This window comes from Diplotaxodon limnothrissa, linkage group LG20 (genome assembly GCF_057381915.1).
Source record: "Diplotaxodon limnothrissa isolate DT_005_m linkage group LG20, D_limnothrissa_male_GT1.1, whole genome shotgun sequence".
NCBI lineage: Eukaryota > Metazoa > Chordata > Actinopteri > Cichliformes > Cichlidae > Diplotaxodon > Diplotaxodon limnothrissa.
In genome coordinates, this window is record NC_140615.1 from 25,269,113 (window position 1) to 25,391,008 (window position 121,896).

The 121,896-nt window shown below is 41.2% G+C and overlaps 5 protein-coding genes and 1 pseudogene across 7 annotated transcripts; 4 read left to right on the plus strand and 2 right to left on the minus strand.

Moving 5' to 3' along the window:
* Positions 1-48,361: 48,361 nt before the first annotated feature.
* On the plus strand, positions 48,362-50,720 carry LOC146610997 (uncharacterized). Its single transcript, XM_085345545.1, has 2 exons — positions 48,362-49,930; positions 50,262-50,720. Exons 1-2 carry the CDS (start codon positions 48,362-48,364, stop codon positions 50,718-50,720), a joined length of 2,028 nt encoding a protein of 675 aa, XP_085201671.1.
* A 1,559-nt stretch (positions 50,721-52,279) lies between these two features.
* On the minus strand, positions 52,280-61,357 carry irf10 (interferon regulatory factor 10). The gene is made up of 8 exons (XM_085343845.1): positions 61,056-61,357; positions 59,090-59,285; positions 58,839-58,915; positions 56,448-56,502; positions 53,940-54,038; positions 53,300-53,686; positions 53,083-53,201; positions 52,280-52,470 (listed from the first exon to the last, which is right to left on the minus strand). Exons 1-8 carry the CDS (start codon positions 61,224-61,226, stop codon positions 52,366-52,368), a joined length of 1,209 nt encoding a protein of 402 aa, XP_085199971.1. The 5' UTR covers positions 61,227-61,357; the 3' UTR covers positions 52,280-52,365.
* Positions 61,358-65,829: 4,472 nt separating this feature from the next.
* Positions 65,830-91,250, minus strand: bmp7b (bone morphogenetic protein 7b). 2 transcript variants are annotated; one of them, XM_085345417.1, is made up of 11 exons: positions 91,178-91,250; positions 89,896-90,156; positions 88,498-88,614; positions 88,457-88,465; positions 87,897-88,339; positions 71,820-72,012; positions 70,312-70,460; positions 67,792-67,995; positions 66,628-66,704; positions 66,180-66,290; positions 65,830-65,979 (listed from the first exon to the last, which is right to left on the minus strand). In XM_085345417.1, exons 3-11 carry the CDS (start codon positions 88,500-88,502, stop codon positions 65,830-65,832), a joined length of 1,341 nt encoding a protein of 446 aa, XP_085201543.1. In that variant the 5' UTR covers positions 88,503-88,614; positions 89,896-90,156; positions 91,178-91,250. The 2 variants fall into 2 exon arrangements, with proteins under 2 accessions (XP_085201543.1, XP_085201542.1); XM_085345416.1 differs by lacking the exons at positions 88,457-88,465; positions 88,498-88,614; positions 89,896-90,156; positions 91,178-91,250 and having other exon boundaries at positions 87,897-88,296.
* Positions 91,251-95,439: 4,189 nt separating this feature from the next.
* spo11 (SPO11 initiator of meiotic double stranded breaks) lies at positions 95,440-105,359 on the plus strand. Of its 2 annotated transcripts, none has more exons than XM_085343800.1 (13): positions 95,440-95,552; positions 97,978-98,091; positions 98,763-98,851; positions 99,195-99,261; positions 99,367-99,490; positions 99,830-99,916; positions 101,616-101,652; positions 101,746-101,855; positions 101,955-102,054; positions 102,425-102,462; positions 102,837-102,913; positions 103,309-103,420; positions 105,240-105,359. In XM_085343800.1, exons 1-13 carry the CDS (start codon positions 95,440-95,442, stop codon positions 105,357-105,359), a joined length of 1,188 nt encoding a protein of 395 aa, XP_085199926.1. The 2 variants fall into 2 exon arrangements, with proteins under 2 accessions (XP_085199926.1, XP_085199927.1); XM_085343801.1 differs by having other exon boundaries at positions 99,382-99,490.
* A 6,472-nt stretch (positions 105,360-111,831) lies between these two features.
* LOC146611001 (5-aminolevulinate synthase, non-specific, mitochondrial-like) lies at positions 111,832-114,141 on the plus strand (annotated as a pseudogene).
* Positions 114,142-118,181: 4,040 nt separating this feature from the next.
* Positions 118,182-121,607, plus strand: LOC146611002 (dual specificity protein phosphatase 7-like). The gene is made up of 3 exons (XM_085344466.1): positions 118,182-118,907; positions 119,550-119,978; positions 121,114-121,607. The coding sequence occupies exons 1-3, from the start codon at positions 118,538-118,540 to the stop codon at positions 121,422-121,424; spliced, it is 1,110 nt and encodes a 369-aa protein (XP_085200592.1). The 5' UTR covers positions 118,182-118,537; the 3' UTR covers positions 121,425-121,607.
* The last annotated feature ends 289 nt before the right edge of the window (positions 121,608-121,896 follow it).

Here is a 121,896-nt window from a genome sequence, read left to right on the forward strand (position 1 = left end):
ATAGCTTACATCTTTTGAGAGATAAAATATGAAACATTAAAACACTGTTCAAAGCATTAAAGGAATTTTAATTTTTAATCAAAGTATAGCATAAAGCATCATCAAACAGGATATTGATCTGGTCAGATAAATAGCAAAAGGTGTTGTTTTGGTGCCAATTAAATTAATCAATTAAATTAACAATAGGTTCACTTAAGGGGCAACAATGAGAAATCCCCTTAAACAAGAACGTTACTAGCAAAATTCTAAATAATATAAATTTCCACAATTCGAAATGCTGGGTTAAAAGTTTTCACCAACATGAACGTCGACACCTGGTCAGGCGTGGATTATCATGAAAATAAGCCTGTACAACTGCATCACCACTGCAAGGCCAGTAGGTGTCACAGAGGAACATAACAAAAAGTTAGAAATGGCTACTGAGGTAGTAATTCCCTTTGTATTGCAGTACACAAGCAAACAATTCAGCATTTTCACCTAACATGTTCTCCACCACTCTCTGATTTCTCTTTATGTATATACTCCTAGAAAAACCAGCTGAGAGGGTGGCCACTGATCATGTCAGCTAAGAAGATGGACAGAGAGTCACGATTTCTTGATGATAAGAACGTTTACACATTCGTCATAACTGCCATAGATAATGGTACGCAGAAGCTCTACTGTAGTTAAAATAAACTGAACAATTTCTTGAAGAAAGGCTTTATTGTGTTGTGGTTTCAAAGGTGAACCTCTAGCCACAAGCACATAAGCTATATCCAGATCCATCTCGCAGAAATCAGTGACAATACTCCAGTGACAATGCTCTATCAGTTTTTATGCCTTAACAAAGTATAAGACTTTTTACTGAGAATAACTTTTTTATTATTTGTATTCGAGCTATATTTAAATTTATGAAGACTACTAGACTATCATTTTTCTTTATATGTGAAACTTTGTCCAACGAATAGTGTGTTGTCTTCAACAGTGTGTAACGTGAGTGATGCAACAGCATATATAAACATTGCTTTACCATAATTATTTATAATGTCTGCATATCCAATTCATAGTATATTGGTGCAGATATGAGGATAAATTACATTACAGGTTTGTAATATAAGCCTGTAATATAATGTATGTCTCTCAGGACCCTCAAGCTCCCACGCCTCTGGTAGAGGACCCGAGCTTGAAGAATAAACCACCCGCAGGGGTGTGCTGGGTGTTTTTTTTTTTATAGCATTCCAACAACGCCCTGTTTTTGTCTCTTGCCCACCGATGCCTTCTTGTTCCAGTAGGATAAACCGCCCGCAGGGGCGTGCTGGGTGTTTTTTTGTTGTTTTTTATATATATATATATATATATATATATATATATATATGTATATATATATATATATATATATATATATATATATATATATATATGTATATATGTATGTATATATGTATATGTATGTATATATATATGTATATATATATGTATATATATATATATATATGTATATATATATGTATATATATATATATATATATATATATATGTATATATATGTATATAAACATATGTTATATATATATATAACAAGAAGGCATCGGTGGGCAAGGGACGAAAACAGGGCGTTGTTGGAATGCTACTACGCAAGTAACCCCGGCGGAAGGGGCTACATGAATAGGATGAGGGACCTATGGATTCTTCGATACCCAACATCCACAATGACGGCGAAACAACTAGTAGCTCAGTGTTCCAACATTCGAAAGAAGGGACTGCTCTCACAGCTAGAGATTGACGAGGTACAACACAAATGCTACGGCAAGGAGGAGTCAGGACGCCAGGTCAGGGGGGAGATATCATCACCCCCACCCGAGATTGGGTACATAGCCCCAAGTGCGATAGGAGAAGGATCGTTGAGTGCGAGAGGAACTGACCTGAAAAATAGGATCATGGCCAAGCTTGAAACCTGGATCCCCCGTAGCCGGTTACCAAGATTACGTGAAGTACCCTCAGAAGGTCTGCTAGATGATGTTAATGCAGCACTACGGGCAATACCTACAACCACGATTACCGACACTAACAAGCTGATCTACAATACGGCAGCAGTGATCAGTGAGATGCTTGGCTACAAGTTGAACAGCCACAAGGGGCAGTACCCTCCATGGAGAAGGAGGCTAGAGGGCAAGATCAAAGTAGCACGGAGAGAGGTTAGCCAACTAACGGAGTTGCAGAAAGGTGCGACGAATAAGGTGCATAAGAAATACAGCAAGCTGTCCATACCTGAGGCCTTGGAAACTGCCAAGCAAAGACTCACAGCCTTGGCCAGCCGCTTGAGGAGGTACACCAGAGAGATAGAAGGCAGGAGAATAAACCAGCTGTTCTCCACAGAACCAGCAAAGGTGTACTCTCAGTGGCAAGGGAACAATAAGAGAACAGCACCACCAAGGCTGGAGACGGAGCAATACTGGAAGAGCATATGGGAGAAGGATGCAACCCATAACGGCAATGCTCAGTGGCTAGAGGATCTGAGGGCAGACCACAGCGACCTCCCTGAACAGGGTCCAGTAACCATCACAGTGGCAGATATCCAAGAAAGGGTCTCCAGTATGAAGAGTTGGACAGCACCAGGGCCCGACATGGTTCACGCCTACTGGCTGAAGAAGCTGACTGCACTCCACGAGCGTCTGGCAGCACAAATGAACCAGCTGCTAGTTAACGAGAGACACCCGGAATGGCTAACTGAAGGCCGGACGGTCCTGATCCCCAAGGACCCCAAGAAGGGACCGGTCCCCTCCAACTACCGACCAATAACCTGCCTCAGTACTACATGGAAGCTCCTGTCAGGCATCATATCGGCTAAGATGAACAGGCACATGGGTCAATACATGAGCGGGACACAGAAAGGAATTGGCAAGAATACCAGAGGCGCAAAACACCAGCTACTGGTAGACAGAACAATCAGCCGAGACTGCAAGACCAGACTGACCAACCTGTGCACTGCCTGGATTGATTACAAGAAGGCCTATGACTCAATGCCCCACAGCTGGATACTGGAATGCCTAGAATTGTACAAGATCAACAGGACCCTAAGAGCCTTCATCAGGAACTCAATGGGGATGTGGCGTACAACACTAGAGGCCAACTCCAAGCCCATAGCACAAGTCACCATCAAGTGCGGGATCTACCAAGGAGATGCTCTGTCCCCACTGCTGTTCTGCATAGGCCTGAACCCCCTCAGTGAGATCATTAACAAGACTGGCTACGGATACCGACTACGGAATGGAGCAGTTGTCAGCCACCTCCTGTACATGGATGACATCAAGCTGTATGCCAAGAGTGAACGAGACATCGATTCACTGATCCACACTACCAGGCTATACAGCAATGACATTGGAATGTCGTTCGGACTGGAGAAGTGTAGTCGGATGGTAACAAAGAGAGGGAAGGTAGTCAGAACTGAGGGGATTGAACTACCAGAAGGCAACATTGCAGACATAGAGGACAGTTACAAGTACTTGGGGATCCCGCAGGCGAATGGGAACCATGAAGAGGCCGCTAGAAAAGCTGCAACCACCAAGTACCTGCAGAGGGTCAGGCAAGTCCTGAGGAGTCAGCTGAATGGTAAGAACAAGATCCGGGCCATCAACACGTACGCCCTGCCCGTGATCAGGTACCCTGCTGGGGTAATAGGCTGGCCAAAGGAGGAGATAGAAGCCACTGACATAAAGACAAGAAAGCTCCTTACCATGCATGGAGGGTTTCACCCCAAGTCCAGCACCCTGAGGCTGTACGCTAAGCGGAAGGAAGGGGGCCGGGGACTGGTGAGTGTCAGCACCACAGTCCAGGATGAGACAACGAACATCCAAGAATACATTGGGAAGATGGCCCCAACTGACCAAGTGCTCAGTGAATACCTCAGGCAGCAGAAACCCAAGAAAGAGGAGGGAGACGAGGAACCATCATGGAAGGACAGGGCCCTGCACGGTATGTACCACCGGCAGATAGAGGAGGTGGCTGATATCCAGAAATCCTACCAGTGGCTGGACAAAGCTGGACTGAAAGACAGCACAGAGGCACTAATCATGGCAGCACAAGAACAAGCTCTGAGCACAAGATCCATAGAGGCTGGGGTCTATCACACCAGGCAAGACCCCAGGTGCAGGCTGTGTAAAGATGCCCCAGAGACAATCCAGCACATAACAGCAGGGTGTAAGATGCTAGCAGGCAAGGCATACATGGAACGCCATAACCAAGTGGCCGGCATAGTGTACAGGAACATCTGTGCCGAGTATAACCTGGAAGTCCCGAGGTCAAAATGGGAGATGCCCCCAAGGGTGGTGGAGAATGACCGAGCTAAGATCCTGTGGGACTTCCAGATACAGACGGACAAAATGGTGGTGGCTAACCAACCGGACATAGTGGTGGTAGACAAACAGAAGAAGACGGCCGTAGTGATCGATGTAGCGGTTCCGAATGACAGCAATATCAGGAAGAAGGAACACGAGAAGCTGGAGAAATACCAAGGGCTCAGAGAAGAGCTCGAGAGGATGTGGAGGGTGAAGGTAACGGTGGTCCCCGTGGTAATCGGAGCACTAGGTGCGGTGACTCCCAAACTAGGCGAGTGGCTCCAGCAGATCCCGGGAACAACATCGGAGATCTCTGTCCAGAAGAGCGCAGTCCTGGGAACAGCTAAGATACTGCGCAGGACCCTCAAGCTCCCAGGCCTCTGGTAGAGGACCCGAGCTTGAAGGATAAACCGCCCGCAGGGGCGTGCTGGGTGTACATATGCTGTGATGCAGCTATTCCCCAACTCTCTGTGATTGGTACTTGTAGCCATTGATCAGTGGTCTTTGATTAATGGGCTTTGATCAGTAGTTGTTGATCAATGGTCATGAGAATTTGCATATTAATGATCAAGGAACTGACCTCACAGCCCATTGTTCATTCAGTGGTGTTGGTTTCAGTCATTGTGCAAATGTACTGTTTATAGGTTTGGGGAAACCTGCAGTCAGCTGAGACTGAAGAAGTCTCCCACTGAAAACGCCACGTTCAGATGAACAGAATCAACCTTCTGAGATTTACTTACCTGGATGATTGAGCATGCATCAATACACGGTTAAGAATATTTTGATTACGAACAGCTGTTAAAAAAAACTAGTCACTGTCAGATGTAACACTGTATCTATCAAAATGATCATGCACAAGTGTGCATCAGGAAGCACACTCTTAATGAAGGCTGCCCATTCCCCGTGCTGGGAATGATGAGGAGAGGGCAGGGTGTTAAAAAACAAATTTTTAAGCATTTTATGCCATGTGGATTATTAATAATTAAATGAAAATGAGGAAGATAATGCACCCTCACTTTTGATACTGTAGATAAACCTAACCCTTACAGAATTAATTGTAGAATTCAGTATACTGAAAAGTGAGCGCTAAAATGGGAGCAGAAAATTGTCAGTTTAGGTCACAGGTTCAGCAAGTGTCTACATGTGTTTAGAGCTCCACCGAGCATCCTGGAGCTCTATCAGAGTGACCATCAGATTTTTGGTCACCTCCCCGACAAAGGCCCTTCGACCCCATTCACTCAGACTGACTGGGTGGCCAGATCTAGAAAGGTGGTTTCCAAACTTTTTGCTCATTTGCTGAGCAGATCCCTTTTTCTTTTCATTCTTGCCACCACGATGCATTCTTCTTCCGCATGGGGAAAAACAGAAGAAAGAAAAAAAGAAAAAGAAATAAAGATCTGTGTCCAATACTGGATGATCTCATACTGCTGCCACCAATTGTCAGGGACCAAGCAGTAAAGCATAAAGGACACAGGTGTTTTAATTCAAAAAGGGTGTTTTATTGACCCAAAAATATGAAAATATATTTCACAAAGCCAAAACTTAAACAGGCAGCCCAATAAAAGCGGTCAACTCAATAGACTAAACTCAAGAGAATTATTACCAAAACCTCAAACAAACATAAGATAAACTGACCTGCTGAAATGACACACGGGGGAACTTAAATACTGGTTTAGCTAAACCAAATGACACACACGGGGAAAACAAGATGGCTGCCATATAACCAACTAATACAAAACTATTAAATAAACATGAAACACCCCCCAGGCGATGAAGCATGTGGTGCTATCCAATGTCTGTGGTACTTCAGGTCTCCCAGCCCTTTGCAACAACTTTCGCCAGACAGGAGAAGAAGCCAACCCCCAGGTAACTCAAACAAAGAAAGATGTATTAATATAACATAAAACAGAACTTTGACCTTGCAAGGTTAATATGTGTGCACGCCATATAAACAGTGGACGGTGTGATGGAAAAATACACACATTTAATAAAGAAACAATATTGAACAATAAGTATAATATTTTAAAGTAGTGACTGTAAATTAAACTAAAGTGAATCAACTGGTGGTGAGGTGTGGAGCTTACCATGTGTTGCATGCCATCACAGTGGGAGAGAAACATGTATGTAAAAAGTTGACTCATCCGGATAATCTCTGAGTTTCCTTCCACACTGCTGTGGAAGATGTGTAGGAGGGCTCCATGCAAATTGGCTAAGATTGCATTATTGCCATCTTATGTGTGAGACCTTGATGGAGTTCATAGCTTCTAGAGGGGAATCCCTTGCCTTTGACAGGGGTTATTATTTTTTACTAAAGGCCTTTACCTTTGTGAGCAAGACAGTGCTAAACCACATACTGCATTTATCAAAACTAAAGAACTTGGACTGCTGAGCAGCATTTCAGTTTCGGTTGTATTCACATTTTACACATAGTCTTTCTATTAGTAGTTACCAAATACAGTATTTAAATATAGTTTTTTTCAGAGTTCAGTTTGAATAAGATGTACAACTTATGATAAAAAGTCCTTTGACCTGACATTATAACTAATGTGCTTAAATTGAATTAAACAAAATACAGCCTTATAAATAAACACCAAGCAATGTTGTTGTCTTCTTTTAGCTAAGCAGATCCATCCCGCTTTTTTCACACAAGACATTAACTTCTGCTGAACCTGTGCTAAATAGCTGTTTAGCTAACCAGATGTGTTTTACCCCTCACCTGCTTCCACCACCCACTGATGTTCAAGGAGATTTGAATATCAGTGGGTGACCAGTCTTTGTACAAAGGTAACTATGTACAGTCTGTTTATTGAGGGAAAATATTTTATCCCACAGACACTGCTCTACATTGATATATGTTATAAAAGACACATCACATAGATAAGACTTACTAAATCAACAAAAAATAAACCCTAACCCTCAGCAACAAAGAAAATAAAATTCAGAGAATTGATTAAAAGGAGAAATACAAGGCTTCCAGTATGTGGGTTCAAGATTAATTTGCCATATTTATTGCTGCTATCCATAGTGCTCTATAATAGGAGTTATTCATTAGAAATGGAGTCTGGGTTAGAGTTGGGTAGACAGTATGCTAATTGGCTAGAGATGGTATAATTTGAATTTCACATCAAAGCAGAAAAACACATTTCAACATTTTTTTTCTTTGCCATTCCATCACTTATTTATATTTGGATAGGAAATGGAATTAGGTACACCAGGTTCTTAAAATATGTGGACTGGAAATGGAAATGGAGTATATAAGTCAAAACTGAATTTTAATGAGCCTGAAAATCAATAACTGATATGATCACTTTCATTCTTCAACAGAGTCTAAACTCTGTTAGGCAAGCTTGCTTATTTTTTAAGCAGCAGAAATAGATTTCAAGTCTTCTTGAAGGACATTTCAAAGCAAGTTTTGGATGCTGATAAGAGATTTCCACACTGCTTCAATAATGTTTAGGACTGGCTTCATGGGAGGCCAATCTATCACCGATAGTGCGTCACTGTGTTTTTCCACGTATGCTTTTACTACATCAGGAGCGTATTTGGGACGATTGTCTATTGTTGCCAGTCAGACACTTTCAGGGTGATATTGCATGGTGGATCAAACCTCACTTCACTTTTCTATGGCCATAACTCTGTCAGTTTTGGCAAGATCCCCAACACCACATGTTGCCACTGATTTTTCAGTGAGTTTGACATCTTTGGGTTACATTTGGTGGCTTTTTTATGTTTGATTGATTCATTGGTCAGTGTTCAGAGTTCATATCCTGCTTCCGTGAGTCTGCTTTTGTGTCCAATCTCCAACCTACCACACAGACGTTAGTGACACTTAGAAAGCCTGGAGAACTACTGGTTAAGACAGCTATAAAAATGACAAGTTTGGCTCCTTAGAAGCAAAATATAAAGAAAGAAGTGGACGCTTGAAACTTTTGCACTGCCCTGTATGCGTGCGCTGTTAGCCTGTTTTCTCCAAAACATTAGATAATGTGAATGAAAAATTTGCAGGATTTTCCAGCCTCATTTCTCAACTATCAATAGAAGAGCCTGAAAAGGACAGTTTTGATGAGGTATTTAAAATCTTTGACTAATCTGCATGTTGGTCAAGGTATTGCAACATGAGTAATGAGTTCAATCTAACTAGTGACAGAGAAGCTAATAATTTACCTGACAAACTGACTTAAAGTAAAGTAAATGCTTGTGTCATCCTCCATCTGCACACCCTACACTGGACTCCTACTGCATGATGAATTAGTTCACTGGTTTGTTTGCAATATGTGTAAATGCATGCAGGATTTTCATGACAGACAGAAAAAAAAGAGTAACAAAGTAAGTTTTTTTTGTTTTTTTTTAAAAGAAAGCCAATTGTGGTTCTCCAGCCTGGGTCTGCTGTGTATTATCCTTGGTATGAAGTGACTATAACCTTTGTGATTTAAGGATAAGGGGCTTCTTTTGGGTCTGCTAAACTCAGCTGTACCTCATTCTGACAAATACAAATATGCAGAGCTTTTGTTCCCTGACATTGCAGAGAAATAATGGCATTTGCATTGATTTTGAAATATTTTCCATCTTAGATTCTTTTTCTGTCAAACATTTTAATTCTTGCTTTGATGTTGATCTCGTCTGTAATGAACACAAGACATATTGGTGGTGTTTGAGTTTCTGAGCTTCTGGCTGTGGGAGTTCCAGGGCCAGAGGTGACAATTAAGCTGAAGTACATGATTTTTTTTTTGTCATCCTTTTGATCCTCTGATCACCGGGGTCTGAGGCAGTGGCCTCTTCTGCTCTTTTGCTTCGGATTATCTGCACTACTTGGTTTTTCTTATTAGATACTTTACAAGCATGTCTTATAAGCATATTTTCTGTAATAAAAATCATTCATCTGTAAATATATGGATCTGCGTTAATGTAATGGTTCAGCTGTATATCAAGAGTCCTTGACACTGCACTGAAAGCAGGAAGCAAACGTTCCTGTTGAACTAATGAGTCACATGATGTAACATGTAATCTCCTTGTGGCAAGTGGAAAGAAATCCCATGATCATCTTACCGTTTTCAGTTAATCAAGATTGGGTTTTTATGTCTGTGAGAGAGCTAGTACGATAGTCCCACTGCATGGCCATCTATCTTTTCAGCAGTATGCAGCCTCATATTCCCATAAACACACAGCTATGTGGCAGATAGTGCATGAGGACTTGTCATTTATATTATGTTGTTCCACCTCTTACTATAACACCTAGTGCCAACATACTAGCTTATGTTGTAATATAGGAAGCACAGCCTGAAGCCTAGATTACAGAATACTTTATTGGCAGTACGTTATTACACAAAGTTATACTAAGTATATGCAACTCTTCATTAGTTCTCTCTCATGTTAAGGCTCCTGTCTTGTGGTTATATGCAACTTAGCACAAAAACTAAGGTAATTTGTGTTTGGTCGATTATTTCCCCTTAAATTGCTTCACATTTGTAAGGAAAATGTCTTTGTGGGTTGAGCAGCAGACTTGAGTATGTCGATTGTGACCATGACAAACTTATCAAATCTTTTCTGCTAATGCCAAACAGCCTATTATGCTGTTGACTCTTGTTTGGTGTTGTTTATTGGATGATTGAATAGGAAGAAACAAGAAATGTTGGCAGTTAGTCTAACTGTAACATGTGGAAGAACCAGCACCTCTTTTTGCAGATAACAAGCTTGGTCAAATATTCCAGTGGGATACCATAATATTCTTCAACCAGTATTTTCTCAAGTCTGCCAATGTGGTTGTGTTGGTCACTCTGGCATGAACAGCAAACCTAAGCTGATCCCACAATTATTCAATGGGAGTAAGGTTAGGACTGCATGCAGGTCATTCCTTCCTGTCCACTCCCAAATTCTGGAGTTAGTCTCTGATAAACCTGCAATGTGGGGGTGAGAGTAATCATCTTGGAAGATAGTTTGGTCCCAGACTGCAGTGACATGGGATTGCTACTGGTTGAAGAATTTCATCTTGGTATCTCTCTGTATTGAGATTTACTCCAGTGATTATTGGATTATTTAAAAGAAATAAAAAGTCTTTCAATGAATATAAGATTTATTGCCAAGGTAAATTGTTATAACAAAGAAATAATTGACCAAAGACAAATTTCCATACTTTTTGTGCAAAGTATTATAAAACTCCTCTGGCCACCCGCTCTCTACATGTCTGATCAGATTTTCTATTCCCAGTCTGTTCCTATTCCCAGAGCCATTACAGCACTTCATCCCAGCTGAAAACAAAGATGACCTTCAACCATGCCAGATGCTCGTACTTGAACTGTGCTTTTAGTAGACACATACATATGTATTAATCGGTCTGTGTACAGTACTACCCATACACAATCCCACCCAATTAAAGAATTATTTAAAGCACACATTAATGAAGCACATTATTCTGTGGACACTTTAACATTACACTGGTTCAATTAGAAAGTAAACTGTGTTTCCCCAGAAAGTAAATCAGAGTCAGCAGATCTTTCCTGTTTCTATAAGAAGAAATTCTTTGTCAGACTCTAAGAAGTAGTTCCTATCCTTTCACTGTGACTAAACAACATCAGCGTTACTCATGTTGTACTTCTGTCAAGGCTGTCCAGCTCATTTAGCAGAAAGGAAAAGTGGGATTGTATAAACTGAGGAATGAATCATGGGTAATAATTTATTACCTGGTTTCAGTACCAGTCTTTAAATAAAGCTAACAGAACATGCATCTCCTACCTACTATGTCTAGTGGAAGAAACATTAACAAAGTAGAGTGTATGTTGTTTTGCTGTCTTATAAAAGAGCCTAATGATGCTAAATGAAAGATGTCATGTGAAGGAGATGTCAAATATATTTTGAGGCTCTGGATGTTGGGTTGTGAGTCATGTAAGACTGTTGCACTAGGAGGAAATTAGAAATCTCAGTGCAGTTGTATATTAAGACTTTCATTGCCTGGAATATTCTGAAAGGTGCTCTTGAAAGCAATTTGTTAAATTACCCTCGTAAATTGAAAAAGAGCTACAATACTAAAGCTACTCTGCAGAGTAATTTCCAGTGTGGGTCATAAAGTTATGCACTGCAGGTCTGTTTACGGCTTTGTTTTTCTAACTACATTTCTGTTAACTCATTAACTTACATGCCTGGCACTTGTTTTTTTTTTTTTTTTTGCCTGTCCCGTTTGGCTCTTTTGCCATCAGAATTATTGTCTAAAGGCAAAGAAAGATGCCCAACGGATTTACTTTACCAAATTGACCATCCCAGCCTTGCCATAATGGTCCATTTGATTCACCTTTTATTGTTTATTTTATTTTCACTTGCTGAATACGGGACAGACTTGACTGGGGAAAAGAAGGGGAGAAAGAAAGAGGGAAAGAGAAACAGCTGAGAAGAGGGACAGGGGAGAAGGGCAAAAAACAAAAACCAACAGAACGGGCAGAAAAAAAAGAAAAGAAAAAGAAAATGCATATATCGATCACCTGGGTCACCTGTTGAGAAAGAAAAAAGAAAACAAGAAGAAGAGAACAAGAGTAATAGAATAAACAACATCACAATTAGTGTTGGTCAAGTTACTTGAAAAAAGTAATCAGTAACTAATTACTGATTACTTCCCCAAAAAAGCAATCCCGTTACTTTACTGATTACTTATTTTCAAAAGTAAATAATTACTTAGTTACTTAGTTACTTAGTTACTTTTTAAAAACACGATTTACAACCTGAAGAGGTGATAAAGCGATAGATCTTTCAGCCCAATTATACTTTTTCTACATAATCCATCATACAAAATGTAATCAAATGGAAAAGTCTCTTTTTTTAAACTTGTTTTATCAGTTTTAATCTTTTAACTTTATGCACCAAGCAAAAATTTAATTATATGCAACATTCTCTGACTTGAATAAATTAGTTTAACATTTAAACCTATTTTCTACACATTCCAGCCGATAAAATAAAAATATTTTTTGTGTTTACACTCACTCTTTCAAATAGATGCAAGTAAAACACAGCAGAAAATAAATAAAGTCAAAGACTCAGCGGTCCTGTTGCTCTATTTTCACCTGTAAAGCAGGACTGCGGTAGGCGGAGGTTTACCCTGGTGCAGGTGTGCCGCGGTCAGTGGAAGAATCCGCCAGTTTCTCTGTGAGTTTCCCATTTTTTTTTTATTTATTTATTTTTTTTTGCCTGTCCCGTTTGGCTCTTTTGCCATCAGAATTGTTGTCTAAAGGCAAAGAAAGATGCCCAACGGATTTACTTTACCAAATTGACCATCCCAGCCTTGCCGTAATGGTCCATTTGGTTCACCTTTTATTGTTTATTTTATTTTCACTTACTGAATACGGGACAGACTTGACTGGGGGAAAGAAGGGGAGAAAGAAAGAGGGGAAGAGAAACAGCTGAGAAGAGGGACGGGGGAGAAGGGCAAAAGACAAAAACCAACAGAACGGGCAGAGAAGAAAAAAATGCATTATGTTGTTGCACACTCGGTGCTTGCTTGGAAGTTTAGGGGTTTTTTTCACTGTAAAAAGTTTTCTTCCCACGCACAACAGACGCTAATGTTTTTGTCACTTTTTATGGAATCAAACTCAAAATAAGGTCAGTACTTCCACGCTTTAAACGCTGCACGCTCATACTCTCTCCCACAATCGATATGTGATCCATTGTTGATCTGCACACAGCTGTTGTCACCAACGGTGCACTCGCTTACATCACTGTCATGAGACGTTCTCGCAAAAAAATCACGGTTTTAGTAACGCAGTAACGCAGCGTTCCTACGGGAAAGTAACGGTAATCTAATTACCGATTTTGCAATAGTAATCTCTTACTTTACTCGTTACTTGAAAAAAGTAATCAGATTACAGTAACGCGTTACTTGTAACGCGTTACTGCCCATCTCTGATCACAATGATATATGGGAATATGACAGAGGGGCCAATGGCGCGATATGGCAGCCTCGCTTCTGTCAGTCTGCCCCAGGGCAGCTGTGGCTACAACCGTAGCTTGCCTCCACCAGTGTGTGAATGTGAGAGTGAATGAATAGTGGCATTGTGAAGCGCTTTGGGTGCCTTGAAAAGCGCTATATAAATCCAATCCATTATTATTATTATTATTAAATACTAAAAATTAAACATTATTGTGCAGCACATAAGATCAACAGATCTTATGTGAGGTAGGAGCCAAAAAGGGTGTAGTTTGTGGGTGTGATCACCCGTGTGTACACCTGTGAGCATGGACGCGCTTGTTTTTTTAAAAGGTTCCTTCATGTAATGATCTGCTAGAGGGTGTGGGGGGGCCACAGCCCCGTCCTCCAGGGCATGAAGCAGGTATGGAGGAGATCAAAACTCCAGACATCCAGAGGCCCCCAGAACACAAGAGACCAAGGAAGACCAACAGAGGGGCAGCCGCGCCACTGTCCCAGAAAGAGCTGAGGAGAGTCCCAGATGAGGGCTCACTCAGCAGCCGCGGAGCAGAAGCCAGGGGGAGTTGCAGTGACGCGCCCGTGAGCTCCGCCGGCAGCCAGCTGCGCCTGAGTGACCGAGCCCCAGGCCGAGAGGCCGGGGGCACCCCACCTCCGAAGTGGCCCGAGCGAGCCCCAGGCTCCAGGCCCCGATAAGCGGCCGCCAAGGAGTGAGCCGGTGTGTACCTGGACGCCCATCCCCAGACACAAAGAACCACCAACGCACCGATGTCTGAGGGAGTCCGCCACTGGCAGGGGAAGTGGTGGTGGGGGGAGATAGGCCTCCAAACCTTGGAGGGCCTGAGATGTCCCCAGAGAGGTGGCGTCTGATACCCAACCTGACATATAGACACAGACATACAGGCACACACAGAAACAAACATCCATTCCCACCCTCATGCTCTCATATGCACTTACTCCACACTCAACCAACGTGGAGACAGACATAAAGAGACGCTGTACACACGATCACACTCCCCAAGCGTACTCTACGAACCGGGTCTAGGTACCCTTGCCCCTGGAGGGGGGAACTGCACCCAGACCCAGGTGGTGTTACCCTTTTCCCTGCGGTGGGGAGAGGCAGACCGCCCCGACTCCGCAGCAGCAGGGAGGCCCCAGACCGCAGTCGGACGGCCAACTCCTCCTCCTAGCCCCCCCGCTCCAGCAGGCCGCAGAGAATGGGGGTGAGAGAAGACTCCAAACCTCCCTCCACCCGCTCATTGTAGTGTTGATGCATGTGTGTTCTAAGGTGCAATTAAAACCCAGGAGGGCATGGAGCTACCTGCCAGAGAGCAGCAGGTAAGCGCATGGTCCCTCCTGCTAGCCCTCAATGTCTACGTGTATTTAAAATTGAGAGGTGGGCAACGACGCCAGGGGTGAGGTTGTACACCCTGATGGTAATTTGGATTCCGTGTATCGTGCCCACCCCCAAGATCCTATATGTATGTGTAATGAGAGTGTGAGTAATGTGAATGTCTAAGTTGTGGGATAAAATTGAGGCAGAGGCAGCCAGAAGGGGACAGAGGGGGGGGTAGCCTCGTCTGCACCCTGGTGACATACCCCTACTCCAAGGCCCTGCATGTGTGGGTGGTTGTGGTGAAGCGGGAAGAGAGAGGCAGCTGGAGATGGGGAGGGAAGGAAGGGAGGGGCAAGTGACCCCTCCCTGGGGCCAGCTCCCCCGCTGACCCCAGTAGGCACCCCCATACTCCGCGACCCGCCAGGGAAAGGGGGCCCAGGCCCATCCAGACCGAGGCCCAGTGCAGCAGCGCCCCCCGGCCACACAGAGCCCGGGACAGTCCACCCAACCCCACCACAGAGAAAACTGCACCCACCCCACCATCCACTCATCTTCCAGACTACATAAGACAATAGACACCCAGGCTGAGATGTTCCTCCACCTCTCCTGTATCTCCCCCTCCTGCAGAGAGAGTTCCTGAAGAGTGGAAAGCTCCTGCAAGATGTGGCAATCTCCCCCACCAGTTGAAGAGCCCCCCGGGTGGCTCGACGCACCGGCGGCACCCTGCGCCAGGGCTGGGCCCCCATGCACCCACCCGCCCACAACCCCGGCAACACACCAACCAGGACCCAAGCCCCCGAGGCCCGGCCAGGGCCCCAGCCCAGAGACGGAGTGCCCTCAGAACCTCACGCCCATCCCGGACCCACCCAGGAGCAGCCAATGCCTGGCACTTGTTGAGGTTAGTTGACCCAGCAGACGACATGGTTCGATGGTGTGGGACTGGTTGAAGAGCCTTTAGCTTTGAAGGTGTTTGAATTTGTCTTGTCCCCTCCTGTAAAGGCTCCAGGACGGTGGTGTGCGCTGGTGTGTTTGTAGTGGGTGGTCATCTAACCATTACATCTCCTGGCTTTGGTGCGGGCGTTATTGAAGGTCTAACATTCACATTGTACTTTATCTGTCTTTGCTCCTTTTTTGCACTTTCCTGCTATGTTTGCTGACTCTTCCTCTCCCCCCTTTTTGATCACCCAAGCTGTATTTTCTAGGTTTTCCCTCTCACTGCTTGACACTCTCATCTTGGCTGCCTCTCGGTGTTTCACACACACACACAGAGACACACACACTCTCTTGCTCGGTCTGTCAGACATACTCTGTTGTGTTGCAGGGTGGTGTGTGTGTGTGGCTTGAAGGGTGTGATAGTGGGTTACAGCATTGTGGTTACTATGGGGAGCCATCGGGATCAGAAGGAATATAATGTTTTTACACAATATTAATGGGTATACCAAGTTCAAAAACCTCCAGTTTCAGTGATCCTTGTTTAGCATAGTTTTGTGTTTTATCATTGACAAATGTAATTAACTGTAATCTTTTTTTAAAAAGCAAAGCAAAAAAGAGAATGACTGACTCAAAAATATTAAGACAACATTATTCAGTAGATTTTTGATTTCAGTATGGAGCATACAAATGGTGTTTTGTGAACCACAGTACCCACTTCAGACATTAAGAAACTGCAGTCATGCATGACAAAGCAAAGGTGTGACTTGCATGTTCCACTGGGAATTATTCTTTTACGTTTTGCCTAGGACACTATTTATCTCAAGCTCAGTAATCAGTGTTTGGTCAGGTGTGGAGTAGATTAGTATTTTCTTTTACATCACTTGTCTGGGGGTTCTGCGCAGTATGTTGGCTCTTCCGAGGACACTCTTCTGGACAGGGGGTGTCTGATGTTCCTGGAATTTTCAAAGAAAACAACCACGACTATGTCTGGTCGGCTAAGCCAGAAACTACTTGTCTGTCTTGAACTTGAACTCCTTCAGGACCTTGGTCCTATTGTTCTCAACCACAGTTGGTGATGTCTCCCATCAGGAAGATTATAGGTCACATGCAGCATGGATGTTCCTGTGCTGCATATGTACACTATCTCAGCCATTTGGTTGTGCCTCTGAGTGTACAGTGGTCCAGCTTGCATCTTACATCCTGCTACTATGTGGTGGATTGCTTCTGGGGCAACTTCGGTCCTGTCCACTGTTGTAGATTCCTACAATGGATGGATCTGTTGCTTAGAACCTGTTGTCAGAATTTGATTTGATTTGATTTAATTTAACTTAATCATTATTTTTTTAATACAATTTAAATTGATGTAAATATCCCAACCCAAACACTATTGAAATGCATAATGTTTTAGATAGTTAGTTCCTTTATATTAGATTAATACTAACAAAACATACCTTGTTTCCTGATAGTTCCTAAAACTTCCTCTTTGATTTAGTATAATCTTGAAATTGTAAACATTGTTTTGCTTTGAATAAATTCAGTAAAATTATTTTTTTGACCCTTATCACGAGGGGAGTGTACATATCTCAATATCTCTGTACTTTCAACTGCTCCCTTATTTCCTCAAAGGGTTGCAAGACATATTTTGATTTGGCTTTGGACTAGCACTGAGTGTACACTGGCCTGTGACTATTGAGGCTGGGTTTATGTCTGCTCAATCAAACCGCGTGCCTTTTACGTCTAAGGCAAATGTGTTAAACACTACACCACAGAGCCACTGCAGTATACATATTTATGTAATAACTTATAAAGATACAGTCACACACAGGATAAGAAGTTCATTAAAAACAGAAACACTACCTAAAATGATTGTTGAAATGCACATTTGTGCTGGGGAGAGGGTTAATTGGCACTTAGCATTATGGGTTCTTGCAGGTCCTGACTCCCCCTTCCTCAATAAAAGGCATCTAATAGGCTTCTGCTGTACGTGGTCATTCCAGTCTAAAACCAAATGCCATGTAAAACTCATTGTAGGCCATGTAAGGAGAAGAGTAATAAGATATTATTTAATGGTGCTCTTTGCCCATGAACTCTGAAATCCTCCTTATTTTTCAACAGACAATCTATTTAGATGTATAACAGAAAGCGCTCCAACTCAGCAGTGTCCTGTTACAGTTGAACTTTGGGGACTTACAGTAACTCTTACAAAGCTGCAAGGGTACTTTTTTGCTTTCATCCTATAATCCAAGGCCTCATCCACTTGAGAGTACATTGCTATACTTGTCAACAACTTCCAGTACCTAATTTTTAAGTCAGTATTGACATCTGCTGGTGAAGATTGTGCATTACAGCTCATATTAGTTCACACTTCAAGAGATTCGTTGTGCAGCTCACGGCACCATTCCTCAAAAAAATTACCAAGTGCAACTAATGCCAAATTCAGGAAATCAAAAAAGTTGAAATTTGGACTGATTGTGTGGGAAAGTATTTGTCAGATTTGCTGTTATCGCCACCAACAACAGATCAAATGTGAGTAGCGTTCATTTACTGTTGATGTAGTGTCTTTGGGAAATAAAGAAAAATTATAATCGCATTATGTTTTTTGTTTGTCATTGTAGATACTCACAGGTTTAATTCATTCAGGTGAAGAAAAGGGGATTTCCAGTCAGTGTTCATGGTGTTCTTGAGCGCGTGTTCATGAGTGTGTATGTGTGTGTGTGTGTTGTGCTTGTTGCTCTTTCAGCTTTATCAGTGCTGGCTTCCTCTTTGAAACTGTGTTGTCTCAGTTTTCTGCAGCATAGTCTCTGATGTGGTTTGTGAGTCATAGTGTGGTAAATATACAAATTTGCACACACACATTCAGAGTCACAAACACATATAGTCACATCTACACACACAGTTTTCATGGTCACTACTTAGTATTCCCTTTGCATTCATGTTTTACTTTGATGGAGCAATAAGCTATGAGCCCGCTGACATAAGTTGTTGGATTTTCTCAGGTGAACAATGCGTGCAGCTACGGCGCCTCAGCAACAGAGCAAAAAAAGAAGAAAGAAAAGAAAAGGAAAAAAAGTTCACATCTTCACTTTAAATCTTCACAGCTACACCAGACAGTAAAGGCAAAGGCCTCAAACTTTATTAAAAATATCACATTGTGCTGTGTGGGGATATTCTGGGGGTCACCATGGCAACAGACATCCAAGTGCCACATCTACGAATGTGCACACCTGCCTGCCAGTGTTCCAACTTGTGCCTCGGAGCCTCACTGTTAGACATTATCTAGGTGCTGTTTGCTACATGTGACAGGACAGAGGCGACAGTAGCAGTGCCTTTGTTCTCAGAAAGAGAAGCACGCAGCTCTGTCAAGGTGTTAATTAGCCATTGTGAGACGAGACAGTCGTTAGGATTGAGCTTGCTTCAGCTGTGAGATGCACAACCTTTTGTGTGAAACAGCTTTGTCTTGCCAGACTTTGCGATGAATGCAATACAGTGAGTGACAGCTTCTTTGAAAGCAGCAATGCATTATATATACAACCACAGCACTCAATACCCTCTGTCCTTGCCAGCAGGAGATCTGACAGATGCAGTATATTTACCTGTTATGTCATTAAAACTTCCTGACAGCCGCCAGCTTAATATAATATCACGTTCCTTAGTTGTGCTTTGACTCTCCACAGCTCGGGGCATGTATTTAAGCTCTAGTTTACTCAGTTAAGTTTAAAATGTGTAGTGGTGTAGTTTTGCAAGGGCATGCCATGTTTTTTTCAGTGTCTAAATGAGATGTTGTGACTCATGTGGAGAAAACCAGTAACTTGGACTGGGTGACTGACAGTATCGGATTGACTCATCATTCTGATCCTTGCCACCGATATACAACAGTGAACTTAGTATTTTCTTGAGGACATTACTCATTGCAAGATAAAAAAGGAATGCTGCACAGTAAAGTGGTTTGGATGACCTGTGAGTATAAAGGCCAATTGTATTTAGTGTTTTTCATCTGTGGAAATGTCAGACCATATTTGTGTGATATTATGCATGTTGTAAGTCAAAACACACACATATATGGACAAAAACAATCAACGGTATAGTCTGCCAGTTTTGTGATGCCTAGATTAGAAAGCAGATTACATTTGTGAATTCTGAATAATAGCAGAAAAATATTCTTAAAATATTCACACTTATTTATTGCAAACAAGTGAATTAGAATTTTTTTGGGCCATAGAAAGTTGGTGTCAGTGGTGTGTCGAATGACTGATTTGAAAATAAAAACAAGCTAGTGGAGATTTCTTATCACAGAACACTTGTCTGCATACATGTGCATGTATGTGAGTGTGTGAATGTATGCATGAGTATGTGAGTCACGCACCACTATCCAGCCCTCTGGGCTTCGAGTTCTGACGCCCATCTTTCAGCTCTTCTACTGCACACTGAACCCAGTGAACCTTCTGCTGTTTACACTCTCCCCCTCCTCCTGCTCACTCTGTCTCTATTTATCTCTCTCACACACTCTCATGCTCATCTATTCTCCCTCCGTCTCTCCTACTTTCTCTCTCCATCTCCCTCCAGCTCCCTACAGTACATCTCTCATTCTCACGCACTCTCGCTCTCTTGTGTTCTTAGGCTTTTCTCTCGCGAACCGTCCTCCATCTCTCTTTATAACTGTACCTCTACACTGTGTATCTACCTCTGCAGATCAAGACTTATTCAGACTCAGACAGTCTCTGCCTTTATAAGGTTCAGACAGACACTCAGGGTTAGGCTGTGTTAGGGTTGTCCCTTTTAATGTGTAGATTTGTGGCCATAGAAAGAAACAGACAGAGAGGTGAGCGGAGTGAGAGATGTAAATGCATAGAGAATGATTTTTCTGATTTTCAGACATTTAAGCGCCAGACTGAAGATTGAATGACAATAGAGCTCCTCATTCTCAACCTCCACCTTCTCTTCATCGCCGTCTGCCTGCACATCCACATTATCTCAGTGCCGCCATAACTATCATCATCATCACTCCCAAAAACAAACATGCACTCACTCCATCAGGTTGCAGAAAGTCGAACAGCTGCTGTGTTGTCAGCCCTCTGCTGCCCACACCAAGCCCCTTCTGTCCAATGCAACTTTCACCATTAGCAGACTGGTAAAATGTGGCTCTGTTTTTGTGCGCGTCTGCGCAGGCCAATTTTTTTTTCATGAATGAGGATATGTGTGTGGGAATGTGCTTGGGATAGTAGGTGGGAAGGTTCAGCGGGGAGGGCATGCCATTCATGCCAGCTCCTCTTGTAACTTTACCCCTCACATCACAGTAATGTCATCTTCGGCTCCTCAGCTCTGAACTGCTTCATTTGAAATTCTCTGGCGCATTGTGGAAGTGAAACACGCTATTAATAATCCTGGTTGGGTGAGCGAGTGTGTGTTGGACACAGCTTGAAAGTCCATTGAGCTGTGTAGAGGAGGTAAGCAGAATGTGCATCACATGGTGTGCACCTCAGAGGAGCACATCTCGCTGTGCCAGAGAACAGTTTGTGCGTGAGGGTTTGCATGTGTATTTGAAAGTGTCTAAATGTGTGCAAGGTACTGTATGTCGTGTGTTTGTATGCGTGAAAAGTGCTTTGAAAACGTGAGATTGCTATACTGAGAATTATGCATTCACCATAAGTCACAAGGTTAATCTCCATGCAACAGCTCAATAATTCACACCTCATATGCTTTAATCATGTTCTTAAAAATCATGATTTTCCATTTACTATATATCTCTCGCTTGATGAGAAATGATGTTTGTATTGAATAATGATATTTAGCAGGCTAACTTCACGTGTTTATTTATTTTGCTTGCGGCAGAGCAGCTTTCTTGGCAGAATCTCATCAGTATTTGGTACAGGTTGGGAATCCCGAGCCTGGTCACGGAAGGCACACGTACACTGTAAATGGCTAATCGGGTATCAAACCAGCAGAGAGGAAAAAAAAGAGTCTCCAGTCCTTGTCTCATTCATTTTTCACAGCCAGCAAATGAAGTTGGTACGGTGGGAGCAATCAATTATAGATGAGAGAAGGTAGGATGGAAAGAGAGAGAGAAAGATGAAGGGGAAGAAAGAGGCCTACCTCGCATGCGGCAGAGCTTTAGCACATCATTGAATATCACAGTGGTATTCTGCAACCTGCATGCACATAGCTGCTCAGGTAATGGAGTTTGGAGGCCTAGGACTGCACAGAGAACACTGGACAGAAAATCCTTCAATGTGCATGAACCTCAAACACTAAACCAGTAGCATTTGATTCAATAACAACTCCAAACACGAACTTTTACAGCGTCTTGGTTCACTCGTGTGTGCACTTGTGTTTTTCTATGGCTCATTGCACTGACACAGTCATAGCGAAACTGCATTGTGCCTTTTCACAAATGTCGAGCAACAGTAATAGCGTTCCCTCGGTAGGTTACAGCTCGCTATGAAACCAGGATATAAAATTGGTTAAGATGCAGCATTTTAGAGTTCACACACGCTCTCCGGTCTTTTCTGTGTTTGAGTCACACTGCATTTTGTCTATCCTTGTTACTCCTAGTTACTACAGTGTATGTTACACATAGCAGACCACAAACAGATTTTCTGAGATAAATTTAGTTGTGATTCTAGGAATTTAGAATTTTAAAAACATTAACACAAAAACTACATTTGTATTATAACGAACTGGGGTTGATTGTAGCTGCTGGCAGAAATTATTTGTGAATACATTTTCAGAACTCTTTGATGTGTTGCTTTCATCGATACCATAGTCTCTGACATTCAGTATTTTTTGTCATGTAGAAACTAAAAGTAAAGCAATAGCTTTGATCAAATTCAGGTACCGGGGCTTTCCTGGACAATCAAGCCGCACATTACCTCTGTGCATTTTTTTTCTGTGCCATTTAGTCTTTGATAGTTTCACAACTCCAACCTGTGGCACTTTTATTCAGTTTAAATCCACGGGACTGTCCCACACATAGAAATGCATACGCAGATACACATTTGAAATCACATTCAATGTGATTTCAGTGCAATTAAGAGGAGAAGTACTGTCTTCTCTTCGTAGCTGTCCGTAGTTTTATATACAGATGTTTTCAGCGAGCTTTCAGTGCTATGTTTGAAAAGTAAGCGCAAAGCATCACTCCGTGGCCTCACTAGTCGTTAAATGTCAGATATTAGCTTCTGGAAACAGCTCTGTTTGTGCCGTCTGTATTTGGTGTCTGTGTCTTAGTGTGTGTGTTAGTGTGTGTGTTTCTCTTTGTGTGTGTGTGTGTGTGTGTGGGCAGAGAGGCTGTTTGATGTGAGTCAGATCCAAACCCAGGCTGGTTTCTCTCACATGTGTGTGGGACGCATCCAGATGGCTCCATAGGACTGCGCAAATGTCACTCTGATAATGAGACAACAGGGCCTGCTGAAATACAGGTAGCAGGGCTGTGGTTTGCCCTTTTATACACACACACATACACTCAAAGAAATTAAGTGAAAAATTAGAGACCATTGCAATGGGATTACAACAGCCACGGCAACAGTAAATTTTCAAGCAACAAATCTTGAAGAGACAGTGTTGAAAAAAAGATCTGTCCACAGGCACAAAGACATGAATGTTTGTCTGCTACAGTAGATGACAGAGACATACTCTATAGACCCACAAGATGAAAACTATATCAGCTTTGCAATCACAGCTGCTACATATCACACGTTTCCTAAATTTACTTCATACAGGCAGATACTTTAAAACACTGGAGCTGCCAATACCAAGAAGGTTCTGAGTTTAAAGCTGCTGGTAGGATGGAGCTTAAATGTTTCCATGTGCCCATAAGGGTTTGTGCTGGTTTCCTCCAAAGTTCAGTAACACTCATATTAGGTTTTCTGGTGATTATATATTTACCTAAGGTGTTGATGGGACCATCAATTATTGTCTGATTTTCTGCAACCTGATTGTATCCTCGGTTTAGCCCAGTGTCTGGTGGTGTCCACTGGTTAAGTAATAATATAGTGACATAATTTCTAGGTTCAAGGCTCTACAGAGTTTGCTGGCACCTGCTTTTTACTGAATGTTTTTACAAGGCTCTATACATTCCTGTGAAAAACTAAGTTCACCCCATAATTTGGTAGTTTGTAGAACCGCCTTTAGCAGCAGTAACTTGAAGTAAACATTTTCTGCATCAGTTTATCAATCTCTAAAATCACAGAAGAGGAATTTTCAGGTTTGGGGTTGTTTGTTTATGAACAACACTCTTAACAGCCATCTCAGTATGTCAGTCAGGTGGAGGCCTGGACTTTGACTGGACAAGTCCAACACCTTGATTTTTTTTTTCCAGCCATTCTCTTTTAGAATTGATTTTATGTTTTTAGGGTCATGATCAATGTTCCCTCTAATTTTTCATGTGTCTGAGCGAACACACAAACTCCCTGAGCGACCACTGTGAGCAACAGCAGACGTGTGCACTGTGGTCACGCCAGCATCGAATCCATCTAAGTTACATGGTTTATTAAAATAATCAAATTACAGCATTTACATTTATCTTAGACTACTTTTAATTAACTGCTTTAGCCCACTTACAATGAAAATGTAAAAAAAATCTTGTTCATGACCTGTGTAGCATGTTAACACTATTGGAAGTAAAAATAACTTGAACTCCAAATTTGAAAACAAAACTTTCTTCTTCTTCTCTTCTCTTTTTTTTTTATTTTTATTTTTTTATATAAAGCTCTGACTTGTATTATGAGTATGAGTCTGTGGTCTTGGAGCGAGTCCTGTAACTCTCTGTCTGCAAAATACAGTATATAATGACCAATGGGCAATTAATTATATAGTTACTTCTTCAAAAAAGTAACAGAGTTATGCAAACAACAAAGTTTTTTGCAGCTGTTTACCTAAAAGTGCAGCCAAGGCGTTTTTTTTAAAATAAACATTTCAAACTATCTACAGAACAATCAGCTGTTCTGCATCAAATCTGATGCCACACAAATTATTTGTGCCACTTCAAAAAATAATTTCTGTCCACTATGAGATAAAGGAGAACAACAGCCTGATACCTGCAGGCCTGACAACAGGAGATGTATCACTCCTGTAACACCTGTAACATTCAGTAATTGATAAATTGCCTGTATTTGTATAGCGCTTTACTTAGTCCCTAAGGACCCCAAAGCGCTTTACACGTTCAGTCATCCACCCATTAACACACACATTCACACACTGGTGATGGCAAGTTACAATGTAGCCACAGCCGCCCTGGGGCGCACTGACAGTAGTCGCCTGTTCTGACACACACAACAAAAATATTGACTACACTGCACACTAACTACACAAGATTTGCGCTAAACATCGCAAATCTCTCACATCTCAAAACACCGCCCTCACTCCTAAAACTTCCCCGTCCCTAAACAACTAAATGCCATGCTGCCATATCATTTTTTGATTGGTCGACATGGTACATTTTTCGACCAATAGGAAAGGGTGGGGGGTTTTTTGGTTTTGTTTTTGCTCACACGCAGAGAGTGCTTTCAAGCGTTTTCCTTGTAAAACGCCGTTTTTACCGTTTCTTCCCGCAGTAAATACAAAAAACGATAGTATTCAGGAAGAAAACCAAACATTGCATATTTTTTTTATCATAACTCTGGTTTTACGTTGCCTATCAACACAATTTAAAAACTTGTATAAAGTCCACACTTTTTCCGTCAATTCTTCCGTCTGTCCTGCTAACATCTCCAATAGTTGTACACGTTGTCATTAACGTGGCTTAACTCCACATCAGCCACGCCGCTTTGCTAGCTAAAACACTGGTATTGGCACATAAGGACACTGTCATAGCCTGTCAATGACGTTGATTAGCTGCATATATATGAATGTGAATGGTATTATTGGCTGGACTATGGGAGAAGGTGGCATCGTTGTGCGCAATGCAGATTTTTTGTGCGCAGAGACCGTGCCAGCATGTGCGCAGCTTAGAGGGAACATTGGTCATGACCCATTTTCAGCCATGTAGCTGTTAGATAGATGGCCTCACATTTGACTCTTTAATACTTTGACATAGAGGGGAGCTCATGGTTGACTCGATGACTACAAGGTGTACGTGTCCTATAGCTGCAAAACAAACTCAAATCATCACCCTGCTACACACTGTGCTTAGCAATTGTTATGATAAGTTTATGCTGATATGCTGTGTTTGGCTTTCACCAAATGTGACCAGAATCATCACCTTGGTTTTGTGTATACAAAGGACGTTGTTATACTGTTGGATTGTTAGACCACTGAATAGGTTATAGATTTTCTGTTTTGTTCAGCTGCAACTTTGCAAAGCAGTCCTTCAAAACAAGTCATACTTGTTCAGTCTTTTTTTGCATGTGTTGTAGAGTTTGAGATGTGGCTCTTGGGTAGCACCTGGCTGCTACTTTTGTTAATTTGTATGGAAGCACCAGTTAGTTTTTCAGAGGACTTCATAGAGTTAGTTAGTTTGTTTCATCTTAAAGATTACAGTAGGCTTAGAGCAGCAAATAATAACTGCTAATCTTGTTGTGGTTGGCTAACACATTAGCTGCAGTTTTGTTTTCTGTCTTCTTTCTGTCATATTATGCCACTTGCCTCTGCCCATCTGTAACTTGTTCGTGCTTTACCTCACTGATAAATCCTCAACATGTACTGTTGTTCAGAACATTTTAACCTGTATGTTGAAACTTCTCAAATGCATCTGTAATTTGAATAACTCTTTGGATAGCAACTAAGCTAGCAAGCAGAGTTTTAAGGCAAATGTTAGGCAGGTAGCAAACTTCAGTTTTGTTTGAACCCCATGCACATTTTTAGATAATTTGTTAGAACTAACTCTTTTTTTTTTTTTTTTTGCCTGTCCCGTTTGGCTCTTTTACCATCAGAATTATTGTCTAAAGGCAAAGAAAGATGCCCAACGGATTTACTTTACCAAATTGACCATCCCAGCCTTGCCATAATGGTCCATTTGATTCACCTTTTATTGTTTATTTTATTTTCACTTGCTGAATACGGGACAGACTTGACTGGGGGAAAGAAGGGGAGAAAGAAAGAGAAACAGCTGAGAAGAGGGACAGGGGAGAAGGGCAAAAAACAAAAACCAAAGAAAACAAGCAGAAGAGAACAAGAGTAATAGAATAAACAACATCACAATGATATATGGGAATATGACAGTAAATACTAAATATTAAACATTATTGTGCAGCACATAAGATCAACAGAACACAGTGTGCTTTGAGGTAGGAGCCAAAAAGGGTGTAGTTTGTGTGTGTGATCACCCGTGTGTACACCTGTGAGCATGGACGCGCTTGTTTTTTTAAAAGGTTCCTTCATGTAATGATCTGCTAGAGGGTGTGGGGCGGCCACAGCCCCGTCCTCCAGGGCATGAAGCAGGTATGGAGGAGATCAAAACTCCAGACATCCAGAGGCCCTCAGAACACAAGAGACCAAGGAAGACCAACAGAGGGGCAGCCGCGCCACTGTCCCAGAAAGAGCTGAGGAGAGTCCCAGATGAGGGCTCACTCAGCAGCCGCGGAGCAGAAGCCAGGGGGAGTTGCAGCGCCCGTGAGCTCCGCCGGCAGCCAGCCGTGCCTGAGTGACCGAGCCCCAGGCCGAGAGGCCGGGGGCACCCCACCTCCGAAGTGGCCCGAGCGAGCCCCAGGCTCCAGGCCCCGATAAGCGGCCGCCAAGGAGTGAGCCGGTGTGTACCTGGACGCCCATCCCCAGACACAAAGAACCACCAACGCACCGACACCTGAGGGAGTCCGCCACTGGCAGGGGAAGTGGTGGTAGGGGGAGATAGGCCTCCAAACCTTGGAGGGCCTGAGATGTCCCCAGAGAGGTGGCGTCTGATACCCAACCTGACATATAGACACAGACATACAGGCACACACAGAAACAAACATCCATTCCCACCCTCATGCTCTCATATGCACTTACTCCACACTCAACCAACGTGGAGACAGACATAAAGAGACGCTGTACACACGATCACACTCCCCAAGCGTACTCTACGAACCGGGTCTAGGTACCCTTGCCCCTGGAGGGGGGAACTGCACCCAGACCCAGGTGGTGTTACTCTTTTCCCTGCGGTGGGGAGAGGCAGACCGCCCCGACTCCGCAGTAGCAGGGAGGCCCCACACTCCAGACCGCAGTCGGACGGCCATGTTAGAACTAACTCAACAAGAGCACAGAATATCACTTTTAGATGTCTACTGTAACTAATTAGTTCATTGATACTATTACGCCTTTCAGCCCTGAAAATCCTCTTTTCATGGATATCTAGATACTGTGCTTTGTCTATAATGACTATATTGATCAATGTATGACAAAGTATTACAATGACATTTAGAAAAAATATTACTGATCATTTTGAGAAAAAAGTCAAAACATTATTTTGAAATATTAAATGGTATATATAAAATGTTATACATTTTGAAAAAAAATCCAAATATGTAATATTATATAATATTATATATAATGTTCAAGTCAGACAACTGCCGTGGCTGCTATACCCTCTACAACATGAGTTATTTATGAGTTGTGAATTTGTGAAGACACTTTTTTGAGTAACAGAAATTATTTCTCTTGTAGCACAAAAACAGTGCAGTTATCAGTATAAGAATGCTGAAATGATGGTGCAGAAAGCTACAAAGAAAAACCACACAAAGCTTGAGGAGTTTGTTCAATATGAATTAGCTGGCATAGGACATCTTTGGATAAAGTTAGTATGTATATGTTCACAACAGTTTAGTACACAAATTAGTTATTTTATAGCAATATTCCAAATAATAGTTCTAGTTTTGTCTCATTGGATCTCTGTTGTATTTTAGAAAAACATCTGTTGGCAGATGTTTACCATCATACTACTGTTTTAACCCTGTTCACTGGGTGGGTACTAAAAGTGGTATTTGGGCCCTGGAATGACTAACTATCCGGTTGTTCAGTGATGACGTGACGAATCCTACTTCCGGGTCTAAAGTAGTCTGCGTTTAATATGGCTTTTGTGTTGTTAACATGTTTAATGTTATGTATTTTCTTCTGTTTGATCTCAAAAAGCTCCTAAAACAGTCAGTGATCCCTGTTGACCTCCCTCTGCTTTTATTACCGCTAATCATTTATTTAAGCTCAGTTTTTAAAACCTTAGGATGTAACTACAGCCCAGCCCATGCAGCAGTATATGAATGACTAACATCGTATTGTGGATGGATTATCTCAGTTGTTCTCCTGGCTGAAGTTTGGTCCTTTTACAGCATCCTGCCATGCGATTACATTCGTTCCTTACCACCGAGAACACTCACGTTAACTTTTATCGAGTGGAAAAAAGTTAGCTTGTTTATATTATGCTAACATAGCTGTGTCGCTAGCGGTCACGTAGCACATCATTATATACCAGCTAGCCCAACTTCAGTAACCCTACAAACGTCACTGCTGTTTAGTTTTCTGTCTTCATTTATGCTGGAAGTGATAGCAGAGCTGTACGTTTTAATTTGTTTCCAAAACCCCGCAGTCAGGACATGCTATATTGTATTTAGATAGAAGCTAGCGAGCTAACTCCCTGCTAACTTCTAACTCTGTTAAATGTCATAAATTCCGTTTTCATGGATGCCTGGATGTTAAACTCAATTGTTACACCCGGTAGAGCAGAACGCTGATCATTTTATTAAAGATGAAAGACTTTAGACAGTTTTTCAACTCTCAGTAATGCCATAGTGATCGTTTGATATATGGACCTGCAGCGGAGTTAAGACCCAGACACGGCTAGTGGCGTCAGACTGAACAATCGGATGTCAAACCTTGAAAGTGGATAGGCTTTCACCCCCTCCCTTTGCTGGACAAACAGACAAGAAACCTTAACGCATGAATGTAACAAACACACTGAGAAAAAATAAATATTTAAAGTAAAATAATGTACTGATCACATTTGCAGGCATACCCACTAAGTGACTCATGAGTTATAGTCTAGAGGTTCATGTGCTTTGTTCTCTGATCACTTGATCTGTAGAGAAACAATGTATCTTTATTATCAAGGCTGGTTATTGACTTCATCAGGGAGATGAATGCAGTAATATTCTTTCACTGACTTGTGCTAAATGACGGCTTCACCTCCGTCCCTCTCCAGCTGTCGGAGGTCACCGTGGGTCACCACACAGTTGCCATGGGAACGGGAAACAAGAAGGAAATTTCTCCTGAGCACCAAACAGTGACACCTTACTTCGTCTCCGACAGACTCGGTTGAGTTGCACATCAAGTGTGAAAGCAGGAGTGAGAAGTTGTTGTTTATTTAATTTTCTTACGAGTCACAAGAGTGGCCAGTCAACCCCACTCTTTTTCACACTCCCTCTTTTTCTTTCTCTCTCCTATGTAGAAACCTATTTTCACACGTACCCTTGTGGATGTTTGCTCTCACATATTTTCTTTGTCTGCATCACTCCACTCCGTGGTTCTCTCACACAATATTTATTCCTGCTATCTGGAACAGCAAAGCACAGGTGCAACCCTGTCTGTGTGTGCGCAAGTGAGACGGTATTTGTTACTTCAGCTCTCCAACTGCTGTGACCCAGTGTAACTATTGCACCTACATTGTCAACCCTCTAACAGCTCAGTCAGCCTCTCGAGGTTCCCACACCTGTTTGCCTAACAAGCACACCAACATACTTTTTATATCAGGCCTCAGTCACAAATACTAATCCACTGACACCATTATGCTCCAATGTGTATGGCATGTGTGCGTAGAGGGGGTGGGGGTGGAGCTGATGGCATTGCTGCTGTATCAAACTGCTGGAAGCAAATTTCCTCTAAGGTGATTTGTTATAGTGACAGAGCAGGAAATATTTTTAGCCAGAGTGAAAGGACAAATAATCAAGCAGGAAAGACAAATGGTAGACAACAAGGGAAGTGAGGGAAGGAGAAAGCGAGAAAGCAAAGGAAGAAAGAGTGGGTAAGTGAGAGAGAGAGAGAGAGAGAGCAATGGGGGAGTGAAATCTGAGGGTAAACCAAAACCACCTGGATGACTGCTGACTTGCTACTCTTGTGTTTAGAGCAGTCTATCTACATTGCATTACACATGCACACTCGCATAACCACACATACCTCATGGTCATATGCACACACACACGTGTGCACGCACACACACATATGGATCTAAATATGTGCAATTGCTTCTAAAAAAGTTAAAAATCCTTCTTACTTATGAAAACTCAAGTCATGTATGTTGTAATAAATGTACAGCAAAATGAACCACCAGTTAATGTAATCTTTTCTGCTGTTTAATATACAGTTTTAGTTAATTAAGTGACTGCTTTTGATTTCTTGTGTTTATTTATACTTTGATGAAAATGTGTCTAACCACCTGATCGTCTGATCATCTGACTTGCAATTTATACGACTGTAATGCCAGATTGCCCAGATGGTTAACTAATGAAATAAAAGCTAAATGTAGGAATAAAAAGTCCAAGTCGAAGCAAATTTTCCTTGAAGTTGTGAATAAAGCATAGTGGAAACTTCTCGTAGCATTTACTCAGCAGACAAAACCAGGAGTGATATAATACAACTAAAGGGACAGAGACTAAAACTTCTTCTTTTTTACTTCTCCTTTTTTTCTCAATGGAATTCTTACAAGTGTAAGACTTTGGTTTTCTGGGTTCTGCTATCACGGCAGTCAGGAGCCTTGGCCTTAACCTCAAAGTGGTTGGTAAAACAATTTATAGTGAGAAGAGCGGTGGTCGGGACAATCTGGTTTGCATACACAAGTCGAGAGGCCGTTATGTAGCACAATGTCCTCCTCTCTGTCTCTGTCTCTCTTACACACACGAACATACACACACACACACATAGCCTACACACTTTCTCTCTCTCTCTCTCACTGGTTTGTTCCCTGAGTCAGCACTCTGCCTCAGCTCCAGTTTCTCTATCCCGGCCCTCCTCTGCCCGCCTGCCTGCAGGACACTATTAGGACATCATTGTGTGCATTTGTGAGTGTCTATGTGAGCCCATGCTTGTGTGTGTATAAAAGAATGGGTGTGCGTGCCTTTGAGGGAGAGAGCTACTGTTGCATTTACGTGGTCAGGTCCTTTCAGCATCTTATGCAATACGATATTTTTCACTTTGCGAGTAACCCTGGATATTTTTGTCGGCTCTACCGAATCAGCTATTATTGCAGCTCACCATAAAAGATGCACGTCTCCTCTCACTCTTCCAAAACACTCCCAATGGGTTTTGCATGTTGTAGTGTGAGTGTATCTATTTCTGTGTGTGTGTGTGTCTGTGTGTGTGTATGAGAGAAAGAGAGAGATTCTGTATACTACTAGTTCTGCTAACATGGCCCAAAAATAGCGAACTGGAGAGGTGTGAAGTAAAAAAGGAAAGGACACTTTAGTAGAGGAGTAACTGACACGGGGTGAGTCACTTTCTCTCTCACACACACACACACACACACACACACACACACGCAAACATGGGGTGTGCTCATGCAAACTATAGACTTACAAGCACACACATGCATACAGTACCCAAAACTGTAGCATGTCACAAAAACGCAGAGTTGTGAAATTGTCTCACTATGGCTTTGTCACCACTGAGTGTGTAGTCAAGACTCGCAAGATTGTGTCTCACTGCCATGTGATTGGCTGCTTCACTGTTGGTTTGATTCCAAATTACTGTAAAAGATTCCCCCATTACTGGTTTAAGGTACTGCCTCACTTATAAAAACCTCCTTTTTTTCTTAATGGCTTAGCCTTTTGTAATCCTTTGCAGTTTCTCCACAGAGATCTGTGGGCCCGGTTACAATCAAAGACTGTTATATGGCAAAGTGCTAAATCGATTTGCCTGATTTAAGGGTAGACGGGTCAGATTTCACCCAGAAACCTATTCCCTTGCTATTATGGGCTTCTCGAGGTATATTTGACTTTGTGACAGCCTCTGATCAGTGTATTGGCATTTGTGCTTGTCTGTTTACGCTCTAGGAAGTTAATCCCTTTAACACATTGTGAAACGCCCTACATCACATTGACTGCACTTTACACGTAACACCACCACACCTCACAAATTAGTCATTTGTTTATTAATGCACTTGAACACTTTAACACTACAAATTCAATGTGGCTACATTATTTTCTGTGCTCTTAAAGTGATTTGTCATTACTGTCGTTCTGAGTCAGCATTTTTGTCAATGAACTGATGTTTTAACAGAGCATATATTCAAGTTCAAGCCAAAATGGAGTTGTTGGCTTTTTCCGTAACCTTCATTTTTGAATGTTGACTCAGTGATAAGACTAGTGTTTTTTCCCAGTTCTATTTACACCAGTGCTTAAAGGGTGTTGTATTGTAAATGCAGAAGTGAGACTGGGAGAGAGAGAAGGAGAGAGGAAACGATACTAAGACGTTTTACTGACACAGTGCCTAATGATCACAAGAGCGAAAGATACATGCACGATTATGAGCACACAGACACACACAAGCCATGTGATCTCTCGATTAGTGCTGTAGTCACACCCTCCCACTCTCTCTGGTTATTTGATCACAATCTCCCTCCTACTCCTGGGCTCCAGTCAAACAGAAACTTTCAAGAGATAATGCTTGCTCGACATGAAATCACTGATGACCTTTGCTGAAATAACTTAGATATTCAATTTTTATGTTCAGTGGAGATGTTCAGCTGACAGAACAAAAATAAATCGCTTCGAACATATGTAGACATTTTTACGTCAGTTGATATTCAAAGGTTGCGTTTGATGGTATTCAAAACCTAAAGGTGAAGGATATAGCCTAGAATTTTATCTACGGGGGTTATAACACTGTGATGTAGCTGTAATTTTGTGGGGGTGAGATGGTTTATCTTATCTTTGCCTAAAATTTCTTCTTGAAACATGTTGATAGTTTTAAAGATGGCTGCACTTTTCTAAAGGCCCTTTACAGAGCTGAATGTTAGTCATTCACCATTTACAAGGGAGATCGTTTTGCCTGTCGGATACCCAGCCTCTCTGTGCTGTTCTGCTTTTTTTTGTTTTAAGAGGTCATCATATGATCAGCAGGAAAGAGTGATTGGTGGTGTGGTTAACAAAAATGCAATGTATTCAGTATATCCACAAATTAAGTTATTATTTTCGAGAAAAACTTTTAGGTATCTAACTTTTAGGTGTATGAGCTTCTCTGCAGCTGTTATAGTGCCTCTGGGAAGCAATCATAAGATCATAATCAACAATGATTATTCATCATTTTCGATGGCCAGGGTCATTATAGACGTGACAGAAGAAAAGACAATAACACAAATAGAACACAGTCTGTAATCTAAACAGAAACTATGCATTATTGATCAATCAGGGAAGCTTGTGATCACAAATAAGTGAGTCTTGAGCTCTGTTTACTTTCACTGTTAAATAAAAGCATGCAGATCATACATTAGAACTCTTAAGTTGTATTTAATCATTCAGCGCAGTCAAGAGTTAACAGAAATTAACCTCATAACAAGAAGCTTCCCACCAGAATGTCAGTCAACACAAACCTATGCTCCCAAACCTTGTTTAGTTGTCCTTAGAGTGCAAAATGTAATTTAATGATTAAAGAAAAGAGTTGGAACGGCAATTGTTTGAACTACCTTAAAGTTTCTATAGGGAAATGTTTAGTTATTAGTTCTGTTTGAACCAAAGATCTCGTGATTTTACTGGCATTCAATTGATGGGAAACTGCTGATGTTGATCCTACACAGCTGTCACATTGTGTTAAAGAAACCACCCTTCAAGGACTTATGCCAAGTCATATGTTATGGGAAGTGGAGCACACAGTACAGTAAAGAAAAGCATATGACTTATTGCTACATCACACAGGACATTCCCATACCTCAGTGATTTTGCAATAAGACGTGTGAGTGGTCTTTTGTGGTTTCACGCTTGAAAGAAAAGCACATGATGGCACTGCACGCAGATCATGAACAAGTGATTACGCTAAAAAGAGAACTGACTTGTTATGACTATGACGAAACTCTCAGTGTGTCAGATCTGGACAGCTGGTATTACACTTCATCTGTCACAGCATGTCAATACTTAGTGATTATGTTTAGCTGTCTCACCTACAAGTACTGTGTGCCCAGCAAGCACACCTTTTCTATTGTCCACGCTGACTGTGATTGGCTGATGGGCTAAGAGGCTGAGGTGTTGCAGCAAATAGCACAGCTTGTGGGCCGGTCCATTCTGCAGCTCGAGGGAGGTTAATGAGTGAAGCCACTGGGCTATCAGCCAAACATGAGCAGCAACGCTAAGGCTCCCACAATGAGCCTGACTGTATTACCACTGAGCTCTGTCTAATTATACACTCCCAGCGAGGGAGAGAGTGACAGAGAGCATGTTAGGCAGGGGAAAGAAAAAGTTATTAAATGTTGCTGTGTGTCAGAGAGACTTACTGAGGGGATGACTGTAGACTGAAGTTATAACAGTGAGATATATACAAGGTGTGTGCTAGCAAGGAGATAGAAAGAGAGAAGGAGAGAGAGAGGGAAGGAGGGGGTTGGAGAGATCAAGCAAGAGAGAGACAGAGAGCACACTCACTCAGAGAGAGAGAGAGAGAGCAAAGAGACGTTTAGAAAGTGAGAAGGAGGAGAGGCAGGAATAGGATGAAGGGAGGGAAGGCTGAGCAGTAGAGAGGAGGAAGAGACTCGCAGTGTCAAAACTGGATATTCCTACGTGCCTGCTGCCGCCTGATCCAATGAGTAAACTCTCTGATACCTGCTACGCAAAGGCACCCGGCAAGGTATGTGACCACACTGCTTCCTCCTCTGAGTGCGCGCGTGTGTGTATGAGAGAGAGAGCACAGGTGTGTTGGCAACTTCGAGTGACAGGATAAACAGACTGGGCTGTGTGATTCGATTGCCCCGAAAAAACTGGTTCATGAGTTACTGTAGGTGCATGTATTCTGAGAGTAAGCTAATCTGATTATAGCTAGAAAATGTGTTTCAATTGTTTGTGTGTGCGTGCATGTGAATGAGCATGTTGTACAGACTCATGTAAGTCAGCACCTATGTGTGTGGGTGTTTGTGTGCGTGGAAGAGAATAACAGAGAGCGTGTGAACAAGAGGGAGAGTGTGACTGATCCAGAGAGGAGTGTGTGAGAAAGATGGAGTCAGACAGAGTGAGAGAGGTGGAGGTTCATCACTCAGCCTCAGACGGCAGATCAGGGCTTTCAGAATTAGAGCAGTGGGCTTAAATAGCCTTGGTCCAGAGATAGCAAGGGGGCCCTCGAGGAGCCCACTTAAATTGGGAGGGATGGGTATAATATTGGTGAGGGTGGGGTTAGCCCATGTGGGGGAAAATTTAGAAAGGGAATGATGGAGGAGGAGTAGAGGGGGGAAAAGATTTGCAGATGTTGGGGACAAGTCTAGGAAAGAGCTCATGCAATCAAAGGCAGGTGCATTAGGCATCTGTGATCTAAGTTCCTATTCAAGCAGTGTAAGAGATGCTTTATAATTATTCACTGGAAGAACTTATAAAGTCCCTTTTATTTTTTTTAATTAACTTCAAAAGTCTACTTAGTCAAAGACTTCGATTTTTTCTGTTTCTGTGTTTTCCTCTTGAAAGCACAGAACATGTGAGCCAGTTTGTAGTTCCATTATTGACTGCTCCCTCCTTATTTCTTTCCCATTCGAGATAGAGATAGAGGGAGACTCATACTCCACCAGTGTGCACAGTTATCATTTCTGTGTATCTATTTCTGCTACATCAAGCACTGTCCTTCTGTTGTGGTGACATCCCATATGCTGCATAAAGGAACATTTCACAGGTTCAAACAATTCTCAGCTACAGATGTGATTGAAGGGAAGCATATAACATTTGTCCCCATCGACTTAATTTACTTACTTCAATTATGAGGGTGATTTGCTGGAGTGTACAGGAAGTCTTATGTCTCAGTGTGATTGCTTTGAGAGATGCTTGTTTCTGAAAGGAACGTGAGTTTCATCTACAAGGTGCAATCGTTGCTTTGAATTTGTCATTTGCAATTTGAAGCAGGGATCCTCTGGTGTATCAGTGCAGGTTCATGCCAGAGCAGGGCTCTAGTTGTAAATGGGTGTTTTCAAAACCCAGCTCTCCCGTGTTTATTTTGTGTTATAGCAACTTAACAAGTCAAAGCCTACGGCTCTATGATATACTCCAGTGTACAGAGATGTGCCCTTATGAATGATGTAAAGGCAAACTGAATGTAGCGATGGTTCTATATATATTTTGGGAAAGAGAAATACAACTTTTCTCTGTGGGCTGAATTAGAAATACAGCATGTTCTCCCATGCCATGTTTCTTAGAGTACTGTCACCATGCAGAGGAGAACAGGCCTCTTGTGGGAGAGGGTTGAGTGGCTGCTGGCCCTTTAAGAGGTCTATTTTTACAGGGGCACACTCATGCATGGAGCGAGGCGCACAGACGAGGCAGTGGCACACCGAGACTGTATCTGTGCTGCCTCACTTCTGTGACTCCAAACAGCACATCCTGCAGGACCATAACCTTGTGACTGAGTGACTGTGAGAGAGTCATAAAACTTGTGCAGTCCACAGAGGAGCGCGTGTTCTTTTAACACAAGCTCAAACACGAAAATCATCAAAACTGGAAGTTACAAGGTTTTCACCCAACAGGGAGACTCAACCCTTTTTTTTCCTCCAAGTGGATCTCTCTGAAGTCTAAAAGTGATAATGAGTGGGAGCTTGCAATAAAGACACCCTTATGCACACTGTACACAAATGTGCCAACATTCCCACATACTTGTTTTGATATGCAGATAGCTATGAAAGAAATCTGAAAACATTCATGCCCCCTTCTTACAAACACATAATACACTTTAGTTTACTTAACACCCACACACTCCTCGAAAGAAACCACAAAAGTGAGTACATTTCAGAACATTTCAACACAAACGCACATCCGTGCACTTAGAGGTGCGCATAGTGCTATACACCCACGTAAAAAAGAAAAAAATTACTTATACATCCTCAATATCTGGACCCAAAATAATCTTCTCCTTATGCAATCTGCATGTTATATAATGCATGGCCTGTCATTATCACAGCGCTCCTTCACGCCCTGCTGTGCCTCTCCACCTACAGCACCACGCAGACAGGCAGACACACACACACACACACACACCCTGCACCTTGTGTTAACAGTCATATACTCTACTCTAGCACTCCCACCCACGTTGAGTGTATGCTCTCAAACAGCTACCCAGATGAGTGAGAGGGAAAGACGGAGAGGAAGACATAGAGTGGGTGGGGTAAGGAGACTGAAAGTGAAAGGCACAAAAAGGGAAAACTTACAGAATGAAGTGTAAATTCATGCAGAGACATGATTAAAGAAATCATATGTTGCTCATATATACGAGTCACTTTTAAGGCTGAATTTAAAAGGGGAAAATTCTGTCTTGAACACAGTGAAGCGCATCGTGGATGCAGTATTTTAGCAAGTGTCTGAGTTTACCTAACTCCACATAACCTCATTTATGCGTTCATTTTCTTTTTAATTTTGTTTAACAAGTTTATTTTCAGGAACTTAGAAGGCAAGAAAACATTCAGGCACGATGTGTGAGGAATAATCACCCTCATTGTCACTCCAAGTCACACCTATTGGCATACAAAAGCTTGCGTGTCTTTGCCAGTCTTGCATGTCCTCTCAAGGAATGGACAGGGAGTCACCTTAGTGCTGTCCTACTATAAACTCATACAGCGTCTAATTTAGGAGGCATAGTGAAAAGAGAAGCTGCGACATTAGGTAATTATTCTGTGAACTTTATTTCATTATGAAGTAGTTCTTCATTTGTGCCATTTTTAGTCAGTCAAAGGGACTTGCATGTCTGCTGTTCCAAGATCAGCACTCCCACAATTGGAATGGTATGAGAATTGGCTTGGGAGCTCAGCAGAGGAGCCAGGAGTGTGTGATGAATAATCCCAAACACAGGCAAGTGTTTGAATACAGTTGACACTGTGCCAGACTGCTTTAAGGTGACAGCACACCTGTTGATCAGTGTGTCCTAAGAGATGAAGGTGCAGGGAGTGGCATTTCATCGATGAATCTCCATTTGAATCTGCTTATTTTTTATGTTAACTGAAGATATGTATATGCTTATAAACCAGTGTATGTGTGTGGTCAAAAGCAAACTTACATATTTAATCTGCCGGTTATCCAAGTCTGTTCTTGCTCTTTGTATATATACAGATCGTTTTCCTTGGCCTTGACATGCTAACCCTTGTGTATGATCAAGCAGTATGTTCTCCTACTCCTCCACACTTCATCTACAATAGGGGTCAGTGACCTTTCAACCGGGCCACCCACCACTAACACCCACAGTTTTTTAGCCAAGCCTGCCGTTCTGCCTGCTGAAGCCCGTGCAAGTAAAATTGCTCCCTCAGACAGACCCGGTGTGCACAAACAATAGAATGCACAGTATTGGCTTTGGTGTCACTGTACTGAAGGTGTAACATCTGATACATCCTGTATCAATAGTGACCTTAAACCCTATCCGAAAGTGGGATGTATATTACCCTTTCTATCCGAGCACTCTTCCTACTCATTTCGTCTCTTTTTTCCCCCCTTTGGTCTTGGAGAATATTAAAATAACTCATCAAAGCATCTTTCACTAATTTAATTTATCTTCTTTTTATGAGCAGACATCATCAAATTGATGGGTGATAAAGGTTCTCTCTCAAGTGGATTTGGGACTTTCCTTGTATTCATTTTGAAACGAAGCATTAAGCCCACTCAATCATATTTCGATATAATTTGCAGCACCCTCTATAACAAACTGAATAAGCATGTGTTGAGTAAATGACTGTGACCGTGTGTGGCTGGTTGGCAGATTTGGTGTGGGAGGGGTTGTACAGCAATAGCAATAATGGCAGTGTATAGCAATGTTGCCTTGAATACCAGCAGGGATAAAGGTACTCTAGACAGTATATGTGAAGCCAGTCTAGACAGTCTCTCTGAAAATGAATGGCACTTAAGCTACCAACAGGAGACCTGGCCATGCTCTCTCCATGGAGATGTCATCACTATGTTTGCTTACAGCTTGCTGACATTTTTGCTGCTAAACCAGACAACCAACAGAAACCCAGTTTGAGTGGCAGTCGCCAGGGGACAATGCCAAAAACAACAAAACTTTGGAATGAAAAGTAATCCCCCTCCTCTTCAGCCACACACATGCACACACACAGACACTTGTCCTCTCCCTTTCAAGCTCTTTTCACCCCATCAGACTTCATCACCCTCCCTTTGGCTTTCCCCTATTCTCCCGCCTCCACCCCACTCGTAAGCTGATGATTTCATAGTGTGAGAGTACGGCTTGGATGAAGGGCTCTGAGTCGGGTTAATCATGTCACTAATTCACAAATTCCAAAACTCTGACTGTTCTACCTGTGAGAGAATGTACATAAGAAGTTGGAGATCTAAGTTAAAAGAAAAAGGAGCCTGTGAGGCCCATGATGGAAAATACCAAAGCATGACTGTGCATCTGCAATGCGTGACATCACTGCTATTGCATAAGAATTGTTTTCATCTGACAAACACTAGTCAGTTGGTGTTTGTTTTGTGTGTTTTTATATCTTTGTGAACTATTTGATGCCTAGAAATTGAAACCAAACTAAGTACTTGGTGGTTGAAAGCATATGTGGTGTAGATGCTACATTATAGGCAAATGATCACACTGAGACAATGGAAAAATGCAAAAATGAAACTTCCATCAGCAGACGCTTTAAATGTCAATGAATGACAATTGCATGACACCCGCCCCAGAGAATGTCAGCCACAAGATTTGCAGAATACCTGTCAAGTTGTTTCGCGCTGACCCATGTGTGCACACTTGTATGTGAAGTGCACACTGAAGTATTTACAGAAGTAAAGAGAGACAGACAGCAGCAGGCCACCACGGTCAAAGAAAGAGGAGCATGAGGTGGAGAATTTTTTGCTTCTGCTGACTGGCTGACCTGCATGTAATTAGTCAAGTCATATTTTTAACTGATATTGCGTAAAAGCCAGCTTAAGGAGCAATAGCTGCCCTATTTATACCCTAGGGGCTAATGGCCTGTACCACTACATAGGGGGATTTCCTCCCAGAACTATACTAAGCCTGCCTTAGGCCGTACCAGTTAGGATTCACAGGGATTAACTCAGCAATACATTACAGACTTCACATTGTAGTCTGCCATACTCTCCTCCTATTAACTCTGCTCTTGCAATCTTCAGCAGTTGTATTTTCAGTTGTCATGTTTAGGAGTTTATATGTGATGTTTATTTTTGCTGGACTGTTGATCTTATTCATACAAAAAAAAAAAATAGCAATATATTTATTACTTTATGCAGCTATGAGGTGTACACAGCTGTCATAAGTGAACAAAGAATCAGTCTTATGACTCTTTGCATGCACGTTTTTGTGTACATGGAGCCTGCCGTGTGTGCGTGTGTGTGTGTGCGTGTGTGTGTGTGTGTGTGTGTGTGTGTGTGTGTGTGTGTGTGTGTAGGGGTGTTAATAGTAACTCCTGAGCCATAATCTGATCTTCATTATGATGAACCTGCTGCGGGCAGGGCTGCTGGCTCATCCTGCTGAAGAATGGGTCAGTGCCCTGAAGGCTGACCTGGCGTTTTGCCCAACAAGCCCGTATCACCGTGTCCTTTTATCAGCTTAGCCTGGCTTTTTGTAGAGTAATCTGCTGCACAAAGCTAGTAGTACTCCCCCCCACAACCCACCCCTCCCATCCCACACCTCAACCTTACTCTACCACCACAGCTCATCCTAATAAATGAGAAAATTATAACGAATGAGAATGTTTGCTAACTGGTCTACAAATTAATCAAGACGCTTGACCCCTACAGCAAAGGGGATCCAGTGGATCAGTTGCGATGTGATGGTGTGGTTTTAATCCATTAAAAACCATCCCATTGCCTGTCCAGTGCTTGACTTAAAGGGAATGGTGGGTGCAAATCAAAACAAAGTTTATATAAATATAAAGTCTCTCTCTCTCGCTCTCTCTCTCTCTCTCTCTCTTCCTCTCCCCCCCACATCTTCTTCTCGTCTCCTCTTCTCTTCCCTTTGTTCTGATCTGTTACATTCAGCAACAAATTTCTGCTGCATCAGACGTCCATCATAGATCTTCTACCCAGCCTGAAACGTGATCGGATACTTAATACAAGGCTACACATGAGGATGAGGGAGAGGTGGGGGTTGGTTGGGGGTGGGGAACCCCCACACTAAATGTCATTTTCTTAAAAAAAAATGTAAAAAAAAGTAAAATGTCCCATGCTCTCTAAATCCTCAACTGTAGAGGTCTTTAACCCCTCATGGTACTTTACACTCCTGCTACGGTTTGTTGGATGTAGTCTGACTCATCTGACCTTTCTCGTCTTGGCCTGACCCCATGTGTGTGCGTGTGTGTGTGTGTGTGTGTGTAGGTGTGTGTGTGTGAGATGGACAGATTAAATAGTGCAAAGCTAGAGAGTGAGACAAGCAGAAACAGAAGAGACTGAGGAAGAGTACACCAAACGCCTTAGTGCTATCATAGTACCATAAATGATTAACACGCAGTGTGTGTTTGTTGTGTTAATATTTGTATATATACGTTTGAATTTGCTTGAATTTCAAAGCGTGCTACATAAGTAGAAGACAACAGTCATTTCTATACCTCTGTCATAGTAAATACCCAGTGATGAACCCAGTCCTATTTCTTTCTCTTTCACTATGACTGGGCTATTACGTGTAAATGTCTATCAAATACTGAATAGTGTTTCATATAAAAGCTGACTGTGTTCATATGATTTTATTTACACCTGAACATTTAAATTATTTCCTTTTTTTTTTTCCCAATATGAAAGTATTGCATCTGCTAACTGACCTGGCTTTGTTGATTTTAGTTTAAAATCTTTTATTTAAGCGGCAAGTTATCTTGCATAATCATCCAATTTATTGAAATAAAAAATATATATATATGAAATAAAGGTACAGTAAATCAGCCATTGTTTTAGAAATTGGTTGCTTTTGTGTATTTTTCAAAGTTGAAATTTTCAAAACTATTCGTTCAGCCTCCACATCTCGTCTCGTCACATCAGAAAGGCAATTTGTCACTCTTTTAACTGATTAGAAGGGCCTTGGCACACCCTTGTAAATCATTATTTACAACTGCCTGCTGCTTGCTATCTTGTCAGTGACTTACATATGTCACTTATATGTAATATGGTATGTGTACTTATTAGCAACCTATAGTAGTATTAGTAAAGTATAATGAATAAGTCTTAATATGCAAAATAATTGAACCAGTTTTCAAAATCTGTGAGACTTATTTTCCGTACATTTTATTTTTTCTTTTCTTTTTTTTTATTATGTCTTTGCTACACATACAAGAAATACCACACTCTTCTACGGTACTGACTAGCACAAAGGAAATATATATTTAAAAAATGTAAAAATAAGTGGAAATGTTCGTGCAGTGCTTTATGGTAAATTACAGAGCGATTTTTATACGCCTTCTGTCATTTCTGTCTGTCGGGCTACAGCCTCTCATCCAAATCACAACAGATACGTCCCCTTGCAATGCATTGCCGAAAAAAACCAAATCTTTTGGAATGTGTTATCCTGCCTCTGCAGGCATCTGCCACGATGGGTTTTTTTTTTTCTTCTTCTTTGTGATATGCAGTGCCATAAAACCGTTTCATCTTTTTTCTTTTCTTTCTTTTCTATTGCAATGATTGGCCAACAAGTTACAGTGCAAGCGGTAAAGGCGTAAGTGCGAATCCATTCCAGTCAATCTCCCACATACAGTAATGTGTAACTTTGCACTGTTGAAAGTGATACACCATAGAAAAAAAGTGCATATTTAATTATTGCTCTAGATCAGAAAAAAGTGCAAATGCACAGCTACATTTAAGTTTCTTTTATGTAAACAGCGACACAGGGACTTGTGATTCAGATTTTATGTCCATGTCCATCACCATAAATATAGTTTTGCAAGATAAACTATGGATTTTGAGTATTTCTTCATAGCTCTTGTTATAATTACTGCTCCCGCTGTCATAAAAATGGGTTGGAAAGAAATGCAAGACAAGTGAGAAACAATTATAAAATAAACATAATGTAATACAGCTTTTTTTAACAACTGCAAATTATGTTCTGTTTGTGAACTACCTTTGTTCCTACTATACTTGGTATATTTTATCTTTATTCATTATGGCCTAGTGGAGCAGTCTACCTAATAAAAAAAAATCTAATTACCTTCAAAATATTTTTTTCTATTTTATTTTTAATGTAAAATTTAGTTTCATTTAAAGTCCTAATATATGCCGTGTTGTTCTTAATCTGCACCGCCTCATGAATTTACCTACAGTCTCTTGTGATATGATTGTGATACTCAAATAACCCACATAAATTTAACAATTGCTTTAGCAGACAGCACTCATGCCCACACAACCTCGATGCACATCATTTTCACTTTGAAAAAAAAATACAAGTAATGTTTTCTAAATGTCAGAGGAGATGCACTTGGCAGTTGCCGCCTGACTCTGAGATTGTTTTAATGTGGCCTTTAGGCTGATTTTTGAACACACACCTACTTGTCTGATTAGCTTTCCATTTCTTTGAAGATGAGAAGTTAGACAAGATTAACTTCTGATGTGCTGTTGGTGGGTACAAATGGTTTGCTTATAGAACTGTAAAGGAACAGAAAGATTTCTTTTTTTCACTTAACCGTGAATAATGATTTGATTGCTTCATTAAATCCTTTTTTCTCTTGTGCTCCACTTTATGTTCTTGTTTCTGAATTGCAATTTTGTGCTGATAATTAACATAAGCTTGTTTGAGATGAGGTTTGGCCCTGTTTCTTTGACGAGAATCAGACAGGGTTATTTGCATAGTATTGCGTTTTCAGTGCAGGGCCTGTTTATTATTTTTCAGAAGGCTTTATCACTGACAGGTTTTTGATTTCTCGCTGTGAATGAAATACACTGCTCGCGCCGATACAGTCCTAATAAGCCATACCCGCTATACCAACACACTTCACTTGTATCGACTGAATCACTGAAGCAAATCATTCAGAGCTCTCCTGCAGTGCTCCTGTTAGCGTACGAGCTTGAGTATGAGTGTGTGTGTGTGTGTGTGTGTGTGTGTGTGTGTGTGTGTGTGTGTGTGTGTGTGTGTGCATACATATGAAGTCAAATCAAATGTATTCATAAAAGCTCTTTGAACAAGCAGGTTCGCCATAAAGTGCTTTGATGAGAACAAAGGACACAAATTCAGATGAAACTACAGATAAACAAAAGAGAACAAGTATTGTGTGTGTGTGTCTGTGTGTGTGTATTTGTGTGTGCGCGCTTGATGGATGTGAGGTTTAGTTTTGAGTCAGAAGCAGCAGCAAAAGCCTAAGTCTGAGAGTGTGTGTAGGATGAGCCTCCTACCACGTCCCTCCCTGTCTCTCAACAGTCTCTGCCTCCCCTTTATCCCTCCCTTACTTTAATGTGGCAGTATGTCTTCTGAAATATGTTCACACGTATAGATGAATGATTTTCATTACTGATTTATTTTATTTTATTTTATGCATTTAAGATTGGGTGTGCAGTATATAATCTATATGGGCTGCATCCTCGATTGTGTGTGCATATATATATTTATATAAGTGTACACACACATATATAAATATAAATATGTATACAATGTATACATATATGTGTATGCGTGTGTGTATATAAGTGTATGCATGTTTGTATCCCTCACAGTGATTAAAGCAAGTGGGCGGCAGCAGCAACTGGTCTGCCTGTGTGGCTCTGCATAGCAGACATGTTTCTCACTGCTAGATATTACTCATTTCCTCAGCCCTTTGCACACACAAGCATATACACACTCACTTGACACACACGTACTCATATACACAACAGACACAGACGGATAGCAGGCTCTCAGTTTTTTCCCTCAGTTTGGTGGGCTCGCTGGTGCTATTTCATGCGTACAGAGATCAGAGGCAGTGTGTAGCTGGAAGCTGCTGATATCTGCGGGTGTTGTAACTGGCTGTAGTGCTTTGGAGAAGCAGTGTAGCACAGTAAGGAGCTGAGGAGTGGGTTGACCCTCTGGGAGGACTACAATATGAATGACTGCCAACTCCGGGATGTCTGCTTAGCCTGCTGTAAGGTCAGTGTGACATCAAGTCACAACAACTTGCAACTCCATCAACTTGTCTGTCTTCTCCTTGGATAAGAGCACCTATTACATGTGTTTTTGTTGCAGTTAGAATGATGGAACTATTGTTTGCTGTTTCTTTATTTAAAAAAAAATAGGTGAAATATCAAAGTAGGCAAAAGTAGCAACCAAAATTTAGCAGTTCTGTTTTTCTGATGTTGGACATTACTCCTGAGTAATGTGTGAAGAGAAAAGGCGGGACGAGGAAGAGCACTGCAAATGTACATGTCAAATTTTGAAGTTGTTCAGAAGTTGAAAATGTAAGCATTTTGCATTTCAATGTAATAAAAAGAACATTTATGGATTATTTTATAAGTTGTAGTGAAAATGAGACACACTTGCATTTATTAATTGCATATATTGTTACAAAGCCATGCAAAAAACTGAGGAATCCCTAATTGGAAGGAACATGTAACATCATTATGGCTTTGATCGGACGCTTTTGATATATTTAAATGTTACAACAACAGTAGCTCCAGCTAAATTCCAACTCTCTGTGTGCATGTCTGCACAGTGTAGGAGTATTCTGTTAGAACCTGACATTTCTCTGCAAACTCCTCCACATGTACAATTGTGTTCTTTGTTTTCTTGTACTTTTTTTTGGCAAGTTTATATTCGGTCTATTTTGACAACCTTTTTCATAATGACTGTCAAGATGGCGAGAGTATAAGAGTCATATGAGGACAAAAGCTGAAGCCAATTTTTTTTATTATTATTTAAGACATCTGGATTCTAGACAAGTGCTTGTTTAATGAAATTCTGCTATAGAAAAAAAAACATAAGAAAGCCTTTGAATACTTTGTTGATTTTGATGTTTGTTTTTAGGTTTATTTTATTGCTTTCTAAAAAGGCTTTTTTGGCATATTGAAGAAACCAATAAAACTTTAAGTCAATGAATTTAACAAATTATTGTGAACATAAATATTAACAGCTCAGATGAACGCACATTGAAAATGTCTGTAGATTACGTAACGTCTGATTAAGGCCCCATATCCAGAATATATCTTTTTTGAAACACAAGGCCTTTTTTTAGCCCCCAGCTTTCAGCATAACTTAAAAGAAGTCACTTAACATTGACCCTCATCATCTGCTTCATCTACTAACCTAATTATTGTGCATTATAAACATTTACGAATTTTCTTCACCTTTCTTGCCGGCATCCGGGACGAAAGAAAGCCCCTCCTCTCACTGCCCAGTTTTCAGTTTTCAACTCAGATACACAAACAGCTTGCTCCACTCTAACACTTATTCTGTTTTTGGACCAAGTCACTTGATGAGCAACAGTGTTCCCGCCTCTCTATGGAGTATCCCTATCTAACCTCTCTAACCAGCTGGATGTGTGAGTGTGTGTGGATACAGTTGCCATGGTGACAGTGTGGCGGATGGTGAGACGGCAGGGAGTCGGTAGGCAGTTGAGACAGACTTGCGGGTGAGTGCGGGGCTGGTGCGGCGGGAACAACGATGGCGGTGGCGGCGGAGGGAACAGCTGGACTCAGAGCGTGGCAGCCATCATTTCAAAAGAGCTCATTTAAAGCATTTGGAGAAGAATTGAAGGAGCTCCCCCGCACTTCTCACTGAATGAAACAAGGCTGCAAAATCTCTGACACATTTGAGGACTCAAACACAAACACACACGCACACAAAGACCTAAACAAATAAACACATTCACATATTTTTCCAGGGAAAAAAGAAAAATAACACATGCACGCAAACAAACATCGCATACGTGCGTGCAGGGACGCAAACAGACGTGCATTTTCCCCCTGCATTCCCTGCTGTGACACATAATTAATATGCAAAGACATATACCCTGTATCCACAACAACTGGTGGTAATATCAACAGTGCTTCTGTCAGCTTTGGGTGGGTGGTGACCAGCTTTGCCTTTCACTGGGGGAGTAAGTACAGCTGCCTGAGGGGAGTATTTGTGTGTCTGTTGCTGTCCATGTGCTTGTCTCAGAGAGAAGGGTTGGAGGGGTGTTAGTAGTAAGGCTTATATAGAATAAAGAGAGCACCCGAGGGTGTCGAGGGGGTGGTTCATGAAAGTGGTACAAAAACGTATCTGCATATTCCAATCATCCCCTGAGAGTCAGAGATGAAAACTCTCCTGCTGTGAGTGCTCTACGTGTGTGTTTTTGCGCACTCATACACATACATACTGCACTGCCTCTGAACTTCACTGGCTGCAAAATGTATTTTTAGCCCACATGTGGGAGTAATGTGTTTGAATGAATCGAGTAAGTTGGGTGGTTTCAGTCCCACCGCACTGCAAAGGTAATGACTAATTAGCTACAGCAATCAGAAAAGCTTGGAGTTTCTAACCTCTTTAAAGTAGTTTGGAAGAGGGAGTCACCAACTGATTTCTCTCCATCTGCCTGATACAGCAGAATGTTTGTTTGTATGTCTGACCAGACTGACAGCTAAGTCTTAACTACAACTGATGCCAGGACCTAACAGACTGTTCCTCTTCAGTGTTCACACTTAATCTCTCTTACTTCTGTCTCGGTCCCCTCCCTCAAGTTTACCCACCTATCTCTGTTTTCTGTCCTCTTTTATCCTCTCTGTAGGTGAGTGGTGCTTCAGCACAAGAGAATCCACAGTGATCTGACAGTGATGCTGTGTGTCAGCTTTCCCCTCTGTCTGCACCCCTCTTTCTCCCGTGAGGCCCATGTGACCTAGCCTACACCCATAAACAGGGGGCCCCCACTGCCGCTGGAGCCCACCCATGAATCCCAGCCCTGACCGCGGCAAAGAGTGCCTCCCTCCGAAGAAGAGGGAGTCTCGCCAAGGATCAGCAGAACACCACATCCCCCTGGATGAGTTTAAACCCCCTGTACCTCTGCGGAGTCGGTCCAGTATAGGGAGAGGAGAAGCCAGTGAAAGGGACCGTGTCCAGGCAAATCCGAACCCGCATCTCCTACATACTCCTCCACCCCTTCCTGCTCCAATACCAGGCCTCCCTGTGCCCATACCATGGACCCTAAGCTATTCACCCACTGTTTCTCTTCCGCTCTTCACAGGGCAGGTCAGCGAAAGGAGGGGCTCAGGATCACCCGCTTGGAGAGATGATCCTCTTTCCTCATCCCTGCCCCATCACTCCAGGTGGCTCAGAGGGGAGGTTCCCCTTTCTCTGCCACCTTCTCCATCATCCTCCTCTACTTCATCCTTTAAGACTCCCTTCCCAGCCAGTCCCAGAGAGATGTGGTCCTATATTAACAGCGGTCGGCGGGACTATAGCTCCTCTCTCTTTTCCCCATCATACCTGTTTGGCCACCACCCTCTCTACTCCCAAGAACCAAGCTTAGTTGAAGTGAGACCCAGGTACTTGGGAAAGCGGCCCAATGGCCTGGATGGGTCAGGCAGCAGGACTGCCTCAGCCTCTAGGCCTCTGCTCACAGGAGACTATGGGAATGATAGCAGCAGAGCCCAGCTTGATATTAGTCCACACAGCTCCCATGCCAATGGTGGACGGCGACAGCAGGAGGATCTAACAACACGTATCCATTCTGGAGGGCCATTTTTGTCAGACTCTCAAGCTCAGGGGGCCGCTGAGCCACATTCCTCACTGCAGGATAGACATCTGCCTGGAATAGTTAAGACCAGCTCCAATTTGCTTTCTCTCAGTCCCCATCCTCTTGGACCAGACTCCAGGGCAAGTAGAGGGGGACTATTGGATCACCTAGGGGCCACACCAGCTGAAACCCAAATCATCTACTCCTTGGGATCGGCATGTCCCTCCAGCCCTCAGGCTCAAACCTATCCACTCTACAGCTCCTCAGGAACAAGTCTTTACAGCCTGCACAGGGAGCCAGGCCCCAGACAGCACAACTATAGGAACTCACCACACTCACCACTGGGTCTACCTAACAGCCATGACAGGCCACAAAGAGACCAGGACAGAGACCAAGAAAGAGACAAGGTCACACAAAGGGAGAGGGAGCGCAGTACAGATAAAGAAAAACAGAAGCAATCACAGTATGACAAAGACCAAGAAAGAGACAGTGAGCGTGAGAGACGACGGGACAGAGAAAGAGACAGAGGGAGAGATTTGTCTCCTTCCCATCATCACCCATCTCCCCCTGCACTCCTACCTCACTTCACCAAGGGTTCTTTGATTGAGCTAGCCAGCGGGCGACTGAAGCGGGTGGAGGAGCTGAGGACTGAGGACTTCCTGAGGAGTGCAGATAGCTCCCCAGAATTCCACCTCAGCACCTGCACCGTCCTGCAGATTTCCCCCAGTAGTACACAAGGCTTCAGTCACCTGCATGTCCATCTCACAGACCGCAACACTCAGGTCAGCTTTGCTTTGACATATGTTCTTACACACACACACACACACACACACACACACACACACACACACACACACACACACACACACACACACACACACACACATTGATAGATATAAATCCTCAAGTAGATAGCCAAAATATTAAAGGACAAACTTAGTGATTATTCATAGTGTAGGTTGCTATTTCTTTGATATTCCCTGGTCAAAAGCTGCATTTTATAGGTTGGTTTATACATTTCGCTAAACACCAACGTGTCACTGTATTGATAATAAGTGCCAGACATGCACTGTCTTTTCTTTGAGTTTATAACAATGTTGTGGTTTTGTGTAGGAGTTACTGAAGGTCTTGGTGGAGTATCCGTTCTTTGTGCAAGACAGAGGCTGGTCTTCTTGCTGTCCCCAGAGAACCACACAGCTGTACAGCCTGCCCTGCCGCCAGCTCACAGAGGGTGATGTCTGCTTGGCCCTCACCCCCACCCCGACCCATCGGACACACACTCGTACCAGCTCCAGGACCCATCGCACGCAACTACCCTCGAGGGCTGCAGCAGAATCCAGCAGTTCGCACAGGGAGGAGATGCCACCACCACCTCCTCCTCCCCCTCTGCCTCAACACCCACACCCAACCGTGCCGGCCCCTCCAAGCGCTCTGGCCCGAGAGCCCTTGGCTAAGGACCAGCAGCGCCCACGCAAACGGCGCTGGTCTGCCCCAGACACCCTTCCCTCAACCAGAACTGATGAAAGCCTCCTGGATTTACCTCATGGCTCCAAGCTAATGAAGTGGCAGTAGAACTCACATGCATACTTACACATACACAGGCACACATACACACCCTCCTTGTCTCTGTTGCACCAACCAAGACAAACAATGGAGAGACCTCAAGGCAGGGTTGCAGGGAAGGAAATTTAAAAAATACATATATATATATAAACAACAGAAAACACAGTTTGCAGGTGTCCATACTGCTGCCCAAATGATAGTCAACTCTATTAAGGCCCCTTCCTCCACCATTCTTTCCTTTCATTACCCTTTTTCCCTTTCCTTTCCTTTCCATCCCTCATATTTAACTTAGCACAGCCCTGAAAGGAGCAGCAGCTGAAGATTCTCTGGATGGCTGCTTACAAACACTGATGACATTTAGTGAGACAATCAAGCACTTGTGTGTTCACTCTGTTTTTGTAATGGTTGTTGTCCCCCACACCTACTTACCGAAAGTGTTTGCTGCAGGGTATTTTCAATCAGTGTTATGAAAGTTAATGCTACTGAAGAATTGCAGATATACATGAACAAAAATTGACTATATATATATTGCATTACAGGTGTTATATACAGTAAATATGCTAAACAGATTTAATGCAATCTCTCCGTCAATTTTGCAATGCATTTTTCTTTTCTTTTTCTTCTTCTTTTCTTGCTTCTGAGCCGATGCCTACGGGTCGGCCTGGGCAGGCAAGGTGAATGTACGAGCAACTCTTAGCCTTTTTTTATTCTCATCACTGGGAGTCATTTCAAACGGTTGTTCGTCAAGGCATTACTCTCCAATATGTTCTTAACATTATCTCTGAGAAAGGGAGAACACTAATGAAAACTGCGTAACAGACAATCCCACCCACACAGACAGGTCTGTGCCACATCGCCTCGACACTCATGGTGTTTTTCCATTAAAAACTGAATGATGGAAAGAGTAAAAAAGTGCAGTATGGCTGAAGAGTAATGGTGCTAATAACACGTTGGAACATGATGCTTTGTGAATACTCTTGACCCCTGTGTACTGTACGCTTTTGTTCCCATCTCATTTTTTATGTACTGTATATGTTTGAAGGCAGGGAAAATGATGAAAGTATTTTAAACTCAGATACGGGTATTCTCTGATTCAGCACACTCTCTCACTTTAGTTTGTGGTTTTTTTTTTATTTTCAAAAATTTGATTTTTCTTTTTAAATGTTATAGCTACAAAAAAATGTATATTTTTAAAAATTGTGAATGTTATATGATGTTGGCTAGAAATAAAGGGAAAAAAAGCTTTATAGATTTATTTACAAGTGTCACTTTATTCATGCCATTTGTTGTAAAGCATTATGAATTTAAATTACTTAGCAGTGCTACTCTAAATATATGAGATCAATATTGGATACATGATAAAGATTTAATGTTACAGTATTTTGGAAGCACATTTTATTGGGTTAAACAATATGTTTGCAGAGCACTTGGTAACACTTTACAGTCAACAAAAGGTAGAAATAAAAAGCAAATTACTTTGATGCATTACAAACAGGTCAGTGTTGCAATGATATGTTTCTTAAACACATCTCCATCTCTGCTGACAACACTGTAATGCTCTGCGGGTGTCTTTACAGGGAAGAAACACACCTTCAGTAATCCACTTGTACACTGTCCAAGCCTACCCTGAAGCACGGTAGCTTTCCTCATCCTCCTACATCTTCTCTCCCGCTGTGTTGGAGGTGATGGTCAGAGGCTTCTCTTCAGTTTCTGCCAAATTGAACCTCTGCAATAGCTCCACTGCAAACAAGGGAACCACCTGACCAACAGGACATTGTGATACACAATTAATATGCTTATGGGGACCTCTGCTGGTTGACATTACTATTGCTGCACGGCGGGCTTTCATGTTCCAAAGTCCTGATTTGACTTTGGAAGGGAAAAGACTTTTCAGCTTGACATAAAATTTAGTTAATATTTACCAGGTGGGGTATTTTAAAAACATACAAGGTGATGACAGCCAATCAGATGCACTGTCACATATCACTGAACTGTAAAAGGAACATAGATTGGATTGGACTGGTATTTATATAGAGTAGCACTTTTTCACTATGAGTCTCATTCATCCAGTGCTTTTATCTAACATTTATGCTCTGATGGATGCACTGGGGGTAACTTGGTGTTTGATACCTTGACCAAGGATGATTCAACACATGGACAGGAGGAGCCATTTGACCACCATTTTAACTCATAGCGTAGAAGATTTATAGAATATGAATCTTAATTTGAAACTGAAAACCGTTTTTTAATTAAATCCCCTGTTTTTATGAGCAAATCAAATAAAAATTAAAAGGATATTTGATATTTTATTTACAACCAGATGCTAAACAGTGACAATGTGTAAGTAAATCTGTAAAGTTTTTCCACCCACCTGAGCCATGATCAGCTTCTTGGTTTTAGGTACATTGGGGTCTGGATATTCCTCTCCAAAGCAGAGCTCAATCTCATAAGAGGGTGTAGGCCCCCTCCCCTGTAGACAGTTCTGGAGACCTGTGCAGGTGATAATTGGTATATTCAGATCGATGATAAAAACACAACACCTGTTTGCATGGAGGAAAGATTTGTGATGTATGCATGAGCTGCCTTACCATTGAGAAATGTGGGTATATCAAGCAGTTTGAAGGTTTTTTCTCGCTCCAGTTTGTTGGGTTTGTCAGTGTGTTGGGCCATGGGGCCGTTCCAGTACACTCTGCCCTGGCAGAATCTCTTGATAAACACTCCATCTGGGGCCACCCATAATAGAACACCTCTTTCCAGGTGACAAAGAAGGCGATTCATTGCTTCAGCCATAGTGGGTGGCTGGCATACAGAGCCCGGGGAAGGGAAAGAAAGCTGTTGGGCAGTGCAGGGTCCGTAAATCTTCTCATTTCCCAAAGGAACATGTCCCTGCAGGATAAAACACCCATCTGGACTCCTGGTGGTCACTTTCGTCACTATCTGGCCCTGATACACCAACATCACCTGCATACGGAAGTCTTTAAGATAAGAATAAGAATCAGAATACTTTATTAATCCCAGAGGAAATTCTGTGGTCACAGTTGCTCCAAGAAAGCCAGAACAATAACTAGAGTAAACTAAATAATACAACAAATTACAGAGTTACAAAATATAACAAAATAGTTCTATTTTAAAAAATACACACAAAAGATAGTATGTGTTCCAGACCATATGCTGAAAAAGCCAACAACACGTTCACCTGTCTGTGCATAATCCTAAAAATGCTCTTACCTGATATAGCAAGTGTAGGAAAGAAGGCTATAGGTGCAGGGGCCGGGTTTTGATGTTTTTCCACTAACTCACAGTACATGTGCTCCCTCATCAGGTTTTCTAAAGCAGAAAAAACACACATAAAACGACGTTGCTGCTTTTATTTTTAAGCTGAGTAAAATTCTGAGAAGGGTTGGCATATCAAACCATCTGATTGCAACAGACAGTTTTCCCATGTCAACAAACAGTTTGACATAAGAGTGACTATCTTACCAATCCAGTTTGACCAAAAATAAAGAAAAAACGATTTGACAGCAATCTAACTAACAGTTGTTGATCAACTTCACTGACAAAAAGAAATATGAGACTCCTTCTGGCACTACAAAAAAAAAAAACTGTTCAAAATGGAATTTAATTCTGTCTAAAGAAGTTTAGAGAATGACTGATTTATGGAGCTTCGTCTTTTTTTTTTGCAGCCAGCAGGAACCCCTTCAGCAAAAATATAACTGTGTTAACAGCATCAGCAGAGGTGGGACCAAGTCATTGTTTTGCAAGTCTCAAGTAAGTCTCAAGTCTTTATCCTCAAGTCTCAAGTCAAGTCTCAAGTAATGTCAGGCAAGTCAGAGTCGAGTCTCAAGTCACTGGTGTAAAAGTCCGAGTCAAGTCACAAGTCTGAAACTTTGAATTTCAAGTCCTTTCGAGTCTTTAAAAAAAAAAAACGAAAAAATAATGTTGCAGTTATATGCTAAATGTAAATATTAGACCATGTAATTTTAAAATCTGTGTTTTTCTCAACACATGACAAAATAGTGAACTTAGAAAATATACACAAATTGTGAAATTGCACCTCTTTAAAATGCAGCTCAATTAAACCTAGCTCCAAGAATAATTTTCACCGACAGTGCTGAGATAAGCTGCATGTTATTCTTGGATGCGGTTGTAGGACCAGCTTTAAAATCGCATGACAAAAATATCATACACATTAAAAAAAACTGTATCACCAACGTAGCCTGGACAACATTTGCTAGTTAGATGAAGTCAGCTATCTCATTGTAGCATATTTATATGCATATTTATAATCATACGGTTCTTGGAGTGAGTGCATACACTCATGAAGTTTAGTAACTTCAGGTCACTGCAACAAGCCCAGGTACAGTTTACCGACGGATGGGTGCAGGACCTTGAAATGCACCGTGTAGAACGAAAGACCATCGTACGTATCATAAGTTTACCAGTCTCACAAATCGTCTTCATAAATACACATTCGTTAACCGTTTATTAATAGGACCTTTGAGCTCAACGGTAATTAATTAGTAGTGGAAATAATTTCTGGTAGCATCACAGAAATGTAGCAGTGACAATAATATTGTATGCTGTAATCGTACTGGACAATTAGTGATACAAAAAACCTGTTTTATCCTGTGAATAAAAGTATATGTTTTTGTCAATGTACCTTAATAACAGAGGCGAAACGCAATATTGTGTCAGGACAATTCACTATTTATGCACAATAAACAAAGGAGCATAGCGCGACAATTTCTGTTCAGCGCCAGACTTGCTTGTAACCTATATCACCAATTATGTTAAGAAAAATGACGCATTAACTACTAAAAAACACTGACCTTCGTGTAAATGCTTGGAGCAGACTAACCTGTGAGCTGGAGTGTTCTGGGACGTTATATTTGGTCTTTGAATGGCTGCAATCCAGGCCATCCGTCGCGTCTTTGTTACTTCGGAAACATGGCTCGAACAATTTCTCTTCAACGACGTAATCCGATAACAACCGATCTCTTTACCCGTCGGCTTCCCGTGGCTGTCATGCGACCGGCTATTGCAGTTAATAATACAACAGCTTCTTGACATTTTTGTGTTTCTTTTTATCGCTGTGTGACTGATTTTAATTGAAAGCCTGCGTGCGCTAGTACCGCTTGCCACGAATTCCCAGAATCCTTTGCGGTTCTACCCGTGAATGACGTCACATTTTCAATCTCTATATAATATGCATGTTAAATTTTATATTTGGGGTAAAATATCAAGTCTTTTCAAGTAAACCGGTTCAAGTCCAATTCAAGTCCCAAGTCATTGGTGTAAAAGTCCAAGTCAAGTCACAAGTCTTAGAACATTTTTTCAAGTCAAGTCTAAAGTCATAAAATTAATGACTCGAGTCTGACTCGAGTCCAAGTCATGTGACTCGAGTCCACACCTCTGAGCATCAGTATCCCAATGTAAGCCAGCTTCTCACCCAAATCATATGTTTACCCAATCGGCATCTCACAAACCATTTGGGAACACAGAAAAGGGCCAATATGGGGCCATGGACAACGTATCACTGCAGTCAACTCATATATAGGAAAATGAACAAGCACTCAAATAGCTCAAAGGTGACCAAATGCCATAACAATCTCATGCCCACGTGTGAAACCTAGCAAGGATAAATGCACACTTTTACAAAAAACGTTTGATCTTTGTGGTCATGATTATCCTTAATGGTTCTATAGTGATGTACCAGTTTGTGTATGTAAGTCTTACCTGTTAATATTTTTTCTTCTTTGTCTCCTTGAAAGGATTCTTCTTTATTTGGGGGCTACAAAAAAAGAAACCGAGGTTAGATAAACATTGCATGAGGCTTATACAGTGGGGCAAAAAAGTATTTAGTCAGCCACCGATTGTGCAAGTTCCCCCACTTAAAATGATGACAGAGGTCAGTAATTTGCACCAGAGGTACACTTCAACTGTGAGAGTCAGAATGTGAAAAAAAATCCATGAATTCACATGGTAGGATTTGTAAAGAATTTATTCGTAAATCAGGGTGGAAAATAAGTATTTGGTCACCTCAAACAAGGAAGATCTCTGGCTCTCACAGACCTGTAACGTCTTCTGTAAGAAGGTTTTCTGTCCCCCACTCGTTACTTGTATGAATGGCACCTGTTTGAACTCATCATCTGTATAAAAGACACCTGTCCACAGCCTCAAACAGTCAGACTCCAAACTCCGCCATGGCCAAGACCAAAGAGCTTTCGAAGGACACCAGGAAAAGTATTGTAGACCTGCACCAGACTGGGAAGAGTGAATCTACAATAGGCAAGCAGCTTGGTGTGAAAAAATCAACTGTGGGAGCAATCATCAGAAAATGGAAGACATATAAGACCACTGAAAATCTCCCTCGATCTGGGGCTCCACGCAAGATCTCATCCCGTGGGGTCAAAATGATCATGAGAACGGTGAGCAAAGATCCCAGAACCACACGGGGGGACCTGGTGAATGACCTGCAGAGAGCTGGGACCAAAGTAACAAAGGTCACCATCAGTAACACACTACAACGGCAGGGAATCAAATCCCGCAGTGCCAGACGTGTTCCGCTGCTGAAGCCAGTGCATGTCCAGGCCCGTCTGAAGTTTGCCAGAGAGCACATGGATGATACAGCAGAGGATTGGGAGAATGTCATGTGGTCAGATGAAACCAAAGTAGAACTTTTTGGTATAAACTCAACTCGTCGTGTTTGGAGGAAGAAGAATACTGAGTTGCATCCTAAGAACACCATACCTACTGTGAAGCATGGGGGTGGAAACATCATGCTATGGGGCTGTTTTTCTGCCAAGGGGACAGGACGACTGATCCGTGTTAAGGACAGAATGAATGGGGCCATGTATCGTGAGATTTTGAGCCAAAACCTCCTTCCATCAGTGAGAACTTTGAAGATGAAACGAGGCTGGGTCTTCCAACATGACAATGATCCAAAACACACCGCCCGGGCAACAAAGGAGTGGCTCCGAAGAAGCATTTGAAAGTCCTGGAGTGGCCTAGCCAGTCTCCAGACCTCAACCCCATAGAAAATCTGTGGCGGGAGTTGAAAGTCCATGTTGCTCGGCGACAGCCCCAAAACATCACTGCTCTCGAGAAGATCTGCATGGAGGAATGGGCCAAAATACCAGCTACTGTGTGTGCAAACCTGGTAAAGACCTATAGTAAACGTTTGACCTCTGTTATTGCCAACAAAGGTTATGTTACAAAGTATTGAGTTGTATTTTTGTTATTGACCAAATACTTATTTTCCACCCTGATTTACGAATAAATTCTTTACAAATCCTACCATGTGGATTCATGGATTTTTTTTTTCACATTCTGTCTCTCACAGTTGAAGTGTACCTCTGGTGCAAATTACTGACCTCTGTCATCATTTTAAGTGGGGGAACTTGCACAATCGGTGGCTGACTAAATACTTTTTTGCCCCACTGTAAGTAACATTTTTAACATAACAGCAAAAGCTTCTTATTGGAGGTGCACACTGTTGTGTACCGTGGTGAACACATACACATTTAAAGGGGACTTTTTTTTTTACATTTTTATCTATTTATATTCATGGATGTTTCTTATATTAAGTTGACCAGCATATGCAGTAGTCATCAGGTTTCAGATTGCTCTAAATTCTTGGTTTCAGACAGTTTGACTGCTCTGTATTATGTCAGTGAAAGCAGATATTTCACTGACTTATCTCAAGCACACAGTTCTGGCTTTGAGCAAAGAACACCTACATGTGTTCTTCACACCTTCTGTTTATGAGGGACAACCAATCAGAAGAAAGTTCACATACAAGGAGATAAGATAAAACAGCTTGCAGAGATAAATTGAGTACCTGTACCAACACCCCGGATTAATTAAATGAGGATTATTTTAAACTCGTAATCATGCAAAGAATATAAATGGAAAGATCCAAAATAGTATAATCGATAACTCTTTAAACTCCGTTCAAAACTCGATTGCAATGAAGTGCCAACAAGAAATAATAGAAGTAATATTCCCATTTAAAAGCAAAGTGATTTTTTCTTCATTTCTTTAGGATTATTACAGTGTGTCCACTGCATAATCCACTATCAGATATTTTGCTAATCCAGGGATTATTGGCTGTATGGGTTAGTTTACCAATTTGTCCAGATAAGCGGGGGTCCTTGGAGACCTCTTGGCATGGTGCATCACTTGATCCTTTATTTGAATAGACTCTGAGAAGAGCAACAAGTAGATAAAGTTAGCACAAATAAAATACTCACATATACTGTACTATATAGTTAAAGCAATACCCTGTAAAGTAAAGATAATTTTTATTTTTAAAAAAAGCTCAAAAACTGTAGATAGATCAAAGATATATATAAGAAACTCTTACACTCGGTTTTTACCTGCTGGCCTGGATTGGCTGTTATCATGTTGGATGCGATAGACCTTGTATGGCTCCGTGATATCTAGCTGGTTGCGTTCAGGGACTTCCTGGAAGTCTGTGCTTTTGTTAAGTGCACAGCGTAGACGAGTCTTCCACATGGTGGGATCAGCTCTGTCCCTGCCCTCCCTATATTTGCCCTTGTACACAGCCCAAGCCTGAATACAAAGATTAAAATATGAGACAATCTATGTTTAGAAGTGGTCGCATGAAAGAAAACTGAATGTAACTCTAAACTTCAACATATTTAAAGCATGTTTTGATGCACTTCATCATCTGCAAGTGTCTGATTAATCTTCTTTTCTATCATTAAATTATTAAAAGTGTGAATTCATCAAACCATCATTGAGGAAAAATTGAAATGAATTGCTTTAAAAACAAGTAGGGATATTTTCAAATAGCAGTTTTAGACTTTTGGGTTTATTATTTCATAAATATGCTTAAAATACTTAAAACCTTCCTTTTTGACAAAGAATATAGTTAGGACTGGATCAGGGGACTCTGAATCCCCCCTTAGTTGCATTGCAATAAGTCTAGGCTACTGGGAGCTTCCCATGATGCACAATTTTTCTTTTTCACTCACCTTTTTTACTCTCTATGTGTTAATACACCACTCTGCAATTAATCATGAGTTATTATTAACCTCTGGCATTCTTCCACAGCGTGTCTTTCCGATCTTCTTCCCCTGATCCCCAACCCATCGCAGCAGATGGCCATCCCTCCCTTAACCGGGGTAAGCTGGAGGTTTCTTCCTGTTGAAAGGAAGTTTTTCCTTTCCACTGTTGCCAGAGCTCTTGCTCATAGGAGGGCTTGGATTGTTGCAATTTTCTCTCTCTCTCTAACTTACAATATAAAGCACCTTGAGGCAACTGCTGTTGTGATTTGGTGCTATATAAATAAATTTGAGTTGACTTGCATTAATAAAGTGATAAACCAAACATCTATTGAAACAGATATAAAATAATTATTTATGTGCTATAAATACGTAAATAAAAATATATTGTTTACCACATACTTTCAGATGAATAAATCCAGTGAAGTCACCGTTATCTTATATAGTCTAGTTATTATAGCTTTGTATTAATATCGTTTTTTCTTTTTCATTATGTTTTCAGCTTTTGCTTTTAAATCTGTTCAGTTTCATTTTGCTTCCAAAGCTGAGTTTCAGTTTTTAATTTTTGAAAATTGTGAGTTTTTGTTTACTTTGTGTTACAAACACTGTTAGTTTATTGAGATTTTAACATGGATATTTTGTATTACAAAATGGTTCAACACAAACTTTTACTGAATATTTGTATTTTAGTGAGAAACTAGGTTTCGTTTCTTGGTTTTTTCTCTTTCTTGAAAATTATGTTTTAGTTTTATTCAGTGATTTTTTTATTGTTTTTTCCAGTTATTTATTTTATACCTAGTTCTAGTTTATATAACCTTAGTCCATATCGCCTCTGTTCAGTCAAACTTGGCTGCCTCCTAGTGACCATTAAAAAGCACTTTGCTGTGTTGGCCAGGCCTAATAGTGGCCTGGCCAACACAGCAAAGTAACGGATTTTATCAGTAGACTAATTTTTTTCTCTCACATAGTTAAAGTTAAATAAATAAAAAAAATAATTTAAAAAAACACTTCCTAACAAAGACTTGCAGTTCATTAATGCGACCATCTGCAACCGTCCAACAATCTGGCGAAAATAAACACCCTCCACTTCTAATGTTCAGTGAAATGAATCTTTTCTCATTTCCTTTGCATCTGCTATGGTTTAAGTTCTTATGACAATAAACCAGTGCAGGAAATAAGGGTATCGTCCAAATTACTTCAACGCAATGGCAAATTGGGATCCGATTATTTATGCAGTTTAAAACACCCCCAAACAGTATTTTCGGCAAATTTTACGTTTACATTTTTGGAAAATAAAAGTTTAGAAAATGTTGACCTTGAACAACGCCGCATCTTCCGTCTGTTTGTAGTCCTTCTTGGCTGCGTGCTTCCACGGTATCCTGAACATAGTTTTGTTCTCATCCTCCCAGCAAAGTCCTTCATATTCCCCACTCTCTATCTGGACTATGAGCCACTCTTTCAGGTGCAACTTAGCCCCGTCATCCATCTTCAGAACATACTGTGTCTTAGAAGAACAAAATTCCACTTTCAAATGTCAGAGACATGTGCACAGTTGACCCAGCACAGTTTAATCACGTTCCCACCTTGCAAACTGGAAAAATACCAGTATTTTTTATCTCGCTGCCGTCCGAGCTTCTTATGTGATGTTAAGTACGGCACAATAGACCAAAAACAGACTAAAAGTTTATCAATTTAACACAAACGGATCTCACCGCAAGCTTAAATGAAGAAGTCGCAACTAAAATTAAGTGGGCTCTTGGAAGCGAAAGCGAAAGCTTTAACTCATTTGATACTTTCGGTTTCCCCCCTCGCTTGCAGAGCTGCCACGAAGGTAGATTCGTTTCAAAGGAAGGTGAATGAAAGAGAGTGAATTCACTGTGCCACGCGGACGGCATTCAGGAAAAGACTTAAATGTAAAACTGTAAAAATTTAAAACCGCTTTTTGAAGTCAATATGTAGTCACCGTTTAAAGTAAACTATTTAAATATGCATTTGATCACAAAACTCCAACCAAGGACACATTATTGTGTAAAAACAGCTAACTAGAACCAGAAAACTACTAAAAAAAAGTTACAGGTGTTCATTAATTAGCTGGGAGAATCTGAATGAGCACTTGTGTAGAACCGAGTCTAAATGGGGAATGAACACAGACACAGCTGTGTCTTTCATGGTTTTAAAACACATTACATTGGAAATACACTCCAACCTTACTCATAACCGCCCATGAAGCCCAGTCGGACCTCTAAGCCTTCCTTTTATCCCTATAAAAAGTCGCCACAATGTGACTGTATAAACGGATTTAGGTCCTCACAACATGAGTAATAACCACACACACACACACACACACACACACACACACACACACACACACACACACACACACACACAGAGAGAGAGAGAGAGAGAGAGAGAGATACTAACAAACACTTGTACCCGTCATACCGAAACGTTCTTGTGAAAATGAAAGCATGTGGGCGTAAGGATTTTTTTTCTTTTCACCAGAAGCTCCTCCTCTATTATGTGGGGTTTAATGCTCCTTACTTAAGACCGATATTATTTCACATCGGGTAACGACACTGAGTGGGCGGAGACTAAAAATTCAAAGTTCACTTGGATGAAAGGTGAGGTGCGTAGGTGTTTTAAAGAAGACTTTTGGCACCGTTTTGCAAACGCACTGTTTAGTTTGCCCAGCAGGGGGCACTGTAAACCTTGGTTAATGCCTGTTCCGACAACGTGAACTTCGAGTGAACCTGATCAACCAAACGATTGTGCCATAGTAAATTAATATGACTATGGTCTATAAAGATGGGTATATGAAAAGCATTTATAATGCCTAGAGCTAAGACACTAAAGTTCTATCAGTAAGAGGATCTAATCTGTTGTGAATCATTTGTGGACTTATGATCTTGGTGAGATTTAATTCACAAGAATTTGTTCATATGGGAGCGAAGCAGGATTAAAAGTGTCACATTTTTATGTTAAAAAAAGTTCAGCACAATACTTCCCCCTTTGTAAGAGCAGATATGAAGTGCAGTGTTGTAGAAGTGGCTCTGAAACCATGTGATGATGTGACCTTGACACAGAATGTCTTCCGAGGAATGATATGAGATGTTTATTAACTAATATATATATAATTCAGGATCCTGGCAAGACAGGACAGTTTGAAAATTGGTTGACAGTTATTAAGCTAAGCATAGCAGAGGGGAGGGGGGTAACACTTACCTGCCACTTCATTAGGTATACATGTTCAGTTGGTCATTAACACAAATATCTAAGTGCATTTCAGCATTAAGTTCAGCTGAAGTTCAAAATAAGCAGCAGAATGAGGAAGAAAGGTAAGTTACCTGTCTTATGGCATTGTTGGTGGTGCCAGACAGGCTGGTTTGAGTATTTCAGTAACTGCTGATCTGCTGGGATTTTCCCCCATACAGTCATCCCCTGGATGACTGTATGGGGGAAAATGGTTTAAAATATGTGAAAATACCCAGTCACGAAAAGTTCTTTGTGTGAAAATACATCAGAAGAGGATGGGCAATCTTTGAAGAGGACGGGCTACAGCAGAAGATCACACTGGGCAGCTAAGAACAGGAAACTGATTTTAGTTGTCTGAGAAGATGGGGAAAAAACATTGCTTAGGGGATATTTTCTTAGCACACGGTGGACCCGTATTTCCAAGTGAGCATCATTTAAACAACATAGCCTACCGGAGTATTGTTGTTGACCATGTCCATACCTTTAGAATGAACCCCTATGGCTGCTTCCAGCTGAACACATTATGCCTCCAGTTACGAAGCTCCAGTTATGTCAAACTGGTTTAGTAAACATGAAAATGCGATCACAGATACTCTGGAAAAAAAGCCCTCCACAGCCACTGGATCCCAGTCAATAGAGTACCTTGGGCATAGGCTGGAACAGGAGATTCACATTAAATCTGCATCAAATATGAGATGCTTTCATGCCAGTATGGACTAAAATCTCTGCGGAATGTTTCCAGGACCTTACTCTGAAAGTCAAATCGGGTCCAACCCAGAACTAGCAAGATGTACCTAAGTGTTTGTTCAGATTTCCACATCAAAGGAGTAACACCAAGACAAATGGAGACATTAACATGATATCAATTGGCAATATATGAGGGCATGCAGCTTTTAAAAACATGTAGTAAATCTTAATCAAACTTGTGCTGATAATATGGCTCCTAACACTCTCCTTACTGGTATGTGTCTGACAGGAAAACAGCCAGAAGTCTGTCTCATTCTGACCATCTCTGCAGGAACTGACCCTTGATGATAATTGCACCAAGAGGAAGCCAATCCAGCACAGCAAGTTAGTATTTGTAGTTATACATACTTTATGAATTTTAGAATTTTTACTTGTCAACACAAATTCACAATTTTACAGAATATTTCTCACAGATGAAATATCGGAATTATAAGCTGAAATTTCCAGACTGTCCAGCCTTCAGCAGGTAGTTATGTGAACACACAAAAGCTACCTCAACCATCCCATAATACAGTTATCCAGCCAGATTACTACTGGGGTTATAACAATCACCTTACACTTCTTTATTAAAGTACCCAGCACTTAACCAAGTGTGCAGAAGTTCCACTCAGCTGTTTTTAACAATTTTCCTCCACTCATTCAGGTGTGCAGGGAATTGCACATAACGTAACTCTTTATTTGTTTTCATCAGCCCTTTCAGTAAAAGTTCTCAATATACTGTAAGAGCTCCAATGCTTTGGAAACAGAAACTGCTGTGTAGTTAAATGAACAGCTGTCCTAATGAATCTGAATCTGAATCTGAAATCTGAAAACAAAAGCTCGTGTCACGGATCGCATCGTTTAAATGTAAAAGTCGGTGCAGCGTGCTTGACACCGATGCGCACAAGCGTTCTGCATTTTCCCCAAATCCTCTGTCAGCAACCACTGCAAAATATTTACACGTAAACCCAGTGTGCTTTGTACTTGAATGCATGTGGGAGCATCGACGCACACTCGCCGACAGAAAACAACCCACATCCACCTCATGTACGTAAACCACAGACACAGGCATGCAAACCCACACACACGTAGTAACTAAGCCTGAGAAATTCTTAGTTTGCTTTTGAATGTGGAAAAAACTTCTTACAGATCTCAGGTCAGCAGGTGAAGGGTGAGGCTACAATCCGAGCAAATATTTGTGCAGGAACGTGTAAGACAGTTCAATACCAGCGTGTGTCCTCCTCAGACTTGGACACAGTTCTGCTCTCCGTCCAGATTAAACAATAAATCTCAAAGTGGCTTTGTTGCTTTTCTCCTCTTTATTGTTGTACCAGTTCAGCAGTGAAACATAGTCGAGACATTGGAGCACATGGTTACTTAGCCGGCTCTCAATAAATAGACCTTTTAAATATGACAGATTGTATTACAGCAGAAAAATATAAACCTGAAAATGTCGAGCACACAGAACAAGATGCTTCATACAAAGATCCCACTCTCTTCCTCCCCCCATCTCTCTGACAGCTCAGCTGATTGTTGTTACAAAATAAATGTGTCATGCTTCTGAGGCAGAGCGCCGTGTGCCGTATTTGAACTCAATGCTAATGCCAAAAGTAGTTCTCTTTTCATTTCTTCAGAGTTTGTGTGCACTCATACTGACAAAGGAAGTAGGCAGCTTTACATAAAGGAAGAAAAAAAAACACAAATCCAAGTGACAGAAAATAAATACACTTGCTTTGTTTTTGAAAAAACAAAATATTTACATGGTATTGTACATAGAAGAAAAATATAGATTCATCCTCCCTCGCTCAGTAAAAGTATAAACTACAATAATTAGAATAATTACTGAAATAAACAAAAGATTGTTGGGTGTGAATGAATATACATTACAATCACTGTTTTAAATGTATCGTATACACAGTAGAAAGCACAAACATGAGTGTGTGTGTTTATCTGTTCATCTGAGAATGACAGAGAGTCTTCAAAAAAAAAAAAAAAGCACATAGTATATTTTGTAACCAACTCTCAACATGTTTAAATTACAGCAAGGGGGAAGCCCTTTTTTTCCCAAGAGTGTGTGCGTACGCATGTGTCCATGCGAGGATGGTGATGGTCTAGTGGCAGCCACAAGCTCTGACCACCATGTTGCGGTATTTCTTGAGAATGACGTTCGAGCTGTCGTCGAAGTAGAGCACAGAGATGGCATTGAGCTGCGTGGGGGCACAGCAGGGTTTAGGAACTGTCTCTGGGTTAATGAAATGAACCTGGGAAGAGGAGGAGGAAAAGAAGTTGTGAAGAAGAAGAAAAAAAAGGTATTTGCGTGGATACTGCTGAAAATGATGCCCTTTTTGGATAATTAAACACAGTTGTTCCAACAGTGGCTACATTGTCTTGACATTTGATGAGATGATTAGACTCTTAACATGACTGCTGCATTTTTTCCCCTCGTTCTATGGTTACTCACAAGTGTTTGCACAATGGCATGGTTTGTGGCGTTCATGTAGGAGTTCAACGGGAAGGCACACTCTCCCTCGCAATAGTATGCTGCATATCCTTCTGGAGCAATGATCCAGTCCTGAGAGTGGAGGAGAAATTCAGGTTTGTTTGGCTATACTGTTTCGATATGTTGGATATTTTCACCCTTTGTTTCTATAAAAGGCATACAGGAGTTTAATGTGTTTTCTGTTACCCTTCAGTATTGTCTTCATATGGCCTAATTATGCCATATCTTGTACTATGTGTTGGGAGAACACAAATAAAGCAGTAACTTCATCTAACAAAGGTATTTCTGGGCTTTTATTGTGTCACTGATCAAGATTCTGGGATAGGAGCAGCAAACAGCAGTGTCTGGTTTAGGTTTCTGTTGGGCCAAGCAATTCTGGCGACCGAAGAAAGAGGAATGGTTTCCGTACCTGCCACCCCAAGTCTCTGAAACTGACGTAGAGCTCATGCTTCTTGCATGCCTGCTTCTGATCAGTACTGCTGTTTTCTATAGAACAGGAAGAAAAATAGAGAGTTTATACTTCAGCACAAGTGCTTTTATCCTTCTCAGCTAGACGAGTAACTATTTGCTGTCGTCAGACCCCAATTAGGCAGCAATGATAAAGAGCAGACCTAAACATGCCACCATGTTCTCATGCAAAACATCAACACTTGTACAACGACTAAAAGAAACCACCTCCATCTAGAGCAGCAGTTTGGTTAATTGACTTAAATGAATGGGCTATGCTGCACAGAGGTCACTGTGTCGGGCTTTGAGTTTCTACTGGATGAAGCAGATGTGCACGCAGAGTAGCCGAGCCACATTTTCACAACTCTTGACTTTATTTATTCTCTCTCCCCTTTCTCCCGCTTATTTCAACATGTGTTTTTTTTTTTTCCTTTTTACTCGGTCCATGTGTTGAAAAGAATAGTCTGTTTTCGATCAAATGCTATCTCTCGCTTCTCCTGGTGACCTCTGGGGCTCTGCGGTGCATTAGTTCCTGAAAGCGGTTCACATTGGAAATGATGATGAGCGACTGGTTCTCATCATCTAGTTAAAGACCACTGCTATTCAGAGTTCTAAACAGGCCCATTTAGCCCATGTGTCGTGGCCCGGGTTGCCCCACAGCAAGCTGCAGATGTGTTCTTCCATAAAAGCCCGTGCTGCCTTACCTCCATGCAGGGAACTTGGCCCCAAGTACTCTGTAATGCTTGTGTAAATAAACAAAGACAGCAGAGGCATATTTGAAGCTCAGGCATTACAGTCTAATGTTTCAGTGCTTCACATAAACACAGCCCTCTCACACCTTCAAAACAAAGGCCTTGAATATTCATCGCAGGAATCACATCCATTAAAGGGATGTACTTTTGCATTTCGGTACATGCACGTGCTTGTGTGTGTGTTAGCGCCTCAATAAGCATGCTGCATGAGTTGGCCCTTTTATTATGAAACTGTAGAGTACCAGTTATTTATTTCCCATTCCATGAATTCTTCACTAAGGATACAAAAGACAAATGGATCCGGGGGTTATCCCAACACACCAGAGTAAATCATAGCTGAATGTTTATAAAACACAAACACATTTTGTGTTTACCTGCAACATTGGCCACTCTAAGCGCCTCTTGGCTTTTTGCCCCTTTCGAGCGGTTGGGGTTACGCTGTTTGCCCCCTCCTGTAGCTGAGCGGATGCTTCGCAGGTGCACCTCAGTGGCTTTGAAGAAGGCCACCATGAAGGGCTGTTTATTCTGAGGCCCACTGCGACCAACCAGGCCTGCCGTACGAGGACTGATACTCTCTCCTGTAGGGGGTGACAGAGAGGACAGTGGAACAGGTGTTCAGACAGATCAGTGTGCAAATGAGAAAAGCTGAGCTCCTGAATTTAAATAAATATGTCCCTGCTTAGTGTGGCTGTTTTTAAGTTTTTATTTTGCATATAAACTGCTCTTACTGAAACCACTTTCGCTGCATTTGGTTTTACACATGTGACTTTCTTCTCTGAATTCCTCTCCCTTCTCCACCTCTGAAATAGCAAGAACAAACGCAGCGCTGAACATCAAAGCCTCCCTTCTTGTGTTTGCGTGGGTGTGTTTGTGCTTGCGGGTGTACAAGCACTGCAGTAGTGTCTATCTGGTTCCCGCATGGAAGAATGTGTGTCTGATCACTGTTCAGTGGTAAATCAAGGCTTCTGGCCGCTGCTGGCGACGAGAAGTCGCAGGAACCTGTCTGTACACGCTCATCCATAACCCCTTCATACCTGATCCAACACACAAACACACACTCATAGATATGGCCTCACCAGCACACCCACTGCACGCCTCGAAGGCTACATAGTGTCTGTTTTCCTCGCCTAACATGTAACATCCTGCCATCCTTTGATGGATGATATTCTCAAACACTCCCTGCTGACTGTTTGTTGATAAAGTTTTCGCTGACAAACATTTAAGGCTCTCGATGACAAACTCCTGCTGAGATGTTATCCTTTGGTTAGCACACTGTATTTTCCGCATGTCTGCTAATGATGCTAAGGGTATGGCGGATGATAGTGGTGATGAATGATGAGAAGCAGGGTTTGATTTATCTTTCCACGCACAAGGAAGAAATCATCTGACTGTAACCTTTACAGCGATGATGGAGGCCTTTGTCTGTTGCAATACAATGCCGACCTTCATTTGTGTTCAACATCTTACCTTAATCATCTGCACAGTACTGTGATTCATGCTGTTTATTCACGCAAGCTTGTTATTTTGTAACGTTTACCCTTAAATATAGCTGAAACTCTTTTGCATTAGAAACCTGTATTCTGAAGACATTTTAAGGTGCACCCTCTTCTGCTGTAGTAGTTCATCTGCTTCAAATTTTGATGTGTTTATATGTTCAGAGCTGTTCTTCTGCATACTTTGGTTGTATTGAGCTGTTATTTACTGTTACCTCTGACATCTGACATAAAAAAAGGTATTTTCTCATTCTCTGTAAACTGTAGAGGTGGTTGTGCGGAAAATTCCAGTAGCTCAAAGGTTTCTGAAACACTCACACCAGCGTGTCTGGCACAAATGACGTGCCATTTTCAAAGTCTTACTTAAATCACCTTACTTCTCCCTTCTGATACTTGATTTGAATTTCCATTGACCCATGGAAATTCTGATGCATGCCTAAATGCACTGAGTTGCTGCCATGTGGTTGGCTAAGTAGACATTTGCGTTAATGACCAAATAAATGAAAACTTACCCATCTTACCCTTGCAAATCTTACAGTTTGCATATACAGAGTCTAGTATTTTTTATATTTTTTTTATTGGCTAGCCTCTGTACCTTTGTTCATGTCCTTTTCTGTAGCAATTTGTGAGTGACAGCTATTAATTTCTGTGGAAATCACATTACACAAGTACACTAGCTCAGTTACCTGGCACATACCCATCAGACAGTAAATATAGTTACAATCAAAATATTTTTTCCTGCCCATTTGTTTTTTTATGGGCACATCCATGGACCACTTAAAGTGGTCCTGATACGTGTCAGAACAAGCACGTATCAGGACTGATGGCTTCCACTGAACTGAATCTCTTTCTTTGTGTTAAATCAGTGACCCTTGAACTCGTTTTCTTTCTAGAAAATTAAAACAGATACACTATTCTTTCTGAACTCAGCTTTTTCACTCCATTTTATGGTGACTGATAATGATTCATGCCACAGTTCATACTATTGGCAGTTTTTTGTTCTTCCTCAGTCACCTCAGGACTTTACAGTAAAACTCTGAGTTGAGATTCTGACTCAGGAAAACTCATTCATGACATCCTGTGAACGTCTTGAAAAAACCCTTCGACCGCTGTGTAGTTTCTCAGTCATAGCCAGGCACTGAAGTCTCCTTACCAGTAATGACTGGGTCAGTATGACACAAAAGTTCAATATTAGCTCTTTGCGCAATTTTGAGTTTCGCAGTGAACAGAACAGGACTTCCGGGGAATGAGCCAAATGTAGCAGGAGCACTGGAAGCAGTGCAAGCGCACAAGGAAAAAGCTGCCAAATTTAAAGCTGGACAGGTTTTTGCTCTTTATGGGCCAAGTCACTAAACATTTTGATCACACTCTGTGTATTTCTGTGACATTCATTGCCCTGACCATTTGTGCTGTCCAGAGCCAGCTGTAGACCCAGATTTCTGCCAGGGTTCAGGACCCAGTGGTTACTGGTGGCTGTTACATCAAACACCAACCAGCCCTCCTCCGCTGCCCAGATCACTCTCGAGTCCAGCAGAAATAGGTCTGACTCCCTGAAAGGGACAAGAAAACTCACTTAAAATTAGATATTGACTTGCACTATTTTTTTTTTTTAAAGGTAGAGACAAGGTGGCAGCGTGTGCAGCTAAGTGACCAAAGCAGAGCTGTTGAGGGGAGAGAGGGAGTGTGACAGAGTCAACCAAAGAGAGAGATGAAGCAAGACAGACAGTAAGGCAAGGGAGGCGGGGAGGGCTCCAGCTGGTGAGGCCCAGGGGAACACTTCATTTTCTTAATTGACAATAATGGCTTTATAAACGACGGGTCCTTTCATACACTACACACGGTCCATCACTGGCTGGAATTTTGTGGGAGAGCCAAAAAGCCAAAGAGAGAAAGGGAGCAAAAAGTACAGCTGTGAGAGAGGACAAGAATGTGTGAAAAGAGAAACAGTGCATATCCAAGTCGGTCCTATTGTTCAGCAGTAAACTCTGACCCTTTCTGCCCTTTCACCATTGGAGACTAAATCCCTTGTTCTTCATGTGGCCATTCATGTATCCCGACCTATTTTCTGACTGGGAAGATAATGTGTCACAGAGCTCTGGTTCATTCATGTACCTGGGCCTGTCTTTGGCAAAGGGATAAATGACGGTGTTGTTCCCTTTGGATAATAGAAACCTTTAGGAGGGGCTGAAGATAGCTGGATATGGGCCATTCCAGGGTTACATGTATAACTACTGGTAGGTGTATCAAAGCCTTCAAGATAAGTTGTTAAAACTTTAATTCATTTATAAATTTTAGGTAGTTTTTCCATGTCTCAATAGAAAAAGCATAGATCTATGACATAAAATGATTGATGACTAGACTTCCTTGAATTTATTGAATTTGTTTTCAGGTTCTGGGCCTACCCCTCTGTTAAGCTGTTACTTACTGGGACATTTGTATAAGACAGGGCGATAGTTCTTGCTATTTGTATTTTTTTTCCAGATCAGTCAAAGTGTTTGCTACAGGAAACATACATTACAACAAAAGGAAGCATTTCTTACTGATAAATAACGTCAGACTAAAAGTCTGTTCTTGGGAAGATGAGCGATTTGAACTAAATATTAACATATCATGATGCCATGTCGTTTTTTTTCCACTGGCAAGGACCCCACCCCAGTTATGATGAGACAATGACAGAGAATAGCAGTAAAGCCTGGGTAGGTAACCCTTGTATGGACTAGGAGGTGAGAACTAATAAAAAGAAAAGAAAAGGTGAGGCAAGGAAACAAGAATATACTAGCATGTAGGGAGAAGACGCTTATAAATGTACAACCGGCAGGTTAGTAAGTGAGGTGTGGTCCAGCCCCTGAAACTGTCTTTTCAGCATCCAACTAATCTTTTGAAACACATAGCCACAAACCAATGCTCACCTGTCTGAGTGTTCCTCCAACACCTGGTAGATGCTGATACGGAAGGTCTCATTATCATACCGTTCATGGATGAAGTCTTTATATATACGGAATTCGGCAGCAGTGACTGCCTCACCCTCAGGGATTCGTGATAGATCGAATTTGAACTCTCGATGATGCCGCCGCACCGGTAGGAATTCTTTATCGTGCTCCACTGCAAAACATAAACATAAAAAAAATATGAAAAATGTATCTTTAAAGAGGCTGTATGTATTCAAAGAAGTGTGGGGAAATACATATAAAAATACAACTAATCCATTAGTCACAGTACAGAAACGAGCACTGCGTATTATTCACAAGGCTGGTTATCTAGATCATACTCACAAATTCTTTCTTCAGGCAAAGTTACTTAAATTCCAGGATCTGGTTAATTACAATACATCCATAATTTTGTATAAAGCTTTTACTAAACTTTTACCGGCAAATTTACAAACTAGATTTGAAATTCGAGAAAAGGTTTATAATGTGAGAGGCTTTGGAGAATTCAAATTACCCAGAACTCGAACAACCCGTAAAGGCTTTTGTGTGTCTGTATGTGGTGTGAAAATCTGGAACAGTCTGAGTTTACAATTGAAACAATGCAAAAATATTCATAGATTTAAATTTCTCTACAAACAGTTGGTCTGGTCACAGTATACTCAATGATGGGTTTTAGTGTGCTCTGTAATGTCTGTCCTCTTACCATTGCTGGTATGGATTCCAAAATAAAAAATAAAAAATAAAGTGTGCGTATGTATGTACATATATGTACTTGTGTGTGTAGATATATATGTATGTATATGTATGTGTGTCTGTTACTTGTAGTTATTACTGCCTGTTACCTGTGGTAATGCAATTTATAATTTATATATTCTGTATTCAGTTATGAAGGCTCTAATTGTTGGTTGCGAGCTGCCGCTTAGATGCTTGTATCTGCCCGGGGCTGTTGATGGGTCTGTATGCAATGATGGGCGTAGCTGCGGGAAGTTTATTGTTTTTTTTTTGTTGATGAGTGAGTATAGGGGTGGGATTTAATAAGTTTTCTTCGTCCCACTCCTTTTTCAGGCAAGTTTTGTTTTTTGTTTTGTGTATTTTATGTTCAATATAGGTATTTGTTGTGCCTGAAAATGAATAAATAAATGAATGAATGAATGAATGAAAGAATGTTTCCCATTCACATGAGTTATGTTGCATTCTCCCCTTTAGCAGTGATACAAAATTTTTACAGGCAGACACAAAGAGCTAATGTGACTTTTTTTATGAAACTTAAAAGCTTTTCGTGTGGTATTGAGTTGCATCTTCCAGGGAAACAAAACATATGCTTGCAAAGTAGGAAGACAACAAATGTCTTTTACGCTCGGACTTTCTACAATTCATTTTTCCTAAACCATCCATCATCCTCAGTTATTAGCGAGGAGATGACATAGCTTGTCAGACTCGGGGTCAGCCCCAAATTAAACACATCTATAGCTATTCAATACACATGTTGGCTTATGATTGAAACATTCATGAGAACTAGCACTAAAAGCAATGCATCTGGCACACACTGAGCCGTGATAGAGAGATGCGGGCGGACTCTGACAGCTTTATGAGCCTCTTTCTTCCCCCTCTCTTCCCTTCATAGCCCCAGAGAGTCATCCAGTCTGCCCTTCATCTGGTTCTCATGAGTTGGAGCTTGATGTTCGGTGTACCCCTTCCCCACCCCTTGTTCTCTCTCATCCTCACATCCCAGCTTTCCAACCCCTCCTGTACCTCCCTGACCTTGCTCATCTCATGTCCCAGCAGGAAATCCCAGGGGTCAGTGCCTTTCTTATCTCATCATCTCCTGAGGCACCCGCCACTTTTGTCTTTATTAGCTGATAGACAGGTTCCCCACCCATATAAGTATGTATGCATATACACACAAATATAAAATATGCACTCAAATGTACAAAAAGAAATCAAAGAAAATAATAAATATACATTATTGAGTCAGGCTCAAGTGATATTGAAACTTTTTTTTTAAAAAAAGCTTTTTTTTTGCTTGTGTTTAATTTAAATGAAAGAGGAGGGTGACAGGAAATGTCAGTGGATCGCCATAGTTATAGGATTTGTCCTCATCTGTCGAGATATAAAGTGGGATTGTGGGTGAAATGACACTTTCTTCTGATGACTTATGTGTTAGATAAATTTCCAACAGCTCATATGTGTTGTTATAGGCTTCAACAGACCCCCTTTAAGTACATTACTTCATTACATTTGGAGAAATTGATTTGTAGAACACAGGTATCCCCTTGGTCAGTCACCTATAGTTAACAAAAGTTCAAATATAGGGTTAGGATTACAGTTTTTCTCAGTCGCTTTGGTGCGTTTCTCAGATCAGAATTGAAATTCTCATAACTATTAGTTCAACCTCCACAACACTCAGTCATTTGTGCACATCATAGTAGCAATTTCTCCTCTCTCTGAACAAACTGCAAATGATTTTGGACATGAATCAGTTGCTTCCATACATTTCCCTGCTGCTTTCTGACATTTCCATTTGCTTATGTCATGTCAGTCAAAAGTAATCATACCTATGGATGCTGAATAGTCATTCCCAATAAAACTAATAGTCATACATCCATTGCTTAAGTCATCACACACAAAATTGTTGAACTAGTTATCACATGCCAAATATTGGCCATCTGTCAAGCAAATCCTATACCTTTCTGTATCATTGTTCTTGGAAATGTCTCCGAAATTGAACAATTGATCTCAGGTGAATTACAGCTGTCACTCATGAGGAGGCTCTACCAAATGGGTGATTTTATGTTTACATGTATTCTACAGTGAACAAGTGACTGTAGCATATTTTTCTTTTGCACAATTCTGTAGGATTACAAACACTTCTACACAATGGAAATGTGAAACGTACATATTCAGTGTCTTAGTTACTCCCAAGACTCCCATAACATCTACAGTGACTTTACTGCACATTTCAGATGGCTGTACAGGTAGGCCATAGTGCTGTTGTCAGCATTTTCAGGTGTCACCAATTGTTTTTGCAATGGGAAACACTGAAATTATAAACTGTCATAGTGGAAACATGACAATGCCATTTGACTATCTTGTTCATAAAGATGGTGTCAAGACTTTTCATTTTGATGGCACTGACAGTTTCATTGACATGGATACTTGCTTTTGAGGTATGGATAATCAATTCTGTGCATGTGACGTGCTTTTGCAGGCTATCCACTAGGTTTTGCAGTTTGCACTAATTGTTTTGGGAAATGCACTAACTGCTGTGCAAATGTTAATGGTGTTCTGAGAAACGCACCAAAGCGACTGAGAAAAACTGTAAGTTTCTCACAAGAATTTTAGGCAGCTATTCCAGCCAACAAAGCAGAAAGGTGCCCAAAATCTTATACAAGTCACAAGTAACATACACAAGTATATAGATAGATAGATAGATAGATAGATAGATAGATAGATAGATAGATAGATAGATAGATAGATAGATAGATAGATAGATAGATAGTTAGTGTTGGGGCATAACGGAGTACATGTACTGACGTTACGTATTTAAAATACAAAATATGAGTAACTGTATTCCGTTACAGTTACCGTTTAAAAAGGTGATATTCAGAATACAGTTACGTTGTTGAAATAAAGGGATTACACGGCGGTCTTTTCCTGTTTCATATGTTAGGCTATGCTCTCTCTAGAAGCATGTAAATATAATAATAATAACCACTGCAGCCTTTCAACACCTCTCTCTGTCTCTTGCTAGCAAAGTTAACCCACACAACAAAGTAAAGCTAGTTTTTGGCTACGAGCCCAACACGGAACCCGACGTATTGGTCAGAGGTCCGTTTACCTCGGTTCGGAGCCACGGACCTGTTTTATATACACGCGGAATAGTTTTCTATACGAGATCGCTGCAAAAAAGTGCAGCCTTACCTAATGTCCACCCTACTGTTACTCATTTTATATTAAGATTTAAACATCCAGTTGGTATTGGTATGGCGAGTAACCCTCAATAAATCACACAGCAATAGTACATTCATGTAGCTGTAAAAAGCATGACAATATATTAAGTAATCCAAAGTATTCAGAATACGTTACTCTCATTGAGTAACGTAACGGAATACGTTATAAAATACATTTGGGGGCATGTATTCTGTAATCTGTAGTGGAACACATTTTAAAAATAACCTTCCCAACACTGTCGATATAGATAATACAAGTACAAGGATCTCTTTCCTACATCCCCTTTCATTTCTATCTTTATTAAACCCTGTTGCTGAAGGACAACGTACAATGGCAGCACTGTGAGATGATTCGGTATAAGAAAGGATCTAATTACTCTTCAGTGAGGCGCAGCTTTAGGCTCCCATTGTTCTCCATCTATGGGCACACACTGAACTGGTTTCAAAAGCTGTACAGCTTTTTAAATTCAAGGTTTTGTGGATTTCACCACATGCTTTTATCAATTCAACACCAGTGGATCTAGGCAGTGCCACTTGTTTATTATCTCTTCTCATCAGAGCCTTCATTGAGCTCCCACCCTGAAGTCAAACATTACAACATTATACTGTGTTTTGACAATACATGCATGCATACAAGCTTGCTTATACCTCTCCACCTGCAGGTCACCTCAAGCTCAGACTCTACTGCACACTGGATAACAGCACAGTGATGGCTCACTTTTGGCCTCTGACCACTTAAAGCAAAGTCTGTCTGTTTGGGGCCTTTGTTGCAGGCATATGCTGTAAAAGAATTTAACATTTCTGATCATTTGAGGTTCAAAGACTCCTATGTAACTCTAAAGAAGTGTGAAAAAGAAATATATATTCTCTTTCATATTCCTACATCACTATCATGTATCATCTTCCAGGACCTTCTAGGACACATCCCCACACAACAGGACATGCCCGCAATATTATGAGGAATGCAACAAGTAAGGACTACCACTTTAATGTTATTATTCCAGGAAACAATTACTTCTTGTTACTAATTTACCCTGGAACCTTCTCACACAATTTTAGAGCCTGCCTATTCTTCTACTGTCCCAGGGAACTCTCCCTCCTTCTGTAGCCCAGTGCAGGTGCAGTCCCTCTGGGGAGAAAGCCAGACCTGTTCTTGAGCCCCCCCTGAGCAGCCACCCCGCCCCTTTACTGTAAAAGCTCTTTATCTTTGCTTATGAGAGCAGTTGGATGCTGCTGCTGTAAAACTCCCACACTAAATATTTTCCTCTCACATCAAATGTCCACTCTTCAGTGCTGGTATTTGTGTAATTTGTGTAAAAAAATATAACGCAGCGTACAGAGTGCAGCTAAGGCCTCTGCTATAATTCTTCCGTTTTCTCTCTTTTAATTCTCTCCAAAGGAAGCAGTCGTCAGATGAGGGGACAAGGCACAGTTAAAGCCAAGTGAGTGCATTTATGACTTCCTCTGGGAGGAAGTGAGTAGCCTTCACCCCACCTGTGTCGCAAAAACACACACCACAAACATGGCGAACACACCCTCTGATGCCATGTGAACCCTTCATTCAGAGTTTTCAACGTCCAAATCAGTCGGAGTCCTTAACACGGACACACACACACACACAAACAGAAAAATAGTCCATTGCACACGCACAACTATCACAAAGTATTGCCTGTGAAGTGAACAGTCTTGTGCGTCACAGCACGGTAACACAATCATTATGGGTTTTTGTAATCCATAATTAGAGACGCAACAACACACAAATGCAAAGAGGCAAACACACACACACAAGCACTTACTCTTACACAGCGAGCTGCTTTTATCATTTGGTCTTAAGACGTCTGATTGCTTTTTCTAAAAACGCTGATGATGCATGGTTATCCCATATCATTTAACAAGAAACAAGAGCAGGCCACACACGTGCACAGCAGCACACATCACAGATATCAGAGGGACAGTGAGTCCTCCATCCTCTCAGTTTACCATGCACCTGGCAGCCAGAAGGTTTTTCATGAACACTGTATTAGCATCTTAGCCCGTGCTAAGCCAAAACCGCAATTCTTTCTCGAGAGAAGAATCAAATGTAAAAAAGGATCATTCTGAACACATTTTTTGAATTATCAAAAAAACCAAAAAAAATCCAACATGTCTTTGTGTTAAAACAGATATTGTGTGTATAGACATAGACTCCTATAACACTTTTTGAGATAGATTTACATGCCCCCCTACCACCACCACCACCACCAGCTCACAAGAAAAGGACAATATGTTATTTCAGCACTTTGTATAAAGCCACGGCTTTAATGTCACATACACCTTTCTGGTTGCATAAATAAATCAAACTGAAATAGTCCCCAGAAAGTGCACTTACTCACTAATTTACTTGTGTTAGACTAACATTTGAGTAAATTACTGCTCTGTGAAATCATAGGGCTCAAGGACTTTTATCCATTAGAAAAAGGGGATTTAAAAAAGCCCACTCACATTTAAAACCTACATATTTAATAACAGCAAAAACAGACACGACCACTGTTGATTTACACTTCAATAACTTTTTTAACCATAAAATAACAATTTCAAAATGAGTAACTGCCACATTAACACATGTCAAAGAGAGTGACTCCCCTTTTCATTTCCACTCTGGCCTCAAATGCATTACGTAACTTTGCCTGATTGGACACAATTTTTCCACAAGAAGCATGCTGCTTACTGCTCAAAGGCACTATGTCACAAACCACCAAATATGAGCTTTGTGACAGCTTGAAGAAGACCAAAGAGGACGCTGACTAAGAACTCTAAGCAGGGGGGAAAAGTCTTGTGCAAGAGGCAGGACAAGAGTAAATCTTTGGCTTGCTTTAAGTCTGAATAGTGAGAGCTCAGCACTGATGTCAACCTGGCACTCATGCAACTGAATTAGGAAGTAATATTAACTGGCTTACTAGGAGTATTTATTGACCATTAAAAATGGGTAACCCACATATGTCCATTAATAAGTCAAAGATTAATACACAAAAGTTACTTTTCAACACAAATAAAGAGTTTAGCCTTGTCTGATTGTTAGTAGGATTACTCAAATATAATAAATAAATTTGCCTGGAATTTTTTTGCCAAAGATTTAGCAATGATTGAATTTCATTCAGATCCTTTTTTGTTTGTTTGTTTTGTTCTTTGCAAAACAGGACATGTTGCATCATATTTCAACAAATAGTACATATGAAACTGAAGAAAATGTGGGAAATACTGTCTTGTTTTTGTTCTCAAGAAAGTATTATAAACTAATCTGGATCCAGATACATCTCTGGATCCGGGGACTGATCTCATGCATGATGTGGAGGGAATTTTCAGCCTGGGTGCAAATATGTACTCTCAGACCTCTCTTGTTATTATCATATTATGGAGATGAACAGTAATACACAGGTCTAGAGTGTATGTTGTCCTTCCTTCTCTGTACTTGTGTCCTATTCTTTATGCTTATATATGATTAGCTGGGTTCTTCTCTTGCTTTTGTGGGAACTAAACCTGATAGATCACGGGACATGTAAGCAGCAGCAGTAATGGTAATCAGCTCTTATTCTAAGTCACAAGGGAGGCTGTAGCAAAAACATCTACAAAGTGAATAAATACCAAGCCAATGAAAAATTATATTAATTTTTAAGTGTTCTAGTGCTGCTAATCAGCACCAGATGTGATACATCTCACTAAACAGATGTGAAAAGAACTAAACGAACAAATTTTTCTCTCATTGTGGAGATGGAGAAGTACCACACAGACCTGCACTTCCATGTACATATTCCTCTGTGTTGCCTCGATGACTTGATATGGGACCACCGGGCCCTGCACCATTCATGCCCCTCTGTCTGTTCCCATAGGAGCTGCCACAGTTCCTTCTCCACATATTGTGTGTTAAGAGCAAGATAATGGAGACCAGAGAAGGGAAGGAATGACTAACTGGTGAATTAGTTTAGACATATAAGAGGCTCTGGCTTGCAGACAACACTGTGTCACACACTTGTGCGCTCAGAAGCAGTTGTGTCACGCTATAGTCACACCAGAGGCACGCAGCTCTAGTTTTATAGCTAGTAGCCAAGTCAGGTAATAGCAAGTGAAGAACTCCAATATTTCTTTTTTAAATACACACTCATATGTCACATTCATTCCCTCCCCGCCCTTCTCTCTATTGCTCCTTGCATTCCTCTTCACAGTGGGCTGCCCGTGGTGCTGAGGCTAATACAGATGTTTCCCGCTGTCTGCAGGCCAAAGCAGCTGTGCAGAGAAACTTTATCTTTTCGGCGTCCAACAAGTCCCCTGAACTAAACCTCCACCATCACGTCTGGCCCAGTTTTTAGTATGTCCTACACACAGGGCCATATGATACCAAATTTCCCTGCCTATTCTCCTGAATCAACAGTATTGATTATCACCACTGGCCTCCTAGTATTAATTAACTTGTTGTTTTATGGTCCCAGAGGTGCTGCGTGGTATTTAGTCTCCAAACTCATACTCTGCCCCTCATCTCCAGAGGTTTAGGCCTCCTGTGCTCCCAGACATAAAACATTTCAACACTTTCTCAAGTTCTTTTGTATGTTTTTCTACTCCCCATCTCTCTTTCACACACATCCACACACTTTCTCTGAATGCAAAACATAGCATTCCCTTCCTCTTCCCTTAATTTCTCTATGCTTTTCTATTAAACACAGCAGAGAGAAGCAGAGAGATTTCCACCTTTCATCTATTCTTGAGTTGCTGAATTTGTTTGTCGCTGTCTTTCTTTATTACAGCTTCTTCCCCAGCTGTGTTTGAGGAGGCTTCTCACATGTGGGCCAGAATAAAGTCTGGCCTACAAAGTATGCGTTGAAGGCCAGTCTTTCCTCTTTGCATGCAGCCTGTCCTTGACACTGTGACTGTAACACATCTTTCTTCCTCCTCTAGATTTATGTAATCGCTTCTGTGTACACTCCCAGTGAATGAAAAAGCACATGCATATTTATCTACTTTCATGTGTACAAGTGTGGAGAGCAACGTATGCTCACTTTCCTGCTCAGAAAGAATGTTTCTGGAGCTAATTAGTGTTATTGAGTGCACGTTTTATTGCCTTCTGCTGGACAGGGAGTGAGCAGAAGCAAAGGAATGTAATAGCTAGTACAGATAGCCCGGCCTTCCTCTCAGGTAATTTCTCTTAATGTACTCCACAATTTGGTCTAGTGTGTAAATAAATACCACAAATGGAGACAATTAATCTCTTTTCTCATAAGCTTCCAACAGCTTCACAGAGTACACAGCATATCTAAGAAATTCACCTGTTGATCCCAGGAGTCCGAAATGATATCTGGATGTACATAACAGAACCTCTGTGCATTTGGCCAGGCTAAGGCACTCGCTGAGAGAGATGATGAAACAATCTGCGGGTGGGACGATGTGGCGAGTGGTCAAAAAGCCCAGATGTACTAAGCAGCGGGCGTTCTAGCTCTGCCTCAATGATAGACGGACCTCCTTCATTGCCAGGAATGCTGCACTCATTTTAGTGTTTCTAATAATTTTACTCTCCTTCCTTGCATATTTCTTTTGTCCATATGTGGCTCTAATTCTGCAGTAACTGAAATAATTTGCTTTTTGGCTAAAACCCCAATATGCATATTGAAATGCAAAAACCTGATCCACTGAATAAAAAATATTTCCACACATTTTCCTACTTTTCTATCATCTGCGTTACTTTGGCCTTGCCTTATCAGTGCGCAGCAGCATCTGCACTCCCCTGCACTTCCATGACAGCAGGTACCAAACAGTGAAGCTGAGAGGGCAGATGGGGCGAGAGCAAAGTCAAAGATCCTGGGACCAATAGCTCTGTTGATGCAAAAACAAATGCACCGCTCTTTGCATGGCACTGAGGCACTGACAGGGCAGAGGGGAGAGAAAGAGAGAGAAGGAATGAAATGAAAGAAGAAACATGAGGATAAAGGCGGATCGCAAATAGATGCCACACATTTCATTCCTTATTGTCTTTCCTTGTGTGAACATCTTGTGCTTGTGAATTTTCATGTTGGAGCCGTGACGGGAGTGCGAACTCAAACACTATTTTAGAGCCACCTACCCTGCCCAGTCACCAGCTGCATTGTGTAATGTGTGTTAGTTCTCCTAGCAGAAGATTGCGTTAGCGGAAGCCCATAATACTGACCAGATTCCTCACCAGGCTCCGACAGCCAAATCAAAGCTTGTAAAAGCCAAGCAACAAATGTACGCAAGTGGTTTTATGATAAGTGTTGAAATATTGTGCCTGTGAAGCATGGAACATGAACTGGCTGTCACAGGTTTCTATTTCTTCAGGCAAGCAGCTGAGTTTCCCTTGAGTTTCCTCACAGCTATTTTATTTATTTCAAGAAGGAATGGGCTGTGATTCCACCAAATGAACAACAAGCTGATAAAAACAGGGTGTCAATGTGGCCATCGCACGTGCGTAAGACACTGCACTGTGATGCAGGAGACAATTTTAAGAAGTTTCTCCTTCTGCCAACATGAGTATTGTATGTGAATTTTCCTGAGGTCTATAATAAGGGGTGGCTTGGCTGGATGAGGAGGGTGTGGCTCCTGTGGTCACAAAATTAGAGAACATAAAAACAGGGGGATGAGGGGAAGAGTGGGTGAGTGGGGGAAACTGAATGGCTGCAATTCCACATCTCTGAGTTGTTTTATCCTATAGTTAATCCCTACAGTTTATCCCTGTCTTCCAGCACATTATATCAAAACAAAGACTGCTGTAGATTTAGGATGTGGCTGCTTTATAGTCACAGTCACCTTTCAATAATGTCTGATTGCCTTTGACAAGGGAGCTGATGCAAGTTGCACGTTCCAATATTCAGAACCGTCACTGTCGAGTAGGTTCTTCAGATTCACTCCTTAGTTAATGAGTAGTTGAAAAATGAACTGTGATTTGATGTAGTGAGCAACATAAAAAGATTTCAGTTAACCTCTATTATACATCATACAGAAAAAAAATCTCAATATAGGGTATTTCAAAGCCAAATTGAAGGAATCTTTTTTTTTAAAACTGGATTTGTTTGCTGTCTCATCTTTATTTTGATAAAAAGATCAATATTACATCCATGGCAGAGCTAAATTAGCTTTGTACAAAGATTTAAAGCACGGGGCAGCATCTAGCCTGGCTACATCAAAACTACAAGCATCTCTGAAGTTCACCAGCTGTTTTATTCATACAAAAACAGAAATGTAAAAATGACAGTTTTAGGGTTTTAAGGAGGAGTTGTGTCAGATAGAGGATGACAGTATACAGTAAGCTACTGGAGCAATGAAGAAATAGATTGGCAAATAAACCTCGGCAAAATGTTGCTTTTACACTTCACTGTTTTCATTAATTAAACAAACAGGGTGTAATTAGTGCAAGTCTCAGCTGCCCTGCTGCTTCATGTTTCACAGCGAGCTATTGATCTTTTTACCCAACAGTCCACTACAAAGTGATAAAGCGTGTTCACTGAACAGCCAAATTATTGCTTTAAAACAAAAACATCTGCATGGCTCTATACCAGCAGAAGCAAGTGAGAATGACTGTACCAAGAAAGTCCCAAAAACTTTATTCTGGCGGAAATGGGTCGCAACGTTTTCAGTGAGAGAACTGTTTCGTCACTCATCCAAGTGACTTCTTCGGCCTCTTTGGAGACTGACTTTATCACTTTGTAGTGCTTCGGCTTTTTGGGATTGTCTTACCTGGATGATTGAGCATGCATCAAGATACCAAGAAAGTCTTTACAGTCAGTGTTTCTTCGAGGTTCTCACATATTCTGTATAAATCTCAGATTTGTGATCCTCAGTGAAGCATGAGGTAGAACCCAGAAGTAAGGTTTATGGGTGCAGAGGGCAAACATGTTTTATGGCTGCAGTGAGAGTAAGAGGTCAGCAAAGCTGCTGTTAGTATAATCTCAAACCTCTCCATGGCCTTCAAGCAAAAGACGTCTGGTTTGACCACAAGTCTTAAATGTAAAGACTCTTCTTCCTGTGGTTACTGTTTCTTCTTGTGCAAAGGCTCAAAGGCATGTGTTCGTGACCGTGCACACACTCCTGCTGTGGCAAGTTAATGATCGTTAAGTGTGAGTAAGTTATAGCATGAAACTTTGCTGACCCTTTCCCAGAGAGTCAGTGCTGTCAGACCCTACAGCAGTATAAATGCATCACGCAGGCATGATGTCATCAGTAGCTGCCAGTGGGCAGGATGTTTCCTAACGTGGTAATCGCTCTACTGTGGATAGTCACTCTGTACCCAAGAGATCAAACTCTCTTTGCTCTTTATAGGATAAACATCTTGAGCAAGCTACACTTCCCTTGCACTCCACTTTTCATCACCAGTCTCCTTTTAGCATACGGAAAGTATGACTTACTTGTTCCCAGTTCTGTGTTTAAAACACTGTTAGAGTGAGAGCAACCGAAAAATAAAGAAAAAGACAGATCATTACAGGGTATCAATTTGTATAATTTAGTGCAGTGTTCCAGTCTTGTTTGTTCAGCCCCTTTTGACTGACTACGCATATCTGGTTTTAGGTACCAGGTGTGTTATTAGAGTTAATGAGCTCTATAGGGATCTAAAGGAGGTGCAAATAGTGGTAGTTAACTCTAGGGAGAGTGGTGCCGGGGTGAGATACCCCCTGCAGAGTAGCGGAAGCGCGCAAAGCAGGACTGAGGGGTGTGAGGGTGCCGAACAGGCACTTGGGCTAATGCGAGCCGTCAGATCTGTCCGCTGCCGCTCCGAAGCCTGAGGTGTCGCAGAAGTGTCTCAGATCCACAGGACCGGGATGAGAGAGCAAGAGAAGGTAGAGGAAAACAAAATGTGATCAGAGAAAGGGAGGCCCTACAGGCAGAAACAAAAAAGGATTATAGGAACTTTTACCGCAACTTCAACTGTAAAATGGTAACAGCGCCATCTGTGGCTTCAAGTAGTCATTAAAGGATTATGGCCCGTTAATAGTGTGGAGCTCAAGGGTATCGGTACATAACCTATTAAATGTGAAACAAAAAATCCTATTTCAGTGAGACATGCCAGAACTTTAAGAATTGCTGGCAATTAGAAAAACAAAGGATAAAATTGGTCTTAACTTGGAGTAATAACATGACACTACCATATCATAACCTTATGAATTTGCTAAATGTAGCTTCCACTAAATGATTGCCTTAGTGTAGCACTGTGATTGACTCACAGCCCCATAAGAATACATTAATCCGTGATTGCATGAGAACAGGAAAAACGCTGTGACTAACACACCTCATGAAAACATCTTGCAGTAATAGACTATGCCCTCACCTCCCTCTTCACACACACACACACACACACACACACACACACACACACACACACACACACACACACACATACACACGCGCACACACACAGCACAGGTGACGATGTTGCTTCTCTTTAAGTCATCCAGGATGCAAATAGCAGACAGCCAAGTCATGGCCCTTTCCTGTGGTTGGGAATGTGAAAATGGGCATTTCAGGTAAAATTCATTATTGTTACTTAGCTATGACAGCAGTGTGAGTGTGCTAATTTTCTGGTGTGCTACATGTACATATGCGGCACACACCCAGGACCTGGGTGAGCTGCGCTCCATGCAGCAGTATGCATTCTGAATGCATGCTGTAAGTCATTTACACAGCTGGCCTTTTAAACTGAAGTGACTCAGAGAGAGGACTTCCCTGGCCTGAGGTCTGTCCCAAAGCCCACACCCACCCTAGCTGGCTGCATTGGTCTCTGCATATACTCAAACAAGCTGACAACAAAGTGTATCAGCTCTGTTGAGTGGCAATCAGTAAGGAAGAGCGAGAGCTAGAACAATTATTTTACATTCTACATAATATGGACTATTCTAGTGGCTCAGGGATCTTTGATTTTGATGGCAATTCTAAAATCAGATCCATTTTCACATATTTGACCTTAAATTTAAATGCAAACAGTGCATGAAAACGGGCCTTTCAGGAAGCAGCGCCTAGGGTACAAAGTCTGACTAATGTACCTTGGCTCAGTAGCTATGGAGACATGCAGTTTTGAGGGACAATTTTTAAATAAAAGCTACACTCATTTTGCTCTCAGACAACCTAAATAAGAAAACAAAAACCACAACGAGCAAATGTGGAAAGGAAGGAATTTGGAGAGGAAATAGTCAATCCATTTGAAAGCCATCACTTTCTTCTCTGTGAATTCCCTCTCCCTCCCTCCCTCCCTCCCTCCCTCCCTCTCGTGTAAAGGGTAACGAAATTGCATATTATCTGCTGTTTTGAATAAAGCCACCAGGATGTCTATTTGATGGTATCACATGAGAGTACGGAACCAGCCTAACAATAGGCCCTACTGATAGATTTAACACGTGGCAGATTAAATCACGAATGCGCTGTTTATATCCAAATGAGTGTCATTTGAGGGAACACTAAATATGTGCTGTGAGGAAGACTCAACCTGAGCAGATGCCATTAGTGATTACATTAGCCACAAGATTTCAAGAGGGCAGTGTGACTTTGTTGTTGTTAACATAGGAAATAAAAAAAGTTCTCCCTAGTTGATGTAAGCCATCTTGCAAAAGGTTTTTGCTAAAAAGATGTTTGCAAAATAGACAGACCAACTTTATCACTCTGCCAAAGGCTCCCTTCTCCCTCCTTTTTCGCCATCTTAGTGCCGTCTTGGCCCTTGACTTTGTGAGGCCCTTGACTTGTGTCTTGAGTCTCTGTGGTCAGATCCATCTGTGTCACAGCCTGTCAAAAATAGTCACAATGCAGCAGCTCCCACAGTAATTACACAGTGCAGTGGAGGAGCCAGTGTCACCTCCCTCTCTCTTGCCAAGACACTCCAACAATGAGCTTTCCAGGATTGAATGTAAATGTCTCACTGCTTGCAGAAAGTCAAGAAACAAAATCTATTGGCTGACAAAAACCGTAACCACCCGTATGCCTGCTACAGATTTGATTTATTTCTATGTCTGTCTGGTACCAGATTGATATGTAAAAGCTACTCTTCTGGAACCTAAATGGAGCTGTTGCTGTGACTACATAATTTGTTAAGTAAATTGAATTATAATGATGCTTTTATCAATCCATAAATCTGATAACACATGCTAATGTTTTGATTATTTACACTTTACAACCTCTGACTGTTGCTGGCAGCAATAAAAGGTCAATAAACATATTTGATTAGATAAGCACATTGGGCCAGAAAACAACTTTCAACAAAGCAGTTTTATTGATGTGAAGTATGTCCTGTGCGATTGTTATTCACTTTGTGAACAACTGAATCTAATTAAACCACACTGTGACTACACTAACATCACTGGCTGGCATTATTTGTGATGTGAGGGATGTCTCCAGATTAGAGTTAAGGGAGGACCCAGTGCACTTTGAACTCATTCTGCTGTTGACTTACTCATTCTTTAGATAACACATGGCTGACAAGTTAGCTGCTGCTGGTCCATCATCCACAGAACAGCACCTGAACATTAGCTGGTTGCACAGCTGTTTAACAGAGAAGGACACTGGAATGTGCCACTCCTGGTATTAGCTAGATAACTGCAGTATGTAAACGTGGTTATTGTGCTGGTCTCCTTTGTGTGGACACAGGTGTACCATCAGAAAAATACTTGTGCTGTTTCTTTACGTGAAGCGCTGTAAGAAGATAAAATACCACCACAGTCATTCTGCTCTTCCACCTTTGACACTTACATATCATATGACTAAAAGCCTGATTTGTCCCAAAAACAATGTGTAAGATGTAAGCAGAGTGCAATAATAAAAGTGCTAAATCTCCTTGTTAAAAAAAGAACACCGACGCGAATTAACATATGAAAATTCTCAACACTTATAATCGTCAAGCCAAAGATATGTGTCCTTAAAAAAAGCTTTTTTTCAAAGTCCTTGCTATGTGTTTGATAATTAATATATAAAGACAGTCATACTAGTACTACATTTTAATAATCAAATAAAAGACCTGGGTTATTATGACGCGCATAGCAACGATTACATTGATAATATTTCGACGTGTTTATTATTCTCCACCGTCTTGTTTTTCTGGGAGGGGATTTATATAAAATTGAATGTGATGGGAGACTTAAGAAAATAAAGTGCCTACCTAAATTCACAAAGCTCATGACCATGTCTGCATCGTTTAAGAAGTTGTTGTCTTGCAGGCTGGCTATCGGTGGACCCTGTGTGGTGAAGACGGGTTTGTAAGGATAGGAGTATCTGTCCTCGTCTCCGTCTGTAGACATGGCGTTGTATAAGTCCAGCATGAACATCGGGGCAGCATTGTGTTTTCCATGGAGGTGGGGTCGCGGCCGGTGCGGCAGCCCCAAGATCGACAGGATCTCCCGCTGCATCTCTCTGCGCTCCTGGCTCTTCAGCCGACGGTGGATGAAACTGGAGTGAAACTCGTTGTCCAACGTAAAGTTCGTAAAGGCAGTGTTTGCCAGGACGCAGTAGCTCCAAACCAAGAGCAAAACGGGAGCACGCTTATCCAAAATCTGTGCCATAATGCTCGCAGTGCGTAATTGCGCCCAATTCGGATCACTGAAACTCTAAAAAAAAATGGTTAGTAAACTTTTAGCAGCAGACACTCTGTGTTTAATATCCAAAATCAGTTACGGTCCCTCATGTTGAGGGACGTGCTGCCGAGTGAAACATCAACTTCACTTCAAAGTCCTTTTATTGACTGCTTTCCTGGACGCGTGGACCTCATGCGCAACCTGCGGTCAAGCTCTACCAGCTGTAGTGCAGCCTGCAACTGCAGAGAGAAGGCTGCAGGCAGACAGGTTTCACTAGGAGAGACGAGAACAAGTTTTGAGGAGGCGCTATTTGCAAAGAGGAGTAGAGGGAGAGAGGGAGGGGGAGAGAGAGCGAGAATGTTATGGTTGCCTTATTGAGCAGAGCTAGCCTGGCTTTGTTGCCAGTAGGAGAACGCCTTGAGGCTACATGTGCAAATAAGAAAAGGATTAGGACTGGGTTTGTATTATGACGCTTCAGTTTATTATACACCACATTTCGTCAATGCTTTCCACATTTCCTAGTACCTGTAGGCTCGTGATAATTCACTAACGACTGATGTTAAGACAACCACAACAGACCGTTCATGGTGAGTGTACATATGGAAGGCTGATTTCAAATCATTGAGTTCTTATTTGACTTTGCAAGTGAGTACTTCAGTACTGTAGGAGAGGTCGCAACATGTAGTTGCAGTCCTGCCATTACAATAGTTAATTGGCTGATCCGCAGGTGCACTCTCTGAATGCCTTGGGTCATGTGGCTCTGAGACTCTAAAGCCTGTTATCTTTTGATGTCAAAGAGGCTGTACTGCAGCCTCACAACTGCCATTTCACGCTGCATTTCTGAAGATATCCTAGTTTTCCATCCCCAAAGCTAGAGCAGGAAGTTTGTGACAAAAGCAGCAGTGCACAGGGCTCAGACTGCAAAGGAGGGGTGCAGATGTTCGGCAGCTGCTTCATTCCTCCATCTGCCCCCCTGGCACCAGCACCTCTTAAACACCACACTTTAATAGAACGCTCCTGACCCTCATGTGCGCTTTGCTCTCACTGACACAGGCGGAGGGACTTCAGATGGCCCGAGAATGACTGCTTTATCTAGAGAGTACTCACTGCACAGAGAGAGGAGTTTCAAAGGGTCTTCAGGCTACAGCCTGCCAGGTGATTTTTATGACAATAAAATTAGACTTCAATGGCACAGCAAGAGAGGCTGCCAGACAGCTTAAGCTATGATTGCAAACAGAGGAAAGGGAGGAAAGGAGGTAGAGCATGTCTTGGGGTCTTAGCTCACCTTCCTGCCCATTTAATGTGGTTGTTCTTGTCTTCAAAGGCGTTCCACTCCTCTTTTTTCCAATGACAATTCAACATTGCTTAAAGCATTAAAGCTTACATACCCTGCCACTACTCATTTTGTATATCTAATACTCTATTTGCTTTTAACTCGCCTTTCAGTAGTATGTAACATATAAACATTTCTATCCGGTGCCTCAGATAGAATCAGCTAATGGCTGCAGGTGTTTACATAACAGCAGTTTCCGACAGAGGACTTGAAAGGTTCTGGGTTATAGCTATACATCTTCCTCTCTTTCTCACTTTCTTTTGACTTTCTCATTGTCTCATTCTCATGCCCTTTCTGTAAGTCTGGTGAGGTCAGATGCCCCCAGTGCTCTTCAAACAACCCCCAGCCCTCAGTTCGGTTTGTGCCCAGAGAAGGGCTGACAATCCTGGACAGGACAATAAGAACAGACCCCCCTTTGTTTCGGCCTCCATGAGTCTGGTGACAGTCAGTAAACAGTGGGCACAGGCAGAGGCCAGGCAGGGTAAGCTGCACTAAGGGGCCTTTGACAAGGGGGACTAGTAGAAAAGTAGAACAAACAGTGTTTGAATATCCTGTCAGTAATGCACACACACATACAAACTTCCAAAAGAATAGCCACAACTTGTCTCAAGTGTGTCCCACTAAATTGAATATTTTGGCTAAAATACACAAGCCGGACAAATGGTGAGACAATCTGTTTGGGCCTGTAAAAGAAAATGTTAAAAATAAATGAATAAAATAAAACATACACAGATTATTTCTGCTTAGCTGCTGAAAAACGTAGACATGCAGTGTACCTGAGTAAGTCTTTTCAGGAAGAAAACTCTGCTGAGTTGAACAGCTGTGCAGCCATGATGACAAGGCTTATTCTATTAGAGCTCATAATGGTAAACTCAAAAGGTCTTTTCTTTTAAAACCCAGCATTTGGCCTGGAGCATTTTGACTGCACACACATGCGCTCTTTCCATTATGATCTTAGGGGATCTGAGCAAATAAACACCTCCCCACTACACTCCAACAGGTTGGAGCATGATGCAAAGCTCCAAAGAAGACCACACAGCGGTGCAGTGAAATATACCTGGAAATGCTTTCACATCCAGGTAACACTTCAAAATATTGTGCTTCTTTCTTTTTACTTCTTTTTAGCTATGACAAGAGTTGATGCTCTTTCTGTCTGCCCGGTTAACACTGCTTAGGAGCTCAAAGCATGCGGTCAGAGGTCAGATTAATATTTATTTCATGTGTTGCCTCAGAGAGCAGCAGGCAGTAGTCCTTTGAAGACCTGTGCATGCAGTGAGGCGGATGAGGTTTGGTGGAAGAGGGGCGGGGTCTGACCAAGTTGACCAACAGACGATACAGTAAAACTTTTTTTCAAGGTAAACTGACCTTCAAATAAAGAAGTGTAGGGCTGGGGTGCCAGGACACAAGAGGGCGGAGGCACATTTTTTGCTCATGCCCCCTCCCTCTTCTGCTGGTCCTGTCCTCCTTCGTCTATGTTTTTGGCGTAACCCCACTGTGTGCGCTGCACAAACCGACGGCCTGTTAAAACAGCCTAACCAGGTGGAGCTGAGCTATTGCAAATGTTCCCCTTCTGGTGTCTCACACTTCCAGGGGCCTCATGAACATATGAGACACAGCTGTGAGACAGGCAGAAGAAAAGAGGGGGGTGGGTATATGAAACAGCTTCAAACTAGTTCACATTGTAAAGCTCAACAACCAAAGAACCAAAACTCAATGTTTAACAACTAAACGTAATGTTTTGCCAGGTACAAAAATCATGAAAAAGGACGGCGATAAAAATTCAAGAGGACTTTTATTAGACTTGAGCAATAACAAATAGGTTACATATACTTTGGAACTGGCAATTGCAACCCAACCCTTATGTCGTTCTTTAATTTGGTATAAATGAGCTTCATGATACTGTGACACGTCCAAATGATCTGCAGATATTTTCCACTGAGGAATATGTGATTATCTTATTTGAAATAGTGCACCTTGCAGCTTTCCTCTCCATCACTCACTGCTTTCTTTCAACCTGGTATGTCCTGCCACCCCATGTTTGTCTGCAAGCTGATATCACACTTGGGATCACCAGAGCAGCTTGAACCTGATTTATAGCTCTCAGCAGTCCAGCCAGACCCATCAGTTATAGTTGGTGTTGCTGACAATCAGAGATACCGTTTTAGTTAAGCCTTCTATAACACCCAGCTTAGTAGAGCTTATCCTTTATAGGATGTTATCACTCAGGCGCCCTGTCACTTGTGTCATCAGCACAGAGTCCAGGCTTGACACTGGTTTCCTCATCCAGCCACACACTTATCGGCATCCGTTACTGAGGTGTGTGGGCCTGATAAATGTCCACCCAGTTTCAGCAACTCTCGACAGAGGTCCCATTAAGATTCCTGTCTGTGTAGCGAGAGGCCTTGCCCCTTTGACTCTTGCTTTCATCACTCCGTAAGGCTATGTTGGTCTGTCAATCAGAGAGGACCCTGGGTGATCAGTCAGCCCCTCTTTAGGGGATGCTGGTCTGAGGAGCCATAGAGAGCAGGCAGCATAGACAGACTGGCCAAAAATTGATGAGAAACAGAGGAGCAGCAGAGCCTGAGGTAGTAAGTGGAGGGGAGGTGGGAGGATTGGCGTGTAGTGGGGGGTAGAAGAGCAAGAGGTGGATGAGCTGAATGTGGATTGTGAAGGGAGGGTGGTTCTGTTTTCTATTTGTGAGGATTAGGTTGACAGATCTGTATTTAGTTTCTTTGGGCCTCTAGCTGCAGCTAATCCCCCTCACCTGCAGCGGCCGCCTCCCCTTTCTTTCCTCTGACCCTGCAGCCCCTTACTTCCCCCATGTTCCCCCTCCTGCCCAGCACAAACACTCATCCCGAGACAAGCACATGACTCGTTCGCACTCTGTCTCCTCAGGTTAGGGCCTCACACTCGACACAAATCTCTCTTGGGCCAAAGGAACAGCAGGGGTCTCAGGCTTTCTGGAACAGAAGAAAAAGGACCCCGGCAACCTGTGGTCTTCCACATATTAACATTTTTTCAGCTTGGGTGAGGGGTTGTTCCTCATCACTAAGAGATAGCAATTACTTTGAAATTAAGAGACATTACTACGGAAGCAGCTTGTCAAAGTCACTCAGGGGAAAGAGGGACCATTGGTAAAGCTGCACATTAGAAAATATTCAGGGTCAGGTCAGGGGCACGGACCTCTTCTCTTTAGATCCTGGCTCCCACACGCTCTGAGCAGGCCTTCACACTGTGGAAAAAAAAGACCACAGCGCCTCTCCAAACACACGCAGCATGCCTGCCAGCAATTCTGAAAGGTGGGGACTCTTGATGACCTAATAGTTGTAAAATCCAAGCACATTTTTCTGCTTTAATGAAGCGACTTGACTGCAGCACAATGCAACCAAGAGACAGAAACAGGTTCTGAAAGGTTGTTTATGAAGCAAAATGTGTAATTTCCTCAGGGTGTCGTATTTATTTAATGTCTTTTTAATGTTTGTAGCTTAAAACAGCTGCAAATAGGCAATAACTGTCTGATATAGTAAACTGAGCTCCTAACAAAAGAATGAGCAGCATTTGTACCATTTAAGAGAGCCTTAAAACACATGTTGGCCAGTATTATCGTTACGCACACAGCCATCATCAAAATTACATTTAAAAATCACTTCCACATGGCTAACAGAAACAATATATATTTGGCTTCTCACAGACGCTAACCACAACCAATTAAACTTGCACCCACCCTACGGAAACCACACACACACACGACACACCTTTGGACAAAAAGCAGCAAGCTCAGTGACACGGCTTTATGAATGTCACATAGGGTGCTGATGTGGATTTTTCTAGATTACCAGGATATGCCTCCTAATTTACACCACTGAGGTGTTAACTGGCCCACACACACTGGATCACTGGTCTTTATCTTCAACGGGAAGACTGGTAGGAATAAGTTTTAAGCTTATGTAGTGATGTGCAAAAAGACCTGAGCCACCCCTCATTTATTTTTGTTTTGGCAGGAAAATGGGAAACAGGTGAAGGGATTAATTGAAACGTGCAAACATATACGGAGATACAGTTTACAAAGCAAAAACAGTTTGCCCAATTCTAACCAGGTGAAAGTCAACATTTGGTACAACCCCCTTTATTCTTCAACACAGCCTGAACTCTCTTAGGCAAGCTTTCTTATGATATTTATAGTATTCAGGAATAGTTCTCTGGCTTCTTGACGGACCTTCTTGAAGCTCCTTTTGGTCGTTGGCTGCCTTTTGCTCTGTTCTCTATCAAAATGATGCCTTTTTTCCACACTGCTTCAATAATGATGAGGTCCAGGCTCTGGGGAGGCCAATGCATGACTCATAGTGTTCCACTGTGTGTTTCAGGTATGCTTTTACTGCATTGGCAGTGTTTGGGATCATTGCCATGTGGAAAAAAGAAAGTTCTTGTGTGTCATGCAATTTCCAGATCAGATTACATTGTTGATTAACATCTCACAACACTTTTCTGCATTCATAATTTCATTGATTTTGACAGGATATCCAACACCTTGTTTTGCAGATGGCTTCAGACATGCGCTGTGGCACCTCTGACTTCAACTCTTCCATACATATTGATGATGAGTTGAACCATCTTTAAAAAAATAAATAAATAAATTGGATTCATTAGTTTTCAGAAGTTGAAACTGACAAAGTTGTATTTTTACTACAGCATTTGTATACAGCATTTGTATTCTATTTTTATCCTATTGTATATTTTATTCTATTTATTCTACTGTATATAGTATTTTATTTTATTCTATTCTGTACATTTGTGTACAGTATTTTATTCTTATTGTATTCTAATTTTTGCTATGTAACTTTTGCACTGTCCACTCCTGCTGTGACTTATCTTATCTTATTTTCTTCCTATTTGTTAAGAATATGGCTCCATGCCGTTCCTCTGCTCTAGATCATTTTTAGATCTGCCACTTCTTTTGTCCACCACTTGTCCAGTTTCTTCAGATTTATTAAGGTCACAATGCGCGCAGTACTGAGATATTCTATGTTTTCAGTTAATAGCTCTTTGGAAATCACCTTGTTCGTCCAAAAATGGTACTTTCTGTCTCTCAAACCGTGTTGTCTTTTGGATTTTCCCTAAATGTAACAGAAGAAATTGAAAAGTATTTACTTCACAATGTGTGAAGTATCTAAAGTGTCTAAAGATACAGTTTAAAATTGTCTCTTTGCCAAGATGTCTGTTAGGTGTCAGCACAACACTGTTCTACCTCTTGACATAAGTGAGTTTTTATGCTTGAATGATTCATAAGTCACTGTTAAGTGACCTAACAGGCCTTCAGAAAGCCTGGGGAACTATTGCTTAAGACCACTTTAAAAATAACTTTTTTTTAAAAAAGTCTGAAGAATGTTAGTGTTGCCTGTTTATCAAAATCACATTAGTCTGAAGCAGCACCACTTTTATTTATTTATTTAACCTTTAGTATCGGTCATTAAAAACGGCGTGACAGTGTTAGGAGACACCTCTTTCTTTATTTTACTTTCAAAAATCATATTAATTTAAAACTTTTATTATTATTGATCACTTTATCATTACTATTTGTTACTACTTAAGCAATGTATCTATTTATTAGCTCGGTTTTGCTTGAATACCATGTAGAAATTCTTAGGGCAGAATAATTGTTGCAAATTAATTTATTCAAAACAAATACTACAGGTCTGAACTGCGTGATCGACACAAAAACGCGCGAGATTTCCGTAAAACATCCTTACGCGGGAATTTCTTGCAGGTAGATAAAATGACATCTAGTAACAGGTAACGTGATGGAATCCCGTGCGGCTCATTTTTGTTCTGAAATTGATAAGCTCCATGCAAAACTGTTGATCAACGTGGGAGTCACGACAGACTGGCAGCGTGCTGAAAAAGAAATCAACCAGTAAGTTCACACCGATCTACTCCAACCGGCTAATAGCCAGTTACGCTAGGTTAGCTTATTCTCTGTGTAGTGCAACAGTATTCACAGAGACTGTGGATGTTTTGAGGAGCCAAAGCGGTTTAATGTAACTGGTATTGCGGTTCTATTTAATATTTAAACTCATATTGATGTGTATATATTCACAAAGAGCAGTTTATCTAGGGTTTACTCGACATTGTGTTTCGTAGTTGGCTAGCTATGTACTTTACCAATTCACCATAGCCTGTCATTATGCCCTGTTATTATCCCAGTGTAATCAGTCACATGTAAAAATGTCTGCCAATCATGGGTAGTGTTAGTTAATTTGATTTTATCATGTACTCTACTTGAAACACTTTACTGTAGAAACAATTATGTGTCCGGGAAGTATTTAAAAATGTGGTCGTTAGAAAAAGATTTTGCACAAAATATGTTGAACTAGCAAGATTAAAATCATACACTGAGTTGCCCTTTTATTAGGTGCACCTGTTCAACTGCTAATTAAAGAAAATGTGTAGTTGGCCAATGATATGGCAGCAACGTGGTGCACGGAGACATGGTCAAGCATCAGGATATGCAGAGAATATTATGTGACTTTAAATGTGGTGTAGTTGTTGGTGTCAGACAGGCTGGTCTGTAGGTCTGAGATATTTTCACACAATCATCTTTAGGGTTTAAAGAGAGTGGTGCTGAAAAAAGTAAATATCCAGTGAGCAGCAGTTCTGTGGGTAAATACCTTGTTAATGCCAGAAGTCAGAGCCTTTGAACTGCTTTGAACCAATGGGATAATTCAGTTAACTACTTGTTACTACCAAAGTGTGCAGAAGAGGAGCTCAGTATATGCAACATGTCACAACCTTGAAGCTGATGGGCAACAGCAGCAGAAGACCAGATTGGGCGCCACTCCTGTCAGCTAAGAAGAGGAAGCTGGGGCTACTGGCACACGCTCCTCTTGCCTTGTTTCAGTGGTTCAGACTGATGGTTGTGCAATAGTGTGGGAGAAAACTTGTTGGCACATTTTAGGGCTGTTAGTACCAACTGAGCAATGTTTAGTGTGTATTTTTGCTGACCATGTGCATCCCTTTATGACTACAGTGTCCCTATCTTGTAATGGCTGATTCGAGCAGGATAACACACCATCTCACAACATTCCAGTTATCTCACACTAGTTGCTTGAACAAGACAATAAGTTCTCTGTACTCGGATGGCCTCCAAAGTCTCCCATGGGATCACCTTTATCCTGTGATGAAACATTTCCATCTTGATAAGAGTCGTTTCTTACAGCCTGAAAATGACAGTGAATGATTTGATAATATGAAAATGATTTCAAACTTAACTATGGCCTTTGCAGTCACAAGAGCTCAACTTAATGGAAGAGCTAGAAATTTTAGACCAATCTGGCTTATTGTGATTTCCAGCACCATCATCATAATACCAAATGAGGGAATAACTTTACGATGATGGTTCAGTTATAGAATCAGTGCCAAAGCACTTAAAAGGACTTTAGAGGACTTTTAACACCAATAAGGTATTTAGTGATTTTAAAAAAGTATATATTTTTCCCCTTTCAGAAACTTAAAGCAAACAGATTTTCCTAGCAGTTGTCATGTCTAGTTAATAATAATAATAATAATAATAGTTCTTACTAAAATAATGATAGTGTGTTTTAAAATTAATCTTGTTTTATTGTCACAAAAATTCCTCAGCACAGCTGGTGGTGGTTTGTTTCTTTCCAAACAAGTTTTTGCCAATAGGGAGGCTGCTGAGTGCCCTCTGGTGAACAAAATATGTAACATCAACAGAAATAATATGGCTGAAGGGTGTTTCTCCTGTCTCTTCTTTCCTTTTTACATTTTTATTAGTTGGTCATTTAAAATTCCAAAATCAATATATTAGTAATTATATCGACCCCATTGATATATTGGGCTCTATAAGACAATTTAAGTTGCTTTATCCTCTAATTTGTTAGCCATTTATAAATACATTTCTTTTATCCATTTCACATTATAGGTAAAATTTTGTAATAATGATGAATTTAGAAAGTTGAATTTTTAGCCTCTAAAGATTTATTATTAAACACACAGTTGGTTGAAGTAACAATTAGAATAATCTGGTTAGAAATTACAGTGATTCAAAGCTGGGTGCCAAGGGTACTCACAATGAACAGCATTGCCAGATGGTATTATATCATTTGACAGCAGTGTGATGTAGCTTCTAATTTAGGTATTTATTTAAATCAGAAACAGTTTCTTTGATTTTCCTAAATTCTGCTGGTTGCATATTATTATAAAAGAGAATCACAGTCCTAGACTACAATTGGTCTTTGACATTAATTGTAGAATTGGTTGTCTGTTTGGAAAAAGTTTTCTTGTGATATTATAACTTCATTTAGTATTTCTATTTCCAGCCAGGAAATTTTAAACCGAATTGAAAGCATAATCCTGGAAATAGTCACCAGTCTGTCCAAAGCTGAGGCCCCTGTCCTGGCGCTGCCCAACAGATCCAGCTGGGCCAACATAAGGTATTTTGATTTAAACATGCTGTAGCATGGCAAGTTTCCCTCCACACATATAATTGCTCATTCATTTTAAGCCACATGACCTTTGGGAGATAGCACAAGCCAAAAGGAATCGTGTGTAAAGCCACACAGGATTATTTCATTGTTATTTAATTTCCCTTAAAGAGATAAACGCAGACTTTTGCTCTGTTTGAATTTTTAGATGGGGGTTTTTCAAGCTGACCATGGGGTCAACCAGGTGGTGGAAATGAAAATCTTCTGCTTTGATTCAGAGAAAACCTAAAAGAACTTCCTGCTGCTAAAAAGATGACACACTGATAAGGAATTGAAAAGCACAGCATTTGTCAAGAGGCTTTAATGTGACTAGGATGGGGAGACCTTATGCTTAGAACAAAGAGGACTGTCTGATCTCAAATAGATCAAACCTTGCTACAGCTTAAATCACATTCTGGCTCAGCCATTTTAAATGGAACAGTGCTACAGGTAGCCCTCGGGGTGTGGGGAATTTTAGATAATTTGCAGGTGGGAGCTAATGTTTGAAAGCACTTACTGTAAACGGAGCACACAGTCTGTGCAGATGCTTTTTTTTTTTTTTTTTTTTTTTAATGGGCTCTTTTGTTACTTTGTTTACATCATGAAATCATAAATCTTTTTTTGATTGCTTCCCACTGAAGCTTTGACAGTGCCATTGGGCTTCAGATGAGTTCAAGACAGTCTGTCACCACCATTAGGGCCGACTGCCCTTCATCTGTCACTAAATTTGGTGAGAAGATGAACTGTTATGTTTGTTTGTTTGTTTGTTTTTTTCATTTTATTTGTTATGCAACATCTGTTTTTGAAGTTCTTTAACACAGTTGTATGGTGCATATGGATTTCATTTGTATTCGTTGTGAACGTATGCATAAACTGCACAAATGTCAGTAAAAGTCAGAGGTAGTTTTAGGTGACAAATTGGCAGAGACGTAACATGTTGCCTTTTTGGGATCAGTTTTACGGCATGGATACAGAATGTGTTGTTTAAATCTCTGATATGTTGATGTAGTGTTTAAGGTTTAATTAGTTGTTTTTTTTTTTTTTTTTCCCCAAATCTGTGTTTCTCTTCAAAGCCCAGATTCTCAAGATTCTCTCAGTCATCTACAGGCTTGTCCAGAGCAACTCATATGCTACAAAAAGGTTCTTTATAAATAATCCATACTTTACTAAAGCCAACATATAGATACCCTTGGTTTTCATAGGAATGCTTGAATTTCAGTTTATTTATTTTTTTTCACATAACAGTGTTTGTCTCCACAGAGACATCTATTACAACAACACAAAGCTCTTTGGTTCACAGAAAGCTGTTGATAGTATCGTAGATGACATCTCCTGCATGCTAAAGGTTCCTCGCAGATCACTACATGTGGTGAGTGTGCATGTCTGCGTTAGCAGGCGATGCGGTTCATATGATTGTGTGGTAGAAAATACAAACCCCTGATATTGAAAACTTGTAGAAAAATTCCTTTGGATATTAGTTCAGCTCCCACAGATGAAGTATGTTAGTTTAGGATGGTATTTTATTTTTGTTCTGCTTCCCAGGTGTCCCAGGAAACACCTGTGGAAAACAAACAGCTCTTTTGATCAAAGAGAAATAAAATTAAAGTTGAATTCAGGGCCCAGTGCTTGAAATAGCTCGTCCCTTGTATGTGTGTGATAATATGGGCTTGTGCTAAATTCTGTAACTTATCTGTAACTTTGTTGCTAGTTGGCCACATCCAAGGGATTGATCTCAGGTGACCTGTGTTATATGGAGGAGGACGGCACGAGGATTGACTGCCACTCCAGCTCAACTGTAAGCACCACTTTAATGCTTCTTCGCCTGATTTCGTGTTTGTTTTTGTCATGGGGCATGGTCTGTGGTGCCGTGCAGGGAGGGCGGACGCACCTGCACGGCATCCTTAATCACGCCCGCCTAGTTAAAAAGACGGGGACTCAGGGGTTGGTGGGTTGTGGTGTGACAAATATTGAATAAAATATTGAATAAAATGGCTCAAACCTACGATTTGAGCCATTCACACCACAGTTTTGTTTTTTTGTTTTTAAATGACACTGCAACAAGAAACAGTACATCATTTATAGCTGGATTTTTGGTTTACTGTACTCCCCAAGAAAGTAACTGTAAGTCTGAGCTACGGAAGCCAGGCGTCCTTTTTTATTTATATAGGTTAATACCACCATACATGAAATTTCTCCAGGGGCCTTTAAAATATTGACATTATCTGACCATACACCAAATATAGTCAAAATACAGCTCAGGGAACAGAACCAGCCCTTAAAAGTGAAATCTAAATAACCCCTCAAATGTCAGTAAAAGGCAGCATTATGTTAATGAATCTGTACTAAATCTGAGCTGCTATTTAAGTCGATTCCAACAGAGGGCGTTCAGTTTATACTGTACGTGCAAACAGACTTTTACTGTTTTACTGATGGCTAAATGTCTGTCCTTCTCTGCTCTGTATTTAATTTTGTTTTTCTCCTCTCTGCTTAATAACTGATCTCAGCTGATTGCAGTGCACAGGAAAAATGTTTATTGATCTATCATTGTTTTAATTTCTATCCACCCATTGTGCACATAATTGAAGAAGCTGTATAATGTAGGCAATAATATAATTTTAAGAGTAACGTGATTACGGAATTTAGTACAGTAATGCTTTGCATTTGTGTGTCAAAGAAAAATGTAATTTAATCATAGTAGCCTTTTCCTTTTTTCTAAAATAGTCTGGCCCTCCGAGGATGAAATGTTGCCATAGATGCTTGATACGGCTAAAAGCCTTCATTAAACTAGGACTAAGATGAGGTTCTGGTTGCTCGATGGACAGGCATGAAATGGACTATGCTTAGTTCGACGTTACAGCTTTGGAAATGTGAGAAACATTTGGCTTATTTAGCAAAGCCATCCTAACGACCTCGTGCTCACTGGGTTAAAACTTTTTATTACAGTGATAGAATGTAAAGCCAGTAATTACAGGAAATTATCTCATTGAGTAATGACTCAAGCCTGCCACGTGCACCACAGACTGATAGTCAACACTTTGTTTGCCGCTATTCTGCTAGGGTTGTGAGCAGCTAGAGCCACTATGTCAATAATGTCACTGAATGAGAGATGGGCATCACAGAGGCACAGGCAACCATTGTCCCACAAAAAAACATTTCAGCTGATCTACTGAAGCCCAGTGTTGCACATCACTGTCTAGCATTTATTAGTATTAAAAGATTTAATCTAAAATAAATTCTAAATATAAATCCATAATATAGATAACCTGTATGTGATTCCCATCAGTAGATCCAAAGGGTTAATTTTCATTGTAGACAGCATAACGACAACCGTTTTCTTCCAAGAAAAAGATGAACAGTAAATTCAGCTAGCAATACAAAGCACTTAGACTGCTTTGCAGGGGAAAAACTCAAACTTTTTTTTTTTAAATGCCATGTAGTAGTGCAATTTTTTTATTTATTTATTTTCTTTTTTATCTTTTTTTTTTTGCTTTCAGGCTGTCTCAGTTTCATCGAACATCAGTGGAATTAAAAGTATGCTTTGTAATCTATTTAAGAATCTACTTTCATGTTTTGTCCCATGATTGTAAGTCTATCATTGCAGCTGTCATCCTTGTCCTTTTTCAGATATTGTATCATCTGCAAAATTTGTCATGATCATCGAGAAGGATGCGACGTTCCAGAGACTTCTGGATGATGACTTCTGCACAAAGATCTCCCCTTGCATCATTATCACAGTATTTTTCTGTGTCTGCTTTTGATCTGAATGTTGTCTTCTTTCAGAAAGAGCAGTCTTAGTAATCTGTGTACTTAATCATTGTGTTTGTGTGAATCAGGGTAAAGGTGTGCCAGATGTGAACAGCAGGCTGATGGTGAAAAGGCTTTGGGATGAGCTGCACATCCCCATCTTTGCCCTCGTGGATGCTGATCCTCATGGTATAATTCATCTGCTTGAATACTTAAGCTGTCAGACATACTTTGCATTTTCCCACACATTTAACAGCATTTCAGATCCACACACAGACACACACACAGCTGGGTTGCATGTCTCGCTAAGCCAACAAAAGTTAGCACCTGTCCACTGTGTCATGGTGCCTAGTCTAGCTATTATTCCCGTTGGTGTGATGTCGTCCAGGGGGAGTTGGCTCGGTTTCCATCAGCCTCCATACCACTAAGTTTTTTGCCGCTGCGTGGCGAGACACATATGTAATGCTTTACTTTGTTCTAAGATCACATCACAGAGGATAATTGCTCTGGTATGCAAGTGATTGCAGCGTCTCTCTGTCCCTCCCTCTGATTTTCCCAGGCATTGAAATCATGTGCATCTACAAGTATGGATCAGTGGTGAGTCCTGTTATGCCGTTATTCCTGTACTCTGCATTATCCACTGTAGCCTGTTGAGTGTCTCTGTGTTAGCACGTTATAATCATGCACCTCTTTACATAAAAAGAATCAGTCATGCATGTTAGAAAATTAAACAGACACGCTATGAAGTGAAACTGTTATGCGATTGTGTGACAATCGCATCACTTTTGACCTTTGTGAGGCTTTTGTAGTCATTCTTGTTTCATTAACTTCATTGTAAACATGTGTTGGGGTTTGCTGTGGTATGAGAGTACAGCACTGATTAACAGTGTGTTTGTTTTCTGTATAAGCATGCTATGTGTATTTGATGTGTGTGTATGTGACTGGGTGTGTATGCGTCGGTTTATCCGCAGGCAATGTCGTTTGAGGCCCACAGTCTGACCGTCCCCAGCGTTATGTGGCTAGGCCTCCTCCCCTCTGACCTACAGAGGTTTGGACTGAGCATTCGCTACTTCCTACTTCCTCCTCCTGCCTCTAATTGGGATTATATTCTGGGGAAGTTTAGATTGTTTGTTTTGGTTTCTGTTGCTGTTGCCATCACTTTTTTTCCCCCCTTCATGGAGCTCTTTGCAAAAACATATTGAGTTTTAAGTATACACCCCCTTGAACAAATTTGGGCCGAAAGAAAATTTCTGACATACATTAAATTGTAGTCTATTCGGTTTTTCTTTCTTTTTGTTTTCTTTTTTTACTTGGCTGAACCTACACATAACCTCCTTTCTGGGAGTCTGTTTAAAAAAAGGGAACGAAACATTCTTCAGGGATAACATCCATGAACTGAAGTCTCTTATATATATGTTTTTAAATCTAAATTTTATTTTTTAGGTTGCGGGTTCCCAAGGACGCTCTGATCCCACTTACCAAGAGAGATGAAAGCAAACTCTGCAGCCTCCTTGAAAGGCCGTATTTAACCAGCCAACCAGAGTGGCAGAAAGAGGTGAGTGAAAGAGGACGCCAAAGAGGAAAGTGCTGCAGTTTATGTAGGAGGATAGATGAAACTGTTTGTAGAAATTTGTGGGATGGGAAGGAAAGGTATCTGAAAGGTACTGAGCTTTGAAGGATTTTTCTATCTAGATATGGTCCTGTGTGACATCCAATACATTTTATTCTCTTTAAGAAACCAGTTTTTTCTAGGGGGGGGGTTTCTTGCCTGTCAAGAGCCAAATATACAAAAGCTTCCAAAGCTCATGGTACTACTAAAAGAATTAATGACATTAAATAAAAAAATATTACAAAATCTCATTTTTAGACTGGAGGAATCTGGAGGAATGAGAGGTCTAATTTGTGGGAGAAGCAAGCTGAAGCAGTCCAAAGTCTGAAACATTTCCTCTCCCAATTAGAACAACATTTCGGTGCAGTTAGTTACAGTCTCTGGGTTTAGTTTGCTTATTGTTTATTTGAAAGAATGTAACATGAACCATGCCACACACCACAGCATTTATAGTTATAGTTAAGTTAATTTGCAATCCCCGTCCCTAAAACGCTCTTTAAAACACAGAATACTGAGCAACACATGCATGAGAGTTAAACTAAAAAGTAATCAATTTTAGAACAATAAAGCACTGTAAGACAAGAAGCAGACAATTCTTCGTGACTGCAGGACTGATATACTTTTAAATAACTGCTTCAGTTTTAGGGTTCCTGTTTGAGTTCTGCAGCTAAGGAATTCCACATGTTGATTAGCTGAATGGAGAAAAAAAAAAAGCTGTTTATCCAAATGAGCATTTACGTAATGGCACCTTACAATTCCCACAAGATCCTCTACGTGTTACTGAGCCCAAACATTTAAGGGAAACCACAAGGTCACTGAGCACGTGGGCAGCCTGATTATTTTATCAGACAACAAAATGAGCAACAAAAAAAAAATACAAAAACATAACAAATAAGAAGCAGTTGAGCACAGTACAGGTTTGTTATCGCTGTGTGTCTTGCGAGACTGTGGAGCTGCACTCTTTGTGGCGGTACTGCAACTGGACAGGCAGATACGGGAGTGGCGGTCTTTCTCACTGTGAACCCAAGTGTAGTCTGACGCTGGTCTCTGCAACTGTTGAGATCTTTCTCCTGAAATTCTTTGCACACATTTGGATGCCTTTATGAGCTGAAGTTTCTATAAGCTGATTGTTGTGATACTACAACTTTCCAAGTGTTCAGATCAGTGCCCATCCAACTTATAACACCGTGTGTGTGTGTGTGTGTGTGTGTGTGTGTGTGTGTGTGTGTGTGTGTGTGTGTGTGTGTGTGAGTGTAAAAAATACACTAGCAAATTTAAGTGGAACTCAACCTTGGAAAGCCAACTTACCAAAGATTAACTTTGACAGGGCAAAGCGGAATTTGGTGAGCAAGAATCCGGATCTGGTCAAACAAAATTGTCCCACTTTGACCACAAAACTCAAAGCTTTGCCTCTTGTCTCCCTCAGTACATTCATCCAACCCTGTGAGATGTTTTTTGGCAGTTCTGTTGTAGCAATAAGAAAAAAGTTGATTGGATGAATGAATATAACTTGTTAATTTAAAAAATAAATAAATAAAAAGGTCAGGCCTTGAATTTTCTCCATAAGCACAGAGCAAACCTGTCGCACTGAACATTTTGATATTGTGCCGCACAGTAGAGGAATGTTTGTGAGAGGACTGTTAGCTTCCTGGAAGTTTGTAACAGCTATTTTCCATTGCTGAGTGTCTGTTATGCATCTATGATTTGTCTGTTTGCACAGCTTCCTGTCTGATCCCACTAAAACTGTGTGTTGCTGTTTTTGTAGATGAAACTGATGCAGCAAAGTAAAGTAAAGGCTGAAATACAGTCTTTGACAGCTATAGCTCCTGACTTCCTCACACAAATCTACCTGCCCAACAAGCTGCGCTATGGAGGCTGGATATGAGCTCAATGCTGCCACTTAGTGGATGAGTAAGTGAACTGCTGAAGTTGCTTTGAAGCCTGAAGAGTGGTATTAGATGTAAATTGTCAGACAAATGAAAGTATTAACTTCAGTTTGTTAGTTTGTAGTGTTTGGATAGTTATTCACCTTTCTTTGTGTATATTGGATGCAGTTGTTTGAGAAGTGTAATTAAAACCTCCATGATCCCACTGATGAGTGTTTCCACTTTGTCTTCATTAGCATTGCTGATATTCCCAAGATGTTTGTGTGTACTTCCAAAGTGAAACCACACTGTGGTACAGTAGATTCCCCCCCCCCCCCCCCAAGGGTTTGCGGACGTCATAGCCACTGACGTCTTAGGCTTCTGATGCAAAAACCACAAGTGTGCTCAAAACAATTTGGTGGTTTGTAATTGCAGCACAGTATCTGAGGATGTTCATTCATAAAGGCACAGCAAATCATGCTGCTGCCCTATAATCTGCTTTCCAGCTGTTGTAGATGGTGTGCATTAAAATTCAAATCCACTCATGTCATGAGCTTCACCAGAGAAAGAAGATGTAAATAAACTTGCAGTTCTCTGCTTGACTTTGGTCAATCAGTTTCACAGACACACTACTTTTCTTTTCTTCTTTTTTTTTTTGTGAAGGATATGATTTCTTGCTGAGAGGTAGTAACTGGTAGTTAGCTCTGTAAGTGGTCAATAACATTGTTATTTTTGTAACTTTCCCTCTACACCAATACAGTGACTTTTAACCATCAAGATGTGATTAAAGTGCAGACTTTAATTCATGATGTTCAAAAACAGCAATGCATTAGCTGTTTATGGATTACAGCCATCTTTTATACATAGTCCCCTGTTTTCAGGGTAATTAGAAAATTAACTGGTGAGCAGTTTCACAGCCAGGCAAGGCCTGTTTGTTTTCATTATCCACTGGCAAATTTATCAGATAAAAGGTCTGGATATTTTTTTTCCAAGGGTTGAACTCTCATTTGGTAGCTGTTCACTAGAACTTAGATTCAAAGACATGTTGATCTATGTGAATCATGAAACTGAAAAAGCACAAAGTTAAATACAAGTAAAATGCAGGGCGGACCAATCTGATGCATTAAAAATGAATGGACTGACGAACTCCACAACAACAAAAAAAGTGCCACAGAAAAAAACTAAAGTGGATGACCCTGAATCATTTGCTTGGTTAAGAAAAACAACGTCACAGCATTTTGCCAAGTGACGCTAATGAGGATGTAGCCGAGCCATTGTTGATGTCTACGAGAGAGACCTTCATGAATGTAAATAAAAATGGTTTACAACAAGGTGCAAACTCATGGCTCCACTCAAAAACAAGGCCAGAATAGATTTTACCAGGAAAAAAAGACACTAAAAGAAACTGCAGTTTGGGGAAAAAAAGTGAATAGATGAAACCAACTACGAATGATTAGAAGAGATCTGAAGCATACCATATCATACGTTTGCTGTGGTGGACAGTTTTATGGCATGGCTGGTGATAGAATTGGGCCTACACTGTTTATTGATGATGTGACCGCTGATAGGAGCGGCATGAATTCTCAATTGTTCACGGCTTTACTCTGTTCAGATTCAGTCGAATGCTGCAAAGCTGATCACACTGACCCTGTGAGCAGTGCAAACAGATAATGATCCGAAGCATACTACAAAAGAAACCCAAAAGCTACCAAAGAAGTGTGATGTTTTTAAATGACCAAGTCAGTCACTTCATCTCAACCTAACAAAGGATGCATTTCAGTTATTGAAGACACAAAGTGAACACAGCAAGACTGCGAAACAAGCAGCAGTAAAGACCTGGCAGAGTATCTCGTATAGAGAAACACCATTTGGTGAGGTCTGTGTCTAACAGTAACTTTGTGTACATTTAGATTGATACATAGAAGTGTGTCATATTTGCATAAACTCAAAATTATTAGGGTTATGACAAAATAAAAGAAAATATAAAAAAAGAAAAATGTGAGAATTCAAGGACGACATTAATTCAAGGCACACAAAAAGTATTCATACCCAAAATCTAGTAAAAGTGCGTTTGGTTTAACAGACGTAAATTGAAGCCAAAGGCAATAGCCCCACCTGCTGGCACTACGAATCACTACACCCTTATGAGACGCGAGTTCGTCGCCGCCATATTGCAGCGGTGTTTCTGAGCAAATTCAAACTGGATGACCAGAGACGGTAACATTTATCATGTAGGTACTTATCTTACAATATTTAACCGTCTGTGTTTTAATTTCGACAATTAGAAATAATATTTCTAGCCTGCACAGTGTTGCAGGTTTCATGAAGTGGCAAACATTATTTTCCGTTATGCTAATACATACTGTACAAAATCTGGAGTATTTGTTTATATTTACATGCGCAGCTGCTGATGTAATTCTGCTGACGTATGTGTGTGATTTTTACAACTGCTGATCTACGTTCAGTGCAAGCAACGAGGCGATTTTGCTTGAAATGTGGAACCGCGAGACTTTCTAAAGTTTTATGTGGTTTTTGGTGTTCGTTACAGTCATGTGTGTATGTATTCAGCTCTCTATTTCCACAAATTTAAACAAAATATTATACTAGTTTACTAAAACAAGTATAGTCTTATGTTAGACCAATAGAAAAAAAAAGCAATTAACAAAAAATAAAGATACGTACATATTTTGTAATGAACATATTTTTAATTTGACAAAGTATCATTCATAGTGCCTACAAAGTGTTCTGTTAAACGAACCAAACAGATGAAAATATTATGAGTGCTTTAATAACACATGGAATCCTGTCTTTGCATTCCCAGGCCATCTAGAGACAAGACTTTCCAGCACCAATATGGCTGCGTCTATGTGCTGTCGTTAAGAAATGTAAATAGCAAAATATCTGAAACTCTTCTGAATATATTACACTGTTGCCTTATTTTTTCGTAATTATTTTCCACGTTTTTTGTGGTGTGCTATTATTCGTTCTTTAAAAAAAAACGTCAGCAAACGTAACGTCCTCTGATTGGGCTGCAGGACTATCTTCCACTTGTTGAGTGACTGTTAGAGGGCATGCTTTTGCCACACACACACTGTAGCTACCTAACCTGTAATGTCAGTGGTTGGATTTTGGTAGAACACCATTTTAATTCAACAGGATAAACCAGATTTTTGTAAGATCAAAGTAACTGAAAGGTGGGATAACGGGAGTTTTTATCAGTAGCTACTTTCAGTTTTAGTCAACTTTAAAATTTGCCTAAAGCCTAGAGCCTTTTATGGCTCTTACAATATGAAAGACCCTGCCTTGACCCTGTTTTGTGGGAAACTCCGGCTGTTGCAGATATGTATCTGCATTCATCTGAACAATATATCGTTATATTGTCCCGATAACGATATAACCCTGAAGGTAAGCGCGTCATGGACTAAAGTAAAACAGTATGTTGGATGTGCCACGCAATGCTCAATTACATGTGTGGGAACTAGTGTGTTAGCGCAGTTAGCTCGTTAACGTGTTGGCCGTCTAGCCCCACGCACGGCGCGATCAGGGGTAGCTCGTTAACGGAGATTTGCCGTGTTGTGGCGTTAACGTCATTTCAACGATATTAACGCTGACAGCACTAGTGGGAACACAACGAATATGACTGCACATTTACGCCGACATCATCCTAGTGCAAAGACAAGTGGAAGTAGACAAATACAACTAACATGCATGCTACAAACTTTACCCGAGTCATTTAGACAGCCGTTAGCACATGATTCTCCTTATGGGGACCTAATATGTTTAATATTGTGGCGACGGAGGTGTCGTTTGGGCTTGCTTCCCGTGAGCTAGCCAGGGAGCACAGCCGTTTATTGACATCTGCAGAAGAACACTGCCGCTAGCTAACTGCTCAGCGCGGCAACCGCACAGCAACAACACACAGTGCGCCCTCTGACCCCGGAAGGACACACCTCGCAGCGAGAGGGCGTCACCCATCACTATGGCAACATAAACAAAACATAACTGTACAAACAGAACCCCGAACAGCCCTGACCCTCTACATAGCCCCCACCTAAGGGGTCAGTCGTCCCCGACAACCCCATTACCCCACACAAAGTCCTGCAAATGTCCAGGTGCCTTCTTTTGGCGCATCGGCCGGTCACGACCGGCGGGGGAAAAGTCACTCGGGTCAGAACATGGGGTGCCACCATCATCCCACTTCTGACACCAATGTGGCGAGCTCAGACAAGGAGGAGACGGAGGTGTCGTTTGGTCTTGCTTCCCGTGAGCTAGCCAGGGAGCACAGCCGTTTATTGACATCTGCAGAACAACACTGGCTAGCTAACTGCTCAGCGCGGCAACCGCACAGCAACAACACACAGGGCGCCCCCTGACCCCGGAAGGACACACCGTCGCAGCGAGAGGGCGTCACCTGTCACTATGGCAACATAAACAAAACATAACTGTACAAACAGAACCCCGAACAGCCCTGACCCGCTACAATATGCTGCTGAGAATATAGCCCAGAAGAAGCGTATAGTATAGCTTTTATTTTGGAAAGAGCCATTTCTCTGTAATAAACTCTCTTTTCCAAAGATGAGTGATTCCTCAATCAGATACAGGGCTCGCAAAATCGCTAGCCCGACGTCCCGGGGCTAGCGATTTTTCCAGTCGGGCTACCAAAATCTATCTCTGCCCTGCCCGTCGGGCTATTGTAGGAATCAAAATATATGTCAATGCTTTTGCATTCTTTCAGAAATGTAGCTGGGTAATTATGTCATTGGCATCGGTGAGCCACTGTCAATATGTGACATATTGAAATCGCGTTTGAATTTGCGCTTGTTTTTTGCTTTCACTTTGCAATCGCGCGAACTGTGTATAGAGAGCGACAGCACTGATCTGTGAGTGATGATAATTTGCGCACCAATTCCTCTGACATGGTCTTATCAATCGTTAGCTTACTATGCAAACATGACAAGTGAAATCTCCCGCAGCAAGCTTAAACATGTGAGAGGTTGATCGCGCAGAGAATCGCTGACCGTTATGTGTGTGTGTGTGTGTGTAAAATCAGCAGGATATATATTTTAGTTCTGCTGAGCCAAATAAGACAGGTCAGGGTGAAGAAGTGACAGCCAAAGAAAAGCTTACCACAAAACGTTATGACAAATCAGACTGAAAGGCAAAAAGAAAGTGCAGCTTTATGGTTTCATGGACAAAAGAATTTCTGTGGCTGCAATATGACGAGCTATATAACCAGGGGTGCACATAAGTGGTCCGCAGGTGCGCATTCGCTGTCAAAAAAAAAAACGCGCACAAGATAAGAAGTTGCAACGAGTGTTTGCGTACATAAGATTTTCAGGAGGAGGACAGACATTTGTTTAGAACTCTTAAAGATGTCGAAGAAGCAAGCTCCTTTAAGCAATTACTGTGATGTTCCTCCACCTCCAAAGAAATGTCAGGAGTGCGAACCACAAAAGAAGCGCGTATTCTCGAAAAGGTAGTTGCAGGAGGTGAGCTGGCTTCAAACAAATGATGAACGCACAGAGATGTGGTGCGGAATGTGCCATGAAAATTTAATAAATGACAAATTAAAAAGGCATGAACATTTTTTTTTTGTATCGAAAAAATATCGAACTGTGACACCAAAGTATCGAACCGAACCGTGAATTTTGTGTATCATTGCACCCCTAAAACAAACACACACACACACACACACACACACACACACACACACACACACACACACACACACACACACACACACATACACACACATACATATACATACATATACATATTGGTTACCCTCCTGCCTCTCCCCAAGGGTTTTAATATTTCTTTTTCACCTCTTCTTTTAGACTCCCTCATATGGATGCAGTAATCCGCTGATAGCCCTTTCTTAAATTTTGGGCCCAATGTTTTCTTCTACTTGTGTGGGAGGTCATCACTGGTGAGTTATGCACTAAAGTGCCCAGTGATGACTGACATGGCCTCCAGTCCTCTGTCCAGAGCCTTGCCCTCTTCAGCTTTGTGTGTGTTCAGTGATCTGATTGTAATAAAAAATTTTGACTCCAGATCCGAAATGTAAATTGAAGTTGCCCACAGGACACTTTACTCCCCCAGCTGTTCAGGCTGTGGGCTCTAAATACCCTTTTCTGACTGCAGAGATGGTGCAGAAAAACAATAGGTGAAAGGTCATTGTTTTGAGTATGCACAGTTTAGTGACAGTTCATGTGCATACCCGAGGAATGTCATGCATTTGAAGACTGCTGAATGGGCCATACTTGAATAATAAAAACGAACATGAAGTTATCAGTTGTGGATCTTATCAGGGCACACAAGGCCAATGCAGTGGAGCCAGAAAAACCCTTATCTTCCAGTGTCACACCTGACACTACCTGGATGTAAGCTGATTCTTCTATTGCACAATTATTTTCAAAGGGAATAAAACTGATCTGAAGTTTAAAACCCTTCTTCCACAATTTGTTTTCGGCTGTTGCATTCCAGTATGACAAGTTTTTTAAAAAGAAGATATAAAGCAAAAAAAACCAGACCACACATATAGAGTTTTTAAGAAGATGAACTGATCTCCCTCCTCGTTTCCTATAGCAGAAAACTACTCAAAGTTTTTTCACACAAAGAGAGATGTTCCTGTGTGGTGCAGCAACAACTACCTAGGCATGAGCCATCACCCCAAAATCATCAAGGCTATCATGTGAGTATTCACGCTGATCATCTGTAGCTCTTGTTAATTTTGTTTAGACCAAATATGATGGAGAAAAATAATTCAGGGTTCAGGACAGTAAACTCTCTCTGCTTCTGTTCTGAAGATATGCTGTACAAAAGCATGGTGCTAGTGCAGGAGGAGCACCAAACATTTCAATAACAAGCAACTTCCATGTGGATCTTCATTATGTACTACCTGACCTCCCTTGGAAGGATGTAGCAGAGCTGTTCACTCTCTGCTTTGTAGCCAATGACTCTACATAGTTTACCCTGTCAAAGATGCTACCAGCTACTTCAATTTTGGCTTAAACTAATGTAATAAGTGACCTAAAGTTGAATGTCTTTGAATGGTTACACGTTTTCTTATTTTGATTGAAATGTATTGGAGAGATTTTTTTCTTTCTTTTGTTTATTCTGCAAGGTTGTGAAATTTACTCGAAAGCCGGAAACCATGCGTCAGTGATTCAGGGTTTAAGAAACAGCTGGGCTAAAAAGTTTATATCGTCACAATGACGCCAACCGCCTACAAGAGCTACTTGAGAAATCGGACTCCTCCACTTCAAAAATCGTTGCCATCCGTTCAATGGATGGTAAGTACGTGGTCCTCCTTTTAGTGTGAATGTCTTTAATTGGGCTTTTAAAATGTTCAGCTATTCTTTTTAATTAGAATGTACAGGATTTCTAGAAGTTTCTATTACTCTCTGTGTAAGTGGATTCAGTGAAATCACACATCTAATACACGTCAGGGTCAGCAATGAATAAATAAATGCAAACTGTTGATTTGTATGAATAAAAATATTTTAATTTTCAATGCCGTGCTCTCTGCAGGAGCGGTGTGCCTACTTGAAGGGATGTGCAACGTTGCTCACAAGTTTGGTGCTATTACATTTGTGGATGAATTGCATGCTAGAGGATTATAAGGCCCCAGAGGAGGAGGGATTGAAGACAGATAAAGTCATGAAAAAAATGGATATCATCTCTGGTACACTTTGTAAGTGGACACTTCATTAGTGAGAGCAAACATTTTCTGACAACTGCTGCATAGGTTTTATAGAGGATTTAATATCCAGCTATGGCAATCAGCTGTTTAGGTGGCTATATTGCCAGCACCAGCCCCTGGTGGACACAGTGCCCTGTTGTGCTGCAGGTTTCTTCTCTACCAAGTCTCTGCCCCTCATGCTGTTGGCAGGGGAATACATTAAGATCCTGAAAAGTGAAGAAGGCCAGATGCTCAGAAGGAAACATCAGACGACTGTCAAGCTGCTTCGACAGATGCTGATGGATTCTGGCTTTCCTGTGGTTCACTGTCCAAACCACATTATTCTTGTCCAAGTAAGAAAATTCATGCACATTATGCTGTTGGAATCTTTAGCTGACAGGACAGTTGGTTCTGAAACAGGCATTTGATGCCTGGATAATGTTTTTTTACCGTATACTCACTAAACACTTAGGCCCACTTTGCTAGTAACAAGTTGGACTCACTTTTGATTTTTTTTTTATACTTATATGATTATATTTCATATTTGCATTTACAAGTAGTTCAAAAGGTGTACCTAATAAACGGGCCATGAGAGATTCTGTAAATCTCTCTTATAGAATGAGTTCCATCTTACACTCAAAATTCAATTTGAGACTAAGACTGTGGGAAATGCAGAGAAGAACACTGTGGTTTGTGACACTATGATGTCTTGTGACAACATCAACGTTCAGGCGATTGACTACCCCGCCGTGGGTAAAGGAGAGGAGCTGCTGCGCATTGCCAGACCACACTCCCCAGATGATGGACTACTTTTTTAGTGTCAGTTTAACAATTCAGTTGCCAATCCTGTTTTTGTTGAGTTCTCCTCACCATATTGAAGTGTAAAATGCAGAAAAGTTGACTTTTATGCTCAATAATATGCCTGGCCATTAAGTAACAAAGATGATGAAAGGCATTACTTTATAGCTTCATCAGATAGTGAACCAGCTAATGGTTTAAAAAACTCGCTTATGATAGGATTATTTGGTCAGTATTTAAGCCGTTAAGGTTATCCAACATCTGTAATTCTCAGTCGTCAGTGCATCTGTTGTGTTGCTTTGTCTTCACAGATCGGCTGATGAAACATGAAAGGAAGTGGGTTTGGACCTGAGGTCGCCCGCCTTAGCAGAGTGCAACTTCTGCCAGCAACTTGTTCACTTTGAAAGATGAGTGTGAGAGAGAAGTCTTACTGCAAAGGCCTCAGTCCCATGATATCAGCAGTTGCCTGACATCACCAAAAGCACTGAATTCTCATGATATTAAAGCTGTATTGGGTTTTTATTTTATTTTAAATAAACATGCGGTCTGTGTGTGGCTAAAGCATGAATGAACTCTTTTACATTTTTTAAAAACTACAGCTTTTACATGAATTAGCTGTTACATGTATGTGCAAAATGTCCTTTTTTTTGTTTCAGAGGTACTGAACTTAAACTTTAAAAATACTGAACATAGTTTCCATCAGAGGTTTTTATGTTCACATATATTTAAATAAATGATCCGTGTTCCTAGTCTACTGGATTTCTTTGATTTTCTAATATTTTTAATTGTATTTCTTTTTTAATAATATATTTGAGTATTCTGGGAAAAGGATGACAGCAGTGGACAAATATGTGGACAGATGTTCTTGCGTTCTTCTCAGATTAATCTTTTCAGCTGCTGTTTGTTGGAAGAGTTTTGTTACTCTACCTTTCACTTCAGTCTTGAACTGTGAATCCAATTATGACCAGGCCATAGTTTTCAAATCTTCTGTCATTCTTGGAGTGTAGAAACCTTTACCCCTACTTCCATCTACTGTTTTCACTCATACATACATTGTGCACATCAGATTCAGCTGTATGCAGGCAGTGTAGTCCATGGCCATGTCAATCTCATGTCATCCTAACAAATTTGTTTTCATTTTATCTGGCCAATGATTTGCTGCCGATATTTCTCAAGCTTCAAATCTTTTTCTTTGGTTACGTTTAATCTTATAATTTTGTGCCATTTAAAAATCATTGTTTTTCTTGGACATTGTATTCAAAGGACTACTTCATACTGTGTTCTTCAGACATTCAGCCTCTTGTGCTAAACAAAAAGCATACGTCTGCTTTCAGTGCAAGGTATGCACAATTTCCAACACAAATTGTGCATGGTGTGACTTTTTTTAATCCAAGGTGGCCACTATGCTTTCTAACACATCTTCTTTTACTGTGGCTGACCTTCTGTTTCAGCTTAAATTCAGTAGCCTACTAATGGTCTTCTGTATTGTTCCATATTTCCAAAGGCTCACATTTTCATTTTTCATTTATTCCAGTAAGTAAGGTTGCTGTGTGCTGGTGCTGGGTTTGTTACATATATCAACCCCATGGTATGAAATATCCTGAACTCTGATACACAGTTATCCAGCAGCCCAAAATGATCTCCGATCAGATCCTGTTTTATGTCTTCGTGGGCTCATCCAGTTTTATTTTCATACATTTATATGACAGTTAGGGTATCTGTGGTGCATATGTGCTGTACTGATATATGAGGAATTTTATTACATGCTTTACTCCTGACAGAGATATATCTGTTGCAACTAAGGCATGCTAAAGGGTGATTGCAATTCCGTTTTACAGATTAGGAAATAAAATAAATAGCATAAGCAAAAAAATGTTTACTGTTTATTCTTCTGTTTTCATTTTTAATGCGAAACATATGAAACAACAGATACAGATGTTCAATTTAGTAGTCTTCTGCATGCAAAATGATCTTAAGGGCAGATTTGTGGTCATCTGGTTTTTCATTCATGAAATGCCCTTTGTGACATTCATGGCTTCACCACATGGAGGCACACTGGGCCTTCTCTTTGCAGCTGTGAGGCAGTGACATCAGACACCACCTCCCTTTGCAGATGACTCATAACTGGTGCAGCAGCTTTTGTAATGAACCACTAGAGGGTATCAGCAGAAAACAGGATATTGTGTTTCCCATCTAGATAACACGTGAGATCACATTGGTTGTATTAAAATCCGACAAACACACTTCCACACAGCTCACAGCATGGCACAACTGTAAAATCAGAGATTTTAGATACTAATTTCAATTAAATGAACTACTGACTTAATCTGCTATAACTGTAACAGCAGTATTATCAGTATTTTTTTCTTACATGATAGTGGTGCTCTATGCTGTAGGCCGTGATCACCATGATTAGATTAACATACTCCAACGCAAAGACAGAAATCAATGAAGAGGAAGCACTTGCTTTATTGCTCATTTCTTAATTCATCTAACTGCATCCAGACATTAAAGGAGGGTGCTTGTGCATCCACCGTGTTTGCGTGGAAGCCCTTGAAGCAGCACTTGACATGAAAGACGTGGGATTCTGCAGCAGAGACGTTTCCCCTCTTTGCTCTGGGAGAATTACCATGAGCTCACGTTTAGAGCGCGTTATGTAACCGTGTCGGTGGAAGTGGAGTAGACCACCAATATGATGCAAGTCTTGCTAGCTCAGAGCACACCCATATTTGGTTTTATTTAAATAAATGTCCTTGTTATGCATTGAGTTGACTTAGTAGAGTTTGATTTATTACATTACGCATAGATATTATCACACGAGACGTATGATACAGAGGCTATAATTTGGCATTTAGGGTCTTGTGCATTGTTTGACCTCACTATCACACATTACTTCCCTTCCCATCACTGTCCTTTGTAGATACGGGCTGTTCAGTTCCTTATTGGAAAGTTTTAGGGGAGGTCCAACTTTTCTACACTTCCTGTAAGATAGCTGAACTGGAGCAGAAATCATGCTGGCATGAAGGCCCACAGGCAGTGTGTGTGTGTGTGTGTGTGTGTGTGTGTGTGTGTGTGTGTGTGTGTGTGTGTGTGTGTGTGTGTGTGTGTGTGTGTGCGCGTTGGTTTTCAGACCCCTTGAAATGATGAGGAAGTTTGCTGCTGGCTGCAGGTGCTGAAACGGCAGTAAGGTGTAGAATGGCAGTGATACGATACGTGCTGCGGAGTGTCTGATCAGTTTGTGGCTGCGAGCGTTTGTGTGTGAATGTGAGTGTATTTAGCTCCATTTCTCAAACTGTGTTAATCCCGATGCCCTGCACATCTGTGTGTCCCCCCACTCACGTGTGCAGACGGATGAGCTGCATGGCTGGGTTCCCACTGCACGCATCACCCTCTCCCTCTCTCCTTTCCCTTCTCTTATTTCTCCCAATCCGCCTGCATTATTATACACCAGTGATGTACTATGGCAATGTCTTGGAGGACCGTGCTGTTGTGCTTTTTAGTAAAGCACGACAGCACACTTAGCAGTCCCCATGATATTTAAATTTAAGGAAATTAGTTTAAAGGGAAGAGGTGTGAATTTTTTTCTATTTCCACCTTCAGGGGTGTGTCCAATCTGATTATGAATATTATCATCATGAAAGATAACACAAATATTATGTAACTACATGAATCACCAGCTAAAAGTGTCTGAATTAATCTCATTTTTGTTTTTTTCCTCCTGAAGGGTGTGATTTTAATCTTAAATACTGCACCACACACTACAGTCTATGTAATGAACTGGACTGTACTGCATAGTGACAGCTACAGTGCAGTATATCATTGGATTTCGGTTTCAAAGGGGTATCATGAAGGTCCCACAGAAAATTCCACACTGGTCAGGGGAACGTGGCTGTGACCAAGAGATAATGCTACAATAATAATGCATTATATGGACCACTGCAGTTCCACCTCAGTTCTAAGCATCTCAAAGGATAAGTTAGACCTCAAGGTACAAATGCGCAAATATATCTGTTATACTAACCTACATGTTCTCAAAGGGTGGGGGGGAAATATACTTTAGAAAATAATAAAAATCGCCCAGTGTTACTAAAATGTAATAATACCGAGTGCCAACAGCTCCCTTCTAAATAAAAACTCGCTATAATGTTACAAAATCGCAAAGAAATGTTTCGCTCATGATACGGCGATTGACAAAAAGTGGTTTCATTGAGACTTGGTCGTAACAAACTTTGCTATATTTCCGCTATGACTTTAAATCGTAAGGATAAAACTCCTCCCTCTTGAGTTGCTCTACTGTCAACTAAAAAAAAAACAACCTCCCATGCATGCATCGGAATGGTAAGAAGAGAATGCGCATGGATGCCCCGGATACGATGTGGAGCAGTTGAAGTTGATGAAGAAACTATTGGCCACAAAGCGTCCACATTTAAACGTGTGTCTCGTAAATTAAAGTGCAAATAGGTCTCCAATGAGTCTTTGCTTTGTTGGGGGCAGACCAGACTCACTGACTGATGGAAATAGAGAAGAGGAAAAAGGGGAAATCTCTTCGCTCAAGCAGAAGCACCACGAACTGGCGGGGCAACATTTAACGTCTTTTTATGTAGGGCTTTTTTTCTATTCTTTTATTTTGTTTTTTGTTTGTTTGTTTTTTTTCGTCGATCGGTGGACTATGTAGTTAGTGTTTGCACTTGCGAGTAGTATGCTATTGACTCCGATATGTCTAATGTGACGCCGAGTAAAAGCGTGGAATGGCTGCAACTCGAGTTAGAGTCCGGGGGCACTTCTCTCCTCCTGCTGGACTGCCGTTCACATGAGCTTTATGAATCATCCCATATAGAGACCGCCATAAACCTGGCCATTCCGGGGCTGATGCTCCGGAGGTTCAGAAAGGGAAACATACCTATCCGGGCTATCATTCCCAACCACGAGGATAAGGAGAAGTTCATGAGACGGTGCAAGACGGACACGGTCCTTCTGTACGATGAGTGCTCCGTGGGCTGGCAGGACAGCGGGACTCCGACGTCGGTTCTGGGTCTGCTTCTTCAGAAACTGTGGGAAGACGGCTGTACAGCGTATTATCTGGAAGGTAAATAGTTTTGCCGTTAAAATAAACAAACAACAAACAGAGAACTGTGTATGCAAATGTTCTGTACTTGTAATTGAGTTCATAAGGATAAAAAATGCCTCACGGCGCATAAGTTTCCTTTAAGGTAAATTTGTAAAGTAAGATTTGGCCCAACAGTAGCAAAACTTTATTATAAGAGGTAAAGGCAAAGAAATGATTTTTTTCCCTCGGTGGAGCAGAAGTTGGGACACTGTGAGGTTTTTTTTTAACTGTGAGGTTTCCTTTTTTAGCTTCTGGGGTTTAAAACGAAACTGTAAATGTTTATTGCGCTATACAAACGTAAATGTTAGTCCTGCGCAGATGTTCATCCTGTGCTGTGTGTTTGCGGTTTGAAGCTTGTTCAGAAGTTTGTGTGTCACTACTGAGATTCTCAATTAAAATTCCAAAATGGCTGCGCCATGTTTTGCTCTAGCAGGAACAGGCATGCATTTCATGAATGGCCTCTTTGGGGGGTCTTTACAGTACTGCCAGTCTCAACACCCTGCAGCGATTTTCCATTGATATGTGGTTTAAATAAACTTTTATATAAGGTAGCACTTTAAGAAAAAAAAAATGATTTAAATGTGTATATGTGACTTGTTTGTGTCTTTGGCTCTTGTCCAGGTGGGTTTGTAAAGTTCCACACGGAGTACCCAGAGCACTGTGAGACCCTCTTGGACAGCTCCTGTCCCAGCTCCTCACCACCAGTGTCTGTTCTGGGCTTCGGAAATCTCAGAATCAGCTCCGATTGTTCCGACGGGGAGTCTGATCGCGAGCCTACCAGTGCCACAGAGTCCGAGGAGAGCCCCATTCCGAGTAATCAGCCTGCCTTCCCTGTCCAAATCCTACCCTACCTTTATCTGGGCTGTGCCAAAGACTCCACTAACCTAGATGTGCTGGGCCAGTACAACATCAAGTACATCTTGAATGTCACACCCAATCTCCCCAACATGTTTGAGCATGATGGACACTTCAGGTACAAACAGATCCCCATTTCGGACCACTGGAGTCAGAACCTGTCCCAGTTCTTTCCAGAGGCAATATCATTTATAGGTGAGTAACTCAGATATTGGTTTTGTTGGAAAAAAAAACTCGGAGACTCACTTTTCAGAAAGTTTAGTTTGTTTTGCTACAAGGCGTGTCATGTGAGAGTAGGTTGTAAGTTCAAGTAGGCTTGGCAGCTTTTGTTCGTGGGATTAAACACAAACAAATGAGGGATTTACTTTTATTTCTTTTGTTTCTTTTATTATTAATAATAAAATAACAAATGAGCATGCTTGAGCTATCCATTAGTTAGCTCAGTTGGTTCTCAAATGTGCTTGTTGGACAGGTGGGAGTTTAGTGGGTGATTAAAGATGATGCTCTCAGGTGTTAGACAGTATTATCACATTTATACAGGATAGCAACCTTGGAAGAGAACGTCCTCCTTTTTTTGTTTTGTTTCTAGCAGCATCGCAACGCTGTTTTAATTTTGCTTTTGCGTCTCTTCCCGTCACTGCACCTGAAACCGCAGCTTTTCGCTTGTTTGTTTGGTGGCTGCGGTTCTGCATCATGAACCAGAATGAGGAAGGAAAAGTTGTTTCCACCCTGTCCTGTGTTTGATGAAAGGGTTCAACCCAGTATCATGCCAATGTGTAAAACAGACATCGTGTCAATTTCACGCTTTGCCTTTCCAAAACATGAAATTGAGACAATGGCAGAAGTTGCATTACTACATGTAGACATTGCATTACCAGTTGGGGGAGATAATATATTTAGTTAGTGAGCAAAAAACGTATCAAGTACATTCCCTTAATCTTTAGAGTCGTTTAAGCTAATATCTATATGGATGTTAATGTGTTATTAATGTCTGTCTAAACATTTTCTGGTGATTATTTTCATGTTGGCTTGATATAAAATATCTGCCTCTGCTGTTACTGCAGATTGCGACAACTACATTTCAGTTTTTGGAGAGGCAAAGCATGAATTGGATACAGTGGACCGGCGTGTCTATTACACGCTTTGTCTGGATTTCAGGTTGCTGGGTTGCCAAGCTTTGTTGTGTTGTTTAGATTGAGGTTGCTTGCTAATTTTGGCAAGTAACCGGGTCTTAGGTATGCTGTGTTTGTTTTGTTAAAAGCAGACACGGCATTGATAACTAAAATAACCAAAGAGTTATGCTGACCTTAGTCTACCTTTTCTCTCACAGACGAGGCTAGGTCAAAGCAATGTGGCATCCTGGTCCACTGCCTGGCCGGCATCAGCCGCTCAGTCACCGTCACTGTGGCCTACCTGATGCAGAGACTCCACCTCTCTCTGAATGATGCTTACGACTTTGTCAAGAGGAAGAAGTCTAACATTTCGCCAAACTTCAACTTCATGGGTCAGCTCTTGGACTTTGAGAGAACTCTGGGGCTGCACAGTCCCTGTGACAACTGTTCTACCAACCAGGAGCAGCTCTTTTTCACCACACCAACCAATCACAATGTCTTTCAGCTAGATACGCTGGAGTCGACATGAGATGTGATAGAACAGCCTTTTTTTTGTGGTTTCCTGAGGTCACTCTGAGGTTTCTGAGCCTTTCAGATGGCTGATATTTATAGTACGTCAGTTACAGTTTTTCTGCACCAAAAGGAACTACTCCTATATGCAGAAAACATACTCTGTTAGATCCAGTCTCAATGCCTTAATATCTAACACAATGATGACTTTTGGTATGTGACATACATGGTATTAATGAATGGTCATGTACAGCCATAATAACAGGACATTTCTCTAGCATTGCTCTTTGACTGTTATTTGCTATTCACCAGCTGTACAATGGATGTTCCTGTATTTGTATCAGTCATCAATATTGCCTTGATGGTCTAAAAAAAAAAGTCTTTGGCCAATTAGAATGTTTTCTTTGAACCGATATGAGATATTTTGGGGGGTTACCTAAGCTGATGGGGGGGGAAATGGCTACTGCGGCAATCCCACCTTGAATTACTGT

Bases quoted from the DNA above. Each gene is read 5' to 3' on its own strand.
- irf10 (XM_085343845.1), bottom strand. From the start codon at position 61,226: ATGGATGACGGGGCTAAGTTGCACCTGAAAGAGTGGCTCATAGTCCAG. The intron at 58,916-59,089 runs GTAAAAACCGAG...TGCTCTTCTCAG, and splicing joins CAGCCAATCCAGGCCAGCAG to AGTCTATTCAAATAAAGGAT. The intron at 53,687-53,939 runs GTAAGAGCATTT...CTTATCTTAAAG, and splicing joins TCCTACACTTGCTATATCAG to ACTTCCGTATGCAGGTGATG.
- LOC146611002 (XM_085344466.1), top strand. From the start codon at position 118,538: ATGTCTAATGTGACGCCGAGTAAAAGCGTGGAATGGCTGCAACTCGAG. The intron at 118,908-119,549 runs GTAAATAGTTTT...GCTCTTGTCCAG, and splicing joins TACAGCGTATTATCTGGAAG to GTGGGTTTGTAAAGTTCCAC. The intron at 119,979-121,113 runs GTGAGTAACTCA...TTTCTCTCACAG, and splicing joins AGAGGCAATATCATTTATAG to ACGAGGCTAGGTCAAAGCAA.
- bmp7b (XM_085345417.1), bottom strand. The intron at 67,996-70,311 runs GTCAGGGCAATG...CACCCCCTACAG, and splicing joins GGCTCTGGACAGCACAAATG to GAGAGAGTATCAGTCCTCGT. The intron at 66,705-67,791 runs GTAAACACAAAA...CCTGTTCTATAG, and splicing joins TAGAGTGGCCAATGTTGCAG to AAAACAGCAGTACTGATCAG.
- spo11 (XM_085343800.1), top strand. From the start codon at position 95,440: ATGGAATCCCGTGCGGCTCATTTTTGTTCTGAAATTGATAAGCTCCAT. The intron at 98,852-99,194 runs GTGAGAAGATGA...TTCTCTTCAAAG, and splicing joins TTCATCTGTCACTAAATTTG to CCCAGATTCTCAAGATTCTC. The intron at 101,856-101,954 runs GTATTTTTCTGT...TGTGTGAATCAG, and splicing joins CCCCTTGCATCATTATCACA to GGTAAAGGTGTGCCAGATGT.
- LOC146610997 (XM_085345545.1), top strand. From the start codon at position 48,362: ATGAATCCCAGCCCTGACCGCGGCAAAGAGTGCCTCCCTCCGAAGAAG. The intron at 49,931-50,261 runs GTCAGCTTTGCT...GGTTTTGTGTAG, and splicing joins TCACAGACCGCAACACTCAG to GAGTTACTGAAGGTCTTGGT.